Genomic DNA, 134,465 nt, shown 5'->3' on the forward strand with positions numbered 1-134,465 from the left:
ATGTGGTTGGGTTTACAACCAATGAGAAAGCAGAACAGAAAGTCTTTATAAAGACAGACACACAGGAAGTAGGTCTCTTTCGGAGAGGTAGGACCACCGCGAGAGGAAGGGTAAGATTTTTTAGCTCTTAGCTCTGACCTCTTGGCTTTCTTCTTTGCTTTGGTTCTGTGTTTCTTATTGAATAAGACAGTTACTTCTACATTTGGTGCCCAACGTGACAAGAATCCATTAAAAACTGCTTGGCTTGGCTTGGCTTGGCTTGGCTTGGCTTGGCAGCAGGTCCGGTTTCCCACCTGGGCAACCTGGCTCCCTAGCTTGGGCCCAGGATGGCTTGGTCTCAGGCCGGACTGACCGTAGCCCCAAGCAGTTACACGCAGCTGGAGCTACTTGCTTAAAGCTGGTGCTACAAACAACTCAGGCCTGCCCTGCCAAATAGGGCCCCTGCCTGTAAGCCAACGCACGTGATCGGAGCTTAAGGAAGCCGGAACCCAGGCTTGACTGGTTCAAGTGGGAAAACATGGCTGGATTTAAGCTTTTAGCCAGAACTTGTGGCTACACTTTCTTGCATTCTTTGGATTCACACCTCAGACACTAGGTGGCTGTTTTGAAATTCCCTTGGATTTCTACTGTTATATGCAGACTTGGTAAGACAATTAAGATATCAGATATTTTAAAGGAAACTATTTAAAAGAGAATTTTTTTCCACATTTAAAAAATGGGTTTTATGTGTACATTGGAAGAAAATTGGGCTTTGTTTGAAATTTTAGGCAGTCTGACAATGGAATAACTATATGAGAAGATTAATGTTAATTGAATTATGCACTTTATTACTTTTCTTATCCTCATTTTACTATTTAAAAAGATAGTCAATTTAAGTGCTAGGATAAAAGTTTTAGAAAAACCTGTTAAACCTGTTAAAATGAATTATAAAGAAATTAAGGTTCAGACAGAAGAAATTAAGAGTGAAGTTGTTTCAAAATTGGATCATAAGGTTACAGAAAGAAAGCCTGTTTTCACACAATCACCCTTAATTTATCTGGTAGCCATACAGCAGCTATCTGGTGAAGAGAATGTACAAAATATTTGGATTCCAGTTGAAATGTTAGACTTACAAAGATTTAAGGAGGCAATAGCATCTTATGGCATGCATTCCCCTTATGTAAAACAAAAGTTAAACTTCTGGTCAACATATAATAGGATTATACCACAGGACTGGCGGGAGCTAGCACTTGCTGTTCTGGAACCCGGACAACACCTCCAGTGGCAAATGTGGTTCAAGAAGGAGGCTAAAAATATAGAAAAACAATGGAGTGATAAAGGAATACAAGTCTGCCAGGATCAGCTTATTGGAGAAGGCCAATATGCTTCAGTACAAACACAATGTTTATATGATGTCCAAACCCTAATTCTATGTTGAACGGCAGCCTTGAATGCATGGGACAGAGTTGAGGAATCAGGAAAAAAAACTGAGTCATTTACAAAGGATATACAGGGCCCAAAAGAATCTTTCACAGATTTCTTACAAAGATTGACTTCAGCAGTACAGCGAATGGTCCCAAATTCAGAAGCTAGTCAGATAATAATCGACTCTTTGGCCTTTGAGAACGGGAATGCAGCATACAAAAGAATAATCAGGCCATTAAAGGCAAGATCTGCACCCTTGGAAGATTGGATTAGAGACACAGTTAATGTTGAAGCTCATGACCATGATGATATGTGGGTAGGAGAAGCAATTTCAAAAGGTTTGAGGAATGTTAGATGTTTTGGATGTGGAAAGCAAGGCCATTTGAAAAGGGACTGTAAACAGGTCATTCCTAGAAACAATGTTTCTTCAAGGAACAATGGCAACAGAATGTCCCTTCTTTCTGGAGTATGCAGAAGGTGTGGTAAGGGAAAACACTGCACCAACGAATGTAGATCAACAAGGGACAGGTAAGGTAATCCTTTGCCTCAGTCTTCGGGAAACTCCCAGAGGGGCCTCAGGCAGGCCCCCACAGCAAATCCAGTTCAAAGCTTTCCTGCAGTTGTAGAGGAAACCCCTACTCAGAGCAATTAAATAACCAAATGCCTATTGGAATAAATCATGCTGGTCAGGATGATGAAACAGAGAAAATAGAAAATTCAGGAAAAAAACAAAGAACATTTTTTGGCAAACTTCTATTAATGAACAAAGACCAAAATTAACAATAAAAATAAATGGTGTTTTGTTGTCTGGTCTGGTAGACACAGGTGCGGATGTTACCATAATTGCACCAGAATTTTGGCATCCAACTTGGCCTCTTCACAAGGTAAACGTTCAACTGTTAGGAATTGGGACATTATCTCGAGTGAAACAGAGTGCAAGATGGCTTGAATGTATAGGTCCAGAAGGACAGAGAGGAAAATTAAAACCATATGTGGCTAACATAGCTATGAACCTGTGGGGTCAAGACCTGTTGCAACAATGGAATACTCAGATTAACATCCCTCCAATCTCAGAAACAAATCATAAACTAGCACATGTTTCTGAGAAAAATATTAGAAGGCATTATTTTGACTGCTCACCAGCCATCCATATTATACAAGAACAGGGCACAACAACTGATGATCTTCCAAAAACACCAACAGCTCTACCTTTAAAATGGTTAACAGACAAGCCTGTATGGGTCCAGCAATGGCCTTTAACAACAGAGAAACTCCAGGCTTTAGAAGAGCTGGTAGAAGAACAGTTAAATGCTCAGCATATTGAAGAATCAACCAGCCCTTGGAATTCTCCTGTATTTGTTATTAAAAAGAAATCTGGTAAATGGAGAATGGTAACAGACCTTAGAGCAATTAACAAAGTAATTTAGCCAATGGGCTCTCTACAATCTGGAATTCCTTTGCCTACTCTGTTACCAAAAGGATGGCCTGTCATAGTTATTGATTTAAAAGACTGTTTCTTTTCAATACCCTTACAAGAAAAAGACAGAGAAAGATTTGCTTTCATGGTACCTACTTATAATAATTCTCAACCAGTTAAAAGATTTCAATGGAGGGTCCTCCCACAGGGAATGTTGAATAGCCCAACTCTGTGCCAATATTTTGTACAACAGCCATTGGAAGTGATACATAAAAAATTTCCTAAATCTATAATTTATCATTATATGGATGATATTTTACTAGCTGACTCAAATGCAGATACTTTAGAAAGAATGTTTGAAGAAGTAAAGAAAATTTTGCCTTGCTGGGGATTACAAATTGCTCCTGAAAAGCTACAAGGAGGAGATTCTATTAATTATTTAGGATATAAAATAGAGCTACAAAAAATTAAACCCTAAAAGGTGCAAATTAGGAGAGATAGACTACAGACTCTTAATGACTTTCAAAGATTATTTGGAGACATTTCTCATCTACGAACTATTGTTGGGGTAAAAAATGATGAACTGAATAATTTGTTTAAAACCTTAGAAGGTGACAAGGACTTAAATAGTCCAAGAGAATTATCACCTAAAGTTGAGAAAGAATTGGCCTTGGTAGAAAAGAAAGTACATGAAGGGCATGTGGATCGTATTGATCCAAAGCTGGATTGCATTTTGGTAATTTTACCTTCTAGGCATTCTCCTACAGGAATATTAATGCAAAGGGAAGATATTATATTGGAATGGATATTTTTACCAAATAAACCAAATAAAAAATTAAAAACTTATGTGGAAAAAATCTCTGACTTGATTTGGAAAGGAAAATTGAGACTTTGTCAATTAGCAGGAATAGACCCAGCAGAAATTATCGTACCTTTAACTAAGGAGGACATTGAAAAATTATGGACAGAAAGTGAACCTTGGCAAAGAGCTTGCAGTAATTTTTTGGGAGAAATTAACAGCAAATATCCCAAAAGCGATAGAATTGATCTTATAAAGAGAGCTGATTGGATCTTGCCTCAAAAAATACAGGAAAAACCCATATCTGAAGTTCGTACATTTTATACAGATGCCAACAAACAAGGAAAAGCAGGTTACAAATCAGAAAATTTAAGTAAAGTGGTTCAAAGTCCTTATAATTCAGTTCAAAAATCAGAATTGTATGCTATTCTGTTGGTATTAATGGATTTTTCAGAACCTCTCAACATAGTAACTGACTCTCAGTATGCTGAAAGAGTAGTATTACATATTGAGACTGCAGAATTTATCCCTGATGCTTCAGAATTAACTTCACTATTTATTCAATTACAAGATACAATCAGGAAAAGGAGTCATCTTTTATATATAACTCACATCCGATCCCATACTGGTCTGCCAGGCCCTCTAGCACAAGGCAATGATGAGATTAATAAATTATTGATAGGAAATGTGCTGGAGGCCTCAGAATTTCATAAAAAAACATCATGTCAATAGTAAGTTTTAAAAAAGGATTTTTCTATAACCTGGCAACAAGCCAAAGAAATAGTAAAGAAATGCCCTACTTGTTCCTTCTACAATCAAACACCATTACCAGCAGGATGTAACCCAAAGGTACTCAGAGGAATGAAATCTGCAGATGGACGTGTTTCACTTTGCAGAATTTGGAAAATTGAAATATGTACACCATACCATCGATACTTATTCAGGATTTCAATGGGCAACTGCTTTGAGTTCTGAAAAAGCTGATTCTGTAATCACTCATTTGCTAGAAGTTATGGCCATCATGGGTATACCTGCACAAATAAAAACTGACAATGCTCCATCATGTGTCTCTGTTAAAATGAAACAGTTTTTTGCTTATTACAATATAAAGCATATTACAGGTATACCACATCATCCTATAGGTCAAGCAGTTATAGAAAGATCAAACAGAACTCTAAAGGATATGCTAAATAAACAAAAAGGGGTAACAAAACCCCCCAGAAATAGACTGTATAATGCTCTATTAACTTTGAATTTTCTCAATGCCAATGAGAAAGGAACAACAGCTGCAGAGAGACATTGGATAATAGAAAAAAACTACAGAATTAAATCAGCCTACATACTTTAAGGATATGCTGACCTCAGAATGGAAACCAGGATATGTGTTACATTGGGGATGAGGTTTGCTTTTGTTTCTACAGGAGAAGATAAGCTGTGGGTACCATCAAAATTGATAAAGGTTCAATTTGAATGAGAGACCTCTTAATTAGAGGAGGTGATAGTTCATCAACCAGCATGAACATCCAATTTAAACTAACTTATACCAGTAACACATGCCTTTTCATTTAATCAGATAATAACTTGCCAAAAAGGAACATCCCCAAAATTAGTCTTGGGGAAAGGTTTTTGTTTTTGTCTTTTAGGAGAATGAAGGTTAAGGAATCTGAAGAACACTGGACAAATGAGACAACTGAAGAAAAGGGACAAATCATCTATCCCAGGAAACAGAGTGAAATGGCATATGGGTATATCATCTAAAAAATTTTATAAGTCTTCTTAAATGTTTGTTTCTGCACTTCTCTAATGAAATTTAACACTATTGGTCTTCTAATAGTCCCAGTTCAATTAAAATTTAAAGCTGACTTTGGAGTTGGAGAATGGCTCTCTCCTTTAAACTCAAGCATGTTGTTAAAAGGAAAATGCAAACTCCCTGTATCATGCCAGAAGAAAAGAGCCATCTTCTGCTATGGGACAGGAGAAAAACCAAATTAATTAAGGGACTATTCTATTACTAATCTCAACTCTTTGATTCTATTCTGATTCTTTAAACTTTTCTTAAAGTATGAATTTTATATCAAAATTTACAAGATTAATATATATATATACATATATATATACATTTTATACTTTGTTAAGATATGAATGGTCATATAGAGTACTAACTAATTCTAGAAAAAAGGCTTCAATTAGCTGCATATATATGTCTTTGTGTTCGAGTCTCTTATCAGTTTTCTGCAGGAAATCACGGCCAGGCCTAACATCAACTGAAGTCTCCAGAAAGAAGATGGGGCCCCACAACAACAATAGTTCCACTTGGACAATAATAATATCACTAAGCTGACAAACATCATCTACAGATCAGCTTTGAACTACAAAGTGCTCAGAGCAATTTTGAGAGGGCTAGCTGAGATGATCCAGTCTCAAAGAGTACTTGAATAAGGACTTGAGATAAACCCTGAAGTTTGGCACTATACACAAACTGGGTAACGAAGGATATATTTACCTTTCCTAGAATTTGACAATTAACCTAAAATTTTTCTTTTCAGGATAAAGATACCTTCACCCATACCCAGCAGGAAGCAATTTTAAGAATACGACGCCCACTTTCCCAAAGAGGTGGTGTGGGGTGGGTGTTTTTTTGGTCTTTTAATCGGTTTTGGGTCTGGGATAATTTTCATTGTTTAGGGGGGGTTGGTTACAAGTTGTTGTCAAGGGTTAGGGAAAGGGCTAAGCAAAGGAGACTAGATTTAAGGTTCTTGTTTAAAAAGAAAAAAGAAAAGAAAAAGACAATTACTAGTTTTAAATACTTTACATTGGATTGTTTTATATTATATACAAATTATATATATTGAAATTGATATTGTTAGAAAATGCTATATGTATATTTCTAATTGTACTTATACCATTCATTTAACAAATAATGCAATTTTCTGATCCTTGAATGTTATTATTACCAACTATTAGGATATAAAGAAATGAAAGTTAGTAGTTAAACATTATAATAGAACTTGTAGTCATATTAGGTATGTTTTAAAAATTGAGCAGATATATTTTAGATAGACAGGTCATCTTCAAACCCTTCAGAAATCTACAGAATATGGCATTTAAAATGTTTTAATAACTTAGAAAAATTTTCTCTTTTGTTATGACTATAAGACATGTTGGCTCCTGGCAGTACCAATCTACTTCAAAGAAAATATGGGCATTGAAGAAACTGCATGTGGAGTTAACTTTCAATGTGGCAAAAGTTAGCCACTGGATAACAAAGTATCCTCGAATCAACTGCTGACAAACAGGACAGACAGGACATGAAACAAAGGACTACCGATTCTTGCCAAAACAAGTGTGGTTATGGCTTTATCAAAAGGCATCTTCTAAGGCCAGTACAATATGGCACCATCCCTGAAGTGGCCTTCGCAATCTGGAAAAGATACAGTGCCCTTTTCTTCGAAGGCAGCTGAACAGGCAGTGGGCCGATGGCTTCTGATGTGCAATGGAACAGCAGCTGAAAGTTATTCTTGAAGAGTAACTAAGCTCACGCCTCTCAATAGTAGACTGGCATTTAATAGAGGGATGTGAAGAAGAACGGGATGCTGAGATGAAGCCACATATACACAGCCAAGAAGAATGGACAGCTGAATTAAAAAAAAAAAAATCAACAATTTCCAGAATTTAAAATCCTGAATCATGACAAGACACTAGTGGAATTCAGGTATTTCTGGTACATGGACTGCTCTCACCCAATGTGAGCTCCAACTATTGACCTTGTGTACATCCTACTTCACAAATGAGTCTGTCAGATACGCTAAGCCTATAAGGATGAAGATGATGCCCCAACACTGTGGCGAAACCTCGGTGACTGTCTAGGCAGCTGGCTGTTTCTGTCAACTCACATTTTTTTGGAAGTTGCTTGCATGCACTTCCTGTTTTTATTTTTGTTAGGTAATATTATTTCCTTCTTGGGTCTTTGAGGGAGTTGAAGGTTAGTTAGTTATAGTTGAAGATTAAGTAGGATAGAAAGTGAATTAGATACATTTTGGACTTACCAAAATAGGATAATGGAATTATTTTCTCTGAATTTGTCAAATACAAATGGACTAGACACTGTTTAGGTATTTATTACTTGTATATATTGTATATAGTTATTGTACTTTTGTATATAGTTTTTCTTATGTTAGTTATAACCTTTTTCCTTTTTTCTTTTTATTAAAATAGAAAAGGGGAAATATGGTGATATTTTATTTGTACTGAAATGTGATTTTATTTGTATGTTAATAAATAAAGTTGCCTGGGGGTCAGAGTTATTAGCAAGCCATAGCGAAAGCTGGGCGTTGGTGGTGCACGCCTTTAATCCCAGCACTTGGTAGGCAGAACTAGGTAGCTCTCTGTGTGTTCAAGGATACAGCCAGCATGGAGACACACGCCTTTAATCTCAATACCAACCATAGATGACCTGGAGGTCTGTACAGACAGGCAGTGACAAGGCAGTCATGTGGTTGGGTTTACAACCAATGAGAAGACAGAACAGAAAGTCTTTATAAAGACAGACACACAGGAGGTAGGTCTCTTTCAGAGAGGTAGGACCACCGTGAGAGGAAGGGTAAGGTTTTTAGCTCTTAGCTCTGACCTCTTGGCTTTCTTCTTTGCTTTGGTTCTGTTGAATAAGATGGATACTTCTACAGATACTCACAGTAAGGACACTAAAATAGCTCAAGTATTTTTCGGATAAATTAGGAACTTAAGAAGAGGGAAAGTGAGGGGAAGTATATAGGATGAAAAATAGTGGAGAACAAGAAATACACAAATCAGTAACGAAACAGTATTTCTTCCTTGCCGAGATGGACAGATATGTTTCTTGTTTACTTGTTTGGGGGACAGAGAGAAAATCAATCATTTTTTGGCTGGATTCAAACTAATTAGAAAAGGGCTGTTTGGAGTGGTCCTTTTTTTTTTTTTTTTTTTTTTTTTTGTTTGTTTGTTTTTGAGACTGGGTTTCTCTGTGTAGCCTTGGCTGTCCTGGAACTCACTCTGTAGACCAGGCTGGCCTCCAACTCAGAGATCTGCCTGCCTCTGCTTCCAGAAACATGATGGGGTCTTAAGGTGAGGTAAGGCTCCATGTAAAGCTGGGAGAGCAGTTTCATGGAGAGGGATGGCGATGGAGGCGTGTACTACCCTGGCCTGGCTGGTCCTGCCTGTCATGACAGCACACAACCACAGCCCTTCACTGCTTCCCATATGCAAATTAGTATAGAACTCCCTTAAGCTGCTCCCACCAGCTGAGCCCACAGACCAAGTTGGATGACCCTTTTATAGAGAAGCATTCTGCCACCACCCACGTGGTTGGAAGAAATGTTAGCGAAATGGCTGTGCTTCTCACTGGTCATCTCTGGGGTATATGTGGAAAGCAGTCCAGACTGTGCTAGGACTGCAGAGACAGCACTGGCTTGTAGCATGAATCTTAAAAGTTCTTATTAATAAAGTCAAACCTGAGGCCAGTTATTGGGGTGAACACTGGAAGATCAGAGAGACAGAACAGACCACAGCTAACCTCACCTGGCCAACTTCTCAGCTGATCCTGTTTCCTCAGACTGACTGCCTCTGAGTCCTCATCCAGAATGAATCTCAGCTGAACTGCTGCTCGAAAGCCTGAATGCTTAACCATCCAAAAGCTTCTAGCTTCTGGTCTTCATGCCTTATATATCTTTCTGCCTTCTACCATCACTCCCTGGGATTAAAGGCGTGAGTCACCATGCTTGGCTGTATCCTTAAACAGATGGATTTCTGCCTCTGGAATGCTAGCATTAAAGGCGTGTGCTAACACTGCCTATCTTAATTATCTAGTGGCTTTTCTGTTCTCTGACCCCAGATAAGTTTATTAGAGTACACAATATTTTGGGGAACACAATACCACCACACTGGTTGATGGCCTAACCCTATCTGTCTCAGCCCATCTCTGGCATTGACTCAGCTCGTCTTGGCCCACTTCAGAGGTTGGGCTGCAATTCCCAAATGGATGTTGCTTCTGCAGTGCAAGCATATACATCTTCCATGACTTGTGACCAAGTTTGTTTCCAAGCTCGAAGTTGGTGCAGCTGATTGATATTCAGGAAGGCCACTCTCTTTAGTTGGAGTTAGAGTAGGGTGAGGCTTTGGAGTATACTGATACAAAAGTGAGGCTTCTGTCTGCTCTACTCCTAAAGGTAAAAGGTCTGTTAAATACAATGGACGACAGCACCAGTCTGCCCCCAAAGGGAAGTTGACACATAACTAGGTGAAAACCAAACACACACCAAAGATCTGTAAATTGTACTTACAAAAGGAGTTCTCAACCTTCCTAATGCCACGATCCTTTAAAGGCTGTTGTGGTGACTCCCAACCATAAAATGATTTGTTGCTACTTTATAACTACTTTTGCTACTTTTACGAACTGTATTGTAAATATGTCTTCGACAACCCATGAAAGGGTTGTTCAACCCAAAGGGGTCAAGACCCCACAGGTTGAGAACCACTGACTTACACAAATGTTAACACTTTCCATTGCAGACCTAGGCCAAAGTATCAGTGGTGTTTTATGCAACTGACTAGCACATACTGGTATGCAGACACAATGCAAGCTTTATGGAAATTAAACTTAGGGTAGGATGGAATATACAAAGTAGTGGTGACAGAAGTGACTTAATAAGAAAGCAAATATGTGATGTAGTGACTATAGCTCTTTGTCAGGGTTTCTAACCCTCTCACAGAAAACTATAGACCTGAAAGCTCAGCCAATGTCTGAGTATTTTAAGTGTGTAGGAACCACAATCTATCAATGACCCAGTGACTGGTTCTGCTAAAGCTCTGTCTAGAAGCCATGTGTCAAACATACAGGAATAAAGAGAATCTTTCAGAGCTTTGTCAAGTCAGGAAATAATGCTAATGACTGTGAATGTGCTAAAAAAAAAAAGTAATGAGAAACACGCAAATATTCAGGTCTACTTTTGGTCCTTCCACTTCTATCCAAGAATGGTAAAATGTTTTCTGTTTGGCATTTTAAACCATCAAGATCAATCTTAGAGTTCTCCTCATCTGACTCTCTAATTATAGGTTGTTTTTATTTTTCCTTGAGACAGGGCTTCTATGGTTCCTCTCTCCCCCTCCCTGCACAGGGTCTCACAGCCCAGGCTGGGCTTCAAACTTGCTACCTAGATGAGAATGACCTTTAACTCTTGGTCCTTCTCGTTTCATCTCCCAAAATCTTGATTATCCTGAGAACACAGGCTATAATTATTACCCTCCACAACAATACTGACTTTGACTGAATAAGCTTCAAAATTCTTGAAATTCATCCAAAATTTGGATGACAATATTTTTCCCACTAGAGTGTAAATGTATTCTTGGTTATGGTCTCTGGTACATTCACAAGCCTTGCTTCAGATTTTGGAACGGATTAGAAGCTGCACGATTAATTATTTAGAGAATACTTTATTAGTTTTTGTAATCAAACCCACGTAGATAAGACCTTACATATTTAATACAGTGCGTTACCCCTGTACAAATGGAAAAAAAATTAAGTTCAACATTTCTAGACCAATATGGCTGTTAATTTCTGTACAATGCCAACTCAACACGGTAAACTGGGATACTTTTTTCCAAAGTTGACAGCACAGCTAGTTTCCAAAAATTCAAATTATATATATGTATATATATATTTATATTTATATAAAAAGACCAATAATAGCAGTATGTTATGCATCAATAGCAGCAACAGCTTTTCCAGGTTCTGCAGTCACTTGAACAAAATTGTAGAGACATCCAGCACACTCCATTTAAAAAAAAAAGAAAGAAAGAAAGTAAAAAAAAACAAAACCCCAGAAAACAGCACAGTCCTGTTACTCTTGTGGTACCTGGCACCATTTTTTTTTTTTTAAATTAGTTTCTCAATCATCATCTGGAAAGAAAACATTCTGAGCAACATCATTAAAAACAGCTCTGATAAAGCACAGTCACTACTATGTATCATAAAGCAGGTACAAGCTATTTTACATTCACAGAGGTATGATACAGTACTGTCCTACACCTATAATACTAGAGAATACAATTGAAAAGGCATTATTTGAGACTTGATTCTACTTTTCCAGCAGAGGGCCCAAAGGATGGTATGACAAGCTCTGTAAAGAAACACACTCTTAGATAGGATTTCCTTTCACCTAGTGGCACAGTTCTAAGGATTCATTCTCTCATGAACATCAGCTAAAAAACCGTTATTAAAAAAATGAAAGAATACCCCTAAAACAAAATCTTTTAACCACTGGATTCATATGAAGATGACCTAGTGGAGACAAGCAAGACCTCACCTTACCAACACTTTATCAAATCTGTTATGCGTAAATGGTGAGACCTCCAAGGAAGGAAGGAGATGCCAAGTAGTGCTTCAAAGCTTCGGGCAACAATCAAAACACAGCATCATTTTAAACAGAAGCAGAAGCCAAATGTTGCTCACTTGAATATACTCAAGAATGCCGACATCAGTATTTAATCATCTGCTCACTCATCCAGGAAGAAGGGGAGATCAGTTACTACTGTACTTTATTGTGTTCAACCAAATCACCATGTTACAAAAATAACAAGCTGCCGTAATAAAAAATAAGGCTCCTCTATCCAGCACCAGTTAGCATCATTTTACTTTCAAGCCTAGAAATGCCACAGACACATCCAAAGAACACAAGGGAGCAAAAGAACCACAGCTGATCTATCAATGGGACCACCCAGTGCCCAACTGAACCATGGTGGTGTCATTTTCCTTCTATTTCTGGTGTTTCATTGAATCACAAAGCTCCTTCCTTGGGTCTAAACTGTATGCGCTTACGCATGTGTGGACACACTTGTATATAAACCGACTGAAGATGCATGTCAACCAAGCAGACCTTACACAGTAGGTGCAAGCCTGTAGAGCCTCCTTTTAACCGGAGTGGCAGCTCTGTCAGTGTAAATGCTCTATGCCCCTTGAGCATCTTCAAGCTCTACACAGGATAACGTCATAGACCATTCTACCGCCTGGCTGCTGGCATTATTTGACTTCGTTTTCCCTGCCCACCCATCCCCAATGCCCCAAAATAAACCAAAGCTTTTAAGATTTTGTTTCTTCAGTTTTGATCGCCTGAGGTTTGATTGGTCCAGTTCTAACAGGCTTGGTGGTTATGGTGGGTGCAGGAGGTGGCTTTTCTTCTACTTTTTCCTGACAGGCACCAGGAGGGTCCGTCAGTGTTTCGGGAGGTTTACTTGAATCACTGTCCACTTTCTGGGCTTTGCCTCCTATCTGTTTGCTCTGTTGCTGTTCAGAGAAGAACCGTTGCGTGGATTGAAGAACCTCTGCTCTCTGCTTTGCCTTAAAAAATAAGAAAAAAACTGAAAATGCTGCAACATCACCTAACATTACCAAAGCCTCTCAAATCAATCTCAGTTCAAATTTTTGTACCAATCACAAAAATCAGTTTTCCCTAAGTTGGTTTGGCCCCATTGATCTTTCAGTTTTAAATGCATAGGCTTCTTCCTATCTTTGAAAATATTCTATGTGATTTTTAAAAAAACTCCGGAAACAAGACCACCTCCCACCATCTTTCTAGCGTCTGCCCTCTTATAAACAATAAAATATACATTGCTGTTGGTTTGTATTTTTTAGAAGGGAACAGCTCACGGATACTTTATTCAGGGAGGCTGCTTGCAAATCTGAAAACATACATGTACTGTAACACTTAAAACTTCTAGTTATCAATATGTGGTCTACAATAAAATGAAAAGGAAGCACTTATATTGTGGCATTACCAACACCTAGGACCAAATGTCTTGTGGCTGAGTCCTCTTCCCACAGCTCTCTTCTGCAGGGGAAGAGCATCAGAAATTAGTAACTACAACTTCACTTGATCACTAAGTTCTGATAGCTCCTACCACATTCTGAGCTGGTAAATAATCTTAGTTTCATTGACTATGTGCCCCAAAGAAGATACTTAGGTTAATCTGTAAATTATAGTACTACAATATACACAATTAAAACCTAACTTTCTACCCTTCTTTCACATAACAAAAAGAAAATAACAACAACAACAAAACTCCTTCATGTTCTAAAGGTCACCTATACTATCTAAATAAAGATCTAGAAATTTAAGAAAGAAATTTATATTCTCCCATCCCACTATTATTATTAAGCTCTAATGCCATTTCTAACAGGAGAAATGTTTGAAAATCAAGTGGCAAGTAGCCCGGAGCAGAAGGCTACACAATCTGCAAAGCTTTTGGGGCTGGTACTTTAGTAGTAACAAACAGATGGAGCCCTAGGCAAGCCTAACAAAACTAAGTGATGTGTAACAAGACTTCTCCTAAAGGGGAGACTTTGAGGTGGATTACTCAGCATTAGAAACACAAAGGCTATCAGTCAATTAACTGAATTTTTTAATCAGCATTATCACAAACATGTTTCTAATTCAGAGTAAAGCATTACTGTGCACATTTCCCTGCTTGTAAGTAAGCGCTAATCTAGTCTAATCCATGTCATGATAAAGCAAGTAAAATCACTAAGATTCTTAGAGTCACCCCTAAAGTAATTACAGAAACAAACTCCAACTGGTTATACAGGCAGACGGGTAAGATTTATGCTGACAACTGTCCCCACACAGACTCCTAATGGCCTCAGCAAACCCATGTTTATTTGTGCCTTTCATCATGAAGGATCCCAAAGTGCTTTACTGAGTTCATTTATACTTATATTCTGGAATATAGCCACCTCAAGTGGCAGGCAAAAAAAGGACATAGAAAACAGTTTGAGATGAAAATTACTTAAATGACTTATGAAGAGATAAAAAAATCAAAGATAGCTAACATGTCTTACCCATTCCAGAGTTCACATAACCATGATTATGTATTACACTGGGTGGGGGAGGGGAGGTCAGGGAGGGAAGGGGAAAAAAGAAATAAAACGGGGTAACCTGTAATAAACAATCCATATCACTTTTTTAATACTTAAAAAATAGTGCATCTAAACTCAGATCTCCCTCACTTATTTCAAAAGCAATTCATCTGGATATAGTTTAAATGTTAATTTGATTCCTGACTACAGTGGCAAAGGGGGGGGATCATAAAAAGGAGGAAGGTAAGAATGGAAGGAAGAAAAAAACTGGGGTGTGTGTGTGGTGGTGCGAATAAAAGTAGTTAGCTTGGTTAAGTCTAATAAAGATAACGAATGCCTGGATACGTCGTTATGGGTCCAGAGGCATTTAAGACATGGTTCAGAGACAGACTGTTGCTCTGTTGGCTGTTAACACTGTACTAACCTTCATATCTTGTTCAGCCTTCAACGCAGCCTGGGCCTGATTACCTCTGACTCCAGATAGTGATCCACAAGGACCCCTGGCTACATGTGGCAAACGAGCATGGCTCATGAGGCCTGTGGTCAGCGGAGGAGGCATCTGACTGGCCAGTGCCATTGGTGGCCTCTGTACAGGCGCTGGGAAGGTGTTAGTATGTGGGGCTCTTACCAATGGAGGGACCAGGTTAGGCTGAGAGAGAATCTGAGTGAAAAAACAAAACATACAACATTGAACTGTTAAAAAAAAAAAAAAAGCCACCTAGACTAGGTTGGCTTATCCCAGAGTAAACCTGTGCCCACTCTGCCAGTCAGTTTTTGGATCGTGCCATTCCATTAATAAGGACAAAGAACATACAGGCCATGCTTATGAAGTTTAACAGAAAAATTAGGCAAAGCATGCTATGGCACTTCAGCTGCAAATTCTACAGGGGAGATAGAAAGGCTCCAAATAAGTAGGATCGTGGGATCTTTAAAGGGACAACTGCAGAAAAGCACACTTCTAAGCCAAACATGATCTGAAGGCAAAGTAATAGTAATTCAACAAATGTGTTTCTTAGGAACCAATTCTAGCCTATGAGTTATCAACCTTAGTCAGTTTTCAATATGATCAATAAGGGAAGAAGCAAACATACCCACCCACTTATTTAAAACATTCTGAAACTCTTACTGCAACCACAGATACCATAAAAACAAAAACCCACTTTAGGCCTGGAAAACTTAAGCACTGGGACCCTTCGCTGAAAATTAAAACTTCTTCAAAAAAAAAGGGAACAGGACTCAAACTTCAAGAGTTGTGTGGGGAATCTTGAGTATTTCTACTGTCTGCTTTAAAACTAAACAACTACTGCCTGTGTATTTCTAAACAATAGAAAGAATATATTTGAGTATCATACATCCACTGTTAAAACCAGACAAGTCTTCACTCAGAGGTGCACATCTTAACTGGTTCACCCATGTTATGATTATAAAACCACAACTTCAGTCAGATTAGCCACCACTTACAAGCACTACACTCACTCTCCCTCAGAGCTGCCTACCTGGGGTGTAAACTGTGCAGGAAATGGTTGAGTCATCCTCACTGTGGCAGGGGCTGACTGGAACTGCTTCTGATAAACAATGCTGCTCATTTTGCTAGACTGGCTGTTTGGACTTGTCGAAGTAGCCCTTGGAAAAGAAGTCACTGGTTAGTAGAATAGTGCCAAGTAAATAATGCTGTTAGATTTTCAAAGACATTTTCTTTTGTGTTTCCATCACATTTAGTTGTTAATTAAAAAACAAAAAAATCCCATGGTAGTGCTACTAAGAGAAGCAAAGGTGAGAAAGAGTTCTTATACTTGTATTAAAAGGATGTTCTTAAAATACAGTGTTAACATCTTAGAAAAAAACTAATAAAATGTCTTAATCACTTCTGCTTAACATAAGACTGATAATACATTAAGTGTTAAACAATTGAATTTTTTTCATTATTTTTCAATTTCCTAAGCAAATTTAAATGCCAATTCCTTACCGGAATGGACTAGATGTTGGTGTGGTGCTTCGGCCACCAATTGGAGGTGTCCCTGGTTTGATATCAATGCCACTCCCAAAGGCTTTTAGTTCCATTTCAGACATCTGAGAAAAAAACACAAAATAAAGTTAACATTCCTTTAATTCTGTGCTTAATGTCCTATATATGATGGTTAAACTATAGAATCCTATAGTTGGTTTCAAATTTCATAGTCACTGGGTCAAGCAGACTTTTATAATTAAGTGAGAGATTATGTAATACTAAAGTTTCTATAAAAACCCTCTGAACTGTTATTAGACAAAAGCAGGGAGTGTAAAAAAAGTAGCAAATAATAATGTAAGAAAAACTAGCACACATGCATGTGAGGTTTTCTGTGGGGTTGTAAAAATTGATGTTTTATTTATATTATACCTTACTTATGTATTTATTTAGTGAGTGCACACTTCTTCACCACGAACATGGAGGTCAGGACATTTTGTGGGTTATCAGGTCTCTCCTTCCACCATACGGGTCCCTGGGATTGAACTGAGGTCTTAGGCCTTGGCAGCAGGTGACTTTACCCAATGGGCCATCTTAAAGCTGTTTTAAAGTTGTATCTGTTTTATTGTGTGTGAGCACACGCATATGTTTGTGTGACTGTCATGTGTACAGCATTTTATCTTCACGGACAACACTAACAGAACATACACACCTCTCATTTCTAAGCACCATCAGCAGTAAGCCCTTCTGTACACTAACCTTTCCTGTGGCTGCCATCATGCTATGCTGTGTTCCAGCAGGGATTAAGCCTCTGAAAGGCTGGCTGACTTGTGCAGGGCGGCTCAGGCTTGGGGCCTGTGCTTGTGGTGTTGTGTGCTGTAACTGGGGCTGAAGTGTCTGAGGCAAAGCAATCAGAGGCTGTCCTGTAGATCCAAAATTAGTCAAGGAGAGCTGAGATGCTGGTAAAGGTACTGTAACCTAGAAAAAGAAGCAAAGAGAAAACTGTAATCATTTGCTTATGATTACTGTGTATATATATCTACATGTATACACACAGAGATCTTCAAAGACTTTTAAAATTAACAATGTAAGAATATTTTCATCAAATATCCATCAAATCTTTAGGTAAGTATCACTATTTTCTTTTTCCTCTTTAAGACAAGATCTCACTATGTAATCCTGGCTGACCTTGAACTCACAGAGATCTGCTTGCCTCTGTCCCTAACTATCTCTCTTCTTGTACAGCGGTCTAATGACAATATATAGCCATATGCTGCGTAACAACAGGGACGGGTCTTGAGAAATGTGCTGTCTGGTGATTTCATTACCATATGAACATCAAGATTACAGTTCTGTATATGTTAACTGTAGTGGAGAAACTATATTCAATGAAATGATGACTAACTTTGAAGATACTCATAGTGCATGTCAAATATACAAAATAGAATCCAAGCAGCAAAAGTTCCCTCCACCAATACTGCCATATTATTTGCAAGTCTGGTCAAAATGAGTGTTCTTAACAAAAACTTTCTATTTTTCATACAAACAACCTTTTTTTTTTTTTGAGAGAGTTTCTCTGAATAGTTTTGTGCCTTTCCTAGAACTCACTCTGTAGCTGAGGCTGGCTTTGAACTCACAGAGATCCACCTGCCTCTGCCTCCCTAGTGCTGGGACTAAGGGCGTGTGCCATCACAGCCTGGCACATACAAACAACTTTTACTTGTCAATAAAATATTATGAACTGTCATTCCTATCAATGGCAAGCCAAAGCAAAGGATTAATGACTTGCCCTTCTCTAGCCTTCTACCATGTATAATAATGTCAGAAGAGAACATTCATTTTCCATTGGAAATCTAACTGCATCCGTACATTTAAGGTGCTGTCTTTACTGTCACTCTTTGCTATAGCACCAAAGTTATTAACTTGTTTAGAGTTTTTTTTTCTTCGAACACTAATGGGCATGTCACATTATATTCTTGAAAAAATGGTTTTCAAACTTTCATATTCATGGATTCTTATAAGCTGTATCATGGAAACTCAGCTTTAAAAAGAAGTGAAACTAGAATGAATTAGAGGTGGAGGTACAGTAGTGAAGAGCTGGCTGTTATAGGACTGAAGGAGGCACCTTTTGCTTTCAATGGAGCTAATGGAATCCCCAGAACACCACTTCCTCTATCTTGGTTCTATATAAATATCCAAAGAATAACAAAAGCAATACAAAGAATAATATAGAAAATTGAGGAAATTTACCATGCCATAGTTTACCTGCTGGAGAGCACTTGGTGATTGGGCAGTGTTATAGAAATTTGTCTGACCAGGCTGCTGTACTTGTCCAGAATAAAGATTTGAGGCCTGGGTAAGATTTGCTCTTGCCTAGAAAAATTTACAAGAAAACAGAAGAAAAACTAAGAAGGAAGTTCCCATGCAATCTGTATCAATATGATCATTTTAAAAGGGAAGATCGCTGGGCGGTGGTGGCGCACGCCTTTAATCCCAGCACTCGGGAGGCAGAGGCAGGCGGATCTCTGTGAGTTCGAGGCCAGCCTGGTCTCCAAAGCGAGTTCCAGGAAAGGCGCAAAGCTACACAGAGAAACCCTGTCTCGAAAAACCAAAAAAAAAAAAAAAAAAAAAGGGAAGATCTTAGCCAGGTGTGGTGGTGCACGCCTTCAATCCCAGTGCTTGGGAGATAGAGACAGTTTGAGTTTGAGGCCAGCCTGGTATACAAAGTGAGTTTCAGGATGGCCAGAGATACAGAGAGAGAAAAACCCTGTCTCAAAAAACCAAAACAACAACAACAAAAATCTTTTTTTCTTTGTAAATTACTATGTGCTTAAAAGAATCTGGATAAAAAAACAAAAAACAAAATCAAAACCCAACAAGAACACCCTGAGTAAGCAAGCACTCCTTTACCTGAAGAAGATGTGTATCAATCAGCTGAGAACTTCCTAGTCCTGACGCCTGCCCCAGTTGATGCTCATACAGTATAGGGATAGGCTGAGTATTTGAAGTCTGCTGAAAGGCAAGGCCCGATTGTGCTTTGGCAAGTTCCTGGTGCTGGACAGTTGGGAAGTTGTGGATAGCCGTACCAGAAAGGACCACAGAAGGCTGGGAAAGACTGCTTTGCATAAAGGCCGGCTGCGATCTATGTAAATATTAAGGAATAGAAGGTTATGTTATACATTAATTTTATTTAGAATCTGAAAATCTTAAGAACAAGTATCTCAAATGACCAAGTACTCTAATTAGTAATGAGGTAGAGAAGGCAATGTCTATGGCCACTTTCTTCAAGACTACAGTCCAGCATGCAACAGAGCTCTATATGCAAAAGTTCTGAGCTCCACATGCAAAAGCCTGCTCTTAGCAACAACAGTTTACATTTTACCTCCTAATTATGATAATGATTCAAGTTTTACATGTTCATTACAAAACTGAGAGCCAAACCTAGTTTTCTCTTTGATGTGTGTGTGTGACACACACCCACATCCACCCACAACACCCCTTCATCTGTCTTAAGACAAGTATGGAAGAAAACAAAGCTTCTTGTTTTGTTGTTTTGAGACAAGATCTCACTCTATGGCCTAGGCTGGTCTTGAACTTGCAGTGATTCTTCTGCCTCTGTCTCCGAAGTGCTGGGACTCTTAAGTGTGAGTCACCTTAAGTCCTCTAATCAAGATGGCTGCCCACAGGTTATAAAAATCCTATCTGAACCATGAACAAAACAGAAAACAAGGCCTAGCTGAAATCACCAAAGACAGGCTTGTAACATATAATGAACATGCTTAATTGTTTAGTTTATAACATGGTACCCTAGGGTTTGGGGAAACAGAGTTAGCACTAGATACCACATAATCTGCAATTATAATATTAAAAATATCAACTTTTAATGCAATTTACCTATATGGTTGAATTGAAGAACTGAATAATTCCTGAGCCTGGGAAACAGCAGGTCCAGCCCCCAAACTCAGCTGGGCTTGATGCTGCCCTTGCAGTGGGGCATAAATAGGAATTGGAATCTGCTGAACTGATGTTGGCTGCAATGAAAAAAAAAAAAAAAAAAAAAACCAACAAAAAAACCAGTGCATATATAGGTATGAGCTTCATACATACAAATCACAAGACTGAGAAAATAAAAACAAAAATCCAGACATAAAAATAAAAGATTTATAGTATATATCAGCTCCCTTTTAACACTAATTTTCTTTTTAATCTATGACTTACTGCATAATGGTAACTATGAAGCTTTGGTAATTTGGGGAATTAAATTTTTTCCCAAGTTTTGCTAATAGCCTATCCACAAGACAATTCAAGGTGGATTTTTTTTTTTTTTTAAAACTAAGAATCCAAGAGAAGTGTCAAAGAATGTTTACCTGAGAGAGGCCTGGTTGGAAACCTTGCTGCTGAGCCAGGGAAGGTGGAGCCAATCGTGCATGCTGGGTATTGAATAGATGACTTGTGTCCATATAAAAGGCTGGAATTTGAGCTATAGACCATCAGGAAAAATAAACAGTATTGTCTAAATTTCATAATTTTCAAAGTAGTAAACCAAATTGCTTACAGCAGTAAAAAAATATTTTCTAGCTGATTTCAAATGTGAGCCCTCTGAAAATTAATAGTCACAGAAAAAGTGTAAATGTTAAAACATAAAACTTCTAGTAGAGAAGTGTATGTAAATAAAACACTATAAAGACCCAAGCATACTATTTTTGTGACTATTATACAACAGTCAAATGAACAACCTTAAACGTATCAGATAGGAATCAAGATTCTTATTTATAAAATAGTCAATATAGATGAAAACACAAATCTTGTAAGAAAGAACTGTTAATTCACGAACTTTATGCATTACTAGCAAAACATTATCTTTAGATATTAGATAACAGATGTTAGCTACTAATAACCTCATTATGAATGGCATTATTCAGAATTTAAACCATCAGCGAATTTAAGCATTTGTGATGGCCACTGTAACAGTCACCATTACAACATTTTTCTTGTTCGCTGTTCTTATGTTCTTTTCACCAAGAACTTCACCATTTTTTTTCAAGTAAGATACTTTGGAGATTTTAATGAAATAGAAGGCATGGACAAATTACTTTGCAAATTATAAGACACTAATTTGTCATAAATGTACAAGACAAAAAAAATGGAGACACACACACATATATGTCTCTCTAAAAGTCCCAGAATTCTTGTCATGGAGGGATAGGATTCAATCTACAGAAGGACATATTTGAAAAGTACATTAAAAACAAAACAAAACAAAAAAACCAACAAAACCCACCACCACCACCAACAAAACAAACAAAAAACCCAAACCACCAAGCTTAAAAGAGTTTTGAGAAGAGAAAAGCATGAGTGTTCATTTTCTAAATTCCTATAACCAAACCTAAAATTATTACCTGCTGCCGACTGAGACACATAAACTTGTGGACTCTGCTGTTGCTGGGCAATCAGGGAAGGCATACAGCTTAACTGTGAAAAATGACTTGCAGAAGGTAGGCTGCTTGTCTGTAATTGTTGGGGTTTTACTTTACAAATATTAGGAGGGTCCGATGTGGTTGTAGATTTTGTACTCAAAGAAGAGGTAGTGTAAGTGCCAGCTCCTGTATTGGAAGAAGGGAGAAAAACATAGTGTGTTCACTCTTCATACCTATTATATCTTCTGGTTCTATGGGTCCTATAGATATTAAAGCATTCAAGCAACCACAAATCAAAAATATTTGAGGGGATTGGAGTGTCTCAAGGGCTGGCAATGGAGTTGAGTTGATAGAGGTGCTTGCCTAGCACACACCACATCCCCAGCACTCCATATACCAGGCACAGTGGCATATGCCTGTAATCCTAGTACAGAGTTCCTGTGATCTCCACACTAGGAGGTGGAGTCAGAATCATTCACTCATCTACAGAGTTTTAGGCCAGTCAAGAATACAAGAGACCTTGTCTTGAAAAGAAAAGGGAAGAAAACCAAACAACGGCAACAACAATAGAAACCAGTCATGTCACTACCAAGTAAGGACAGACTTTTATCCCTGTCACATTTGCTCAATCAAACAGCAGAGGGAAGCTAGACCTGGAAAAAGGAGGTCACTGGATTTCAAAGAAAGACTGGGGAACATTCAAGTCATCCTACCACAATCTTATATGTTTGCTTTATATCAATCCCCACTCGAGTAGATGGGAATTCAAGCTAGTCTATTAAGACGTCTTACAAATGGGCAGTGTGGAATGACTGGACAAGTTTTAAAGAAAGAAAGATACAAGTGGGCATTGTTTGGTACAGCATTACAATACAGGAATCATCTCTGAGGGTTTTCTTTCATTTTCTTTTGAGACAGTGCCTGACTGGCCTCAGTTTTCCAATCTTCCTGCTTCAGTATCTCAAGTGCTGAAATCACAAATGTGTGCCACCATGCCTACATTGGGTTTGTCTAAATGCATTAATTACAGATAACAGAAAAACAGGTACAGGACAGTCCAAATACCAGTGGTGGAGTGGGTTCTCAAAATTAGCACAATATGGCATAATATGGAAAAAGAACACTATAATAATCACCAAATAAAAACCTACTAGAGCAAGCAAATTCTGTACAAAGTATATTTTTTATCCATTAGAAAGGCATTTCTCACTGCTTTGGAAACATCATGGAATACTGTAAAAGCCTGAAATAAACTTTGTTTTTAACAGAAGCAGCATGGTTGCACTTAGGAAAAGCAAAAGGGATGTGCTATCCTGGAAGTCAAGCATTTAGAAACCTTTGCTTTTAAGAACTACAAAGCCTCTAAGTCAGCAGTTGTGCAAAACTGTAAGGAAGGATGGAGTTCCTTCTAAGTCCAGTCTGTGACAGACTTTCCCCAGATCTACTCCAACAGTAAAAACACTGCGTACCTAACTCTTCATTAGGAAATACTCCATTAGTACCTTTAAACCAGACATGTACTGGGGGGGGGGGGGAAGCTATGGGAATTTGTATTTCTGAACTGGGTTTTAAATTATTTAGATAGAGTAAAAATGACAACAAAAAGGTGAACTTCACAGAAAAAAATTTAGAAAAGATACATTTTTTTCTCAATGAGGAAGGATGCAGCAAAATCTTTTCTAGCAAGCAATCAATAAAACAGTAACATTAAAATTCTGAGAGACAAATAAGAGAATAGGTAAGAGAAGGGGAGGACTTTTCCTAAAGAATAGCATATCATTTCAGCTGGGAGCGGTTCAGAGGGCCAGTGCTTGGGTCCAGTGCTTGTCTAGGGACCAACAGGCAACTATGATCACTCCTCAGAAAAAAGGTATGTAAGGAAAGCTATGACAAATGTCTACCTGACAATGATGCTGTAGGAGTGACTGAAGCAACAGGGATCTGAGGCATTGATGCACTGGAGAAGGAGTTATAATTAGCAGTGCTCGGTCCACTGGCACTACTGCTGACTCCACTCACAATGGGAGGTGCTGCAGAAGTGACTGGAGACCCCTTCTCCCTTATATTTGGAGAGTTCTCCCATGCCTTACGTGCAGACTCCATCTGCAATAAAACAGACTTCTGTTAAAGCAAACAAAATAGAACAAAAACAAAGAAAAACCAAAATACCACACTCTCTACATTCTAGCATGTAGATTCCAAATAGTGTGTCAGACTGAGAGTTTAAGCCTTTTACTTGTTCTCTCACCCAAAGGGTTATTATTATTTGAAAATAGAATTAATCGGAGGCTTTAAGAAACGCACATTGAACTATAGCTAAAGCTCCACCTCCCCACCAGTGTAAGAAAAAGAGTATGACTCTCTATGGGACTGAAGTCAGAAAGAGCCTTCTGAAGCACCTTTTTTCTCCATTCTTTCTTTAAACCAATACTTCTCAAGTGCAGATGGCAAAGTACTAGGACAAAATTCTAGGCTAGTGTACTGTCTGTAGCCATTTGTATTTGTGGCCCTGAATGACCTGTACTCTTCATTTTTTAAAAGACAGAATTAGACCTTCAAATCAGAGCAGCATTGTTCACTAACTTTCAGACAACAATGATAACACATACATAACTTACAGTTTTCTACCAGCTACATTTAAAAAAGTAGAAACAAAAAGGTAGAAAAGGTAGCATTAATTTGGTTATCAGTTAATTTAAGACTCTCTATGTATATGAAAATGTGAAATAATAATTGATATAAAAAACACTAAGACATATCCTTTTCTCTAATTTGTTTCCACTGTTTTACTGTACCACAGACTGGCCTTAAACTCATTACGTACTGGAGGATGACTCTGAACTGCTTTCATCTCTGAAGTCCTGAGAGTTACATAAACATCACCACACCCATTTCTTAAGCTTTTTAATATTAAAATTTCAGATGCAGCATCTATTTCATTTTCTCTTAAAGCACACATCAACTTAGAGCAGCCATTGTTCAAATGTTGAATAATTTTAGCTATCTAGTGTCTGAATTGGAGGGCAGAGGAAGATCCCTCTACCAAGGCTACGAGGTTCTCTACGAGTATTACTAGAGGAAGTTTTGGGTTGAAACGAAAACCCACGACAATCTCTACGATGATTTGTAAGAGGTCATTTTCCTAAGTAACATCTTTAATATTACTAACATGTTAGCTCTTAAAATGCCAATCTCTAAATGCCTTTCCTCCTGAGACAAGATTTCTCTGTGTAGCCCTGGTTGTCTTAGAACTCACTTTGTAGACCCGAACTCATAAATTTGCCCGCCTCTGCCTCCAAAGTGCTGGGATTAAAGGTGTGTGTCACCACCGCCAAGCAATTTCTAAATTCTTAAACAATCTTAATGTGTACTTTATCATATTCCCTTTAAAACACACATACATACTACTCATCACTTAATTTTATGCTGACTGTCACCATTAAACCATCAAATTGTTCAACTCCTTTATGTTTAAGGACACATATGTATTTCTCACAATCACTATGCTAATTCAAATGTACTTTATTTAAAAAATAAAAGCTGTTGAGGGTAGGGTGTTACTGGAACCTGCACCCCCCCCCCCCCACTCCCAGATTCTGAGATCCTTTCTAAATCCTAGAATGGCACATCTAGAGACTGTTCTACTTCTGCACTGCCCTGAATTTGAGCTCCTACTCAGAATATGTACCCTGGTACTTTAGTTGAGTTCTCCTTAGTTGTTCTGAATGATGAATCCATAGCCAGGTTTGTGGTATCACCTCCATCCCTTAAGGGACAGCTGAGGTTTCTGCCTAGCTTCTGACAGAAGGTTGATTTTGTTGATGAACAGCCAACTTTATTTAAGTTCTACACTCTCCATATATAATGTAACGAGAGGAAAAGTCTAAAGACATAATTTTTTATTAATTGGGAGATTTCTTCTGAAATAAACAATCTACATATCTAGGACATGTCAACTTTTGATATTCATTAAAACCTGTTAAAAGTATCTGTAAAACAAAACCAAACATCTTGTAGGGAACTTAAGTTTGTTGACCACTGTTATAGTAACCTAACATTTTTGGCACTGCAGCGCTGCAGTAATTTGGGAAGAATACTATGTCTTTTTAGCAGTAGGCAATTAACATGGTATGGGATAGAGTTCATACATATACTTGGCTTAATTTCATTTCTTAAACAGCAAGGAAACAGTTTGTCTTTGGAAATTCAAGGATACTAAAATTATAATTATTTTACATGCTGGAAATAATGCCCATATAGAACCTTCTACAACTAAGTATTTTTTCCAAGAAAGGTTTAAAAAAAAAAAAAAAGTAAAACGACAGGATGACAGATCAAGCTAATTTAATTTTAACTCTGTATGTAACAGTTCTTGGAATGTTAAAAGTGAGTAAAAGGCAAAGCTCAAGAGGTATTCTAAAGAATTAACAACTGACTCATAAATACATATAAATGACATTTGCTTATATGAAATCCAAGCAATATAATCATAAAAATCATCTGAATTATAAAAAGAAGTAACGAATCCAGATTGAGACAGTCCTGAGTGGAAAGTCAGCAGCAAAGGCCCAACAAGAATTGGGAGTCAACAGGAAGAACAGGGTACATCAGACATCTATGTCACAGACATCTATGTCACAGCCTCACAGGTCTATTAACACTCTTACAAAGAAGTGACCGTGAGGTTGAGCAGCAAGAGTCTAGAAATGAACACTGGCCACATGACTGAGACGATTTCACTTTCCTTCCTCTCCTGTACAACATCCCAGAGTCACTACAACCCAGTCAGGAAAACCTGCCTTTAGAGGCTGATCCCATGCTTGCCGGGATTATGAACCAAAAAGGGCACCAATAAATAAAGACATTAAAAAATTCATGTTTTCTCCCCCTAACCACTAACCCATCCTGAGGTGAATCAGAAATCTAAAATAACCTCAAGTAACCTTCTTATAGGTTCACATAGGCAAAAAATCATGGAAACAGGCTAGAAAAACAAGGCAAATGCCAGGCCTAGTAATACAGGACAGTCTGTAACCCTTGCTATCTAAGAAGCTGAAGCAGAAGTGTGGCAAGGTTAGAAGCTAACCTGGGCTACACTGTATCTAAGTAAGTAAACAAATGGCTGGGATGTGGTGGTACAGTGCTTGCCTCAAATATGAGGTCCCAAGTTTAATCTTTAGTACCTCAAACCAAAACTTCCCAATTTTGCTTATCAAGTATGCTATGTTAATAGCCTTTTCATAAAATATTCCTGCATTCATTGAATTTACAGATGACTTATAAGAAAAAAAAGCATTCTTACCATAATTAGTACTTTGTATTTGAGTACAAATCACAAACTGTAATTCTATTTTTATGTCAAAATTCACAAGCATAATAGACTTGCCATTCCCAAGCAGTGTTAAAAGTCAACGTAATTTTAAGGTATAATTTGACATAACTCAAAAAACTACTATTACTGTGAACTTATGTCCCTTGCATGCAATGATTAAGGAGCCTTGGAGATGGACGCTGTACATACCTTGAAGGTGAGGCTGAAAGTAGTGGGAGGAACTGAAGGTAGGCTGGAGCTCTGTTGTAGAGTCTCCCTCTTAGGGAGGGGAAGGGTGTTGGGCAGGGGCACCTGAAAAGGCAGGAGACATATCACAATCTAAGTGTGCTGCAAAAGCCCCATCAGTCACAGTGCTAATGTATTCTAAGGGTGCTGTATCTGACTAGTTAAGTTACCATGCTTACAGAGGCTGATAACTATGTTTAAAGTTCTGAAGAGAAAAACTATCCGCTTGGGTATGCACAAATTGTCAGGAAAAAAAGAAACTGCCTTGAACATAAAGTACATTCTACTCAGGTAGTCTCTTCATACTTGAAGCGAAATCTTGTGTTTTAAACAAATTCCCAGGTAGTGTTAATACTATTGATCCAAGAGCCATACTCTGTGCAATAAAGTTCTAAGAAATACGACTTTCTTATCCTGAGTATTTAACCTAGCAATGCAAAGGTAGAAAACCTCTTTCCAACAATACAATCAGCCTCTTTATACCTAGATTCAAGAACAAGAGCAACCTCTGGAGTCAAGTATGGAATCCACCCTTACCTCATCACATCAAACCATTCTACTGTGTAAGGAGAGGACTACAGCAAATACTATTAGAAACTTTAGCTATTATGCACTATCCGCATATTTTTTTAACCTCATTAGTCCCTAGATCTTGTAATTTTACTATGTGTACTGCTTTATGTTTGTTTTTGATGATTCACTCATTTATTCAGAAAAAAATTGCTTGGGGTGATTTCAGATTTAAAAAAAAATTACACGGAGATACTATGGACTATCTCTAATGGAGATCTCTCAAAAACATTTATTAGTTAACAAAGATTCTTTAATAAATCTTGAAACTAGCTTAACTACAGTAATAAAAAAATGTCACCTGTACTTAACTCTGTGGGACATTCAAAATACACAATAATTTTAATACTGGATACGAGCTACTACACAAGTTAAGACATTGATTTGAAAAGCCTATACTGGGGCTGGAGAAATGCCTCGGTGTGCATACTGCGTTTACAGAGGAACCAGATTCAGTTCCTGGTGCCTCACAACAATACAGTTCCAGATTATCTAACATCTTTTTCTGACCTCTGGGGACTCCTGCAAGCAAGTGGTGCACATAAACTCACTCAAGCTCATACATATACACATAAACATACGTTGTTTTTTTTAAAAAAAGCCTATATTAAGTCTCAACAGAAATAAACCTACACACTTGGCCCATGGAAGCAACATTGAAGTCATCTAAACTGAATGTTCAACAGCCCTAACCTAAAGTATGTTTTTGCTTTTATAAACACCTTAGATATATTACTAATATATAATGTAGATTATTCACATATACACAAGACTGGATTTCTTCCTTCAAAGTAGTTGTCAGTGTACAAAGTCACATGCTAATTGTCCTTAGGAGCAAATGGAGACTAATGAAGTGCTCATCTCTGTATATATTTTCAAGTGACAAAATGTTATAGGTTTAGAGAATTATAAAATTTACATTTATCCAATTATATTTCAGATCATAGATCAGTAGAGAGCATCATACACTTTCTAAAAAAAAAGTGATTCCCCCCCGCCCCAAGACAGGGTTTCTCTATGTAGTCCTGGCTACCTTGAAATTCACTCTGTAGATCAGTCTGGCCTCAAACTTCGAGTATCTGCCTACCTCTGCCTCCTGAGTGATGGGGTTAAAGGTGCGCATCACCACAGCTCAGCTGAAAAAGTGACATCTCACAAATATTTTTTTTCTTGTTTTAATAAGAAAAGATGGCACAATTAAAGCATAAACTCATGAACTTTACTGTAACGTTACTGGCTGATCATCTAGCAGTGGAAACTCAACAAACAGCTCTTTTTTCTAAGTTTCCTATTAAATAGGAAATTCTCTCATAAAGGTGGAGAGGGGAGTGGTAGGTTCCAGGGTCTGGTGCATGAAGCAACCTTACAGCTTCTACAAACTGGACAAGTTAATCAAGTTCTCAATATCAAGTACAACTCAATCCTCTCTATTCCTTTTCCTCAGCTTTGTAGTGCAATGCTTTGATTTGACTATCATTTTAATGAACTGACCCCTAATGTAGCTCACCTTTCTAAAATTCCACATACTTGATGCTAGAGGGACGAATAGACAGCATGAGGGAAAAATATAAGACAAAAATCAAGATTTTTATACTGAAAACGATTAAGTCCTTTTGAAGAAAATTTTAATTGTAGCTATAAAAGTATTTTTGGAAAGAAAATCAACATTTAAATATGGTAGCTTTTGATTATTGTAGAAATTTATATTTAAAAGGGAGATCAGATGACCAGATTTCTCCCTTATAAAGTGAGGAACATACAAGAAACTTTCAGATGTCCAAAATCATACTGTGCATGTGACCACAGCACGTTAGCGTATTTAGAGTATTTTCTCATCTATAGTGAACTAGGCAAAACGATATATTGTACTGACTTAAAACATCCAATTTAATCTCGTCCCTGGTAAACTAAGGCTTAATTTGCCACATAACATCACCTAATACTAGAGAATTTAAGAAAATTTGGAACATTTATGTACATATTATAGCTCAATTTTCATAAAAGGAATGCTGGCAAAGTCTGGTCTATGTATTTAAATTTCAAAAGAAATGCTTGATTCTTTGGAAACAGTTTCTTTTATTCTAATGACCGTAAATGAGTACAGCTTCACTGCACCATTAAAAAAAGTCTCATTTGTGAACCAAATTACTTACCAAATAAAATTAACTGTAGTATATAAGGGAAAACCCAACACTTTTTACCAAACTAGGTTAATAGGATGAATGCCCATTAAAAAACAAAACAAAACAAAACAAAAAACAACAAGCCTTAACACAAGTCTTGGTCTTAGAAAGCTGTTAACTTTTCTTTTTGGGGGTGACGACGACGACAACAACAACTTTGATTTTAGTAGGCATATTTACTACAGTGCTCATAAACACAAACTTACTATCAACTCATTCCCTGTTAAGAGTCCAATATTGGTCATGACAGTGTATATAAGACAAGACAATGTATTAGATGACAGCCAGGTTTCTATCCAAACCCGTCAAATCTCTGATTACTTACATTATTAACCAAAGTATCCTCCATCTTTGCATTATTAGTAGACACAGTGTTAGGCAGAGAAGAAGAAGGTGTAGTATAGTCTGTTACAGACTCCTGTGGAGGAGTAACAGAAAAAGTCCTTTTAAAGCCGAACTTATAGGTCACCTTTTGACAGTTTAATAGAATAGAGGTAAAGCTGTTTTGGAATGAAAGAGATCATAAAACGTTATGCCCTAAATTTCAATCCACCTACTAATAGAAGGCCAATAAAGCATGGTACCTTCAAGGAACAATATCTCAACTGCTGCTAGACTTTTGCACATATTTAAAATGTATTTCACAGCACTAGGTAGGAGGCTATCAACAAGATTAAATATTTGTGAGTTATCTTATTTATTATTGAGAATCTCTTCTTTGGATATGGTAAAGTAGGACTGTTTTAGTTCCTACTTACATGAAGAATTAAAGGTGTATGACAATTAAAAAAGAGAAAACTATCAAAAAATGAACATAAAATATCATTTCTTCCTTCATTTTCAAGCAATATATGTCTCCAGATGAAAACAAGTATGTGTTCCCAGTCACTTTCCATAACTTGCCTTTACAGGCACATCTAGTCACATACTGGGCCTGCAGACATGTGGATGTTGGAGTCTTTTACATAAAATGTTACAGTATCTCTACACAAACTACCATCTTCTCTACATTACTAACAACATGTAATACAACAAAATGTTCTATTACTGGATATAATAGTTTAAAGACAACAAAAAACAAGCAAGCAAAACTTCCTAACAATAACAACAACAACCACCCCCTATTTTTCAGGGAGAGTATTTTTGATCTAGATTTGAGTTCGGGAATCCTGAACTCAGAGACATCAGGGAGCCGATTGTATTTTAAAAGATACACATCTTTCATTCAATGTGGAAACCAAAAGCAAGTCAATATTTTTAGTGTTCAACCACAGAAACAGTGATTTGTTGCAAGCATGTCCCTTTTTTAAATTTAGAATTATAATAGAAGGCCAGATAAAGCTATACTAGACAGAGACATCTTTGAAATGCTTACAAACTCAAGGGAAATAATTCTGATCTTATAGTTTTCTATTTAAGTCCATTCAACAAAATACAGACAAACTTCTACAAAAATGTAACTTTTTTGCAGAGACATTTATATGAGTATCTCACAAAACGAAAGCTTGCTAAAGAACAACCAGCATAATACAATGCTCAGCATAAAAAGTCCATTACTGATGTTCCTGCCACTCATTCTACACCAGGGCATGCTGCCTACCTTTGCATCAGTGCCGTATTCTGCAGATGACACCGAGATCATTGCTCCTATGTCAGCAGACATCTCTGAGACGGCTTTGGTTTCTTTTGCTGCTCCAGGGTCTGAGCTTCTGACCACAGCTGGGCTGGGTTTCTCCTGTCCTTCTGGCTCTGCCTGTTGGGCATCTTTCACTTTTCTATTTTTTAATGATCGCTCCTTTCCAATGGGACCAGGTTTATGTTCTTTGTTTTCTACCAGACTCAAATCTGGAAGCTAAAGTCAATGTTTATGACAAACTTCATTATAGCGAAAGATTTATGAAACATTAAATCCAATTTAAAAATCATTTTCTTTGTCCATTTCAGAATCACATCTCCCTTATGAACAGTACTCACCTTCTGAGCTTTAATAGGCCCTGCCCGTGGCTGTTTCTGACGCTGCTCTTTAGGTTCAGGAACTTTGTCGGTTGGTTTTTCTGAAAGCACAGGAACCACCTCATTTTCATTCCCATTTGAAGCTGGAGCACCAAACTGAATTGTGTCAATTCCAATTTCCACACCATTCTCTTGACCATTTCTTGTTCCCTAATAAAATAATGTTTAACATTTAGTATATCACAGTAAACAAAGTTCAGACTTCACTGAAATATGTATATAGTTTAAATGTTCAAAGTCCTAGCTAGCTCTATGATGAGAAAAATCAAGAAAAAGCTTCAAGTTATGCCATCATTAAAACAAATGTAAAATCAATAAATGCCAGAGGTATAAATGGAAAAGAAAGATAGTAACTATTATAAATGGAAAAGAAAGATAGTAACTATCAGTATCAACAATTTCTTGGAAGTCTGCTTTGAGAGTAACCTAAATAAAAAATCCAATAAAGTACTATGTGAATGGTGAGGTGATATGTACACCCATGGAATCAAGCCACTAATTAAAACACTAATTTTCTGAACATATTCTTTGTGCTAGGCAATATCATTTGGATTTTCTTGGATAAAATGAAGGACCAAAAAGTTGGATAGGGGATATTACGAAAAGCTAAGACAGAAATAAGCAAATGGCCCTTTAGAATAGAGGAAATTCCTGAGCAAAACATACTGGAAAGGAATAACTACCAATAGAAAGTGTCTCAGAAAAATTGGAACAGCTGATGTAGAAGTTAACAGCACAAAAGGTGAGTGAGGCCAGAGCACAACAGGTGACAGTGGTGGAAGACGGCATGCAGGAGGCTAGACTCATGAAGCAATTACAGTAACTTATAAATTGCTACTTCCACATTATTTCTAACCTTACTGAACTTAGTGTGGCTAATTATACTATGGGGGCCAAATGACTTGTCACTTAAGTCTAGACAAAACTGTTGTAAGTTAGAATAAAATTTTATTTTAGTCAATGTTGAAATTTCTATAGGAAGTTAGAGTGTTCTTCAGTCATTAAGGGAGAATGATACAGTAATTTACAAATGAAAATGACTAATGATGTAGAAATTACAACCTCATATGTAGCTGAATGAATAGAAAATGACCAACAGTAACTATAAGAGAATACCTGTTTTGAGTTCTCTAACCTAACCAAAGGAATAAGCAAGGACTATTAGCAGGGCCTGATAGAGGGCTCCTTGTACAGACTGATCCATGTTTGGTTCCCAGTACCCAGGTCAGTCGGCTCAAAGCTGCCAGACACTACAGCTCCATGGTAGTGGATGCTTCTGGCCTCTTTTGGGTACCCACAACCGCGCACATACCCACACATACATCTTAAAACAACAACAACAACAACAACAAAAAAAAAACAGAACAAAACAAAAAAACCTATGGGGCTGAAGAAATAGCTCAGTTATTGAAGTACTTGTTATATAATCATCAGTATCTGATCTTGATCACAGCACCCATGTAGAAAGCCAAGTGGGCTTGGACTGGGATGTACTTGAAATCCCAGCAATAGAGAGGTGGAAAGGTAGATCCCCGGGCTTCAAGGGCCAGCCAGCTTAGTCTAATCAGCCTCACATTCTGGTCAGAGATAGTGGCTCAAAATGCAATGCTGATGACTCCTGAGGAATGATACTTCAGGATGACCACTGATCTCCACATGCACATACACACACATATATACTCAAACAAAACATAATGGAAAGACATCAGGGAATTCTCTCCAATGTCTGAAATGCCAATTTTGCTAACATAAAAATTTCAAGGTAAAGGCACAGCTTTCTCTCAGAAAGCAGTATCCAGCAGTATCCAGCTGGAAATTGCAAATGTGAAGATGGTGAGAAGCAAAGTGTGGGAGATAAACAAGATACTGCAAGACAATTTCTGCAGCCAATCAACCAAACAAATTTTTCCACACTGAACCTTTTCGTATCAGTATGAATAAACTTACTGTAAGAAATGCACTCTATGATGAATCATAATAATGCTAATTCCAACAACAGATATTAAATGGAGGCTCTTATATGGAAATACAGTGACTTGAGTTATTAAAGAGGTCTCCAAAGAACTTTAATACCAAAATAGATGATGAAGCCTACTCCAGACCTGTCATGTTAGAAAAACGGAAAGGCAGATAGGGTAACAGAAAGACCTCCGTAAAGAGAAAACAAACCGAAACCATTACATCCTATTTACTTCCCCATTTCTCTGCACGTCTTATCCCCACTGTGTTATTGTACATTACATACAGGGCACATTAGGAGGAATACATCACAAGACAGTTGTTTTGTTCTGCAAGTATCAAGGTATACTAAAACTAAGACTAGCCACCAGATAATGCCTTATGTGCACAACATGTCATCGGTGGTCCAAAAAAGACATTCTGATTATAAAATTCTTATGTAGCACATGGCTGTACCCTGAAGCTCTCTCTAGTCACCTCATTTTCTCTTAATTTCATTCTAACAGGTATTCACGTCAATGTCACCAGTGGCCCTATAGCATTAATTTCAACTGTCAATTCAGCACAGGTACTACTTCTTCTATCAGCAGCATTTGACACATTTGATCCACCCCCTCTTTTCAGATGCCTCTCCAATCAGTTGACAGCTACACCTCCCACATTTCTGAGCTGGAAAGCCTCACTTATTTTTCATTTTTTCCCATTTTCTATCTTCGTAATTCATTTTTACCTTTCATCCAACCTCACTGCTTTGCATGCTGATATGTTAATGACTTCCCAAATAAATCTTCAAATCAGACTCTCTTCTAACCTACAGACTCTTAAGAGCCAGCTAAATTGACATTTTCACTTAAATCATATGTTTATGCGTGTGTGGGTAGGTAAGTACACCTGAATACCAGTGTCCATGGATGCCAGAGACATCAATCAGATCTCCCTAGAACTGGAATTCCAAGTAACTCTGATCCACCTGATGTGGGTGCTGGGAGCCAAACTTGAGCCCTCTGCAAGAGCAGTAAGAACTCTTAACACTTGTGCCCAGGCAATAACATCTTAGATGTAGCTATATGAACTTATTCTCATCACTAATTCTGATTCTTGTGTAGCTGCTCATTTGAAACTGATGGGAATTTTTTTCTTTTTTCCTGTTCACACCAATAGCTCTCCTTTTCCTGACATTCTACATTTATCACATAAGCTCAATGACCTTTAATGACATTTCTTTGGTTTATCATTTGACTACTGTCATTTTAACTCCCTTGCCCCCTCATCCACACAATTCCTAACAGAACAATCTATAGTCATGCCCTGTCACTCCTCTGCATCCATGACACCCTCCAACGGTCTTCCAAAGCCCCTATAACCTCTCAACTCTGTTCTTTGTTCACTCCAGCCAATGGACTTCTCTGACTACTCTGAATACACCAGATTTGTTCTTGCCTCATGACTTTCATAACTGCTATTCCCCGAACTGAGAACTGACCTTTTTTCCCTCAGATATTTGACTAGCCTACTCTCTGTATCTCCTCCAAATCTTTATTCAAATAGCACACAAGTAGAATCTCTTGGCCACTTTAAATTACTTCCATCTACTTTGACAAAATCCTTGCCTAGTCTCTTCATTAAACAGAATTACTGCCGATTTCTCTGTACACTATAATGGAAGCCCCACAAGGACAGTGTCTTTTAGTTCTATCTTCAGCACTAGTTTTGCAAACTTAGAAGGGAGAATGGCCACCGACAAAAACATCATTTACCAATACTGCACATAGTGAGAAATGACAGAACAGTAACCTGTAAATTGTAATTATCCTATTATATATGAATACGAGGAGAGCCTGGAAAATAGTGACTGTATTAAGGTCTGTACCACAAGGTCTTTTCTGGATATCAGAAACAGCTTGTAAATATAGAGGACCAGTAGCATTAATATCACCTGGGTACAAAACCCAACCCAGACCTAATGGATCAGAAATTCTGGGCATGAGCTTAATTTGTTTCAGTGGCCCTCCTAGGTTAATAATGAGCTACAATGAAGTATGAGAAATTATTTTGAAACTATTGAGAGCCGCTGGTAGCAAAGACCATGGAGTATACAGCAGGTGACAACGAGAGTTCAGAAGGTCAACCTATCAGAACTAAGGGTTCCGTTAGAGGAAACCATCACGCAAGGCGTTATGGAATTACTGCCTTTTGAATGAATTGGCTGCTTCTTGTTGTAATCTTGTGCAATAACATCTATGATTCTCCCCATTTACCATGCATTCTCATGTTATGTGTACATGTAATCTCACGACTGCATCTCAATCTTATGGGCACACTTAGTTGTGGATGGTCTAGAAGATGGTTTCTTATTTAACTGTACAATTTTTATGAATAGAAACATACTAAAATATGCCTCATACTAGATTTATTGTTCCATTAGAGGTCTTCTTCTCTATCCTTAGCCACTGACAAGGTAAATATTGGCCAGACAAAATGTCCTCATAGAACTTTCACAGAGCAGAATTGCACATGCCTGGCCTTGCTGGATCAAAACTCTTTAGAAGAATTAGAGTGAACCAGAAATGATAGTGCAGGTATCTGGCTTTGGTATATCTTAGTCCTTTTAGAGATCGATAGCACTGATGTTGCCCTAAGCTTCCTCCACGAGCACCTCCCCACTCTGATTCCAATAACAATTAACACTTTGTTTTTATTTCTGTAACAGTTTTTAGTGCAAGACTTTTAGGCTCAGTAGAGATTCAGTGACTAACAGGAAAAGGCTGTTAACTGACTAACCATGTCTGGATATTATTAATCACATATAATAGTACATGTATTCTTTGCCTTTTCCTTAAATCTCTCATTTGTTTAATTTCTTTCCTTGTAACCCTTGTAGCTATCGCTTTAAGAGATAACCAGAACTTTTTTTACAACCTACAGCTGTTGTCAATCACCAATTAAGCTGACCAAGTTTTTGCCAAGTGTGACTCTAATCAGAATACTTGTCCCTGAGAGTTTATTTTATAGTTTTTACTAACAAGTTGTTAACGAATGGAGATATGTATGCATGTACACACACACACACACACCCCTCCACACTTGGGGAAACAGAAAACAAGAAAGATGGAAATAACTAGATAGATATGAGAGAACAGCAGAGAGGGGAACTGAATGAGAAGAACAAGATGAGGATGAAGATGGAAAGAACTAGACAGAGAGAACAGCAGAAGAGACTGAGAGCAGCTAAGCATGAAAACAGAAAAGAAACTGTGTAGATCGAACTGACTTGGAATAAAGTGAATGGACTAAAGAACTCAGTGTGTTAGATTCATTGAATAGCCCTCAGATTAGTATCCTTAGCCGCTTGTAGCATCTGTTCTGGACCCTGGTAGAAATCTCCTCAAGGTGGGCACTTGGGGGGAATTTGGTAAAAAAACTATGTCACTAATTCCATCAATGCCAGTAAGTCTAGTCTTACCTCCGATGAAGTAGCTGATCCAAATGACGTCAAGGGCTTATTCCACGCACTGACTGAAGGTGGCTGTGGTGGACTAATAGGACCTACTAAAAGTCATCGAGAAAAATGTGACCATTAAAATTTAGATGTTGAAGTCTAATATTCAATCCTTAGTTGCAATGGTAGCCTGACAATAAAACAATTCTCTACATCACAGATTTTTTTTCACGCTGCCCCCACTAACCCAACCCCAGCTGGGTTTCTCCTTGTAGTTCTGGCCGTCCTTGAATTCAGACTTGCCTGTCTTCTAAGGTGTGTGCCTTATCAAGCTAACAGATTCTTACATGTCAAAATAAGTAAGGCCCATTCAAGGTGTGTTACACACATATATTATCACTTTCTCTACATAAAACATGTGCTGTTCTACCCTTTCATGCTATGGTGCCCTTCTTTCCATTTCATCTTAAATGGTCCTCTTTCTTAAGTTTATACATACTTTACATTTCACATGAGAGAAACACGTAGCTTTATTTTCTAACCTTCCAACACCTCTCTTGTTGGCCAACACATCTTTTCTTTCTCCCATGTAGTTCCTCTTTACTTTTACCTGTGTGCACTCCCCTCCCCCATTCACATACAATCTAAAGCACACATAAAGAAAAACAGACTACTTATTGTGAATCTGGATTATTTTGTTTAACATGGTGATCCCCATTTCCATTCATTTCTCTGCAAATGACATAATTCATTCTTCTTTATGGCTGAATAAAATTCCACTGTGTTATACTAGAACTTTACTAATTTATCTGTTAATAGGCGTCTGGGCTGATGACTTATACTGGCTATTGTGAATACTGTTAAATAAACACCAAAGCTTGAGCATCTCTACTGAGACATAAATCCCTTCAGATATATACCCAGGAATGGAAGAGCTGGATCCTACGGTAATTCTATTTTTAGTTTTTTGAAGAACCTGCATACTGATTTTCATATTGGCAGAGCTAATTGAATTTACTAGTTGTGTATAAGGGTTTCCTTTTTTCTCAACTAGCATTTGTTGGTTTTTCTAACAGCCATTCTAACTAGGGTGATATGAAATCTCAATATAAAAAAAGTATGTTGTTGTTAACTATGCTTATTTTAGAAATAAACCATTTCAAGAAAGAAACTAACAACAATTGCTACTACTGCTCCCTACTAGGAAAAAACGAGATGGCTAGGTGGGAAAAAAAAAAAGCTTAACTGAATTTTTAAGTAAAATAGAAAACAAATGTATTTCTATATATTTTCCTACCCAATACTTCTCTCTGTTGCATACTTACATTTTTTAGAGATGTCATTCAGCACAGCTGGAGCAGCCACTTTGTTATCCCATAATTCAGCTGTTAGAGGACCATGGGATTGTGGAGTCTGGATGGATTTTCCTGTGGCTACATAATCTGTGCCATTAGATGTTTGAGCTGAAGGTAATCTAATTGAAGGTGGTGGCTGTTTTGAAGATGGTGTTGGAGGTGGAAGTGGACTCTGGACTGGTTTGTGGGTCTGTGTCTGAGTCTGTACTGCTGGGGCTGGGGCTGGGGCTGGGGCTGGGGCTGGGGCAGTGGTTGCAGCCGAGGCTGGGGCAAGTGGAACTGAGGCTGCTGGGGCTGAGGCTGGGGCAGTTGATGTTGAAATAGTTGGTCCAGCTGGGGCCGAGACTACTGGGGTTGGGGAAGAAACTGAAGCTGGTGCCAGTGCTGAAGCCAGGATAGGAATTGAAGCTGAGGCAAGAATGGGGACGGAGGCTGTAGTTGATGCTGAGACAAGGATAGGAGTTGGAGCGGGAACCGAGACTTGGGGTGAGGAAGAGGCTGTGACTGAGGATGAAGTGGACACGGGAACAGGAGCTGAGGCTGGAGCTGGAGCTGGGCTTGAAGTGAGAACTGGAGCTGGGGTGGAGGCTGGAGCTAGAGCAGTGGCTGAGGCCAGAACCAGAACGGGAGCTGGGGTGGAGGCTGGAACTGAAGCTGCTGGGGATGTTAAAACTGCAGCTGAGGAAGAGACGGAAACCGCAGCCGAGGTTGGAGCTTGAGCTTGCTGAGTCCCTGTGGCTTGTTTTTTGGCAAACCTTGGAGGGAGTTTAGAAGTCTGACCTCTTCCTTTTTCATTTACATTTTTTTTGTTCCACACCTTAAAGAAATGGACAGAACCATTTCTGTTGTCAATAATATGCCCAAAGAAACAATGCACACAAATAATTTCTACTTCTTACTATTTCTAGAACTTCCTAGTGCTAACTTGGCTATTTCAGTTTTCCAAATTGGACACTGTCAGGGTACTAATGAGATTTAAAACTACAAGAAGAAAAGATAATAAAGAGAAAAAAATTTTTATATACAGGCTTAAGCACCCCTCCCCTGCAATCCGAAATATTTAACGAAGTGTGAAGTGAATTTGACCTCCCCCGAACCCTCCCGAAAAAAGACAAGAAGTCACTTCTGGATCTGTGCACTGTGACCATTCAATTTTCAAGAAAATTTAAAACAATCTGAATTCTACCATGGAACAAATTAGTAACACATAAGATCTATTGTTGGAAAAAGACAAGCTACAGCATCATCTCATTTTGAAAATTACCTAATTTTGAAAATTACCTACTAGAGTTCCCAGGTGTGAAGATAAAAATCACTCAACTCTTTAGCTAAATACAAATGCCGTTCTGAGTAACCCTGACCATTTGCTAACATGCGCTGAAAAACAACATATGAACTGGCAACAAAATGATGAGCTTTGAACCTGTACAACTTGTTCTTCCTTCTTTCGGCGTTCCTCATCCTGTAACCGCTTTTGCTGTTTTTTAGATACCACTTCAGTAAAGCCATCATCATTCAAATTTGACTGGGGATCTTCAATTACAGTTACTTCAGGATGATCATCAATTATAACAACACCTGCAGGCATGAAAAATTTTAGAGTTTAACTTATTTCTTACCTTGTGAGATGGCCCATAATGGATTAGCAAATTTCAAAGCTATTGCACCTTAATGAAAAAGTTTCATAAACAAGATTTAAAAAAAAAAAAAAGTCCTAAAATTCCATTTTTGAAACAGGGTGTCATGTAGCCCACAACAGTCTCAAACGTGTACAGCTGAGGCTGGCCTTGAACTCCAGATCATCCTGCCTCTACCTGTCAAGTGCTGAGATTACAGGTGTGTGGCAGCATTCCAGTAGCTTATTGAGAATACCTGTCCATGAGCTACTTGGAAGCTTGCCAGACCAACTAGAGGTATTGCAATGCTTCTGCTGAAGTAACTCTTGTAACTAACAGTATATCCACTTCAGCTATTCACTCATCCACCTCACATCACCACAAAAGGGGTAAAGAAAGCACAAGGTATTTGGAAAGAGGAGAGAGGCAACATTCTCCTAATAGGCTGGGGGTATGCCACCATGGAAAGTCCCTAATTGCATACCCCCATGTTCTGTTATGATTGGTTGAAGCTGAAGGATTGCCCTCTTTGGGTTTTTCCCTTTAAAACGCTTGCTCTCCCGTCTTGGGGACATGTTTCAGATTCTATACCAGCCACTTCCCTGATATATCAGCCTTTTTCAATAAATTTTGTTTGCTCGAACCCAGCCTTCCTGGTGGATTCTTCCTGGATTTTTAGACCCTAACAACTCAGTTGACCATTTATTTATTTATTTTCTTTTTAAAAAGAAAGGTTCAGAACTGCTTCAGTTCTAATTCAAAATCTTCACTTAATGTTTTCCTGTGCTTTCTCATGCCTATTTTGCAATTTTACTGGTTTGATCAATTTTAACCCACACCAATTCCATGAAGAACAGTGAAACCTTCCTGGAGTATCATTAACAAAAACTGTACTCAATGTTCATAAAGTTTAAGCCAAGTTAGAATTTCATAGTCAGCTCTATGTCTAACATAAAGGTCTAATGCTTTTTTTCCTTATGTTTTCATAGTATCTGCTTAAATTTACCAAGAAATAAAGGAATCTGTAACATACTTGCATAATTGTTGAGATCAAACTGTGAGAGAGCATCTACTTTCTCTTTGGTCTTTTTAGGACCTGGTTTGGGGTCCTCTCTCTTTTTTCCAGTAGCATCCTTGGAATTCTTTTGTCCAGCACCATTAGGTGCTCCTTCTTGGTGGTGTGCAGCATTACCATTGACAGGGTCAACACCAGCTGTGCCTGAGGACTGGTCATCAAATGGCCTATAGAAAATAATGAGATGATTTTCACATACTCCAACAACAGAAAAATGTTCTTCCTGGCATGTGGGAGCCCGTTTTTGGGTTCCTCGTGGCTTTACTCAGCAGGTCCGCATAGAGGATGATCAGGACCACGGGCCTGAGTGCAGTTGTCTGAGATGGGTCTGCACTTGGCTGTGCTAGGGGAGGAGGTCATTTGTCCCACCCCTTGGAGTCTCTATAAATACCCTGGGGCAGAGACAGTCAAGGCCCGTTGGAAAAGGTTCCAGGCCCTCTTGAGGCTATCCTTTATTTTCTATCTGTTTATCTCCACAATATTCTCCACAATAAATCCTTCTATCTAATATTTCCTGCTGCTCACACTCAAGAAAATTCTGGGGAACTGTGGGGTTGGTGGTTAAATGCCCCACACTGGCAGTTTGTAAAGTCATACCTAAGACACACCAGCACTGAAGAAGGCCCAGTCTGTCTCAGCAGCCTCTGAAGGCATAACCTCACTAAAACTGAGGATCTCAATACAGTAGAGGTCTTTGAAGTTCTCCCCAATAATTAAATTCTAGAATTCTAAACCCCAGGAGGTTATTGTGTCCATTTGCCCAATATTTTATAAATGAGCTACAACATGGATATAGGAAAAAAAATCTGTCTATCTGTGATTAGATCCACTCCTAAAGTGGGCACTATATGAAAACAGGATTTTAAAATAGCACTCTAAATGCTATACTATTTGGCATATGTATATATGTATGTGTGTATATATATATATACACACACACACATACACCCCCCCCCGAGTTTTAGATACTGATGTAAACATATTAAAAACACCTTTAGCAGGAAAATTCACTTCATAAGCCAAATACATTCCTAGTTTTTGTTCCCTAACGTAACAATTCTCGGGTTTATTTTAATAAGTTCCAAGATAAAAACATAATATAAAAAAGGGCTTACTGATTAATTTTCTTATCAGTCCATACAATTTCTCAAGATAAAGGATTACTAAATGCCTGACATGACTCCCAACACTTGAAGAATTACTTATTTCTTCCAAATGGGCCCTTCAAAACTCTAGTTGCAACTACAACCATCCACTGGTATTTCTGTAAGTTTAAAGCTGTTGCTATCTACACAGCTCAAAAGTCAGATCAAAATTTTAAGTATTATTATGTGAAATTCGACCACCAAGGTGTTTGTTTTTCCTGTATTTATGTCTGTCCATGTGTGCACTGCCCAAGGAGACCAGAAGAGGGAGTTGGAGGACCCCCCAGAAAGGGGTTGTTAGCTACCACATGGGTGCTGAGGTCCTCTGGAAGAGCTGTCACAGTTCTGAACCACTAAGCAATCTCCATCCCCATACAAACTTGGGAAAGTTTGCCTAAGGAATGCTTACTGTGTAGTACATGCTACAATATCCCATACTCTGGTTTTTCTTCATATCCTTAATACTGAAACCAATATTAACATTTAACCAACATTTTCATATTTAAAAGGGCAACCTTAGCATAGTTTTAAAAAAATTTTTCTTTTTTTCTTTTTTCTTTTTTTTTAAAAGAAGCAGAGTCTAATCTCCCAGGTTTTCTAGTCAAGGATGACCTTGAACTTGTGATTCCCTATCTCTACCTTTCCAAATGCTGAGATGACAGGTATGTACCATCACGCCTGGTTTTATGTAGTTCTAGGTAAACACTTCCACCAACTAAGCTACTATATTCCCAGTCCTGAAAACTCTAAAAATAAACAAATATCCAATGCCATGGGACTCATGCTGGCCACCCAAGCCAGGGTGGATAGGCAGGAATTTGCTTTCTGGGTCTCTCCAGTTGCATTATTTATTATAAAGTTTGTAACTCCAGAAGGGAGTATATGTTGACAACTCAATAAGGACTTTTGAGCAAACAGCACAGAGTGCCAGGATACATGTCTGTAACATATTCAAGTCTTAGAACACCCCTTGAGAAATGAGAAGAGGAGAGCTCCTCATTAGTGTCAGGAGCAATTAACAAATGAAGAAACTGCATGTTTCTTTCTCGCTGTACCAGTACTTCCAAAGCTACAGACACATTCCCAAGACAACTGTTTTAGAAGACGTGACTCAGCACGTGAGGATCCGCACACATAAGTCCTGCCGCTCAAGTACCACTACACCTGAAGAACAGAAAACAGCACTCGGGGAGGACAATGTCTTGTTCCTCTACCTAATTAGCCCCTTGTGCAACTTCCAACTACTTTTACCTTTTTTAAAGGCACAAGTTTTAATTATTAAACACAGTACTCACCCTCTCTTTCCACTTTTTGATGGTGGGCCGTTTCTTCTTTCATTCCTAGGACCTGAGAAATTCCTTCCTGATTTGGGTGGGCCATTGTTGCCACGACGATTCTGTCGATCAACTCCAGGTCTCTGACTAGAAAAACTTCTCTTTGCTATTTCTCTTTTTGGAGGCAAAACATTCTCGCCAGCCTTTACAACTGCTTGTGAACTCACATCGGCATTTTTTTTTTCATCCCTCTCACGTCTCTCATTGAAATCACTACTTTCAGAAGCAGTTTCCCATTCCTCATTTGCCTGATCTGAAGAGTTCTGATTAGACAAATCTGGGGTCTTATTTCCAGATATGTCCCCAGGGGGATTAACTGGCTCTTGAACAACATTACTAACTGTGCCATTTGTGGGTACCAACACCTCACTTGGTTTTGAAGCAGCCTCTCTCTCTCTTAGCCGTCTAAATCGAGGAGGCTTATCTTGCCTTGGTGGTCGAGTTGGACGTTGCCTTCGTGGCCTCTCTCTAGCTGGGTCGAATTTTCGCTCAAATTTTGGAGGTCGTCTATCTGCGGGTACAGGCATAAACTGCTCATGTCTTCTTGGTGGCTCTCCATCTTCAGGTTTTGGAGCTTCTGCTTGCCTTGGGTTCCACTGATTGTCCCGATAAGCAGGCCTTCTTAAGGTGGCAGGGCGTGATGGTCGGCCTCCGGGGTCCCTTCCACCTCGTCTGAATGTTCCTCCTCTACCTCTCCTTGTAGGCTCTCCTTTAGGAAGGAAACCTGGTTTAGATTTATCCTCATCTCTTATATAAGGTTTTTCTAATGGCCTATTGTCTATTCGGACATGATTTTCAGGCTTAAAAGACTGGGGCTTGATAGGTTTTTTGTTTTCAGGCCGTTCCTCTCTTTTAGGAAATTTGCCTTTGCTTAAACTATCCTTGTCACTCGCACTTTCATGAACTTCACTGTCTGTGTCAGTCTCGGAACCCCTCTGTCGCCGTCTTTTGGGAACAACCTCAAAATCGGAACTCTCACTTCGTGTTTCACTTTCTTCTCGTTGTCTGAGAGGTCCTGAAGGGCCATGCTCTGTTCTTGGCTTACTGTCTCTATACTGAGGATAATCACGAGTGTGCCCTCTACCACCTCTGCCACGACCCCCATAAGAGCCTCTGTAGCTTCGACCTCTGGAGTAATACTCTCCTCTGCCTCTGCCTCTGTAGCCTTGGTCTGGAAACCAATCTCTCTCTCTAGCCTCTTTCCAGTAGGTCCTAGGAGTTGGTAAAGGGGAGTCTTTTTTAACTGGTGCTCTAGAATCCGGCCGAGGTCGTTCTGCCCCAACGACGTCTTTGTGGATGACTTTCTCAGGCTGCTTTTCTTCTTTGACTGTTGGTGCTACAACATTTTGTTGGTTTCCAGTTTTAACAGGAGGCTCTACCTGGACACTAGCCACAGGTTCCAAAGGCTTCTCACTCTCTTGAGATGGCTTCTGAGCCAAAGCGGAAGGTTCTGTTGATGGTAGTTTCTCTGATTCTGGCTGAACTGGTGGTGGAGCCAGTGACGGTGCCTGAACTGGTGTTGGAGGTGGTAGAGGAAGAGGAAGCTCTTTCTTTTCTGGTTTTTCTGTTTTAACAACTTTTTCAGTGACCTTTTCAACCTTCTCACCTTCTTTCTCCTTCCTCTGCTCCCGCTCCTCTTTCATATCTCTAAGCACAGGTTTTTTAATGGGACCGGACCTTCTTACAGGCCTGTCATTACCATCCTCTCTTCTGTTGGAGCTTGGTCTTGGACCCCAACGAGTTTCTGACTTAGATTTGTATATTTTCTCTGGTTTAGGTCCTTCAGAAGACCGCAGAAAGCCATCTTTTCTTGGCTTCTCCTCTGGCTTTTCTACAGTTTCTTTAGAATCAATACACCTGCTGCTAACTTTAGGAAGGCTGACAGAGGGCTCGTTTCTTTGCTCCTCTGCTTTTGGAGCATGGTTAGATCCATGAGAAACACTTCTTTTCCGGGCAGGCTGACTTTCGAGTGCTGAAATTCGCTCTTCTGGAGGAGTAGGTAAGCTCTTTTGATCAATCACATCAAAACAAGCAGACTGATTATTTGTATCAGCATGGTGAGGTCTTACATCTTCCACTGATCTGCTTAAAAACTTTTGTCCTTCTGTTTCAGCTGAGTCTCTAGCAGCATCTGTTTTTGAATGAGTCTCCAGATGACTATGTTCTATAGAATAAGCAGCAGGAATTTGCTCATGGTCCAAAGCAGTTTCAGGCCTGTGATGATGAGAATTCAAAGGTATAGCCAACAAAACAATCTTTCCCATGTGTACATATATCCCACCCCACAACATTATTCCCATAATTTTCCAATTTTAAATTATAAAGAATAAAATACAAAACAATGAACTCTAACTATAAAGAGTATTGTTATTCTCAAATAAAAAGCTTAGCAAAGAGAACACAGCATGTCTATAAAATTGAGTGAATGAAGCAAATATGACACACAGTATTACTCAGGGACAAGTAAGAAAAAATACTGGTAAACACTGTAACACAGATAAAAGTCTGAGCTAGTGGCAAAGACACCAACTGCTCTGTTCCACTTACAGGGTACATGTAAAGTAATCAAACTCATTCAAGTAGAATATAGAATGAGGTTTAGTAGAGGGCTCAAGGTAGTCTGAAATGTGGAGATGCTGTTCTAAAAATGGGGTCAAGTTTTAGTCATGCAATATGAAGCTCTATAGCTCTGCTATAAAATGCTGTAATTGCATACAGTAATACTGCCTTGTACACTTATATAATGGGTGTTACAACCTCAACAAACCAAAAAAAATGTTTAGACCATGTAGATGTGAACTTCTGATGCACTAAGACAAATAATTTCCTAACTAATATACAAAAGCAAGCCTATTCTAGTTAACTATGAATAATTATACAACATAATCATTAAACTATATCCTATAAAAGAAACCCCAACCCTCTGGTTGTAGAATATTAGAGTTCACCACCAACTGCCCCACTATAAACTATCATTTCTCTTTACCTGTAGTCTTAATTTCTCTAAGGACTGAAAATGTCTATCATTTCTCACTAATACAGGAATTTTATCAGCCACATGCCAGACTATATAAGAAGGCAAACTTTTTTTTAATATATGATGTACTATAAAGAGTTGTTTTAAAACATCTACTAAGTTTAAGCATCTAATTCAGTGCAAAAAACTAATTTACAACTAGTTTGGCCTCATTGATTGTCCAAAGACAAAATGAAGCACATTAATAGGTCATTAGATCCATGCGCAGCCCTAAATGAGAATTATCTTTAAAAAAATATATATAATGAATGTGTGTGTGTATGTGTGTGTATGTATGAGCACACACACACGAACAGTGACAGAGATGGGAAGAGCTTGTATCATGGTACATCTGTGGAAATCAGAAGACAAATTTTAGGAGTTGGTTCTCTACTTCCACTATATGGGTTCTAAGCATCAAACACTGGTCATCAAGCTTAATGGCAAGTACCTTTGTCCCTGAACAAGATTGCTGGCCCCCAAAAGGATCTTCTGAGATACTATAAAGTTGCTTTCTTAAGCACAATATTCTAATAATCCTTTAATGAGTTAAATAATTTATTACCTTGCATCCCCAGGTTCTTCAGTTGACTTGGGAGTAGCTGCCTGCTGAGGCTCAGCATGATAGGGATCTGACCCCCACATCACTCGAGGTTCAGAAAGGGAAATTCCGTGATCTCTTGCAGACCGAGCTATATGCTCAAATGACTCAGAACTATTTGGTGACCCTTCCATCTGGTCTCTTCTGATTAATGGCTTAGGAGGAATCATTCCTGTAAGAAAAGTTCATACACATAAAAGAGAATTATATAAAGTGAGAGAGAAACAAAACCATGATAAAAACATACAGACCGATTGCTGTTTAAAATTTAGTAAGAACAAAACCAAGGGGGAAAAACACAATAGGAGTCTACTCTACTTTAAAAGAAAAAACTATGTATGTTAAAAACAATTAACAGAAAAACAGAGATCAGAATTATACCAACAAGGCAAGTTTTGGGAGAAAATTACTTCCTACAGCAACTTCATTCATCCCAGTTGTTCAATATCCTATTAATTAAAATATGTAACTCAAACATTCAAATACTGTAGATTTAGTATCAAGGTGAGATTTAAAAACAAACAAACATACATACATAAACCCTTTAAGATAGCCCTGACTCTACTATTTTGAGGCACAAGCCTTTTGGGTCCTGAGATTAAAGGTATCTGCCACCATGTTTTGAATCAGATACAATTTGTGATCAGCTTTTTAATCACTCCTAAAAGGTCCATAGTATCATTTTGATGATAGATTAGCTCGCTTTATTTTAAGTAGATCTCAAAAGAGCTAACTTAACTTTTGGATAACTTATAAAGAAATTCAAGAGTTGATGATAAATGATGGAGGAACTCAAAAGGAAGGGATACATATGTAGATAAAACTCAAATGCTGAAATATTTGGCAGAGTGAGAATACTAATAACAGTTTTCCGCAAGAATAATTTTCATCTCCAAAATTTACAATACGTCTATAAAAGGGACAGAACTAGCAGTTTGTTCTTGTTAAGAGAGCTGGCACCACTGCCTGAACTAAAAGCTCTAACTTTCGGATAAAGACCTAGAGGTCCTTGGTCCTAACAAATTCCTAACAGAGGGAATTGTGACAAAAAGGGGTGACAGACAAAAACCCCTTAAATACTGCAAGGAAGCCATGTCACACTGTCACTATAACATACCAGGATGAATGGGTGGAATATCCATAGTAGGCCTCCCCGACATTATTCGAGGATCCATATAGGACTGCATCATGAGCCACCTTGGATCAAAACCCATAGAAGCCAAATGCTGAGGGTGGGGTTGCATTGGCTGATAAAGAGGTCTGTGTGGTGGAGGAGGGACCGAACCATTAGATGGCTGTGAAGGAACAGTCTGTGGAAGTACACCTTGCTGCTGCTGCTGCTGCTGCTGCTGTTGCTGCTGCCACTGCTGCTGTTTCATCTGTTCCTGGAAAAGCAAAAATCACACGTTTAAATTTCTAGTTGTGATCAAATAAATTATATTTGAAAACAATGGTGTTTTGTAATATTTAAAGACAAAGACAATTAGCACAGAGTTGGCAATAGATTAAATAAGTTACAGTACTTTCTTATAATGGACATAAGCAACTCATCATGTCCTAGAAGAGGAGGTATACATGAATAAAAAAGGCATTACAGAGAAAGTCAAAGTAAAACCAATTCCCACAAGTGTATTGAAAAGAAAAAAAATTAAGGCAAGTTTCTATGCTTTATATGGTTTAGGTTTTATGTTAAATTATCAGAAAACTGAACAATAAATCTTTTCAATCACACAAAAGTGGTGAAGCATTCTGGTTTTCCTATTACCTGCTGCCGCTGAAATCGTGGTGGCAATGATTTCTGAAACTGTTTGAAATAGCCCGATAATCCAGCAGGTCGGGGCTGAGAGCCAGACTCAGGTTCTGCTTCCTGCACCACTTGCGGGGTCTCCTTCTCACTGCGATTGCTGTCCTGTCTAGTGAAAACTGCTTCCTCTTCTGCTCAAAGAAATAGTCAGAGATATCCTATCAAATACATGCTGTTGTGAGAAAATGAAGCATAATATACTTTAAAGAGGAAAAAGCATTTCTCCCCTAAACCTTCATTTTGTATCCACTATTAGATTATCAAAACAGATTCTCAGAAAGCTAGACTCTAAAGAGATCACAGATCCAAATCCTTCACTACACAAAAATATATTTACTTCACAGTAAACACTCAGGTCCTAATGTTTCCCATTTATTTCAATAAATATTAATGTGATACTCAATATTTACATGTTAAGAGCTACATGAACACCAAGTGACCTATATATATTAAAAAAGAGCAGAGTCAAGTGTGGTAGTGCACACCTTTAATCCTAGCACTCAGGACATATAGGCCCATGGATTTCTGAGTTTGAGGTCAGCCGGGTCTACATAGGAATTTTCAGGCCAACTAAAGCCACATGGTGAGACCCTGTCACATCAAAAACCAATGTACCCTGTCCCAAATACTGGACTAATGGATAGTGTATCACAAAAACTAGTGCAACTGAACAAACACGAAGACCTCAGAGTGGATCACTAGCTATGCTGAAACAAATTTATTCACAAGGGGGTGACTAGTATTCACACTAAACCTCAGACATAATTTTTTTTTTATCCCAAGGAAAACCAGTTCCATATATTCTAGAGAATGCTATGTCACACATACATGCAAAGACCTGCTTCCAATCTCCACCACTCCCCAATAAAGTAGAATCAGTGAATTAAATATAACATGTAGGCCGAGCATCATACCTTTATTACAGTTGGTTTCACTTTCTTGTTTTTCTGTCACAGGCTCTAAAATGGGCTCTTGGGGTTCGACTTTCTCTTCTTTCTCCTTTTCCTTCAACTCACCCTCTTTCTCCTCTTCTTTCATCCTTTGCAGTTCCTGCTCCTTTTCCCTCTGTTGTTCTAGCTCTTTCTCTTGCTGTCTTTCCTTCTCCATTTCTTTCTGTCTTTCCTGCTCTTTCTCAAGCTCCCGCTCCCTCTCTCGTTCCTGTTCCTTCTCTTTTTCAAGTTCTCTCTCCCGCTCCCTCTCCCTCTCCTTCTCCCTCTCCCTTTCTCGGAGTTCCTCTGGAGATGGTTGCTTTTCTATGATACCCAGCTTCTCGTCCAGCTGTTTCAATTTCTCTGCACACGCTGCCTTCCGCTGTTCCTCCATTCTTCGCTCTTCCTCCTCGCGCCGTTTGCGAGCACGCTCCACTGCTGCAGAGACTTCAGACTGTTGTTTTCGTCTTTGCTTCCAGATTTCATCATTATCAGGTACTGGAGGCTTTGAAGGAAAAGGGCCTTGTCTTCCAGGTACTTGTCGATCTGGAGGTGGGGGATGCTGAAAGGGCAAGATATCAAAGATGAGAATTCAATTTTTGAAATAATTTGTTTTATATCTATTTGTGTATGCATGTGTGTATATGTGGAGATCAGAGAACAACCTGTGGGAATCAGCTCTCTTATTATTGCATTATATGGGTTCCCCAGAGTAAACTCAGGTTGTCAAGCTTGACAGCAAGCACCCTTAATCCACTGAGTCATCTCATTAACCTGACAACTTTGTGACCAATGTTGGATGCCATAAACATGGAGAAGTGGGAAAAAGGGTCCATTAAGAGAGAGAAAAAAAAAGAAAATAATTGCCCTGTCAAAGCATATACATTAAAATGAAAAGAAATAGGGCCAGCAAGATAGCCACGGAGGATCAAGGCACCTACTACCAACTCCGACAACCTGAGTTTAATCCCAGGTCCCACACTGTAGGAGAGAACTGACTTCCCAAACTCTGAGTTCTGCATGTGCATACAACTTAGGAAATTAAAAATAAAACAAAAAGAAATAACATGTAAAGTCTAAGTCTAGACAACCCACCAAATTAGGAGAGAAAAATTAGGTCATCAAATACTGAGTGAGCAAATACCCATTCATTGTGCTAGGTAAGCATTACTGCTCAGTTTATGCTAAGATAAAAAGCACAAGGATTTTCAAAATATCAACTTAGAAATAACATAAATTTAAGTGTATGCTTTTATAGCGGCTTGCAGACAAAACTGCCTAACAGGGGAAATGCCTCAAGGTGGAAGAAGGGCCCAAATATGTAAAATGGCAGCACATGGGCACCAAGAATATGAACGAGGAAGGACTAGAATAAAAGATTCAGAGAAAGAGATGGAGGAGATGGCTGCCAAAGAAATAGCCCTAAGTAAATTCTCAAAACTCAGTCTGGTAAGAGAAATTGACAACTGAATCCAGAACACAATGGAGAGTTGAGAGGAGCATGTGAGTGATACTTTTCATTGATGGTTTTAAATGATGGCTAAAGCTTAAACAACATTGCTGGAAACCCTGCAAAGATAAGAATGAGGAAAAGCACATGAAGGGCTAGAATATAAACAATAAAACTCAAGATTTTCAACACACAGAAATGGAAAGTTACCAGTATAAGAAAGACTGAAATTAGCCAGGCGGATCTCTGTGAGTTCGAGGCCAGCCTGGGCTACCAAGTGAGTTCCAGGAAAAGGTGCAAAGCTACACAGAGAAACCCTGTCTCGAAAAAACCAAAAAAAAAAAAAACCAAGAAAGACTGAAATTCACTTATAGCCCAGTCAGGAGTCCAAAAAAAGAAAAAAAGGAAAAATAATGGCCTGGTGGAAACAAACAACAGCTAAGAAGTGAACATGCACCAACAGTGCTGTCTTATCAAACCATCAATCTCTTTTCACGGCTTCACCTACAGCTCAGAGCCAATCTAAAAAAGGAGAAATAATTTCACAAAAGGATATGATATACATAGGAAACTTATTTTCCACCACTCTTCTGCTCTTATCCATGACTTCCAAATACCTTAACCATAACACTTTTTCCTGTCCTACAATTTCACTGAAGCAGAAAAAGTTGTATCTTTGGTCTATTTTCTTTGGTGCACTGTAATTAGTTTGGTGGTTAGTCTGTGGTAGGTTACACCACTCACTGCTGTTTAGTGTTCCTCTACCAGTACAGGAAACTATGACCCATGTGTATCCTGGGTTGCTCTTAGTATTCTACCTAACTACATATAAGAGTTATAAACACACTAGTCTGTGTGTTTTCATTCTTCTTGACTAAAAAGCTTGCAGTGACACTCTCAAGTCATGTTTCCTTAACAAGAAACTGTCAAGCTGCCTTCCTACACTGTTCACAAGGTTTACAGACTTCAAAGCACTGTTCAAGTGTGTAAGCTATCCTATATCCTCGTTATTATGGCAATAATGAATGCACAGGAAATACATCAGCGTTGTTTAAATTTGCATTACAATAGTTATTAAAGGTACTGACTACCTTTCCACGTGCTTACTGACCATTCATGTATTTTCTTTGTGAGTGTGTGGTTTGATGTACACGAATGCATTCATTACTTATGAGCAAAGCATATGTGCAGAGGTCAAAGAACAGATGTCATCTTTGCCCTGTACCTTATTTAAAATAGGTGGCCAGGTGGTGGTGGCGCACACCTTTAATCCCAGCACTCGGGAGGCAGAGGCAGGTGGATCTCTTGTGAGTTCGAGGCTAGCCTGGTCTAAACAGTGAGGCCCAGGAAAGATGCAAAGCTACACAGAGAAACCTTGTCTCGAACCCCCCCCCAAAAAAATAAACAAACAAATAAATAAAATAAGTGTCATTGTTGGTCATCACTGTGTACACCACAAACATCTATGAATTCTCCTGGATGTGTGTATTCTGGCGATTTGAATTCACATCCTCATGCTTGTATAGCAAGCACTTTAGTCACTGGGCTATGTCCCAGACCCCACACTCACAACATCTTCCATTGTGAGGCTGAAACCATTTTGCTGAGCTATTTGCCTTATTATTATAAAGTGTTTTTTTTCTAAACATAATTTAGTACAAGTTATTTGTTAAATTAATATTTGGAAATGTATTTGAAGAGGGAATAAGCATGTATGTGTGTGAATACACATTTATTCGTGGCAGTGGTGGTGACTAATGACTCATGCACCTAAGTTTAAATAACTCATTAAAAGAATGTTGCTATGATGGAGAACAAAGAAATGGAGTAGATGTGGCAAGACGAAGAGGTGGTATGTAGACAGCTTGTTTTTCTTAAATGCCAAGAAGTAACACTGTAGTAAGTGACAGGACTGACTTCAGGGAACAAGTAAATGGCTGGACAAGCAAGGACAGCAGGAAGGAAGACTACTAGTGTGGAAGTGGCAGCTATAAGCCGAGTGCTTCTCATTCTTTAATGAGATGCACATTGTGCCTGTTAGAGACGAATGATGAAAAGAACTAGAAGAAAAACATGCCAAAGCCACCGAGCGAACAATATACAACTGTTTCATCAAAGTTATAAACATACAGCACCGTTTCATCAAAAGAAAACTATAAATAAAACCAAACACAGCATACCATACACCAACACTTATCTAAAATCTACCTGTTGTGCAAGCAACTTGGGAGGTGGTGGCAAGTGTCCACGTTCCTGTAATGAAGAACAAAAGATTGGGGCAGGGGAGATTAAAAAAAATTATCTCAAATACTTATGATGCACTATACTCATTTTCTTAATGAGAACACAAGATTGTTCAAAGTCAACCCATCAGCCTTGTCCTCATTTTAGGAAAAGCGTTATCAGTCACTGTAAAAGTACTCTTTACAGAACCATTCTCCACACTGCCATTTCAGTTAAGGTAAGAAACCAACCCACTATGCAAATGGTGAAAATCTCCTTTTCCTTTCAAACACTGCCTGCCTGCTTGCTCCTTTTAGCTTAGTGATGGGTATGTTCTTCCATCTGTTTTGTAGAAATTCAAATATATGCCGCCTACACAATGATTCTTAATTAAAAATCACAATGAATTTCTTGAATATACCCCCTTTCAGTTTGCAATGTAGCTATTGCTACACCAACTCAATTCATAGATGAGATCAAAATACACCTCTATTCTGACCTGAGTTGATTAACAAGACAAAAGTGAAGTCTCATTTTTGGCTTAATAATTTTAGCTACTATATCAATAATTCCAATTAACAGGCAATAAAATCAGCAAAGGTTCAGGCTTATTTAAAGGAAAGACACAGTCCCAGTCAAGTACTGTGACATAGGTCTGACAGTTCAGGACCCATGAGGGCGAAGCCCAAGCCACAGGGCAAGACCTTGTTTCAAATAAGCAGTTACACAAAACTACCACCACCATCCCACTCCTGCCTGCAAACCATAGAACCTTTCCCAAGTCCCTCCAATTTTGAACGTAAGATTAATTCATGTGAAGTATTGTTAATGACAAGGATGTGCACGGCCCCAACGAACCTGATTAAATGGAGGTCCCTTTCCATAAGGACTTTTTGCTACTGGAGGCTGAGCAGGTATCTGAGAAGATAATTTAGTGCCAGATGCTTCATCTATTTCTTTTCGGTTTTCTGTGTTTTCAGGTGTTTTTGAACTTTGATCCTCACTGAAGAATCAAAATGCAGAGGATATCAAAAAAGCTAAATAGAATTACATAACAAGCAAATGACTTCTCTCGGTGTAGAAATGTTTTATGTATGATTTCAGGGGAAGAAAGTGTATAAGGCAATGAATGATAGGTTTGTGACTTAGTGATATTAATTCATTCAATAATACACACTATGTTTCTGTAGTGGCTTGAGGACTAGTTAGTTCACATTATCAAAGGTTAACTAGCATAGCAGTATGGCAGCTGCTCAAACTAGATAGATACTCATCTGTGATGCAAATCACTCTTAACATACCATTTTTTCTTTTTCTGTCCACTCAAAAAATATCACCTGAATATAAATAAGTGATATTGGACTATATTCTAATTTATTCTGGTTCAGTAAGGAAAATAAATCAAATTAGTATATCACAGACATCTCACAGATGATTGATCATGAAACTATAGCATATTACAATGCCATGGCTGACAAAATTACCAACAGGGCATGGAAAAGCCTAATATTATATTATACATTCATTAACCCTGATTTACAGAGTGAGATCCAGGACAGGCACCAAAACTACACAGAGAAACCTTGTCTCGAAAAACCAAACCAAACAAAACCAAAAACAAACAAAAAACCCTAACCATTTTAAAGGTATAGGGGGGAAAAAAATCAAGACCTTGAAGCAACTAAGTAGGCTAAGAAATTGTCTCCAGTTCTGCTAGTAAAATGGTCCCAGATACTCATCTGCAGTTAGACACCAAGTATACAAACAGCCTTTTGAAAAATGTACCTTCTGAAGAAATATAAACTCTTAATTCCTTGATTAGCTGTACTGTATTAATTAGGCTTACTAATCACTCCCCTACCTCACTAATATTTCAGGAGAAAAAGGAAGAAATTATATATATATATATAAAATATCTATGAAGCATCTTTGCGGAACAATATTCTATCAACAAAAATCACCCTGTCAACAGCAACACTGTCCCAAGTTACCTGCTGTTCTCTTTAGGACTACCGCTTCCTTGCTCATCGTCATCACTGAAATTCAGCTGTTCTGTATAATCTACTTCCATCTGAGCACCTGTTAAACGAATGAAACTTTAGATGGGCCTTATAAAACACCAATCAGTTTAAAATGCTTAATGAATTTTGCTTCTTACCTGCCCATCCTTCATCAGCTTCAGCATCTAGGTTATCAAATTTATCGAGCTCCTTCAGTTCTGATGCACTAAGGATGGATGGGCGTTCAGGCTCAGAAGCCCACGAAGGAGGAGGACCTCTTCCTCGAAGGCCTCTAATGATTGGGAGGGCAGAGAAAAAATGCACCAGTTTTAATTATATTGAATTGAGAGTATTAAAATGCTGGAATTTAGTTTCATTTCAATTCAACATTAATGTTTGCTATAGCAAGATATACACTGGCCATGATATGACTACAAAAATCACTATTATATAATTAGTAGCTTACAAAGTTCAAAAACTTATTTTATTTAAAAATGCATAATTAATAATATTATTTAAGAGGATACTAAAAATTTTACATTAAGCAGAGGAAAAGAATGGGGTGACCAACATGACAAGAAAAGGGGAGAAATAATTATCACTGGTTTTAGGCATGATTTCCTGTTTTCAGAATTTGTGTCAATTAGATTTTTCAAATACTGAACTATTTTAGTTTTTTTCTTAAAAGTAGCTAATTACTAGCAAATGTCCTTTTGAGAATAGAAAAATGAATACCCAATGTTCAAAAAAATCTTAATATGCACATATCTCTTGTAGGCTTTTTTAAATAGTCTTACTTGTTTGTTTCAGATAAAGAAGGTGGGAACCTCATGGGGCCATGTAGAGGAGGATATGCCATCCTTGGGTACTGCTGAAACATCTGTGAAGAAAACAAGAAATTTAGTAACTTATGATATACAAATCAGATTGAGTGGCTCTTAAAATGTAATGAAGTATGAATGATTAAGGCAAATGATATGAATAATTAACTTTGCTAATATAGACATCACTCATCCTCAATAACAAACCACCTCAGTAACGAACCATTTATAGGAACAAGGATTCCAGAAAGTCTTTTTTGTTTTCAAGGCAGAAGCCTCACTATGTAGCTGTGGCTGACCTGGAATTTGCTACAAAACAGCTGTTTGCAAATTCAGAGATCAGCCTACCTTAAAGACATGTGCCCTCGCACCCCTCCAGCAAACTGTACCACAAAAGTATTAACTAGGGCATATGAAGAACCTCTGTATCTCATTAATATAATTATAGCTTATGTAATGACACAAAAAATGTAAAAGCCACAAATTTGTAATACACAAACCCCAGGAAGCCTTATCCAAGTAGGAATTTTTTGTGTAAGATAAGTGGAAAGATTCACTAAAAAAGAAGAGCTCACTTCAGATTACAGAAAAGTAAAAGTCCATACCAAAATTAGGGCAAGAGATGGGTAAAGGAGTACCCTGAAAGACATTCAGCATGGCACAGAAAACAGGTTCTCAGCCAAGTTACTACACAGATGACATAAACTAAGACCTGATAAAAAGTCAAGGTGATTTTTGTGGGATCTCAGCTTTGAAAAGGAAAGCTTAAAAAGGGGGGGCTGTGGGGCAGGTTTGAAAACACTAACAACTAAAGGATTCATCCTATGATCTGGAAGGGGAAAACCTCAAGAAGTACTTACTCTTTTACCGACACACAAGGCAATCATGTAAATAATATCAATGGTGTATCTCAAATACTCTATGTGTATTCTGAACCAGATTAGCTTTTGCTAAAAAAATGTCTTGACACAAAACAAAAATCTTTTTCCATAAGGAAAAAAGGGTTGTTTGTATGACCAAGCTTTTAAAGAAGGCATTTCTACTAAGTAGGGCTGAAATGAGGTCAAATTAAACAACAGACGAAGTTCAACTATGAACTTTGGAGGAAAATGGGGTGGGGAAGGGGGGGGGTGCACCTGTCTGCATCACATACCTATATTGAAAGGAGTAAAAATAGGCAAAATTATCTTTAGTTTATTAGATCCTCCTTTTGATACTTCAGACATGATTAATTTTATGTGCCTTACAGCTTAAAATTTGGAGTTTGTCATACATTAATAACAGAAACAATTCCTAAATTCTCAACATATACTTGTGTTAAAAGGTGTTTGCTTTTGATAACTAGTGAAACACTTTTTCAACCAGAATCAGAGGCAACTGGTATTGAAGCCTCCTTCTCTTTCCTTTGCTTTGACATTCTAACATTCAAACCTGGAAGCTCAAAAATCTATAAGCAAATTCTAAAAATGAGGAGGTAAGAGTATAATCATTTTTAAAGATCAGGTCAGTTTGTAAAGTTTTTTTTTTTTTTTAAATCAGACTCATCCTTCTTAGGATGTTATCTTTCAGCACTGGGGAGACAAGGCCAGAGCCTCATGCACAATGAACTGGAACCCTCCACCTTTAGAAAATATTTAGCAATTCATTTCCCTCTGCTTTTCTAGAATGGTAAAACATGTCAGAAGAAGGAATAGAGTACACACAACTTAAAACAAATAATTCAAAACATAAAACAATGAAAGGAAAAGTATAAAAGACAGATGTACCCACAGGTAACAAGATCTCTAACAAGAAATAGGAACTTATTCCAAAGAATCAATCATTGCCTGGATCCTAATACTTAAGAATTCATTTTTTAATTTTAGCTGGTAATGTACTTTTTACCTGGTTGTCTCCTTTCAAAATACAAAAAATCCACAAATGAAATAGAGTATCTAGGATTGCTTTAGTAGCCTGAAATCATGGAGACTGGGCATTTATTACCGTTTTTTGTTTTGTTTTTTTGTAAAAATTAATTGAGGTAGGCGTAACAAGCATTGCCTATAATCTCACACTCAGTAGCCTGACATCGGACTCCTTTCGAAGCCTACTTGAACTTCATACAAATCTTGTCTCAAAAACAAGACCATACTATAGATTTAAAAATTTAATTAGAACTTAAACAGTTTTAACTTTTTTCCCCTAGCCATGAACTATTGCTTGGGCAATTTGGCAAATCCCATGAACCTCTTCTCCAAAAAGTTTTAAACCCATAAACCAAAGTACACACTGATACAAAGTATTACGGTAAAATTCTATTTCCATAACAAATAAAAGCTGTGATATGGCAATTAATATACGTGCTTCTTTTGTATGTTTGCTTTTGGCATAAGGTCTCACTATGTAGCCCTGGCTGTCACGGAACTCATGTAGACCATGCTGGCTTCAAACTCATAGTGTTCTACCTGCTTTTGCCTCCTAAATGCAGGGAATTAAAGGTGTAGGCCACCACGTCTGGTGATATATGCTTCTTTATTGACCCATAAATCCAATGTTGAGTGTAACGTTCTGTGATTTGTTAATGATAAAGCTACCTGTGCTGCCAATACATGTGATCTGCTTACTTTACTATATTCATAATTAATTTTTAATTTGATGTTAATGAGACCAAAGAAGCACAATTTCCCCTAGTCCAATTTTCTTCTTGAATCCCACAGTAGAAAATCCTTTTGACTGCTTGCATGTTCAGCAATACTCACATATGAAGGCATCATAGCTCTATACTGAGAAGCAAGGGCAGCCTGTTGTCCATTCAGCTTGGTCTGTGGAGGACCACAAGCTATCCTCTTTTCCACTACTTTCAGAATATCATTTTGTTCTGATGTTATAGCCGTGCTTTCATCCTGGCCAAGTTGCTTTTCATCCTGATCAGAGGAAGGTGAGCCAGCAGACTTACCACCATCTCTCCAACAAGCAACATCTGGTACGGAGAGAAAAAAGAAAATATTTAGTAACATAACAGTGACACCAACCAACCTATGCCCATTTCAAGAAAATGTCATCAAATAAATGCAGTAAAGAGGTGGCGGAGAAACTCAGTGTGGGTCTGCTAAGTCTCTTTAATGAATTCAGGCAGTCTAGAGTCGTGGCTTCCAAAGCAGAAAAATTGTAACTCAGGCTACCATGACAAGCCATCAGAGGAGGGCTATTAGAACCTCTATGAGCTTTATCAGTATTTTTGTAGAGGTTAAAAAAAAAAATCACTACTCTCATTTGCTCTACTGTCAGACAGTCATGTTTCAAGATACATGAGAATTCTAGCGGGAAGTAAGGTGAGGTGCAGCCCAGAAGAGTTGATGGAGATGCTCACATCCATTGATTTTCCGTCAACTATTACTAGTTACATGGGCCCAGGTGAGAGATTCAGTGAAATTATCTTGTTCAAATCCTTAACCAAGTAAAACCACTGTGTGCTTTTAAGGGAACTGTGAAGAGATTATTAAAAGAGACAGATATAAACAGTCCCCATTCTAGAAAAAAGTCCAATCTTTTACATCAGTCTCTCTATCACTTATTTTGGGGAAGACATGTCATGAACAGTACCAGGAAAGGGGCTGTGAGAGAATCCCTTAGTCATAACTTCTAACCAGGCTTCTTTTGGATTCCTAGCCTTCAGAAACATTGTTGGGTTCAGTTTGTTGACTCACTCTGCCATATTTATTAGGAGGCAATAAGTAACTTTTAGGTCAAAATTTAATCAAATGCAGAAATAATGGAGCTGACAAGTTGTAGTATGAATTAATTGATTACATTATGAAGGTTAAAAAATAAAAGTAGATGATATATTCAGGTTTGACAAGAACTAGGCCTAAAATGTGAAATACATTATAACATTAAAAATAAGAACCTATAAAATTTTTGCCAGAGGAACCTCATGAATAGAGTGTCTGTTGAAATCTTTAGTGATGACATTTACACGTCTCTCAAACATTTCATACTTCTAGTTAAAAATATGGACCTATAAAATTTTTGTCAGAGAAACCTCATGAATAGTGTCTGTTGAAATCTTTAGTGATGACATTTACACATCTCTCAAACATTTCATAGTTTTAGTTTCTTCTTTATAATGCACATAAAGTATCCTTCACTATCCAAAATAATTTATTTCCTCAGTCTGAGTTCAGAAAGCAAGAAACTGTGGAATACAAACAGAGTAAAGAAATAGACCTTATACAACAGAGAAACATGCTTAAAAACTTGTTACTGTAAAAAGATCAAATATGGCTAGGCACAGTAGCATATGCCTATAAATGCATGCAGACCTTGGAAGGCTGAGGTAGATGCATGCACTCTAAGAGGAAAGGGAATGAACAGGGCAAAAAGGATAAGATATTATTTACATACAAGAGACCTGGACATCTTAGAAATTTTGATTTAGTAAGTTAAGTATAATACATTTCCAACAATCTCATTTCCAACAGTGGTACTACTGTCGGTCCCAAACCCCAGTGTTTTAAGTAAATACAGCATTAGTCTCTAGAAAGTAGGAAAGTGATATACACACACACACACACACACACACACCAGCATACATGAGGTGATATCCCAAGATAAAACAGGTAGAAAGCATTCTCACTTGGTGGCCGTAAACTGGGGCCGGGTCCATAGTTTTCATCATTTGCTTCTTTTTCTTTCTTTTCCTGATCTCCAGCTGCCTGCAGACTGGGAAATTCCTGCTGAAATTGACTGTTCACTTGGATTCCTACATTTTTTTTTATTTAAATAAAAAATTAAGGTAACTTTTACAATGAAGATAATTCAAGCAACCCTCCCACGATAGCTCTTGCTTCTTTCTGATTAATTATTCCAATGATTGCTTATATTAATAAAACTATTAAACTGCACCATAGCCTTTGAAGAGTTAATGAACAGCCATGAGAAGACAAAACTCTTGAGAGGAAGGGGCCAGATATATACAGAGGACTAAGGGAGGCTGAACGGGCAAGTGAAAAGTTACTTTGTTTCGACTCCTCCTACTCAGGTCCAACTTCTTTGCTAAAAGCTTTTTAATAACTAGTTTAAATTGTATTATTGAAATACACCAATTGAAATACTAAAGATCACCAAGTCCCAAGCAAGGCTAAGATGCTTTCACTTCATTTACTACTTTATCACTAAATACCTAAGGGCATCTCACTATTCGCTTACATACTTGTTCATTTTTATAAGGAGTATGATAGCTACTACTGTGCTTTATGAACACTCTCTAATTTTTCAACACCCAGAAGTCCTGAAAAAAGTGTGAGACATTTAGGGAATACAATGTCTATATACAACATATTTGTATTGATCAGTGTTGAGGGTAAAACTCATGTCTTTTGAGTCATGTCTTGATACTTAGATTTTTTTTAAAAGGTAGAGGATAACTTATAGCTCTTAGATCATATATGACTTTTGACAAAGAAATTTAATTAGCCTAATAGAGTTTATAAGGCTATGAATATATCTCTTTGGCAATGCTTTCCACATTGATGATTTCCTACATGGCTGTTCAGTAACCATCAAACCTAACCAGATACCCCAGCTAATGTCCACTTACCATCTCCTTGCCCACCTTGCTTGTTACTGGCCCATGATTTGGGAGCAGGTGCTACTTCTGGGGGAGCTGCAACCCCAGGTTTTGGCTGTGCTGGTGATACTTCTGGTGCTCTTTAAAAAAATATTAATCCATTATTTCAGATATTACATGTTAAATATTTTAAAGCATGTAAATTAAGTGTGCTAACTTTGGCTACAAGTTTAATACTTATAGATTACAGCAGCATCTCTCATAAATGGTTTGCCCTTGTGTCATTACCTTTAAAGTTACGGCTGTTTTCTTCCATTCATCTCTACTTTTGAATAACCCAGAGATGACAGCTCTGCTTACTTTCCGTTTTGTTAAAGAAATACTCATAACCAAAAATTAGCCACCAATATAATGTTTCAAAGAAATACATATAAACAGAAATGTAAGTATATGTAGATATACAGTTTAGGTTGGAATAATTAGGAGTGAAGCCTAGGGAAACTCTATTTACAGTTGATAGATCCGTCACTGCATTACCATTCAAACGTAATAGCAATCTGTCTAATCCATTCTCATGAATAAAACATGATTAAAAATAGTCTATAATTTTATTCAATCCTTGTAATATGGCAATATTTAAAAATGAAAGGCAATTCAAGAGACTAAAGATGCCAGTATTATTTTTGGTACACCCAGCCCTAGCTAACTTGTTACTATAAAATAATTCCACAACCAACTAAGTTTCTACAAAGGTGGCCAAACATACTACATAAATTAAGCAGAAATATGGAAATTTGATAAGATCTATGCAAATAAAGCAATGTAAAACCTATCAACTCCTCAGTAACTTATTCAAGTTTTAAAAATTACTATTTAGCTCAGCTAATAATCTGGCACAAATCTCGACAAAATATTTACTGAATGAATGATTAAGGCAGACAGTACTAATTCTTGTTTTTCACTTAATAGATAATGCTTGAGCATCTATGATATATCAAGCAGTTTTAATGCTAGAGATAGAATTATTTAGCATCTTGCAATTTAGGCAACAGAACCAATTTTTTAATTCTTCTTTTTTTCATTTCTTTCAGAATCAATTTTTACTATTAGAAAGAGAATGCCTGATTTGAAGAGGGTGGGAGAGGAGGGAATGTGGTGCAGACTGTAATGTAAGTAAACTTGCTGATTAGCTACTATGTCATCTATTCTGTTGACAATGCCACTAGACTCCAAGGATCTAAAAAGACTGTAATGCATTCATTATAGTTGTATGTCTACTATATATTTACTTTGAGAGAGAGAGAGAGAGAGAGAGAGAGAGAGAGAGAGAGAGAGAGAGAGAGAATCTGTATCTTTTTTCTAACAGTGTTTCTCTTTGTAGCTCTGACTGTCATGGAACTCACTCTGTAAACCATACTGGCCTGGAACTCATAGACCTGCATGTCTCTGCTTCCCAGAGTTCTGGGATCAAAGGCATGTACCACTACCACCTAGCCTTATCTTTTTAACCCTCAGAATTAATCCAGGACTTACTAAAGCAGAGTGCTGGGTCCCACTTTATGATAAAAGTTTGTAGTAGATGTGGCAGGACTCATAAATTTGTTCCTAGGATGTTTTATGTTCATTTTCCATGTTGTTGCTAAGTAGCGTTATGAAGTCTCAAGATTTTATCATTCTTAGATAGGAGGCATCAGATGAGCATGAAAGAGCAAGCTGACTTGTTTTTTTTTTTCATCTGATGAAAGATCTCTCTGAATCTTAATTTTGTCATACAGTGTTTTTATATGTACTATACACAGAACTGTCAGCACACAACAGTTACTGACAGATGTTTCCTATAAAGTAATAAGTGTTCTTTTCTAAAAGATTTTGACTCACTTTTCTTCTTCATGCTGCTCTTGTTTTGATGCCCATCCTGTGCCGTCCTTCGGCACAATATTCACATTAGGATCGTTGCCTTTGTTCTCTGCTTTGAGACTTGGGAGGTTAGCAGGTGGAGGCATCCGCCGGGAAATACCAACTTTTCCAAGACTTTGTAATCCATGTCGAGCTGCAACTAAAAGATCAGTAACATCAATTTTCTTAGAACATCTACTGTAGTATCTATCCATTTTATTCTTCAAATATAGAGGCACAGGAATCAATGGAATCTCTGAATAGTCCTTAATCTTAACGTTAAGCTTCATAAACTCAGTTTATACACCCATAATGTAAATTGAAGGCAAAAAATAAATTATTCACTCAACAGGTAAGTTATCTTGGGAACCAAGCAAGACCTGTCTCAAAAAACAAAAAACACCACCAAGCCACCCAAATCAACCCCCATTTCTAAAAATGCAACACTATATACTATGGGCCTGGCAGGGGTTGTTGTGTGTGACAATGCTAGTTTTAAAATGCTTCCAGGCAACTTATTCTATATTCAAAACTTAAAATGTTGAGAAGAAAGCTCAAAGAGGTAGCACACATCTTTAACTCTACAGTCTGGAAAGTAGAGGCAGGGAAATCATTCTAGGTTGGAGGCTGGCCTGTTCTAAGCCAGATAGTTACACAGCAACAAGACCTTGTCTCAACACCCCCAATCCCAAACAAACAAAACCCACAAACAAAAGACTATTACAGAATAAATTATATTCATAAAACTGTAAATGTTCCTTCCACTTTTCACTGTAGTTTCATCAGCACTTTTCTTCCCTGTAGCTAAACAGAGTATACATGGCTCTGTGTCTTTCAATACGGTTTCTTTTCTCTAGCCAGCCAGAAGGGAGACTAAAGCATGTATAAATGGTTTTGTGAGGGGCTGGAGAGATGGCTCAGGGGTTAAGAAGACCAGCTGTTCAATTCTAAGCATCCATGTTTGGCAGCTCACAACCATACATCACCAGCTCCAGCAGCTATATCATTATCTCTGACCTCTGCAGTCACCTGTACTCACGTCTACATACCCAGATGAAGACACACACAGCTACATATAACTAAAAAATAGAAACCAATCTCCCAAAGGGTCTATGAAAGTGCATATTTTCAATGGTAAAATATTTAATTCACAGTCCTTGAAAAGTATGTGTATACATATAAGGCCAATATAAATGGGCTTGCCCTAACCTCTAATCAAAAGCAGCAGATACAGTGCCATCTACATTAACAAATCTATGAACATAAATGCTACTGGATCTACTCACCTGTAGTCTTCTGAGTTTCCAAGGACTTTCCTTTGTAAGTATTAAACAAACTGAGTGTTGCATACTTTTTCCCATCCTTTGCTTTTGTGCTCTGGCCTGACTTCTCCGACATTTCGGTGGAAACTCATCGAGTCCAAAACCTCCTGCCACACCCCTTAAAAGTACTCTTTGTGATACATGCAAGAAAGAAAAATAAGAGGAAATTTTTAATATTAGCAGACTAAAAAGTTTAATAAATTTACATCTCAGGATTTTTTTAAAAAGATAGGTATTGAAGGAGATATTTATCTTCAATACGTATGCCAATATTTTTATGACATCATTAATATAGGCCAGTGTTAACTAAAATAAAACTAAATAATGCACTTGACAAATACATTATTTACAACTGCTTCTAACTGTTAAATGGTATCCCAGAGGATAAGGGCTATAATCCTAAGATGAATACTTCAGATATGATGAACCTAGCATACTGTCTACTCAATAAAGACAGAATTTAACTTAATTTTTGAAATGACTGGCACATCAGACTACTAGACAGAATTCATGATAAAAGAAAGGAGAAATAGGGGCTGGAGAGATGGCTCTAAGGTTAAGAGCACTGACTGCTCTTCCAGAGGTCCTGAGTTCAATTCCCAGCAACGACATGGTGGCTCACAACCATCTGTAACAAGATCTGGTGCCCTCTTCTGGCCTGCAGTCATACATGCTGTATACATAATAAATAAATAAATCTTTAAAAAAAAAAAAGGAGAAATAGACGAATTATTTCTCATACAACTTCCTTTCAATTTAAAGAGATAATGTTCATGTGTGTGTCCTAGAGAGGCTGGTTAAGGCAAAAGCAGGGCAGGGGTTGGCTAATAATAGTTCACAATGGTTCACAACAGAAACTATTAATAGCTTAAAAACTATAGAATAAGAGCTAAGGACAGTACAATTTTCTACACACACATTTTAAAAACTCATAAGGTATTAGCCACGTGTCATACAAGGTTTTTTGTTTGCTTGTTCTGTAGTTCTGAGAATCTGACCCAGTACCTTATCCAATATGCTAGGCAAATGTTCTACCATCAGTACTACCTACAATCCCAGCCCTCCAGATATACATTAAATTAACCATATCTACTTGTCCTTTGATAGTTTGACTCACCTGTCATCAAAAGAACTACATGTACAACTTGAGTGCTGCCTGTCTGTCTTGCTATCTACCTACCTACCTACACAAATATGTTCAATTAATTAATCTCAACAGTGTTAATAATAATGAGGATTTTAAAAAGGAGGTATGTATCCAGGCATGGTGGCCCAAACCTTTAATTCTAGCATTGTGAGGTTGACTCATGGCCAGCCTGGTCTACATAGAGTTCCAGGCCATCCATAGTGACACACTGAGACCCTGTATCAAAAGGTGCTGGAGCTGGAGTGGGGAGATATGTATGTACTTACACAATCTAACCCACCGGCAAATTTTCAGTTTCATGATACAGCAAGAATTATGTACGGTGACAAGGAGGAACAAATATATTAAGACTCATTATGAATAGGCACATTTACACTGATTCTCAACTCTTGCTATACATTAGAGTTACCTGGACACTAAAATTATTCTAATACAGGAGTGAGAAGCTAAGCAGCAATGTGCAGTTCTAAAGTTTCTCAAGTGATTCTAATGTGCAAACAGCCTTAACCATTTTATCTTTTCTCTCACCCCAAATTAAGTTCTATTCTTCCTACTGTGGGGTATTAATTTTTCATCTCTGTAAGGACGTTCATCAAAGAAGTATTACTTCCAATACTAATTGATCATTCAAAATTACGTACTACTGAAGAGTGCATCCCACTGCCTAATCATATTTTTTCTCTTTTCAGAACATTTTTAACTGTACATAGAATATAGGGACATTTAAGGAGAGTGTTTACCAGTATTTTGTCCAGCATAAGAAAATAAGTTGAAAAATGAAATCGGAGGGTACAAATACTTAAATATTAAACAGAACTCAACATAAGAAACCCAAATATTAAGTCTATGAACAGAATTCACCAAGCAATAAAACCAGTGAGCAAATGTACTAAAATGTTCAATTCAGAAAGTCAGGCACGGCTGGAGCATGCTTGTAATCCCTGCATCTCAGAGTAGAAAAAGAGGCTCGCTCAGGAGTTCTAAGCCAGCCTGAGTGGAGTTCCAATGCTGACAGTGTATACATACATAAACTACCAAGTGAAGCTTCCTTGTTCCAGATGTTTACAGTAAGACACCAGTCGCCTAGAGAGACCTCCTATGAGATTAGCTATCTTCCATCCCTACCCCATGCGTAAGTGCTGAGGCTCCAGCTGGTGTCATCCATTAAACTGTCTATCAATTCTTCATTCCCTCCCCACCTTAATCAGGTTTCCAAGCCATGCAGGTTGCAGCACTGTTGGACATTTTGCTAAATGAAGTAAGTCAAAAACAGAAAGAACAACACCAGTAATACTAAAGAACTTCCTTTATATGTGTAAAACTCAACCAACCAATACATAGGAACAGAGTGAGAAAGTGCTAGGAGGTAGAGAGAGGAAATGAGAGCAAAAGAGCCTTGCAACTGGACAGCATGAATACAATTAAAGTATTGTATACTGCAAACTTAGTAAAAGCCATAATACCAGCATTTGGGAAGCAGAAGGGGTATCAGGAGTTCATGGTCATCCTCAGTTACATAGTGAGCTCCACACCTACATGAGGTCCTACCTCAACAAAATCAAAGAGTGGGTGGTTGGGTGCCTTTTTTTTTTTTTTTTTTTTTTTTGGTTTTTCGAGACAGGGTTTCTCTGTGTAGCTTTGCGCCTTTCCTGGGACTTACTTGGTAGCCCAGGCTGGCCTCGAACTCACAGAGATCCGCCTGGCTCTGCCTCCCGAGTGCTGGGATTAAAGGCGTGCGCCACCACCGCCCGGCGGTTGGGTGCCTTTAACACATGTCCAAGTAACAATGGGAAGCAAGGGATACAGTGATTTACTTAAAACTGCAGTAGTCATTTGGTGTTTACCAAAGCAGCACAACGTACACTTCAAATACCTACAAAAACCAAACTTTAAAAGGGCAAAACAAAAATACTCCTATAAATTATAAAGAAATTCTAAATCCAAATAAGCAATTTTTTCTTGAAAGCCACAAATTATTGGTTTTACATAAAATAAAGTAAAAACTTCCATGTTAAAATGGTTTTTTGCATAGTTAACATTCTGTGTAAGATGTCTTTCTAAACACCCTTCAATAGTTCTTTCCAAATAAACTGTAGAAAGTATACAGTGAATGTACTTTCTTAATTTAAAAAAAGTAGACAAAGGATCCACCATTCAGTACACTGGAATAAAGTAATTTTTTGTTTTCAGAAGCTACAAGTCACTCTTGATTTTGTTTCATTTTGTTACCTAGTATGCTGGGAGTGGGAGGAAGGTTGTTATAATATGATAATAACAATCAAAGATAAAGGCAAACTATAACCTTCTTGCATATAATGCTACAAATATACTTCTTTGTTGTTTTAAGACAGGGTCTCTCTATACAGTCCTGGTTGTTCTGAAACTCCCTATGTAGACCAGTCTAGAACTAAAATCAGAGATCCCATTGCCTCTGCCTAGGATTAAAGGCATGGGCTACCATGCCTGGCTTTATAATATAATTTCTAAAGGAACAGATAGGCAGCTAGAACCCAAGCAACTCAAAATGGGTGCCATCAAGATTTAGTTTCATTTTTGAGGATTAAAATGGGCCACAGAATTATGGCTATTTTGTTAGAACAAAGTAATGACCAACACAAATAGCACAGAGACATGAAATATATAAAAAAACATCAAACACAGAAAGTTTGGGTGCAGTGGCCCACATCTGTATCTCAGCACTGAAGGCTAATGTAGGACCAAGCCAATCAAGATCAGCCTATCAAATTCCAAAACCAAACCAAAAAGACAGATTATCATTTCTGTACATAGTATTTCCTAAAGAGAAAACTAGAAAAACTATGGTCAAAACCATTATAAATTTAATGAAAATTCCCATACAAAGACTTACTAAAGCTAAAATACAATATTCAAAGAATCACTTCAGGGGCTGGAGATATGCTCAGTGGCAGAGCACTTGTCTAGCTTGTGTGAAGCCCTATGTAAAGAGCTCAAGTACCACAACCAACCAACCAACCAACCAACCAACCAACCAACCAACCAACCAACCAAACTCCACTGGGGTGGGGATACAGTTCAAGTATGTGGATTTGATTCTCAGCATGCAAACAAACTGGAAGGTATGCTTAACAGCCAGCAATGTAATTTACCACAGTAGCAATGGAAAGTAGAAATATCATGTATCTCCATTGATGCAGAAAAAGCCAAAATTCATTTATGATAAAAGCTCAGTAAATTAAACGGAAAGGAACAATTACAAGACTGAATTGCTTACCCCTATCTCCTCAAAGATCAGAAACAAGGAAATGATATCCACTTTCCTCACATCTGTAATAAAATTCTAGCCAGGAGAAGTTAAACAAAAGGAAATCAGATTGAAAAGAATGAAGAAAATTGTCTTATCTGTTGATCATAGGGCAATATGTGTAGAAAACCTGTTAAGTGCCAGGGGAAAACTTAGAAAACACTTAGGGAGGTTTAAGAGCTGTTAACTGAAAACTACAAAACATTAGGATAGCCTAGATAAATGTACATATGTGTGTGTGTGTGTGTGTGTGTGTGTGTGTGTGTGTGTGTGTGTGTGTATGCATGCTACCAGGTTAATGAGCCAACACCTAACATGCGTGTACATGTGTGTCTGTGTTTTGTGTGTGTTTGTTGTATGTTTGTGCTTGGGTATGAATGAAGGAGGAAAGACAACTTGAAAACAAAAAGACAAGCTATAGTTTGGAGGAAAACAACATTTCCAAACTAACCTAATAAAGGCCTCTTACTCAGAACATACAGAGTTCTCAGAATTTAATTGGGGAAAACCAGTACTTTTAAAAATAGGCGTAAGACACAAGTGGCAAATAAGTCTATGGACATATTTAGAATTATTTTTCACTGTAACCACAAAATACTTATTCCACACCTTTAAGAGAACTAAAAATACAAAATAATGCACTCAAGTTTTGGTAAGGATATAGAAAAACTAGGATTTTCATACACTGTTGATGAAAAGAAATGGCACGGTGCAATCACTATGAAAAACAATTTATTAGTTACTTAATCCCAAAACAATTATGTTGAATGAAAACTGGGACCACTTCCACACATTAAATACTTTTTATGCTAACTATATCTTAATAAAAATAGACTTGGGGAAGGGTAAGGCAGGGTTCCATGTAGCCTCAAATTCAACCAAGTGAAAGACTTGGATTCTCCTGCTTCTACCTTGTTAAGCATTGGGGTTAAATGCCTGTGCCAGCATGCCTGGCTTTAAGTGGAGCTGGGAATCAAATCCAGGGACTCATGCATGCTAGTAGTCAAGTAACTGAACCAAATTCCAACCCCTAAAAAGATTTTTGTTATATTTTTTAAATTAAGGGCTCCTAGATTCTTTGCTAACAAAATCTTACTACTAAATCTATTAGAGCAAATACAAGCCAAGAATAGGCCAATAAGAGATTAGAGATGAGATTAAATCACCAGGCAGTTGTGGTGCATTGCTTTGATCCCAGCATTCTGGGGGCAGAGGGAGGTAGATCTCTCTGAGTTTGAAGCCAGCCTGGTTTACAGAGCAAGTTCCAGGTTAGTCAAGGCTACACACAGAGCAGCCCTGTCTCAAAAAATAAACAAGTATACTGGGGGCTGTACAGATGGCTCAGTGGTTAAAAGTACTTACTGCTTTTCCAGTACCTAGCTCCATTTCCCAGTACCTACATCAGGCCTGTGATTCTAGCTCCAGGGGAGCTGACACTTCTGACTGCATGCAGGTACATACACTCAGGCACACACACATAAACACAGAATAATATTAAAAATGGCCTATAAGTGATACACACATTTAGTATCAAAGGATGGGAGGACTGCAAGAGGTGATGGTAGAAAAAGAACTAGTCTAGCAAGACAGGGAAAGTGAGAAATCAGCAGCCCTGACAAAAAAAAAGTAAATGTATGCAACAGACAGCATAGGAGAAGGAAAAAAAAAACAAAAACTCAGAACACAGTAAGGGGGAACTGGCATGAAAACTGTTCAAGACTATAACCCCATAAATGTAAGAGAATCAATTAAAATTTTAAAAAAATCTGTGACAAGACACACATGCAAATTCAAAACCAATATTGCAAAACTATTTAACAGAAAATACTCTATCAAAACACAATGAATATAAATCATATTTACACTCCAAGTCAAGTATTTCTATTACTAGACAAAGCAAGAAGTTTAAAAAATGGGTCCAACATAGCTGTGGTTACATACCTCTGTTAGTCCCAGTGTTTGGGACATGGAGGAAGAGGGTCAGGAGTTTGATATTATCCTTTGGCTACACAGTAAGTTTTAGGCTCACATGGGCTACATGAAAAGCCTGTCTCAGAACAAAGAGCTATCCAAACAATGAAAGAAGAAAAGGTAGAAATAAATTAGAAAACAAAGCCAGTAAGTTCAAGAGCTAGTTCTTTGGGTTGTGGGAATCAAGCCAGCTATAGCTTAGTGGTCAAGCATTTACTTATCAAGGCCCCAGGTGCAATCCTCAACACCAAAACAAACAAACAAACAAAAACCATACAAAGAAAAACAAAATACCCTCCCCAAGAACACAGATGGTCTAATTTTAAAAACTAAGATAAAATTAGTGAGCCAGGATAGTGTCCCACATCTTTAATCCCAGCACTTGGAGGCAGAAGCAAGAGTTCTGATTTGAGGCCAGTCTGGTCCCGAGTTACACAGAGAAACCCTGTCTTGAAAAACTAAACCAGATAAAACTATTGGTAAAATGACACACAAAATCTAAGTCTTAAGAAATAAGTTATCTAGTAAAACTACCAATTTTGGCCCAGAAAAATCAAAAGAAGAGTTGTTGAAAAGTTATCTAGCCTCCCAACTCCCACCCATTTCTGGCTTGGCCCAGACAGCCAGTTTCACATGGGAATTCTGGAGTCCTCTCAACAGAAGTCTTAGAACAGTGCTCTAGTAAGTGAAGACTACTGTAATACATAGTCTTCCATGGACCAGAGATACAACAATCGATCATTAATAATTTAGGGCCTCATTTTCTGGTGTTGTGATTTAAATGACTAGAGTATCATTTCAGATGGCAACAATGCCACAAATTAGGGCAACAGCATGAGAAAGGTGGACTCACTTCTGAGTAGCTGGTCACTGAAGGCTTCTCTGACTTGGATCCAAAGGTGAGGAAGACAACTTTAAAGATGACGAAAAGAAGAGACAAATACCCCGAGGCCCTAAGATGCCTATGGTGTTCAAAACCAGAGAAAAGAAAAGCAGAGGTGAATGAGAAGGGTCAAATTTTATCTGTGGAACACACATGAAAAGTCCCATGTGATGGGATGGTGTGCATCTGCAATGCCAGCAGCATTCCTACAGCAACACGGGAGGTTGGAGGAGAATCTCTAGGATGCTCATGAGCCAGCTAGTCTAAACATCTGGCTGCAGAAACAACAAAGACCCTTCTTCAACAGAACTGTCTCAAATGTTGTCCTCTGACCTCCACACCTGCACTGTGACAACTGTGACACATACCCCAATCTCTCTCTCTCATACACACACACACAAATGCACACGAACAAAGAAACTTTTAAAAAAGTACCACAAAGACAAAGGCACCATTTGTCTTTTTATAATATACCTTAACATTAAAACATCAAGTTGGGCGGTGGTGGCACAAGCCTTTAATCCCAGCACTCAGGAGACAGAGGGAGGCGGATCTCTGTGAGTTCGAGGCCAGCCTGGGCTACAGAGTGAGTTCCAGGACAGGCTCCAAAGCTACACAGAGAAACCCTGTCTCGGAAAAAAAAAACAAAAACAAAAACAAACCATCAAGTACAGCTATTAGCTTTCAACACATACCTGATATGTAAATGTTGCTGAATGAATATATACTCTGAAAAGTCTTCTTTGTGTAATTGGATAAATTTATATTTGAGAAAATATACTAACTTGCTCCAGCAGGTTTAAAATAGTTTCACTGGCTGAGGCTTTAGTATCCAAAGATAAATGTATACAACACAGAAGTGTTGGTGTTATCCTTTGGGACTAGTGTTAGAGGTACAAGTTAATTTTAATACTGTGCACAGTAGATTTATATGTGCCTGTGATGAAAGGTAAGTTCCTGACAAGGACGAGACGAATGTCATAGTAAGTATGCATACGTTTGTCTATTACCTTTCTAATTTTTTCCTGTAAAACACAAGACTCCCTCACAAGTTAAGTCTTTGCCCATCAGCTCCTTTTCTATGTTCACTTGTAGCTGTACAGGTCATACTTTATGGAACCTGTAATCAACAATCTGTAAGTAAAACAAGAATGTGAGTGGGGAAAAAAAAAATCAAGTGGGTAAAGGGCAGCAAAATTCTGAAGGCTTCTCTGAGGTGACATGAGCTAAAGACAAATCAATCAGTGCTCTCACTCAGGAAGTACAAATTTATCAAAGATCTTAAAAATAATCTATGCCGGGGGTTAAGAAAATGTTTCAGTAGGTTCCACCCAAACATTAAGACCCTAGCTAGAAACTCCAGTCCCCAGGTAAAAATACCAGTCACAGTCATATATGCTGTAACACTAACATCTAGCTGCAGGTGGTGGGGGAAAGGGAGGAGTTGGACCTTGCTGGCTGGCTAACTCTCCAGTACTGACTAACTCTCCAGTACAGATACACCTAATGGTCCTCTTCTGGTTTCTTGGCACATACACACACACACACACACACACACACACACACACACACACACACACACACACACACACACACACACACACACACACACACACACACACACAGTGTCTCATTACCAGCCAGTTTATGCAGAATTGCTGGGGCCAGGCTGAGTAGAAGTATTCTTTGAAAAACTTCCCCTACGTGTCTCTAAGTACAGCCACAGTTGTAAACCACTGAACCTTAGCCCAGAAGTGTAAGGTCAACTGTAAAATTCATGCCTAAAGGGGAAAGGGAGGAGATGGACATTCAAGTAGACAGAAATCAGATTTTATAGAGCTTGCCAGGTGGACAAGAAATGCTACCTTTGTGGATATTCTACATGCCAAGAGCCAATGGAAGAAAACTAGTTTAAAAAAGGGGCTGTAGGAATACATGGTTGCATGTGACATTAATTTCTCAACAAACCTGTACAACTAATCTAATTAGTAATCTCCCAAACCTTTCAAACAGAAAGCTCAAGCATTTGTTTTTAGCCTTCGAGCTTCTGATTTCAAAAACACATCAGCATAATTATAGGGATCAAAAGCACTACATTCTCTACCTGTACCATTTCTAACTTTAAAATACCTCTTCAAGGATTAGAAAGATTGTAATACCCAGAGGAGCAGGATCTCTCCTGAAAGATTCTGTCTTTTATAAAGGAAAGGAAAGCTGCACCCAGGAAGTCACAAAGAGGTCACCTATACAAGACCAAAACAATGGTAACATCAGTTGATGTGCCAACATGGATGAAGGAACACCCACATATGAAAAACTACAGGCAATTAACAGCTGCTGAGAGAAGGAGAAATCAGTCTTCTCCAGGGATAAGGCTCCCTCTTATAGGCTATCGGATCCCAAGGAGTCTGACCTAACATATACATGGGAGCAGCCTGAAGGGATCCAGCAGGTTGTATTTATAATTATATGTATATATGTAGCAATAGTTATTAAAGAAAAAGAGGCTATGAATTTGTGAGGGAGTAGGGGAAGTGAGAAGAGTTGGAGGGGAAATACTCACACATGAAATTCTTAAAAATAAAGTAACAAAAAAGCCTCTATACTTGTACAATATTAACAATACATTTCATGGTTATTCATATTAAGGTCCCTAAACATCTTAAGAACTCAATCTGTAAAAACAAAGCCTTTTAAATAACCCTTCCCTGCTTTTACCATTAAAAATAATAATTTTCTCTAAAATCAGAGGTTCTATGACTGAGAAAGCCCAATAAAAATGGGATTTTCCACCGAAATTAGATATAGTGCATATGCATTTTCCAGATTTTGTAAAAATGTAGATTGTTTTCTAACAGATTTTGGCCAAAAATGAATACAAACAAAACCCCCCTAAAATTATACAAATAAATAAATGGTATGCATGTGGTGAATCAGTGTTTTTAAAGCAAGCAGCTTGTTTCCAAAAGATCTAAATGAAATTTGGGAAGTAGTTTATCATAATACAAGTATCAGCCTTTCAAGATGAAAGGATGCTACTGAACAGTGCTAACAATGAATGTTTTTCATGAATGTTCAGCTAAAATGCTGATGTGGAAAAAACAACCTAAGTGGTTTTTACATCTTTGAAAGAGATTAGTTATGATCTCTAAAATCCCTTGGCTTACCAAGTATAAAATTCTAGATTTTAATACTGCAAGCATTAAATAATCTTTAATATTCAATATATGCATAAAAATAACCCCTGTATTTCAATAAACTCCAATCTGCCCAATATAAATAAACAAAAGTATGTTTCTGGCCATGCGGGTTTCTAAATGTTTATCACCCTGTCGTTATTCCTATGTAACAATTTAGATCCCTTAAATATAGTCCAATGCTCCATTGATTTTTATGTGGCAACATGAAAAACGACCTGTTGGGAGCTGAAGAGATGGTCCTTTCCAGAGGACCCAGGTTCGATTCCCAGCATCCACATGGCGACTTACAACTGTCTGTAACTCCAGTTCCAGGGGATCTGACACCTTCACACAGACATGCAAGAAGGCAAAACACCAAAGCACATCAAATAAATAAATAAATTTTAAAAAATGACTTTTTAGGGCTGGACAGATGGCTTGGCTCAGCTGTTAAAAGCAGACTCCTCTTACAGAGGATCCAGGTATGACTCCAGAACTCATAACCACAACCATGCAATTCCCTCCTCTGGCTGGCTTCCTTGGGTACTGTACACACATGGTGCAGACATACACATAAGCAAAACACTCAAACATACACATAAACAAATCTAAAATAAAATAAATCTGCAATCTGGGCAGGGCAGTCAGTGGGCATAGCTTAGGGTTTGGTATGTAAAATAATATAAAATTACTGGACTGGTTTTCAGTACTTAAAAATCTAAATCATTAAAACTTACAAATGAAAAAACTTATCAAAAAACAAAATAAAGCAATAAAAACAGCGGCATAAGTATTAATTCAGATGAGTCTCAAGAAAGTGCCCAAGATAATGACAACTTTCTTTACGGAGATACTTTTTTTTAAAATAATTAACATGTTATTTAAAGTTAAAGAGATTCTATATAGTTGTTTCCTTCCTCATAATTCAATACAATATAAAATGCCAAAGATAAATCATTACAAGCAATAAGTGATGCCTCCACTAAATACACTCACCTGTTTAGAAATGTCATTTTCAAGTTGCAATAACATAAAAAGTACCACAGATTATAAGAGGAATTTGTGTAACCAGAAAATGACAAAGCCCTAACCCAGAGGTGATGGTATTTAGAGACATAGTTTTGAGAGGTTATTAGGCTTAGATGATGGCATTAAGTCATGACTAGATCAATACTTTATATAAGGAGACAATAGAGTTCATTCTCTGTCCTGAGAGCACAATAAAAAGGAGTCATGTGCAAACAAAGACAGTCCTCACTAAAACAAACCATGCTTGCAACTTTAGCTTGAACTTCTAGTCTCCATAACTTTGAGAAATAAATTTCTGTTGTTTAAGCCATCTAGTTATACTAGGTTCAGGGAGGAATGATGTATTAAGTCTAGAGCACAGTATTTTATCACTTCAATTTTAACTAGATTGTCCAATTTAAAATGACCAAACATTTACCAGGCCCAAGCCATCCTAGATTCAAGGTATTCAGTATTCATGAAATTTAAAGTTTCTAAAAAGTTATTTATTTCCCCCATCTTCTGTGTTTTTGAGACATTACTCTAAGAACCAGACTTAACAACACTTCTTAAATACTTCTTAAATAGATGATAAAAGATAAATTGGATAGGAGACCTTAGACTCACAAATACAGGATAGGGTATTTTCTTTAATTTTGCCAAATATAAATAGACTAGATAAAAGATAAATTGGATAGGAGACCTTAGACTCACAAATACAGGATAGATAGGGTATTTTCTTTAATTTTGCCAAATATAAATAGACTAGATATTATAACTATAATTCTTTCTTGATAATTGTTTTGTTATATGTAATTTTACTATGTTAAAGTTAAAACCTTCCTTAAAAAAAAAAGGGTGTTGTGGATATGGCTCTGTATGCTGTGAATGTGCTGCTCTGATTTGGTTGATAAATAAAACGCTGATTGTTCAGTAGCCAGACAGGAAGTATAGTATAGGTGGGACAAGCAGAGAAGAGAATTGTGGGAAGTGGAAGGCTGAGTCAGGAGACGCTGCCAGCTGCCACCATGAGAAGCAAGGTGTACAGATAACCCGTAAGCCACGAGATGTAAGGTCTAGCTAGGAAGAAGCCTGCCACGGCCATACAGTTTATAAGTAATATAAATCTCTGTATTTATGTGGCTCTGAGCGGCTGCAGGAGCTAGGTGGACACAGGAAAACTCCAGCTACAATATTGGAAGCAGAAAAATCACTTTTTTTTTTTTTTTTTTTTTGGTTTTTTTGAGACAAGGTTTCTCTGCCTCCCGAGTGCTGGGATTAAAGGCATGCGCCACCACTGCCTGGTGAAAAATCACTTTTAAGAATGGGGTCATTACTAAGTACAGAACCCACAAACCATTGTGGATAGGAAATACTTCAAAAAACTATAAACAACTTATAAGAAAACCCATAAACACGTAACATTTACATTATTTAGGTATAGTAAGTAACCTTGAGGCAACTTATAGTCTATAGACACATAACTATGTGTTGTGGGATAATCTTTGTACACTGTGAACATGTGTCTCTGTCAAGCAAGGTATCTTCTGGTTGGTTTAATAAGGAGCTGCATGGTCAATAGGTAAGCAAGAGAATAGGTGGGATTTGGGGGGGAGGGGAAGGGGGAGAGAGGGAGAGAGAGAGGGAGGGAGAGAGAGAGGGAGGGAGGGAGGGAGGGAGGGAGGGAGGGAGGGAGAGAGGGAAGGAGGAAGGAGGGAATCCGAAAGGCAGAGGGAATCGAAAGAACAGTATGGAAGAGAGGTAATGAGCCATGTGGCAGAATGTAGATGAATATAAATGGGTTAATTTAAGTTTTAAGAGCTAGCTGGAAATAAGTCTAAGCTAAGGCCAAGCTTTTATACTTAGTAAGTCTCTGTGTCATTATTTGGGAGCTGGCAATCCAAAGAAAGACCTGCTATAACCATGTGCATTGATTAGATATGAACATCATGCTATTTTACTTATTTTGAGACTGGGTCTCAAAAGGTAATTAAGTTGGTCTCAACTTCACACTATGTAGACGACATCCCTGACCACCTGATCATTCTGTTTTCTACTTCCCAAGTTTTATGACTACAGGCACGTACCAATCATTTATGTAGGATGACTTGGGCATTTATGGGTTTTGCTTTGAGCAGGGGAGAGAGTTATCTGCACCCACTGGGTGGTGTGGAATAATCCTTCTGAACACTGTGTAAATTACTTAGTTCCTGTCTTCTCACCCTTATATACCTTTTTCCACCCAGCTCTTTCACTTCCTTCCTAGTGCTGGGATTAAAGGCATGTGACACCCAAGTATTGTGATTAAAGGTATGTACCACTACTGCCTGGCTCTGGTTTTCTCCTAGACTGAATCAATCTCATGTAATCCAGGGTGGCTTTGAACTCACAAGATCCAGACAGATCTCTGCCTGGAGAGTGTTATGATTAAAGGTATGTGCCACCACAGCCTGGCCTCTATGTTTAATCTTGTTCTGTTCTTGTTTAAGCTTGTTCTGTTCTCTGATCTTTAGGCAAATTTTATTAAGGTACAACAAAATATCACCACATATAATGATATCTGAACTCACTTAATATGTTGTATGTTTAATACACATAATATGTACTGATCAGATCAGAGCAACTGTCATATCCTCCATCTCAAGTGTTCATTTCTTTGTGTAGGAAGCATCAAATGGTTTTAATTTTTGTTTCTATAATAGCAAGGATAAGAGTACCACAATATGTTGAAGGCCTCTAAAATATCAAAACTTATCATTTCATTTTTAGAATGAGACTGGTAGTCAGGTCATATTTGGAAACAACATTGCTGTATACCTATAATCCCAGCACTTGGGAGATGGAGGCAGGAACATCAGAAGTTTCAAGCCCAGCTTGGATGAGACCACACCTCAAACAAACAAAACCAAAAATAAATAAAGGAATTATGTTTCTGGGACAGAGAACAAGCTTTACAATTAGAAAAACAATCTAGCTAGCAAATCTTTTGTACTAACAAACGCTGAAAGAGTCAGCTTCTTATGTGGGTCATGACAGAAAATTTGGTAACAGTAAAAAGCTTCTGAATTTGTAATTCTACAATGAATCCAAAGTGCTTCTGTCAGAGATCAACCATGTTGTTTGGGCAACTTCTCTGTGTATACCCTCATGCCATGAGCCGGATGCTGACTCTAACGCCTTGGTTAAAATTGGTGAAGGCTGTGTGCTATGAATTCCAGTGTTTTACTGTACATATAGCTTTCTGTTTGTATAGAAACATAATGGTTTAATTATGGAAAACTATTTTCCTATCAAATATTCCTCAGCATGTATCAAGTTAGTTTACCTGCTGATTGTATTATGCTTTACTGCTTCGTTTTAAAATTGCCCAAGCTCATTCCAGTTTAGAATACAATTACTACAAATCTTTAAAATGGTCCTTAATATACTTCTGATATTTGTATTATTAATTTATGCAAAATGTCATTCTTAGTACTATACCAGTCAACCTCTGAGAAATGAAGATCTTTACATCCTGCAAATCAAATACTTAAAGTTTAATTACTTATGCAATGAGCAAGCTATCACTAGTATAAAAAGTTTTTATCTTTAAACAGTAAAATGCCAAAAGAATTATTCTAAAATAAGTTAATGGCTGGGCGGTGGTGGCGCACGCCTTTAATCCCAGCATTCTGAAGGCAGAGGCAGGTGGATCTCTGTGAGTTCTGTGAGTTCGAGGCCAGCCTGGGCTACCAAGTGAGTTCCAGGAAAGGTGCAAAGCTACACAGAGAAACCCTGTCTCGAAAAACAAAAAAAGCAAACAAACAAACAAACAAACAAAAATAAGTTAATGATTATTACTAAATGTTTAACTTGTTTATTTTATATAGCAGGGTCACAGACAAAAGAAGTTGTAAGTGAAAAGGTTAAGAAGCCCTGTCCTAGCAGCTGAAGCAATATATGGCTTAATGGTAAAATATGGACTTTGCAAACATGGATGAGAATATGAGGAGCAGGATGCACTGGGGGTGTGGGTGTAGGTGGACAAGCTGTTTGCACCTGTAATCCCAGTGCTGCTGAGACAGGGATCCCTGGGATTTGTTGGCTAGTCAAACAGTGAGCTACAGGCTCAATGAGAGATGATCTCAGTAGGTAGACAGCTTTGAGCAAAACATCTAATGTTGGCTTCCACATATGCAAACACACACACACACACTCTGCACATACACACAAAAAAGCCCTGTTCTAAGTAAGAAGCTCTTGCATTTACTATTTATTTCAAATGATTATCAGGGCATCCTTACTGAAAACCTACAGAATTTTAAACTACTCTTTATATATAATTACCCTTAAGACTGATTTCATAGTCTTAAAGCCAATCTTATTTTTTGGGAGGGCCAGAATGTTGTAAGCTATGGGGAGAGTATTCTTTCTCAAATGCTCACCCTTCTTATCAATCTTTCACATAACCAAAGGGTTACAATAGGGGATGGAATTTTAAACATAGCATCTAAGTTATGTTACTAACTCTCCCAATACCATTGAAATGTTGGTCTTCAAACATTCAAGGGAGTGTATCCTTCCCTTACACTTTCTAATTTCATTTTTTCCAAGTTCAAGTTTGTCATAAACATTACATGACACTTTTGTCTTCAAAATGTCAGAAGACTCCTCCTGCCTATAGGGAGATGTTTTGTCTTTCTACAATTTGATCCTAATTGTGGTAGATAATATACAAATTCCAGTATTAGAACAAAAAGTCCAACTTTATTTAATAAAAAAAAATAAAACTCATACAGCAATATAACCAAACTTCACACCTCTTTCCAAAGCCTCCATCCATTAAATGCTCTTTTATTTTTTTGTTTAAGACAAAGAAAGTAACTTGTAGATAGCCCAGGCTGGCCTGAAACTAGTCACAATCTTCCTGACTCACTATCTCAGAGTGCTGGCATTACAGGCGTGAAGAACTACATTCCGCTTTCTTTTCCCACTTTTAAACTAAAATTTGTATCTACTTCTCTAACTTTCAACAGAAATTCTGTACCTCCCATATTGTGCTTCTTCAATTTAGATCTAAAAAATTTCAACTTAATTCTAAAAGTAGCTTCTTGAATTACAGACCACCAATAGCCATATTTTGAAAAATCAAAACAAAATGTTTTGAGGACTAAATTGTTATTAAATTAGGACTCTTAAAATGCTTTCTTACTTCTTTGAAATTTGACATGGTATTTAATATACCATTTTTCACTCATACTAAAAATATTAAAAAGTTATAATACCCATCTTTAAAGTATATTAAAAATGAACCTGGAGTTACAGATGGTTGTGAGCCATCATGCGGGTTCTGAGAACCAAACCTGGTTCCTTTTAAGAGCACAAGTGCTCTTAGCTACTGATCTCTCTCTCCAGCCTGTTTCTGATGTTTTAAATGTGTATCTAGTCAGCTTCCCTAAGAAGCCTTGCAGAGGTATCCACTGGCCTCCACAAAGCCTTTGAGCAAATAGAAAATATATCCTTCTGGGAATAACTACAGTTCTTGGAGAGAAGCTGATGTCTTTAAGAGCACATAACTCTACTAGTAGAAGATGGGCTATACTTAAGTTCTTGTTGCCTTCTTCAGGCTAGTACCTTTGTGCAATGCACTGACCATATAATCATGAACAACAACCTTGCACTTATTAAATTACCATCTGGAAAGAGGAAGGAAGATACATCACTCTTTTCTTCAGACTCAAAATTTAGAACCTTATTTGACAGGGTCTTACAATATTGTCTTGGCTGGCCTAAAACACTCTATGTAGACCAAATTGGCCTTAAACTCAGAGAATGGCCTGCCTATATCCCAACTAGAGTGTCTATCCTGACTAGAATGACACCTATCTCCTCTTTTATTTGTGCTTTAAATATGGCTAAAGCCAGGCACGGTGGTATACACCTTTGATCCCAGCACACAGGAGGCAGGTAGATCTCTGTGAGACTGAGGCTAGCCTGGTCAACAGTGAGTTCCAGGACAGCCAAGAAGAGTACATAGAGAGACTGTCTCAAAAATCCCCAAAACAAACAAAATAAGTAAGGTCAAGACTCACGACATATGGTACCATAGAATATTAAGTTCAAAAGAAACAGAAAACACATTTAATGTTCTCTTTATAACATCAAGACTGGACCTGAACTTGACAGCTGATACAAACTGAAAAGAACTAACTAAACCTAAGTTCTAAAACTTATAGTTCTGAGTTTCACACGCATGAACATCAAGGTCTCATTACTTTTTCCCATCACTCTGCCTTTTAACCTATCCCCAGGTCTTGACCTAATTTTTTTTTAGGGTCACCAAGGATTATCTCACCTAAACTCAAGGCTGTTTACCACATGTTTTTCTGAATTTGTTACCTCTAACTCTAGTAAGCTTATGTTTATATTATTCCTTCTGGCCCAATTTCTGTAGTAGCTTCACTTCATCACTCTTGTTCTCTTGCTGTAGGGTCTTAGACATCAGAATGTCAATTTTATCTAAGTTTGTGAAGATGGTTGTCAAGTATGCACTAGGACTACTTTGTGTTCTTTTCTGTAATGTTGCCATTTCCTGCTTAATCAATCCATTCCACTGTAGTTTTTTTAATCACTTCTGGCCTTCAACTATTGCTTATTTTACCCAGCAATCATTTTTTATAGCAGTTATTTTCCAACGGGTAGAAGGACAGACTGGTGGGATACTAATTTGAAGTGGCCCACAAGTCAGAATTTAAGAGTATACATGTTTAAAATATATTAGATGGTTAAAAAAAAAACACCAAATATCAATGTACATTTTAATTTTAAATTCACTTAATTAAAAGATAGTAAATTAAAACTGAACTGAGTGTAGTACATACCTGTAATCCCAGTACTCTGAAGGCTGAAGTAGAGGGTGGCAAATTTAAAGCAGAGACGTGGTTGGAGGTGGGGGTGGGGCAATAAACTTATGTATTAACAACAGATGGGTTGAAGACAAAGTCAAAACCTGGTGAATGACTTCAGTTCAGGAAATATCAGTCACGGGGACTGAGTTATCACTCAAGCTCCTCTGGGTCAATGATTAAAATCCTTACTGCTGCTTACTAGCTAGGTAACCATACTCAATCAGCTTTAAAAAAAATGTTTTCTAGAGTTATAATGCAGAGAGAAGAATCCACTTCTAAGGTTTATTGCAGTAGAGATTTAAAGCTGCCCCCCCCCCCAAAGGTGAGGGCAAAATTTTTAGCCTAGAGCTGGGTACAAAGTCCTTAACAAATACTAAAAAGTTACAGGGCTGGGGATATAGCTAAGTGGTAGAATAGTTAAGCATGTGCAAGACTCTTCCCCAGCACTGAGAACAATCAACTAACTAACCATAACTCTGGAACACACCTGAACCATAGTACTTGAAAAGCTGAGGCAGAAGGATATGAATTAAAGGCCAATTTAGCTACATTACAAGCCTCTGCCTCACACAAAACCTCAGTCAGCCAAGCTGGATAGCTAATGCCTGCAATTTTCGCACTAGGGAGGGCTGAGGTAGGAGTTTGAGGCCAAGTCCTGAGCTATGGAGCAAAACTCAGAAAAAAAGAAAGTAAACAAAAATTACAATTATTTGTATTTGTGTGCATGTGCCTGCAATCAGAAGACTAGACTATGCCGGTCTTCTAAGACTCCACTTACAGTCTCTCACTGAACCTGAAGCTTACTACCACCACCACACCCAACTGCTGGGGATACAGGCGTGTGAAGTAATGCCTAGTGTGGATGAGTGCTGGAGATTTGAACCCAGATTCTCTTGTTTTCACAGCAAACACTCTGACCCAACGAGTCACCCCTCCTACCCCACAATTTTTTTTTTTTTATCTTCTAGCCATCATGTCTTCCTTTACCGTAATCAACCAGACACTTGATCCATGCTCTCTTTTTTTGAGTAGATTTTCTTCACCAAATTTCCTGCACCTTCTCACATGCCTTTGTTTTCACCTTCAGGTATGAATCCGATGAATATAAGGGAACTTTTGTGGTGTGAAGGGCAATACTGGGAACCAAACCTAGGGCTTCATTAATGCCATACAAATAGCTCTCTCTAGTTCTATGGCAACCTCCACCCACCTTATTTATGTAGCCCTGCGTAACCTGGAACTACTAAATAAATCAAGCTGGCCTTGAACTCAGACAGCATCTACCTCCCAAGTGCTGGGATTAATTGTATATACCCCCACACCTCATGGTAACTTTTAGTATTAATCTTAAGACTAAATATCTTGGTAGTAAGAAACAAAGCCACACTCCCCTGATTCAGCAAATCTGCCAAAGTGAAAAGGTTCTTTAATAGTTGAATAAAACGGAAGATTAAGCTGTGGGACCATAAGCCTTTCAATCCCAGCACCGGGGAAGCAGAGGTAGGCCAATCTGTAAGTTCAAGGCCAGCTTGGTCTACAGTGAGTTCTAGGCCAGTTAGAGCTAGTCTCAAACAAACAAAACAAGAAAATTTTGATGCAAATCAATCTCATAATGAGTATTATTAAGTATACTCTTTTGCATGGATCTATTATTTGGTATTTCTAACCCTTATTCAATAATGTAAAAAGAAACTATGTCAACCACTATATGAGGTAGGTGTATTAGAATGGAAAATAATGCATGATAAACTATGTATGCCAACTACCATACAAGGTAGGTGATAGAAGCATGGAAAAAGCCTAGTAGAGAAAAACAGACTATCAGGGAAATCAAAAATTCCTAGGAAGCAGTTTTTTAAGAATACTAGTGATGCTCTCTACAAATGCTGGCTGTACCTTCCTTTAACATTCAGCATCCGGCAGTGCTACTACAGGGGAATCCAACACACTAGCAGTAATAGCTTTCGCCACATATGCCTGCCAATGAGACAGAAGTTGCCTGTTGAACCTCAGTAATAGCATTCATTTGATTGACTCTGCCAGCACATAGGTGCAGACATAGGCCCCTAAACATGGCTGGTCTCCCGTTAATCTAACAAAATGAGAAATATGTGGCACAAAGACAAATTTATAGTTAGCTTTAGACGGAAAACATAACACAAAAGTGACTCTAAAGAATACTTGATCCACAAAGATGCTAGGACTATGACTCAGGAAACTAACACTGAGACTTCCAAGCAACAATTAACATCGACTGAGATTGAGATAAGTATTCATTGTGTTACTCCACTCACAAGGCAATAGACAAGTGTTGCTTTATTGAAGTAAAAACGTCTTAGTCAGAACTTTCCTCTTTTTTTTTTTTTTTTTTGAGACAGGGGTTCTCTGTGTAGTTTTGGTGCCTGTCCTGGATTTCACTCTGCAGACCAGGCTGGCCTCGAACTCACAGAGATCCGCCTGGCTCTGCCTCCTGAGTGCTGGGATTAAAGGCATGCACCACCTCCGCCTGGCTGTCAGAACGTAGATATAAACTTCAGGGCTGCTTTCACTGTAAGAATACAGTCCTCTGCTAAGCATTGGTAGCACATGCCTTTGATCCTAGGACTTGGGAGGCAGAGGTAGGAGGATCTCTGAGTTCGAGGACAGCCTGGTCTACACAGTAAGTTCCAGGACAGCCAAGCTACATAGAGAGGAGAGAGAGAGAGAGAGAGAGAGAGAGACAGACAGACAGACAGACAGACAGAGGGAAGGGGGAGGGGGAGAGATAGAGAGAATGAGAGAGAATATACAGTTTTGTAAACATGCAATTGATTTCTTTTGCAATTTTACCAATGATGAACTATATAGATACCGGTATAGCATAAATTGCGTGGAAAGATGTCACTCAGTTAACCTCCAACCTGAAGTGTGGGAAGAGGGCAGTGCACAGACTCAGGGGCACAGTATTATCTTCAAAGACATTTAAGAAATTCTGAGCCGGGCGGTGGTGGCGCACGCCTTTAATCCCAGCACTCGGGAGGCAGAGCCAGGCGGATCTCTGTGAGTTCGAGGCCAGCCTGGGCTACAGAGTGAGTTCCAGGAAAGGCGCAAAGCTACACAGAGAAACCCTGTCTCGAAAAACCAAAAAAAAAAAAAAAAAAAAAAAAAAAAAAAAAAAAAAAAATGAAGAAATTCTGAACTTTGTTCTGAGCTAGAACTGATCCCAGGGTTATTTACTATATAGAGCACAAAGGAGGAATCTTTAGGAATCAAAGCCTGGTATGTAAATATAAAGAGAAGCAGAACAGGAAAAAGAAAACTACTTAAGTAACCAAAGACTTGGGTTATTCTGAGGACACAGATTATCCTGCTTGGAAAAGTTTTATTTATTTATTTATTTATTTATTTATTTATTTATTTATTTCTTAAATCTTTCTACCAGTACTCCACTGTTCTCCCTCCATTTCTGGATGTCCTTTTTTAAAAAACCATGCACTAACCATAGTATTAAATCCTTTACGCAGTCTCTAATTCTACAGCAAGCCTGAGAGGGGCTGCTATTATCATCTTTAGTTTATAAATGAAGGAATGGTCTAACAATAATTTCTCAAAATTAAAGTCCCTTTCAGCATTCACTTGGTCTTACTACAAAGCCTAGACTGGCCTCAAGTCCATCACTGTCTCCCTCTAGTCTTCCTATCCACAAACATAAAACCCACAGTTAACACCTGGCAACACTTTAACCTTCATATGTAACAATGTTCAACACTGAAGGCAAGCTTAAGAAAAACTACCAGTTAATAATGTACCTCACTTTAGCAAGGATTATAAAAGCATAAGAACAAATGGGCACCCTGACAGTTCACAGCATCCCCTTTGGGTTTCGAAAATACAGCTTTGACTACAGTACCACTAAAAATTTGTGTGACCTTCATCTATTACTTCAGTCTCTCAAAGATCATGTCCTCATCTGTAAAACAAGTATAAGGGCACCTTCCTCAAAGATTAGAAGGAATAAAGAAGGATAATGTATATGAAGTTTTTGTGATCAGTACATAGAGGTTAAGTCATGAAGGGAGAACAGTCGGCATTCTATGCTCATCACACACCTACAGACCCCGCCAACCCGTCCTCCAAAAACAAAAAAAAAAACCACACCAACAACTTATTTGGAAAAATCCATTCCAGAAAAGCAAATAATAACTATTTTTACCATATACAACAAAGTCAATCTATTTCTAATTTCCGGAGAATCACTGTATTTGGGGAAAGCCAGAGAAGATGCTGCAGTGCATCTGTGACACACACCTACAAATGGCTCCAGCCAAAGCAGCATCTTAATGACCAACATAGAAGCTTAAATCTACTTTTTAAAAATGCTGGACGTTCGACATGGTGGTCGCCTAATACTCCCCTACCTATCACTTCTATTTACAGGAATTGACTACCAAGCACTTAATCAAGCATCCTCCAGTTCTTCTGGTGCGTTCCAAACGAGAGAAATCCTAACAGAGTCGCCTACAAGTCTAAGTTTCTGACCGGGGTATGAATTTATGAACCTAGGCTGAAGACCAGTCAATGCGGAAATCCGGGTAGTTTTAACAGCTAAGAATTATTGCAGGCAAGTTAGACACCCCCACCCCAAAGATCTTGAACGAACTTTAAACAAATATACATCTCTTTAAAGGGATTTGAGAGCTTCATATGTGTAAAACCAAACGGCAGTCCTCACTGACTCCCATGCTCTTTTCTTCACTCTTAAACGGGGCCTTTGCCCTAGCAACCAGCGGTCCTAAACGCTCTCTCTGAAGAATAGGCAGCAGCCGAGCGGTATTCCCGCAAACGCGGAGCTGGAGCGGCCTAGCGGGAGGAAGGACTACCCAAATCCTCCCAAGAAGTTGTTCAGCATGTTCCTAGCGGAAGTGGGGTCGGTCCTGGGTCCCCCGCAGAGCCTCTCGGATCGCCCTGGGCCCCCCACCACACTGCTCGCTACGAACGCGAGCATCACCCCAGGAGCGTCCGCGGGCAGCAGGGGCCCTCGGAAGCAGCCACGGGCACCATCCTCCCCGCCGCGGAAGAACGGCGCGCGCGGGCCCGCGAGCAGCAGAAGGTGCCTCGGCCGCCGCAGGGCCGGCTCCGCCGCAGCACACGCCGCGCACATGGGCGGCGGGCCCGCGCCGGAGCCCCGCGGACGCCGCGAGGCCGGGAGCCCCGGGCAGAGGCGCCGCGGGCCCCGGGCCTCCTCCTGCGCCCCGCGCTCGCCCTCCTCCATCGGGCCTCCTCACCGCCCGGACGCCCTGGCTCTCCTTACCCGCCAGGGTGAAAAGACCAAGTCGGCGCGCTTCCCAGGGGCTCGCCAGGTACGGATCCGGGGGTGGGGAGGGAGCCTCGAGGGATCGTCCGCAAGGCCGCCCGGTCCGGGAAGCCCGAGCCGCAGCCGTACAAACCGCCAAAGCACTTTCGCTACCTCCTGAGAGGGTGAGAGCAAGCGAGAAAAAGAAGCAAGATGGCGGCTAGCCAGCCCCTACGTGTTACGTCATGACGTCGCGCACGTAAAGAAAATCTCCGCAAGCCCGCCCTGGGGGGGGGCGGAAGGGGAGGGGGGGGTTGAGGCTGCGGGATCACGTGACGCCTCCGTGGCAGCTCGACAGCGGCCGAAGGTAACGCTGCCTCCTACTGGAAGGAGGGAGCTCCATCAACCAGAGATAAAAGCTCTCCTCCACCTGGGAAGATTCCGGAAGTCTTGAGTCCTCTGGAATACAACTTGGTCTGTCTCCGTGCATCGACACAACTGACGGATGAGCATCTAAATTTACAACCAGCGCTTTGCTAGACTCTTCTCAGTGAAGTAGGGGGCAAAGTGAGAGGGCACGGTGTGGCACTTGGACCTCAGCGTGAAAAATGTAATCCAAGTGTGAGGCACAAAAGGACTGGTGTGCTCTGCTGAGACCTCTTTTGGCATTTGTAATTATGGGTGTAAATTAGGCACTGTTTACTTTAATGAGTTTTCTGGCAGTGTTTATCTCTTGGACCAGCTAGCAGAGAAAACAGTCAAGAGTCAGTCACTCGTGCAGATATTTCCTAGAGAAGTGTGACGTAGAGACAAGAAAGTATGTTAAGTGAGGAAGGAAAATTATATTGTATCTGGGGGCTGAGCCATGTAGGATCTTGCCTCACTTGTACAAGGCTCTGGGTTTGATCTTTCTTTCCCAAAAGAAAGAAAATAATTCATGGATGTGTGATGAAGTATCTATAATGTATAACAAATTCAAAGATTTCTTGCCAGCCTCTCCTGGTCTAAGTAAAGCTCTCCGCTAGTAATTGGTATGTGTTCATGGGATGACAGCACAGTGTTAGAAGGTTAAATAAAACCACAGAGCAGTAAACCACAAGCAACTTCCTCCCAATTGACATTTGTGATCATTTGTTTTAGACTGTTTTGCATTGCTGGGGCTTGAACCCAGAGCCTTCTACATGTTAAGCAAGTGCTAATCCAACTAAACTATAGCCCCCAGCCCCTTCAGTGGTCATTTAAAATGGGACATATTGGCTGATTGATATAACAGGCCAGAGAGAGGCCAAGAAAGTACCTTGGTGATTTTCCCACAATCCATTAGAATCTGGTCTTTAGTATCCTGGTACTGAAATACCTTTCTTGAGCAATGTAGAACACCTCCAACAATCAACTGAGTTGACATTTGCCCAGGTTATGAGACTGACATGTACAAACAGAATATTAATTCATGAGTTTCTAAGAGCCGTGTCAGGGTTCTCTAGAGTAACGATTTATGGAATCAATCTCTATATGTGTCTATATAAAAGGGGAATTTATTAAAATGACTTACACACTGTGGTCCAGCTAATCCAACGATGGCTTTGGATGATCACACTTCACTGGATGTCTCTGCTGGTTTTCCCATATATTCTGAAATCTCAAAGTAGGCTTTTATGCCAGAGAAAGAGTGGACTTGCTAGTGAGGCAAGAGCAAGCAAAGAGCAAGTTTCCTTTGTCCATGTCTTTATATGGGCTTCCAGCAGAAGGCATGGGTTGGAGGTGGGTCTTCCTACCTTAAAATACCTGGAATAAAGGTGTGTGATCCCAGGTCAAAGATGCAGATTAGAAGTGGATCTTCCCACTTCAAATTAAGCAAAAAATCTCTCACAGGTGTGCCCACATTTTTGGGTTTTAGTTAATTCCAGATAGTAGTCAAGTTGACACTCCAGAATAGCCATCACATGCTGTAACATGTATACATCAGTGCTCATATTTGCAGTTAGTGCATTTCTTTCTTTCTTTCTTTCTTTCTTTCTTTCTTTCTTTCTTTCTTTCTTTCTTTCTTTCTTTCTTTCTTTCTTTCTTTCTTTCTTTCTTTCTTTTTTTCTTCTTCTTCTCCTCCTGCTCCTCCTCCTCCTTCTTCTTTTTTTCCAAGACTGGGTTTCACTATGTAACTCTGTCTGTACTAGAACTCACTATGTAGACCAGGTTGGCCTCAAACTCACAGAGATCCACCTGCTTCTGTCCCTCTCCCCCAGGGTTGAGATTAATGTCGTGGGTCACTTCTCCCAGCTAGCTAGAGCATTTTCCTATGTAGCTAAACTTACTTAAGAAACAAAAGCTGAAATCAGACATGGTGGCCCACACTTTTAATCCCAGCACTCTGGAGGCAGAGGCAGGTGAATCTCTGTGAGTTTGAGGCCAGCCTGGTGGTCTACAGAGCTAGTTCTGGGACAACTAGGGCTGTTCCATGGAGAAACCCTGTCCTGAGAAACCAAAGCTGTTGTCAGAAGATGGTTGGTGGGCATAGATTCAGAATAAGTAGTTATATGTAAGGCCATTTCTTGATTTATCTAGTTCCACAAGAGGATGATTTTGTTCCAAAGGTTGAAATATATATTGAGTTTCTAGTGGTTGTAAATTTCTACATTGATTGCCAATATAGCAGGGACATCCTGCTGTGCTCTTGATTTAGGCTTCTTTTCTCCTTGACAGCACTTGCATGGCCACCAGGCCTGAAGTGCCCCTGTGTGTTCCTTCCTCTGTTTCCATAGCTACCTCTTAGCAATGTTCTCTCAATAAAAATCAAATCACAGTGGAGTCAGGTCAGTCTATGCTTTAAAGGTGAGTTTACTCATTTCTGCTCTTACTCATTGCACGCAGTCTTAAAGTTTAACTCTCAGAGAGCAGGCTTCTTTTCCTTAGTTCCCATCTCTTTTGGTGGTGGGAGGGGAGAGAATCTGACTAAAATCACCATGCATTATTTTAATGTCCAAAGCCAAATACTACTTTCGGTGTAGGAGACTCAATAAGATGCTTGCCACCTCAGACCCCTTGGCACTGGAGTTACAGACAGTTGTGAGCCACCACGCTATAGATGCTGGAACTGAACTGGGGCTCTCTACAAGAGCAGCAAGTGTTTTTAACCTCCGAGCCATCGCTCTAGGCCAAGCTTACATTTCTTCCGTGTTTGTCACATTCTGCTTTGAGCATAAAATCATCCAGTAAGCATTGAAAAAAAAACCCAACAAATCGAATAATTTATCTAAAGTTAAGAATTTCCAAATTCCTGCCATCTTCTGGCTCTGCGCTCAGTCAGGTCCAGCCACATTCTGGGAGTTTCATGATATTCCAAGGGTATGTGGGAAGACAATTCTCCATGAAGTCACTCATCTGTCCTTTAACCTGTGAACAGAACCTTTCATCTGGATGATTTTATTTTAAAGTTGTTTGTACAATAAACAGCCTTAGAAGACAGCATCATCTACACACACACACACACACACACACACACACACACACACACACACACACGTATGATGAGAGACAGAGAGATGAAGATCCTTTAGATAGTCTTTGAATTCTCCATACGCTATGCTTCTTGTGTTGTGGTCCCTCTTTGTACCATGCTGTGGGAATCAGAGGATGAGATAGTAACACAAAAATGATACTGTGGCATCTGACATTGTTGCAGTTAAGATTACCCTTTGAGGGTTGGAAAGATGGCTCAGTGGTTAAGAACACTGGCTGCTGCTCCAGAGGACCAGGGTTCAAGTCTCAGCAACCACATGGTGGGTCACAAGCATCTCCAGTTCTAGGTGATCGAACACCCTCTTCTGGTCTCCTCAGGTACCATGCACACAACTGGTGCACAGACATACATGTAGGCAAAAACACTCATATGCATTAAATAAATCTTTAAGAAAAATTGAAAAAAAAAAGATGATTGCCACCAAGCTTGATGACTTGAGTTGTGGGGGACCAGCTGGGAGACCAGTTCCCACATTTTATGACAGAGTACTCTTAAGGAGTGAGGGATAAGAGAGTTAGATATAAGAATAGAGGGGAGAGAAACAGATAAAAACACAGAATAGCCTCAGGAGGGCCTGGATCCTCATATACCACCCCTCCTGTCTCTTCTAAAGGGCTAGTTATAGGAATGCCAAGGGGTGGAGTAAAAGACCTCCCCCTAGCACAGCCAAGGGCAGACCCTCTCCAATCACCTAGTAACCACACATGTGGTCAAGCACTCCTTTAATGCAGCTCTTCTGGGTAAAGCAAGCTCATATCTCACTAGGAAACCTTTGTGCGTCTCCACACTGTGTTTAATCCCTAAGACCCATGAGAGAACCAGTTTCCACATGTTATCATCTGTCCATGCATGCAAATGGCAGAAAACACTGCACAATAAAGACATACAATGTAATAAAAGTGTTTTTAGAAAATATTACTTTATAAACACTTTTTGCATTGGCTTGATGACTCGATGAATAAAGCACCTGTTTGAACCCCGAGACCCCCCCGCCTCCCCACCATAGAAATGTCAAGTAGGAATGGCAGCCATCTGTAATTCTCAACCCTGAGAAAACATACATGAGTTCCCAGGGCAAGCTGCCATCTGTGTGCTCTGGGTTCGATTGAGAGACCCTGCCTGAACAAATAAGGTGGAGTGCAATGAAGGAGGACTCTGATGTCAATCTCAGACCTCCACATGAATGGCACACACGTGCAGCTGTACCCATACATACAGGCACACTTACCACATACGTATGCATGTTTGTACGTGTACACATATCAAAAAGAAAAGGTTTTTTCAACGTGTATATACGTGAAAAACTTTTTTTGGTAGTGCTGGTTTTTGAGACAGGGTTTCTCTGTCTAACAGTCTTGGCTGTCCTGTAGACCCGGCTGGCCTCGAACTCAGAGATCCGCCTGGCTCGCCTCCCAAGTGCTGGGATTAAAGGCATGCCCTACCACCACCCGACAACACTGGATTTTCAATTGCTGGTATGAAATTAGGCAAACTAGTTTTCAATTGAAAATGAATTAACTCCCCAAACAATATGATCTATTTCATTTGTAATTGTGGAGCCTTATTTGCTAATGATTTTTTTTTTTTTTTTTATAAAGTGTTTACTTAGCTGGTTGTGGTGGCACAAACCTTTAATCCCAGCATTTGGGATGTGGAGCCAGGTAGATCTCTGTGAGTTTGAAGCCAGGTTGACCTACATATCAAGTTCCAGGATAGGCAGGACTAAATAGAAAGACCTGGTCTTAAAAAAACCAAAAGTAGCCGGGCGGTGGTGGTGCACACCTGTAATCCCAGCACTCGGGAGGCAGAGGCAGGTGGATCTCTGTGAGTTCGAGGCCAGCTTGGTCTACAGAGCTAGTCCAGGACAGGATCCAAAGCTACAGAGAAACCCTGTCTCGAAAAACAAAACAAAAACAAAAACAAAACAAAACAACCCAAAAGTAAATGAAGATTAACACCAGGCGGTGGCGGCACACGCCTTTAATCACAGCACTCAGGAGGCAGAAGTAGGCAGACCTCTGTGAGTTCAAGGCCAGCCTGGTCTACAGAGTGAGATCCAGGATAGGCACCAAAACTACACAGAGAAACCTTGTTTCAAACTGCACTCCCCCCAGAAAAAAGATTAACTAATTAATTAATTAATTAATTAATTAATTAAATGTTTAGTTAATCTTTGACTGATTCTAGAAAGCTAAAGGCACTAAGAATGTATGAGACAGTAGGTTACAAATAAAAGAATCAATCAGGCCGGGCAGTGGTGGCGCACGCCTTTAATCCCAGCACTCGGGAGGCAGAGCCAGGAGGATCTCTTTGAGTTCGAGGCCAGCCTGGTCTCCAAAGCGAGTTCCAGGAAAGGCGCAAAGCTACACAGAGAAACCCTGTCTCGAAAAACCAAAAAAAAAAAAGAATCAATCAGGATGGGAGTGGTGGTGTGCCCCTTTAATCCCAGCACCCTGGAGGCAGAGGCAGGTGGATCTTTGTGACTACAAAGCCAGGCTAATTGTAGCAAGTTCGAGGCCTGCTAGGGTTATATAGTGAAACATGGACTCAAACAAACAAACAAGCAAATAAAGAAATGAATTAATAAAATGATGACGCTGGAAGCCCATGGAAAATCAGAAGGTGAAAGACAGGAGGGTGGTAAGTGGAAGGTCAGCTTGGGCTGTAAAGACTCAGCCTCAAACAAACAAATCCAGGATGTCTCCAACTTAGTAAAACTGGGAAACATGATAAACTGGATGTAAGTAAAGACGTAACATCCAGACACTATATGAAAATGTAACTTCGTTAGTGACTGCAGATGTTACAAGTTTGCAAATGAAGACAAGAACAATACTACCATTGCTTCCAGGAACCTCTGTTAGGGCTGGAGAGAAGGCTCATGGGTTCCTGCTTCTCCGCTAGTGAACCCATGTTAGGTTTTTAGCACTCACATCAGGTGATTCACACCCTTTGGTGTGAGCTCCCAGCCATCTTCTGGACTGACAGTACCTTGAATACATGTGGCACACTTATGCACTCACACACACACACAAGATAAAATTGAAAAAGAAATAGCCTTTTGCCAACTTACAAGTTTTATTGAAGTATTACAATGCACATATATGTTTACATTATATATAAAGTGAGATAATATTTTTATTTGCCAATCAATTATTAATAGCAAAAAACTTTTTTAATTGAATAAAAGATACATTTTGGTTGAAAGTATTCATTTGTCATATCATGTGTCAATAAATTCTGAAGTAATTGGGATTTACTCTTTACTCAAAATTTTCCTAACATCTTCTTAGCTGAGCGAAGCTAATTCTTAGAGTGGTGAGTACCAAGTCAAGAGGCTGTACTGCTGTTAGTAAGCAGAGAACATTATCTGGGACATTTAGTCACCCTGGGCTGAAGGAGGAAGGCGGGGAGGAAGAAGAGAGAGAAGATGGAGATGACTTGGTTCACAGTTTTCCTCAAGCATTCTTAAGTGAGTTGGCCTGAGCCAGGAAGTGAGTCATGATGTAAGATTGAGATCTGAAGGGGAGACCACAAAGACGTGGTTCAGGTGGAGCAGATGCAGAAAAGAAATATAGGTGGTAGTAATTGGAGAGATGGGAAAAAATGCTTTTAAAATATTTTTAGGCCAGAAAATAGAGACTTGAGGTAATGCTGACAAATGTACTCACAACACTCAATTATTTCTGAAATTACCAGCCTAACTGCTGGGTCCAGCATTTTTCAAAGCTGAAGGACCCTTTATTTGTTTCCTGCCCAACCTATTGTACATGCAGTACGCAAGTGAAGCTACCCAGTTTCAAATCTTTTCTTGCTCCATGGTAACCAGACATTTTGAGCAACATCTTCGTGGAAGAGGGAATTTCCTGTGCTACAAGTCTACAGCCCATGCCTAGCTCAGTTCTTGTTTATTAGTGTCTTTGTATTCTCCATTCTTATTTCTGCTGGGGCTAATTAAATGGTTATTTCAGAAATACTTCTTTGAGTTGATTAGAGTCTCATTGAGATAATTGCTTCAAATGGGAATTAGTTCAATACTCAGTACAGAGCCACTGTTAACTTCACACGGCACACAGTCTTGGTAGAAAGAAGAGAAAATGGGATTAGTGACTAAAAGCATTAAAATGCTTTGTAAATATCTAATACCCTGGGTAAATTACACTCAACTGTAACTGTTCATTCCAGTACTCAGTATTGCTTATATAAAACTTAAAAAAATTTTTCCTTATTGTGTGTGTGCATTGCATCCATACAGGCACCCCTAGAGTCCGGAAGATCACGTGTCATAGCACATATGAAGAAGTCAGGAGTCAGTGTTCTTCCATTGTGGTTCTGGGGACCACATACAGGATGTCAGGCTTACAAGGCAAGTGCTTTTGCCCATGGAGCCATCACACTGGCCCCTGTATGAAACTTTTAATTTGGAAATCTCAGCCATTATAGTGACTAATAAAATAGTGCTATACATTAATGTATATTTGACTATGACACCCACCCAACCTGAAAGGATGCTGGCAAAGTGACCAGCCATCCCATTTTTCATGGAACCAGTCTGGTTTTAGTGCAGAAGGTCTTACGACCCAGGAAAACCCTTGGTCCAGGGCAAAGCAAGACAATTGGCCCACCCCTGATGCCTACAGTAGACTAGAGACAGGAACTGCAGCCTCAAGCCTCACAAAAAGCTCCCCTTGATTTTTGCTGTCTGCCCAAAAATATGCTCAAAGATCACAGGCAGAGAGCTGTGTCTAGTAGAGAGAGGGCCTATCATCGAGGGGTAAGCCAGGCTGCAGAGAGCTGAGAAGGTAGGCCCCAGCTGCCCAAGACAGCAGCTAGACATACTGCCTCTGTGCTTTGGTCTGGGTTGTTATCCCTCTATTAATTCCTTCTACTTTGTTACAGCTGCCAAGTTCTGAATACCTACTGGTGGCCAGCACGGTGTGAAACCTGTGCACATATTTGATACACCGATTCGTGGTACAAATTATAAAACTGAGGCTCAGAGATGAAATGATTTGCCTCTAGCAAATCACACTAGTGTCAGAGCTGGTGCTTGAACCCAGGTCCAATTTCACACATCCTCTGCCTGAGTTCTCATCACTCCAGGAGGGCCTCTCCTCCTCAGATGCTTTCTGGTATGGGTGTACTAGGCAGTTTTTTTTTTTTACAGTCTGGCAGAATACCTAGGATGAAGAAACTCAAGGAAGGAAGAGTTATTTTGGTTTAGCGTGTTAAGGGCTACGCTCTCTTGTTGCCGAGGGGCCCAGCCCCCCCGCAGGTCAGAGAAACTGGAGAGGAGATGTGGACTAGGTGAGCGACTGGAACAGACACACAGACACACACGAAAACTTAATCTGAGGGCCAAAGCTTAGTTCTCCATCGTATTTTCTCTCTGTTGGCTGCTCTTCTGACCCTGTTCTTTCTCTGTTCTGTTTTTACCCGGTGGTTTTTCTTTTTCTTGTTTCCAGTTGTCTCCCTTCTACTTCTTCCCTGAGGTTTTTCTTCTACATCTTCCCTTCTTATTATTTCTTTCTCCATCTCTTATTTTTCTCTTACTCTTTAATACCTCCTAAGACAAAAGTTTCTACGCAAGGAAAGATTACCTCACAACCATAAGTTATGTATTTTCCAAAAGCAAATTAAAATTCTTACATAAGACGAAATCACATTAAGATCACCAGTTACATGTTTTCCTTAGAATCCCACAAGTAGTTAAACATTTTTCTTTGTATTAATTTTCCCACCATAACATCTTCACCCCAAAGCAATGACTCTTTTATAATTGATTAACAAAGTTTTAAGCAAGCCAAGTATATTTCAGTCAGCTCTTTGTGGTTTTAGTGCAGCAGATTTCTGTTCTTAATTCTATTTGAGAGAAATTTTAAATGTGTGGTCAGTTCACCATCTATTTTCTTTTACACACAATAGGGTCATTTAATTTCCTCTCACAACTTTGTTTTTTCAAGGTGCATACCGGGGCCTGTAAGTTACATGACCAAGGAACTCAGGCCTAACCTTGGGTGTAGGGCCATAATTGTTCTCTTTAGTCATCAGCCTGTTTTTTCACAGGCAGAATTCATGGGTCTGTGATGCTTGAAACTTCCTTGTTCTTGTTTTCCATCCACTACAAATCTCATGTTTACCAAAGGGGAAGGTGACTTCTAGCCTATTTGTACCTTTTTGGTATCTCATATTAGAGCAATGGGCAGAATAATCTAAACCAATTCCATAATCATCTTCACTGTCTAAACCACCTGTATCTTTTAGGCTCACCCAGAAAGTCCAGTTAAATCATAGATCTAACCAATCGTCATTGCTCTTATAAAAATCATCTATAGGGTTGGGGATTTAGCTCAGTGGTAAAGCACTTGCCTAGCTCTGGCAAGTGCCTGGGTTCGATCCTCAAAAGAGACAGAGTTCTCTTTAAAAAGCTGGGTGGTGGTGGCGCGCGCCTTTAATCCCAGCACTTGGGAGGCAGAGGCAGACAGATCTCTGTGAGTTCAAAGCCAACCTGCTCTACAGAGTGAGTTCCACAGTAGCCAAGGCTACACACACAGTAAGACCCTGTCTTAACATAAAGAGTGAGTGGGAGGAAACTTTATTTTAACTAATAGTTTGAAAGATTTTAGGCATCCTATGGCATGTCATATGTCATAAATATATATTTTTGGCTTTATTTTTTTTTATTTATTTATTATGTATACAGTGTTCTGTCTGTATGCATGTCTACAGGAAGAGGGCACCAGATCTCATTACAGATGGTTGTGAGCCACCACGTGGTTGCTGGGAATTGAACTCAGGACATCCAGAAGAACAGCCAGTGCTCTTAACCTCTGAGCCATCTCTCCAGCCCTTGGCTTTATTTTTAACTTAGTGTTTTCAACTTAAGATATACTTGAATTATTATTATTATTATTTTTATTATTATTATTATTATTATTAGACAGTCTCTCTATGTCAACCAGGGTGGCCTCGAACTCACAGAGGTCAGCCTGCTTCTATGTCCAGAGTTCTGAGACTAAAGGTGTGCACCATCACACCCAGCTAGAATTAGTTTTTTTCTTTTTTAAAATAATTTATTTATTGTTATTTTATGTGCATTTGTGTTTTGCCTGCATATATATCTGTATGAGGGTGTTGAATCCTGGAGTTACAGACAGTTGTTGTGAGCTGCCATGCAGGGAATTGAACCGGTGTCTTCTGGAAATGCAGTCTGTGCTCTTAACTGCTGACCCATCTCTCTAGCTCCCAAATTAGTTTTTTTCTTTCAATAAATATTTACTAAGAAGCTATGATGCACTAGATATTTATTCTGATGATGGAAGACATAAAAATGAGTTCTTTCAGGGAGTTTATAGTTAGGTAGGACGGGGAGTGGAGTAAAGTAAAAAAAAATTACAATCAACTATGTCTAAAAGTTATGTGAGTTTTCTTTAGAGAAGTGTGTGTGTGTGTGTGTGTGTGTGTGTGTGTGTGTGTGTGTGTGTGTGTGTCTGTGTGTGTACATGAAAATCTAGCAGGGTGTGGTGGGACCATGTTTGGACAAAAGGGAGGCAGTTGGTTTGTGTATAGAGACATGTAAAGAGGGCCAGAAAGAAGACTTAGTAGGTAAAGATCCTTGATTTGATCCCAGAAATCTACATGGTAGAAAGAGAGAACTAACTCCTGAACTGACCTCCACTCACATGCCATGACATGTCCACTGACCCCACACACACATGAATGAATGTAAAAAAAAAAATTTAGAGAGGGTGCAGAATGCTCCAGACACAGGGAACATCATGTGGAAAGACTCCCTAAAGCCAGGCATATTGAAGATTTCAAAGTATTTTAATTAGTAGCTTTGTGGTTTTGATCATGAAAGAGAAGTGAGGGGGAAGGACAAAAGAAGAAAACTTCAAAGGTATTAAAAAACCAGATCCTAAAACACCCGGCCAATTGAATATGTGTTATTGAAGTAGAATAAGGTAGAAAAGACCAATTATCACATAGTGACTTATTGATTTATTTAGTGGTTCACTTGAAACATCATTTGCACTACCTATTGCCTAGCAGACTTGACTTGCTACCTGGAACAGAGTGACCTAGAGAAATGGCTGAAACAATAGTTCATTGCCTTTAGCAACCTGACCGAAAAAAGCTTACACCTGTCAGCTCTAACATATGCCTTCGAAAACCAAAAGCCCAAAAGCTAACTACCATATAGGCTTCTGCTTACCTGCTCATTTCACCTTGTGGTTTTAGAATATTAAATTAGAATGCAATGTGACTTGAGACCAAAACCTTTAGGGGACTATTCTGTCTTTGGTCCACTGGAGGCATCTCTTCTCTTCCACTCTCCTTGGTGTCAGTGTCAGAAAGACATTTCACCCATTTCATCCCAGGAGTCAGAGGAGTCTATGGGTAGGATGTTTCTGGATACTGTGTAGACTATGTAAAATTAATAAATTGTGTTGACAGCACATGTAAAATCGAGTACCAAGTTTATTAGTACTTAGGGTACTTCTGCTAGGTATTCATTGACTTTGGACTGTATGTTAGGTACTGTACTGGCTGCTGGAGATATAAGTGATTGTTGATTGCAGTGTTTATGTAGCTGGAAGGTAGAGTACTGTTTGCTTAGACACAGAAGCAGCTCTGAGGAGCTGCTGTCCTCAAATTGTCTTTATTCCACAGAAACTTCACCAGTACCATTCTGCATAAGCTATTTTGTTTTGTGTTTGTGTAATTTGGCTTTAAGGTCCAGTCAGACTGCAAAATGGAAAGTCTTGCCAGAGGAAATTCTAAAGATGGGTGGGAGACAAAACTAAACTCTGAGAATTTTTTTTTCTTCATTCAAAGGTAACTGGAGCAGTCAAAGGAATTTAAGAAAGGAAGAAACTTGTTTGTATTCTAATTTTAAGGCATCTGTCTGTGTTGTGCAATAGCAGAACCTGATCCTTCTAACTAGTGTACTCATTATCCTGCCTCCTTCTATTATTTCTTTTTTGTTTTTGTTTTTGTTTTTGGTTTTTTGAGACAGAATTTCTCTGTGTAGTTTTGGTGCCTATCCTGGATCTCGCTCTGTAGGACAGGCTGGCCTTGAACCCACAGAGATCTGCCTGGCTCTGCCTCCCAAGTGCTGGGATTAAAGGCATGTGCCACCACCACCTGGCTATTAATTCTTCTCTTAAGAAAGATATCTCATTGTGTAACTCAGGATGACCTCAAACTCAGAATCCTACTCAGCCTCCTAACTATGCTGGAGTTATAGGAATATGCCACCATGTCAGGTTTATCCATGTTACCAACCACCCCCAACTTTCAGCAGTCACTATTCTACATCTAGGTCAACTTTTTTTTAGTTTGAGCATGTGAGAGAGAATTTGCAGTATTCGCCTTTTTGTGTCTATTTGACAGATCATACCATCATCAGTTCCATCATTTTGCTGCATACAACAAGGTTTCATACTTCTTTATGGGGGAATAATGTTACGGGTGTGTGATTACATCATGTTCTTTATCCATTTGCCCCTTGATGGGCAGCAAGGTTGGCTCCATATCTCAGCAGCTGTGAAAGTGCTTCAATATACATAGGAGCACAAGGATCTTTGCTTCGATTCCATTTGGTTTGGATGTACACAGAGAAGTGGGGTAGATGAGCTGTATGGTAGACCTACTTTTGCTTACTTACATTTGTTAAAAAATAAACAGGCACATTAAGTTTTTTTTTAACAAGCTGAATTGAGTGTTCAGTGATTCATGAACCAAGCAACACCTGACCACAACAGTTCAGTGAGTCACAGAGGAGGCACAACGGGAAATTGTTCATAAAGTTTGTTGGAGCAAGTGAAAGAACAAAACTACTTGATTGGCTAAAGTGGAAGTGGTTAGTTGCAGTTGATAATGGGCAAGGTCCCTTGTTAGCATTAGCGAGTGAATCCTAAGTGATTACATTCCATTCACTCTTGGTACTATCCATGTTGTTCTTGGAGTCCTTTCCTTCTGTAAGGATTCAAGGTGCTGTAGCCTTCTCAGCCAGTGGCCTCCTACTCAATAATTTTAGGATTCTGTTGAATTCTAGTGGGCATTTCTGTGGGGACAGGGTTTATGATTGTAGAATCCTTCCTTTATAAGCCAAGGAATAAATAAGGCAAAGCACTTTTAAAAAAATCACCATTTCTGAGCAGAGAAGTGTTATTCAGGAGGAAATGGGAGTGAGGGAACACAAACCAAAGCTGAGTGAGCCTCCAGTTGGTCCAGATTTCGGATGTGGTCAGATCTTATTGAGTTGTTAGTTTCTGGTTTCGACACGTTTATGTACTCATTCGTCAAACATTTATATAGGATTACTGTATGTAGAGATTGTTCAAGCTCCCCCTGGGTAATTATTCTCACATATTCTTGGTGCTGTCCAGCAGAAAAATGGCATTTAAAAACAATCCCTTTATGTGATTCTCATGAACCATTCTGAAGTAATATACTGGCAACATTGCTCAAAATCATAGAGATGCCGAGGAGAGGACTAAACCTGACATAAGGAAAGCTGGGTCTTTTTTTTTTTTTTTTTTTTTTTTGTCAGTTTGTCACTCTGAGTAACATGAATGCATTTGCTCACACCCACCCCTCTACAAAATGCTACCTAAAGAGAAGGTCAAGCAATATTTTTATTCATGCTACTGTTGATGGCAGTTAAATGGTACTAACAGAAAAATCCATGGGCTGACAAAAATGTGTTTGTATGTACTCTGGTTTGTGGTTAGAAGCATACATGATGGTGTAAACCCTACTTAGGGCTGCTGAGTTTCTGGCCAAGAAAGGATGAAATAGAATTGTTTAGAGAGGTGTGCCAAGTGGGCCGACCAGCTAGAAAAATCAGGATTTCATTGACATAAACCAGTATTGATAAGTACCTCTCTATAAAGAAAATGCTTAGGCTTCACCTTCCCTGTAGACAATTCTCCCGTGTCCTTGAAAAAAATGGTGGTGATGCAGGATATAAAATGACTTCACTCATGCCAACATAGCTGTAGCATGATCGTGCCGTAGGCTGGGTCTAATATGTCTACCAGAGTCACAGGTGTTAAGTCTCTGTCACCAGTAGGAAGTGGTATTGGTAGGTAGCAGAACCTTTAAGAAGTGGGACCTAGTCGAAGGAGGGTTAGGTTATTGGAGACAAACCAATGACTTGAAAGAGACATTGAGACTATGGGCTGGCTCCTCCTCCTCCTCCTCCCTCTTGTTTTTCTTTCCTTCGTCCTTTTTCTTCCTGGCTGCCATAAGGTAAGCATCTCTGAAATCTGCTCTGGCCATAATGTGTTGGCTTACTGTGAGACCAAAAGTGGTCGGCCAACTGAAATCTCTCAAATTGTGAGCCAAAACAAACTTTTTCCTTATGAGTTATCTCTTTCAGATACCTTGTCAGATACTTTGACTGGAAGTTGACTAACAAATTCTGAATACAAATGTATACATTTGTAATAGCAGGAAATGAACAAATACAGATCAAAAGAATGTATAAGACATGTTTTTTTTTGTCTTTTTCAGTTCCAGAATGTGGAGTAATGAATGTTGATTGCATTTTGCATAATTGAAAAAAATTTATTCTGTTGGAAAATTTAGTTTCAACATTAAATCTAATCAACAAGTATATTTATTTTTGCATGTATATATGTATGTGGTAATGTGTATATGTATGTATGTATGAATGTGTATAGGCATGTGTGCATGCAATTGTGTGCACATGGCTAATGCTGGATGTCTTTCTCTATTGTTCTCTGCCTTATGTATAGGAGCAGGATTTCTTAATTCAACCCAGATCACCTTAATTTGGCAAATATAGCTAACCATCTTGTTTGGGGGATTCCTTTTCTCCAATTCGTGAACTCTGGGATTAAAAGCGGCCATTATACTCAGTCAGCTTTTATGTGGGTGCCAGGGATCTGAACCCTGGTCCTCATGTTTGCATAGGAAGTGCCTCATCCACAGAACTGTTTCCCTACCCTCCCTGATTAACACATATTATTGTGCACCTGTTAAGGATACATGGGTCTTTATAAACAATCAAATGGCAATAAAGGCACTGATACTTGACTAAGTTCATCCAAATAGTTGACACGCTAAAGTTCTCTAATTTCATCAATGTTTTGTTTTCATAAGGAGGGCAATATGATCTGTTGCCCTGCCATTTATAGTTTGTGAGTTTTAAATTTCTAGATGTTGAGTTTTTGAGAGGGTTTTATATAAACTCTATGGAAGATGCTTAAATCATAGTTGAACTTGGGACAATTCCCCCCCCCCCCCCCTCAGGCAGAATCTCATCTAACTCAGGCTGGCCTCAAACTTGCTATGTAACAGAAGGTGACATTGAACTTCTAATCTTCACTCCTCTACTTCCCAAGTGCTGGGATTAGAGGTCTGCCCACCTCAGGTGACTTTAGGACAGACAGTTGACATAGGACAGTTGATGATGAAGTAATCACCCAGCGAAGGGAGGGACTCAGCTTTAGATTTAGGCTTTTTTTTTTTTGGTTAAAAATTTCCACAATTGATCAAAAACACTTTTTCCCCAGAAAAGAAGTATGATGAAATATATTGACCTGAGACTGAGTAAAATCTCAGGAAGAGACAAATAACTAAAAATAACAGGACATGATTAATGGTTTTGATTCACAGCCTATTTTTATTCTCTGGACTCTGAGCACCCAGATTTACATTTGCACAGTTACAGAAGGAAAAATGAGGTAGAAAATTTTAGTTTTGAAATTTTTCTTTTTAATCTTTTATTTATTTATTTATTTATTTTAGAATTCTTAGCTTTATTGAAAGATTGTAATTTAGAAACTTGATTGATTTGTGTATACATAAAGTTACGTTTCTCTAGGTCTAGACATTGGTATATTTAAAGATTTGCTCCCAATTTTATGAGGTATGACAAAGTTAATGTGGGCATATTATTTTTTTAAAAAAATCTTCATCTCTTAGAGATAATTATAGAAATGTTTGTAGATAAAATGACACGGCGCTTTAATTTTGCTTTAAAAATATTCCACGTGGCCTGAGAGATGGCTGAGCTGCTAAGAACACTTGTTGCTTTTACAGAGAATTCAAGTTTGGTTCCTAGTAACCACCTGTTGGATGGCTTATAGATCTCTGTGACTCCAGCTCAGGGGTTCTGGTGTTCTCTTCTGTTTTCCCTGGACATCCACACTCGTGTGCACATACCTCCCCCGACACACAAACACATAATTAAAGATAAAATAAATCTAAAACTAAATTCCGTTAAGCAAATAAAAATAGAAAATTAAGTAAGAAAACACATGGAATGAGACGGCAGAATGTTGATAATTGTTCCAAGTGGGCCTATGAATGCTTGGGAGTTTCTTATATTCCCTTCTTTCATGAATTGAAGAAAAATTTCATAATCAAGTATTTTTTAAAGTTTTTTTTCTTGCGACTTACTCCACACCTTATTATTTTTCCGCTTCCTTTTGCAATTTTTCTTTTCACAAATTTTCTTCCTCAGCCAGCTCAGTCTGCTATAACAAACTACTGCAGCCAGGGTCACTTAAACAGCAGACAGTTATTTCTCACTGTCACAGAGGGTAGGGAGTACAAGAGCAAGGCTTGGGGCTGGAGACATGGCTCAGTGGTTAAGAGCGCTTGTTGCTCTTGGAAAGGACCTGTGTTAGATTCTCAGCACCCACACTGTGGCTCACTATTACCCATAACCCCAGTCCCTGGGGATCCAACAGGCCCAAGCGTGGTGCACGTACATGTAAATCTTCCATACACATAAAGTAAAATAAATTAAAAAAAAATAGCAAGGCAATTCAGTTCCAGATGATAGCTTTCTTCCAAGTGTCTGTAGTGGATGTGGAAAATAGCATGATTCTTCTTGTGGGGCCCTAATACACACACACACACACACACACACACACACACACACACACACACACACACGGCTCCTATGGACTCTTTAATTGCCTCTCCAGGGCCCACCTCCTCATTCTACCACATTGAAGTTAAGGCTTTAACAAACAAAATTTAGCAGGCACATTCATTGCACAGTGCCTTGTTCTAGAAGCACACCTAACACATAAGCAACAACACCCCTCCCATTCTTTGTTCACAGTATAAATCCAGCACACATTTGTTGGATGCTTGGTGGTGGTTTGTGCAATTGCTGCTGACACAAGAAAATTCAAAGAAGCTCATGATTCGGTCACCACGAACAAGTCACATTTCTAAGATTCATCTTTAGTTTCCTTACTGGAAAATGAGAAAACTAGACTCTATGACCTCAGCAATCATCTTTAGTCCCCTTTAAGTCCAGCTTCTTGGTAATAAGGACTATCATGATCTTTTTGTTCTGATTGTGTAAAATAATTAAAGACTTATGCTGTCTTGGTATGACATCACAGGCCTGTTGTGGTGGTTTGAAAGAACATGGCCCCCAAAGGGAGTGGCACTATTAGGAGGTGTGACTTTGTTAGAGTAAGTGTGGCCTTGTTGGAGGAAGTGTGTCACTGTGGAGGTGGGCTTTGAGGTCTTCTGTGCTCAAGCTACACTCAGAGTGACTCAGTTCACTTCCTGTTGCCTTTAAGATGTAGAACTCTCAGCACCAGCACCATGTCTGCTTGCACACCACCATGTCCCACCATGATGATAATGGACTGAACCTCTGAACTGTAAGTGAGCCACCTCAATTAAATGTTTTCATTTATAAGAGTTGCCGTGGTCATGTTGTCTCTTCACAGTAATAGGAACTCTAGCTAAGACACATAAGCATTTGGGAGGATGAGTCAGGAAACTCAAGCATTTGAAGCTAGACTGGGTTACATTAACAAGACCCTGTCTCAAAACACAATGCAAAAAATAAAAACCAAACCAATCAAACAACCAGCTACATGTGTACTTAAAGATGGTAGACCCAATGTATGATCTTTTTATGCCTTTTAAAAAATACAAAGAATCTATTTTACTTCATCACTGAAAACAAAAAAACAAAACAAACTCTAAAATGTTGCCAGGTGTATGGGTGCGCACATTTAATCTCAGCACTCAAGAGGCAGAGGCAGGCAGATCTCTGAGTTCTAGATCAACTTGGTCTGCTGAGTGAGTTCCAGGCTATATTGCCCAAAGCCAACACAACAACACTCCTAAATCACCAAATGTGTACATTTTGTGAGAGAGACTGAAAAATTACTTCCAACTTCACCTGGTAATGGTATTTAATTTCTTCATATAGAGATACAGTCTGAAAGGCTTTCTTTCCTGAGAAACATATTCTCATAGTTATATTAACCAAATAAAGCAATTGCTACCACTTCTGGTAGCATATTGTAATAATGAACAAAAGGCTAAATTGCACTAGTGCAATTAAGCAGATACATGTAGAATAAATACCATAGAATACATCAGTTATATTTATTATGCAGAATATGGGAATAAAACTGTAACTTGTTCTATATGGAATTACCTAAGATTAAGACTTTTAAATTCTGATTACAGTAGCTATTTTCCTAAAAATATAGTCAACACTCATAATTTATATTTTGAGTGATCATTATATGAAATGAATGTATGATTCACACTTTCCTAAATCAAGATACTTCTGTGTTACATAGAGTAGTATTAGAATTTTCCAAGCAGTTTTTTTTTCAGGCACAAATACTTTACCATATGTATCTGGCTAAAGTCCTCAAGAGTCCTTTTCCTCCCCAGCAATATAACAAAACCAAAAAGTACCAAAATATTTTGTTAGCATCATGTTTTTCTGATAGCATTAATGCTCAAGGGGTTAAATGTATTCTTTTTTTAATTTTTTATTTTTTGTAGGTTTCTTTAGGTAGCATAGGCTGGCCTTGAACTCACAACCCTTTTGCTTCACTCCCTGAATAGCTCAAGCTATAGGTATGTAACACTGAGGTTTTAAATTATCATTCATGGTATGTGAAAAATCATAAACACTGTAATTACTTAAAATTTTGTTTGTTAGTATTGCATGTGTGTATGATATGTCATGGTGTGTGTGTGTGTGTGTGTGTGTGTGTGTGTGTGTGTGTGTGTGTGTATAGGTCGAAGGATAGGTGTGGTATTGGTTCTCTTCTTCGATTTTCATGTGGGTTCCAGAATTAGAACCCAGGTAGCCAGGCTTGTGTGGCAAGTACCTTCACTCACTGAACCATCTTGCTAACATATTTTAATTCCATCATAAAATAATTGTTATTCTTCTGAAATATATATATATATATATATATGAAAAATTAAGTTACAGATTACAGATTATTACTTTAATGGTATTAAATCATCACCAAAGTTTAGGTTATGGACTGTGGCTATGATCCATTTCAAGATTATATTCTTACAAATGATTTTCCCCTCTTTATTTATCTATTTAATTTTTCTATGTGTATGGATGTTTTGCCCGTATGCATGTTGTGCACCAAATGTGTGCAGTGCCCATGGAGTCCAGAATAGTGTGTTGGCTTCCCTGGGTCCTCTGGAAGAGCAGTCAGTGCTCTTAACCACTGATCTCTCTCTCCAGCCCCTTTACAGGTTATTTAAAACAACAACAACAACACAAGTTCACGGGACTAGAGAGATGGCTTAGCAGTTAAGAGCACTGACTGCTATTGCAGAGCACTGGGATTTAGTTCCCAGCATCCACTTATCAACTCTCAATCTTTCAACATTCTCTAACTCCATTTCTAAGGAATCCAATGCTCTCTTCTGGCTTTTGTTGGTAATGCATGCACATGATGCACTTAAATAAATGCAGGTGAAACATGAATACACCTAAAATAAAATAAATAATTATTTATTTATTATCAGTATTACCGTGAGCTACCCAGGAATTAAGCGGGTTCCTAGGCTATAATCGACAGTGTATGCTGCAGGACACATAATCTTCAACTGCTATCTCACACTGCCTAAGGCATTTATCCTGTGCATGGTGACAGCCACCAAATTCCCACTCTTTCCTTAGTAGTGCCAGTTGCTGAGATATTCACTCCGTAGTTGACTTTGTCCTGAAGTGTCACCAAATGTGGCAAAATGTCAAGGGATTATAATTATTTTTCTCAGAGCACAGATCCCATCGTGAAGTGCCACTCTGTACATCCAGTGTGTTCTCATTTTGTCCTGTGGGTGTAGATGAACTGCTAAACGGTCTTATTAAATAAAAAACGTGGAGCCAGATATCGGGGTTGAGACCTGAGAGATCAGGGAAATAGGAAAAGCCACAAGCTAACGTAACCTCACCTCACCGACACCTCAGTCTCCAAAAAGAAACCTGCTTCCTGAATATCCACACCTATATTCCTTCCTGTTCTGATCACTCATTTGCTCTCTCAGCCCAGCTACATCACTTCCTCTTTCTGCCCAGCTCTGTCACTTCCTGTCTGTCTGTCCAGACCTCCAGACATAATCCTCTATGGTTAGTGCTGGGATTAAAGGCGTATGTCACCATGCCTGGCTCTGTTCCCAGTGTGGCCTTGAACTCACACATCCAGACAGATCCCTGCTTCCCAAGTGATAGGATTAAAGGAGAGTGCTACCATTGCCTGGCTTCTATGTTTAATATAGTGACTGGCTTTTTCCTCTGATCCTCAGATAAATTTTATTGGGGAGCACAGTATATTGGGGACACCATACATCACCACACGTGGGAGTGTTGGCATATCTTTACTTTCTTTAAACATATTTGTCCACTTGACATTGCTTTGATGTCTCAGTTATTAAAAAGTATAATGCAGTGTGATACTTAAATCTTGATTGTATCAGGAGTTGACTAAAGCACCCATCTTGGGGAGGTCTGTGAGGGCATTCCAACCAGGACTAGCTTCGGGGAGAGGACAGCACCTTTTTGAGGAAGCTCAGCCATAAAGAGGACCCAGGAAAAATCAGTGCTTAGTTCGAATGCAATGGCAAACTCAATTTATGGGACACAAGTTTTGTTGAGATTGTAAAAAAAATGTTGCTAGTGGAGCACACGGGCTTGACTGAAATGCAGTGATTGGAGATAAGCTGCCAAACAATCAAGACTTTTGTAAGAAAACAGAAAAACAGCCCTCCGTTAGTGCTGCTTATTCACCTCCAGTAAGACAGCCTCTACTCCTTTATTAACTAGTTTGAGAGGGTCTACAGTCCATTATGGCAGGGATGCGTGTGTGTATTTGTGTGGGTGTTTGTGCATGTGAGTACAGGTCTCTGCCAAGGCTAGAGGTATTGGGTCCCCTTGGAGTTGGAGTTACAAGCAGTTTTGAACTCCCTGATGTAGGTGCTGGGAATTGAACTCAGGTCCTCTGGAAAAGCAGTTTATGTTCTTAACCACTAGGTAATCTCTCCAGTCCAGCTATGAGATTACTTTTGACCATTCATTGAAAGTTGAAATTAAAAATAAATATTCACATTTTTTAAAAATATAAACTAGGTAAATTTCAAAAGTACTTCTGCCATCTTCACCTGAGTGATGTCAGGTGAAGATAACAACAGTCTCATAGAAACGCCCCAAAGTCAGACTGTGGGCAGGGGAACCCCTAATGGCAGAAGGGAACTTGGTGTTGTGAACAGGTTAGAAAACTAAGAACCAATTGTCCTCCCAAGCACTGTGTGTCAGAACTGCTCCTGCTTCAGTGAGCCCATGGTTCAGGCAGTGAGTGGATGAAATAGATGTGTCAAAGCAATCCAGTTCTCTTTCCAGCTGCATGTGTCTTCAGAAGATCCTGCCTGGCTTTGCTTTTGAGAATGATGAGCTCAGCACAGCCCTTCTGTGCATCTGCTGATGTTCCTGATGTGAACTCAGTCTCTATCAGAGTTGCTCTTGGCTCCTGGATTCAACGTAAAAATGACTTGTAAGAATTTCCAGGAGTCACCAGCCTACTTAAACTCACCTCTTGTGAATGCCTTGACTGTGTATCCAGGGAACACTGTGAGACCTCCAAGGAACAACTTTGGTGACATAAACAAACTGCAGCCATGGGAATACCTTTGAGGCAATTCATTAGTGAACTACTGCTTCTTCTCCAGAAGGTAATGCTGCTGAGAGGTGGGGAAGCCGGCTCCCCTAGAGGCAGCAGAAAGAGAAAATTATGTGGCTGGTTGGTGGTGCTTTAAAAAAATGCTTCTCTTCATCAGAAGCTGTCGTAGAATATTAGACTGTTACATTTGTTTATGCTGTAGAACATTTGTTTAATGATGCAAAGATGTGTTGCATTCTTTTATGTTGCATTTGTTTAACTCTGTGAAGCTGTTGCTGCTTTGCCTATCTAAAACACCTGATTGGTTGAATAAAGAGCTGAGTGACCAATAGCAAGGAGAAAGGATAGGTGGGGCTGGCAGGCTGAGAGAATAAATAGAAGGAGAAATCTGGAAGAAAAAAAAAAAGGAGCAAGAGAACAAGGAGAGGAGGATGCTAGGGGCCAGCCTCCCAGCCACCCAGCCACTCAGCCAGCCACCAAGTAAGAATGAAAGTAAGATTACAGACATAGGAAAAGCAAAAAGCCCAGAGGCAAAAGGTAAACAAAATAATTTAAGAAAACTTGGCTAGCAAAAAACCAAGTTAAAGCTGGGCATTCATAAGTAAGAAAAAGTCTCCATGTGTGATTATTTGGGAGCTGGGTGGTGGGCCCCCCAAAAAGAGTAAAGAGCTCAGAGTAAAAGAACAAACAACAAGATGCTGACTTAAAACAGTGCAACTCTGCAGACCCTCCTCCCTAGCCTCCCGAGTGCTGAGATGACAGCTGTGTACCATGCCCAACTGGTATGTCTTCATTAATTTAGTAAATATTTGTTAACCCCTATTATGTTCTAGACACATGTATTACCAAAAAAAAAAATATCCAAGAATGCCCCTGAGGTTTCTGATCTTTCATTCTGGTGTGGGAAACATACTAAACAAGTGGATGTGTATAAAGATAGTTTCCGATGGCAGTGTGCAAAGTGCCAAGCAGGCCTTACTACATACATAGTGCCATCCCTTCGTATCTGTGAGTTCTGCACCCGTGAGTTCAACCAATGTGGGAAGAAAAATTGCATTTGTATTGAACATGTACAAAAGTTACCCCTTCCCCTTATTCCTTAAACTGCACCTATTTACATAGCATTTACATTGTGTTGAGTAGTAGACACAATCAAGGGTTGATTGTGAATATATGGGAGAATTACACAGGTTATATGTGAATACTATACCACTTTATATAAGGGACTTGAGCAGTCACAGATTTTGATATTCCCAAGGATCCACAGACTCTGAGAGATGGCTGTACTTATGATTATTTACATTCTTTTCAAGACTCCTTTAGATGTTGAGACAATAGTTTGTTTCAATTATGCTCTTATCTATGAAAATATAATTTATAAAAAAACCTTCCTGAATTTCAATTTTCAAAGTAAGTTCACTTCTTTAAGATGAGGAAATGTGAATGCTCGTGTGGAAACAGAACTCACAGTATCAGTAAGGAATATGGCATCGACGCTAAGTACCACGACTTTCACACAGGACACAGGTTTCAATGGTTTGAAGGTCTAATAGTTTGGATATTCTTGCATCCCTAAATAACTTAAAACTACACCCATGATTTCCTAAATTTGTTTATCTCTTTCTTTTCAGTGTTTTATCCCTTATAAGGGAGTAGGCGAGAGGATGATGATGATGTGATTTATGTGTGTCCTGTGGGCTATTTGTATATAAAAATGGCATGCTGAGAGTGTAGGGATGGTGTATGTGTCTAAGTTGAAGGTAGCATCTGATTGTGTGTGTGCCTGTATGTGTATGGATATGAGTGTGTATGTGTGAGTATATGAGTATATGTGAATGTGTACATGAGTGTGAGTGTGTGTATGTGAGTATTGTGTGAGTGTTTGAGTATTTCTGAGTGTGTGTGTGTGTGTGTGTGTGTGTGTGTGTGTGTGTGCGTGTGTGTGATTGTATTTCCCTGTAGAAGTTCACACATAAGAGGAAAACCAGCAAAGTATCCTATCAATTATTTTCCAGTGAGTGCATCTCTTTCTGATTTTGTAATGAAATTCCAAAGGGATATGAGAAAACGGTCCTGTTAGCTTGAAGCAATCACCCTAGAAACTCATAAAAAATGAGTTCTTGGGCTGGAGAGATGGATCAGCTCTTAGAGGCTAAGCTCACAACCAAAACTTCAAGGATGGACTCTTAAACTGTTGCTCCTTCAAAGACTTATTTATTCAGGCTGGGTTTTATTGTTTGTTTTCTTATAGGAAGCTGAAAGAAAAAGCTGCTTTTACAGCTAAGATAATTTAAAATCCCTCAATAAAAATTTTAAAATGTTGAAAGGGAAAACCTTTCAAAGATGGTTAAAATCTACCATTAGTTATTCAGTTAGTTTAAAGTTAAACACAATGTTCTGTTACAGGGTATTTGGTCACACTGTAAACCCCGAGATTTTTGTTATTTACTGAAAAACCAGTTTCTAGTTGTGGTGTGGCTCAATCCTAGCACACATCTTTAATCCAAGAACATACTGCTTATTGTAAACAGGACTAAATAAAGTTAACCGTAGGTCAAGAGGCAGAGCAAGCAACCAATTGACAGGGAAAAAAAAACATAGAGAAAAACCATAGAGAGTAAGAGGGAGTCAGGAGGATGGATAGAGAGATACACAGGAAGTAGAAGGGAAGGATATTGAGTTTGAGGAGTCTTGTTTGAGATGGAGGAGAAAGGTCTCTTTTGGGGATGTTAACAGAGGACAGATCAGCTGGATGCTTCTGCCTTTATGAGGTAGCAGGTTTTCACCCAGAATCAGACTCCTGAGTATTGGTAAAATTGAACAATTGAGATTTTGATAAAAACAATATTGACTCCTGGTATTGCTTTAAAGTATAATTTTAAAATCAAATAGTTGACACAATTTTCCTTTTCTTTTATTGTAAATATTGGTGTGCCTCTGAAGGAAATAAAAAGTGATTTGTGCATTTTTAGTTCATAACAATTTTTAGGGTAATGTTTTTATGCCTTTCTATTCTCTTAGCTTGTTAATATACCACCCTTTTTACATTGTTTATTTTATTACTACAGGAGACCATTAATCAAGTAATCTATTTCTTGAGGTAAACAGTAATTACATTTACATGAGAAGTAGTTTCCACTGAGTTTTACATTAATGAAAGTTGACACTCTAAGAAACGACTTCTGTAGCTTCTTTAGTATATTTTCTACTGAGAAACTTGGAAAAGCTTTTAGGAACCAGGATCATTTTAAACTGAGCTATTATTCCATTAAGAGGAACATCAGAAGATACGTTTTGTTACACTAGCAAGTGAGTAATCAAGCTGGGGATGTGGTACATGCTTGCAATGCTAGCATTTAGGGGCCTCAGGAAGGAGAATTGTTCAAGGCCAGCCTGGGCTACACAATGGGACTGTTTAAAAAAAAAGTATCATGAGTCTGGAAATCTTATAGTATTGATATTGTGGGCTGACACAAACAACCTGGGTAATGTGAGCCTGAAAAGTGAAGTGTGCAGTCTTAGAATTTATCACCTTAATATTCTACTTATGTTCTTACTATATCTCTCCTCCTCCTAATTTCTTTTTCTAAACTCTGCAGAATTGAAGTCATTTAGTTTGTCTAGTGCTTCTGTGTGCCAAGTATTATACCAGAGCCACCAAAGGAATGAGTAAGTGAAATTACCTTAGCTCAAAATGGACTTAATAAGACACATGAAGGTTCAGGATTTGGCATTTAGGCTGACCTATTTTAAAATCCATATTTCTCCACCCCAGTCATCTTAGACTTGATTTTCAGTTTTCACTGAAAGGTCAGAGGTTTCCCTGTCAGATAACAAAGTCTTTTAAAAAGTATATGTGCCATTTGTTATTCTGGGGCTTAGAAACACACTAGTGGACAAAATCTAAAAAATATCCAAGGTAGCGTCACTCACACTGGAACCAGCCACAGTCTTTTACCTCTTGATATCAGACAAGGAAGACGTGCCACAGCTGCAGTCTTTAAAAATTACATTGCTATCACGATACAGATCTCATTTATTTTGGCTCTCACACTTTGGCTGTCTTGACACTGTGTCTTCAAGGAGTAGCTATACAGGGGAATGTGCCTGGCTCACGAATGCTGTCTGCTGCCTAGTTTCACACTGAGCACATATGACAGACACAGTTGTATTCCTGCCTGCAACAAACAATACTGAGATGTACATTCTCTTTCAGATAAAGTCTACATCCAAGTTTCTCTGGGGATAATACTGATTGCTTGTTTCTATTTAGTTGCACAAATACAGTTATCTCTTGGTATTCTGTAGAAATTAGACCTCTCCTGCAGATAGATACAAGTATCTTCCTAGGATAAGATGTCACAGTATTTAGATATCAGATATTACTTATGTATAACATCCCCATGTTTTAATCATCTACAGATGACTTATAGTATAGAATATAATGTAAATAATTATTATATTGTTTAAGGAGTTTGTCCATGCAAATACAATTTTTTTTGTTTGTTGGTTGAACCTCTGGACACGGAACCCACATTTATAGAGGACTGACTATTCCGGGAATTCACTCTTTAGTAACCAGGCTGGCCTCAAGCTCTCAGAGATCTGCCTTCCTCTGCCTCCCAAGTGCTGGGATCAAAGGTATGCACTACCACCGCACCTTGCTCAGATGAACAGTATTGAGAATATCCATGTTTTCTAAATTCTTATCAATCCTTAGTAGTGTGGAAGCTTTAAGTGTTTTTTTTTTTTGTTTTGTTTTGTTTTTTTTTTTTTTTGGTTTTTCGAGACAGGGTTTCTCTGTGTAGCTTTGCGCCTTTCCTGGAACTCACTTGGTAGCCCAGGCTGGCCTCAAACTCACAAAGATCCGCCTGGCTCTGCCTCCCGAGTGCTGGGATTAAAGGCGTGCGCCACCACCGCCCGGCTAGCTTTAAGTGTTTGTGAGGTGGCAGTCCATTGCTGTTTTTTCTTTTTCTTTCCCTTTTTATTTCCTTCCTTCCTTTCTTCTTTGTCTTTTCTTTTTCTTTTCCTTTTCTCTTTCTTTTCTTCCTTCCTTCCTTCCTTCCTTCCTTCCTCCCTCCCTCCCTCCCTCCCTCCCTCCCTCCCTCCCTCCCTCCCTCCCTTCCTTCCTTTCTTTCTTCCTTTTTTTAGATAGGATCTTGTGTAGCCCAAGCTGGTCTGGAACTTATGATGTAGCCAAGGATGTTTTTGAATTCCTGGTCTTTCCATTTCATCCTCCATGTGCTGGGATTACATCATGGCCCAGTTCTCTCATTGCTATTTTAACTTGTTTTCTTTTGATTACTAGAGTTTCTTTTTTCTTTCTTTTTCTTTTCTTTTCTTTCTTTCTTTTTCTTTTTTTTTTTGGTTTTTTGAGACAGAGTTTCTCTGTGTAGCTTTGGAGCCTGTCCTGGAACTCGCTCTGTAGCCCAGGCTGGCCTTGAACTCACAGAGATCCACCTGCCTCTGCCTCCTGAGTGCTGAGATCAAAGGCATGCGCCACATCCACCTGGCATGAGGAATTTTTTACATTTTAATTAATTAATTTATTTTTCTATTATCAGCTTGATACAATACAAACTCTTATCCTAATAATGAAATGTTTCACTGAGGCTTGCCCAGTAATTGAGTAAAACCAAAACTTATAAGCCACAGTCATCCTAGGGTCCCCCCTGCTGTGTAGCCTCCCTGGTTCTGTGGGTTGCAGTCTGATTGTTCTTTGTCTTATATCTAGTATCCACTTATGAGTGAGGACATACCATGCTTGTCTTTCTGGGTTTGGGTTACCTCACTCAGGATGATATTTTCTAGTTCCATCCATTTGCCTGCAAATTTCATGCTGTCATTGTTTTTCTCTGCTGAGTAGTACTCCATTGTGTATATGTACCACATTTTCTTAATCCATTCTTCAGTTGACGGGCATCTAGGTTGTTTCCAGATTCTGGCTATTACAAATAGTGCTGCTATGAACATAGTTGAGCATGTATCTTTGTGGTATGACTCAGCATTGCTTGGGTATATGCTCAAGAGTGGTGTGACTGGGTCTTGAGGTAGATTGATTCCCAGTTTTCTGAGAAACCGCCATACTGATGTCCACAGTGGTTGTACAAGTTTGCATTCCCACCAACAGTGGAGGAGTGTTCCATTTGCTCCGCATCCTCTCCAACATAGACTGTCATTAGTGTTTTTGATCATAGCCATTTTGACAGGTGTAAGGTGGTATCTCAGAGTCGTTTTGATTTGCATTTCTCTGATGATTAAGGATGTTGAGCATTTCTTTAAATGTCTTTCAGCCATTTGTGATTCTTCTTTTGAGAATTCTCTGTTTAGCTCTTTAGCTCATTTTTTTAAGTTGGATTGTTCAGTATTTTGATGTCTAGTTTCTTGAGTTCTTTATATACTTTGGAGATCAGTCCTCTGTCAGAGGTGGGGTTGGTGAAGGTCTTTTCCCATTCTGTAGGCTGTCTTTTTGTCTTATTGACGGTGTCTCTTGCCCTACAAAAGCTTCTCAGTTTCAAGAGGTCCCATTTATTAATTGTTGTGCTTAGTGTCTGTGCTGCTGGTGTTATATTTAGGAAGTGATCTCCTGTGCCAATGCATTCAAGAGTACTTCCTACTAGATTACTAGTTTCTAAAAATTATTTTTCATAGATGAGATATCAGATTCTTTCTCCTGTGATTTTCCCAGTGTAATATTTTATTCAATTTTCTGCCTTTATTTATTTATTTATTTATTTATTTATTTATTTATTTATTTATGTTTTTTGAGACAGGGTTTCTGGTATAGCCTGTGGTATATGGCTGTCCTGGAACTCGCTCTGTAGACCAGTCTGACCTCAGAGATCCACCTGCCTCTGCCTCCCGAGTGCTAGGATTAAAGGTATGTGCCACAGCCACCTGGTCTGTCTTTTGTTTATTGATTTACAGAAATTCTCTACATTTTCTATATAATTCTAGAATTTTAGAGATGGCAGATAATTTTTTTTTCTGAGACAGGCTCTCCCATAACTCAAGCTGGCCTAGAACTTGCTCTGTATGCCAGGGTAACCTCAAATTCTTGGTCTTCCCTCCTCCCTCTCCAAAGTGCACTATCATGCCTGGCTGGCATATATTCTTCTCAGCTGTTTCTTGTCAACTATATTTATGACATTCTTCTTGAAAAACAGTCTCTGTTTTTATGGTTTAAACCTATGAATTACTGCACTGACAGTGTGCTTTTCAGGCTGTCCTCCCTAATGCCTTATCTGTACCAAGTGCACAATGGTGCTCTCTCACGTGTCCCTTAGTGTCAGAGGTCTCAGGTTACAATGAACTCTGCAACTTACAAGGTGTAGTAGGACTCAAAATATCTGCTATTCTTTGTACGCATTACAAACTGTTCCTTACAGCGCCTCAAAATTCTGATGGGGCTGAAAATAAATTGTAAATATGTGTTAGTTTTAGAAGAACCTAGAGATTTCTACTTGTAAGCTATTTTACATAACTGTGGTATATCTTTTCTGGCCTTCCTTTTATGTCTTCAGTGAAGGACTATATTTAGGACTGTTGAGTATGGAACATGTTAGGGATGCATTTAAAGATATGCCCACAAAAGTGAAGTGAACATGTGGAAGCTGTTTGCATGTCCAACAAGAGAAGATCATTTTAATGAAGGGATATGGGTGTATGTGCCAGTAGAAAAATCCCATCACCAAAGTCATTTTTAGACAGTCTTTGATGACACCAGAGAGGCTACTGCTGTACTGAGACATCACTAGTTGGTGAACTCACAGGGACTTAAGCAGTCTTTATCATAGCTTTGAGGTGTGTCCAGATTTTTCTGAAGTGAGCATACTATATTTTCGTGATTGTTTCTTTTTTTCTTTAAAGAAAATTGTTGGAAGGAAATAAGTTTTGCCTTTACCACCATCTGACTCTATATAGGAACACTGAGAAAACAGTTTCTGAATCATGTAATGAGCTTATCAAGTAGCGTGCATAACTCATATGCAAATTTCCTAGCTTGACTCACAGCCTCTTCCATCTGCCAGGATTCGTCACAGTTATTTAGGCCGCCTGACTCAGCTAAGCACGAATGAATGTAACTTCACAATTTGCTTTTTCATGTAACAAATATTTTATCATCTGCTTCTGCATGCCAAGTATTGTACCAGAGCCACCAAAGATTAAGGAATAAGTAAGTGAAGTTACCTTAGCCCCCAAGGGACTTAACAAGACACAGGAAGGTTCAGGATTTGGCTTCTAGGCTGACCTATTTGAACTCCATATTTCTCTACTCCAGCCATCTTAGACTTGGTTTTCAGTTTCCTCCGGCTGCCTCTATCTTGGAATTCCTTCCTCTCCGTTATCGCCTATAAAACTGTACTTACTCCTCACGACGTTTGAGGACTTCTCTCGTCCCCTTACTTCCTCTAACGTCACACGAGCACTTTAAATGTCGTGCAGACTTGACACACTGTTTGTGCTGCCTTTTTTAAAAAAGTCATTTCTTGCAAAAGTAAAGATGGTGTCTTCGTTGCTGTCTATACTCAATACTGTGTTTCTGGCCTCATTGGATAGGGAAAATGTGAATTCAAGCACTCACTCAGATTTTGAAAAACACAGTACCACACTTTTGCTGTTGCAGTGCTGGTCAGCAGTGGGGAAAACGGGGGAAATTGTCCTGGAAATCTTGGACATGTACCAGGCTCTATTAGTGACAAACCACTTTGACTGTTTGAGTTTCTTTCAAGACGATTATCTGATTTCACTGAGGCCAAGGGGTTGGTAGGCTGGTCAAATGAACAGAATGTGACAACTTTGGGACCAAAAGAGTTGAACCCAGGAAGTAGTGTTCAGTTAGAGCATGCCCCTATGGACTCCGCACTGGCTCTGCTCACTTGGAGAAAGCTGCTTTTCTTCTCTTCTTTTCTTTTCTTCTCTGTATCACGAATTGCTAAATGGTCTTATAATAAAAAACCCGGAGTCAGATGTTGGGGTGAAAAACCAAGAGACCAGAGGAATAGGACAAGCCGCAGACAACCTCACCTCACCAACTCCTCAGCCTCCAAAGAGACCTACTTCCTGTATACCCACGCCTACATGCCTTTCTGTTCTGCCAACTCATTTCCTCTCTCCCCCCAACTACATCACTTCCTCTTCCTGCCCATCTCTGTCATTTCCTGTCTGTCTGTACAGACCTCTAGACCTTTACGGTTAGTGCTGGGTTTAAAGGTATGTACTACCATGCCTGGCTCTGTTCCCAGTGTGGCCTCAAACTCACAGAGATCCAGACAGATCTCTGCATTCTGAGTGATAGGATTAAAGGCATGTGCTACCATTGCCTGACCTCTATGTTTACTATAGTGGCTGGCTTTTTCCTCTTATCCTCAGATAAATTTTATTGGGGTATACAGATAAAATGTCACCACCTGAGCCTGGCAGTGGTGGCACACACCTTTAATCTCAGTACTCGGGAGGCAGAGCCAGGCAGATAGATCTCTGTGAGTTCCAGGCCAGCCTGGGTTACAGAGTAAGTTCCAGGAAAGGTACAAAGCTACACAGAGAAACCCTGTCTTGAAAAACCAAAAAATAAAAAAATAAAATAAAAAAATGTCACCCCCGCCCCCCCAGGTAGGGTTTCTCTGTGTAGCCCTGCCTGTCCTGGAACTTGCTTTGTAGACCAGGCTGGCCTTGAACTCAGAGATCCTCCACCTCTGCCTCCTGAGTGCTGGGATGTGCCACTACTGCGTTTGAGAAAGCTGGTTTTATTCTAATTCCCATAATGCCTTTCAGTCATCAAGCTTTGCTTCTCAGGCTAGGCTCCCCTCTGAATCTGCCTGTTCCTTCTTGGAGCAAAAACTGAGTAGGCTCAGGTGGCTCTCACCAAGCAAGGCAATTCTCTGAGCTTCTCCCCACTCCAGGTGCCAAGAGACAGCCCTGCATTGTGCTGTGTGTGTGAGAGTGACTTGCTATAAATGGGGGTTCCTGTGACTCTCCCCGCACTCTACTTATTCAATTTACTAAGAGCAGCTCACAGAGCCCAGGGAAATACTTTATATTTACTGTTTTACTATAAAGTATATTACAAATGACACAGATAAAGAGCTAGAGGAGGAGATGGACAGGGCAAGGGATCAGAGACAAGCCCAGAGCTTTCGAGCCCTTTTTAGGTACACCACCTTGCTAGTATATCCAAGTGTTCAGAAATCAGAAGCTTATATAATCTCTGCGTGGAGCTTTGGGCCTTACCCTCCTCCCTGGAGATTGCTAAATGAAGCTGAGTTTTCTAATCCTCTGACCACTGCATTTTTAGGCCACTAACTCTATCCTTGTGCTCAAGGACTCCATAAACTCAGATGGGACCTGAAGGCTTAGTTAGGGTTTCTATTGCTGTGAAAAGACATCATGACCACAGCAACTCTTATTAAAAAAAAATTTTAATTGGGGCTGGCTTACAGGTTCAGAAGTTTAGTCTATTATCATGGTGGGAAGCATGGTGGCACGCAGGCAGACACAGTACTGGAGAGGTAGCTAAGAATTCTACATCTGGATCTGCAGGCAGCAGCAAGAGAGAGAGAGAGAGACCCAGAGCCTGGCTTGAGCATCTGAAACCTCAAAGCCCATTCCTAGTGACATATTTCCTCTAACAAAACCACACCTACTCTAACAAGGCCATACTTCCTAATAGTGACACTCCTGATGAGCCTATGGGGGCCATTTTTTCATTCAAATCACCACAGCTTGTTATGAAGAACATGAGATGCTCCCATCACTTAGAAAATTTGAGAGTTTTAGTAGCTCTGTACAGACATCATATATTACAACAAAAGGTACTCCCATCACCACTGCCCCTCAGGAAACTCCAAGGGATTTATTCAAGAACTATGTATAAAGACTTTGAGATGATATAGCCAACTGTACCAGGGGCATGGTGGTGCATGACTTTAATCTTAGCACTCAGGCAACAGAGACAGGTGAATCTCTGTGAGTTTGAGGCCATCCTAGTCTATATCACAATTTTCAGCCAGCCAGGACTATATTGTGAGAGTCTGTCTCAAAAGGGTGAGGATTCTGGGGATAGAACTCAGGCACTCAAGCTTGCAAGGCAAGTACTCTACCAACTGAGCTGTCTCCCCAGACTAGTAACATTTGTATAAGGGACAAGCAACCCTAGATTTTAGTATTAGAGGAGATAGGTTGGGCAGTCCTGTGGTCAATACCCCATAGATAGCAAGGAGTGACTCTGATCCTTATTATGCAGAGTTTGGCCCAAGCTGCAATATCTAAGAAGAACCCTAAGAAATAGCGCAGTTTCTGCTTGAAGAAGGCAGGGAGTCAAGGTTACCGGCCTAGAATCACCTAGGAGACAAGCTTCTGGGCATGGTCATGAGGAACTATTTAGATTAGATTAGTGGAGATGGGGAGACCCAACAGAATGTGGGTGGTACCATTTCATGGTCTGGAGTCCTAGACCAAATAAAAGGGAAACAGTGAACCAACTGTTTCCCTTTTCTGCCTCCAGACTGCAGATGCAGTGTGACGAGGTCCCTCAAGACCTTGTTTCTATCACTACGTCTACCATGATGGACTCTACCTTTGAACTGGGAGCTGAAATAAACTCTTCCTCTCTTAAGTTCCTTTGATGGGTGTTTTAAAGACAATAACAAGACAAGTAACTTACACACTATTATAGGAGGAAGGGAAAACTTGATGTGTTTAAGGAGTCTGAGATTCATTGTTAGTGGGAGGGGAAGCTAATGCAATGTTTTTAACAGGGAAATGCATACTTTTGGGATTTGGAAGGGAGCATGGATTTCAAGGGGAAGGGTAGAAGCAAGGAAACAGATGCTTTAGCTGAAGTGGGAGCTGAGTGTGGAGATCTGCTTCCATCAGCACATTATGGAATCTGGAGATCTTGTATTAGATGGGGAGGTGAGTAAAGAACAGGAGGGACTAAGGATGTATCTTGGGTTTTGACTTGAGACGCTCAATGGGTAAGATGACTCTATCCCCCATGAACTCCTAGGAGAAAAGGGATGTTCACTTCACGTGTAGCTTGTTCTTTGGCTTGGATTCTAGAAAATTTGTTGTGATTGGATTTTTCCCTTTTATTTTTGTGATTATAATTACATAATTCCTCCCATCCCCTTTCTCCCTCAAATCTATCCTCCCATATACCCCTCCTTTCTTTCTCTCAAATCCGTGGCTTCTTTTTTCACTAATTGTCAGTACATGCATACATTTATATGTATGTACATATATATTCCTAAAGTTAACCTGCTCAGTCTGTATAATGTTACTCGTATATATGTTTTCAAGGGTTTTGAAGAGTCAGTTTCACTAAGAGCTCTGAAAAAAGGCTTGCTTGCTTTTCAGGTTCCTCCTGGTGTTCTCTAGAGTAAATGATATCCTGTTACCTCCCATTCCTCACCAACCCTCTACTGTTACATTCTACTTTATCAGTGTTGTTGTTAGAATGTTTCTTAGAATAGATGTGGTGTTCTGTGTGTGGGCTGGGAATGGCAGAGTGCCCTTCTTAAGCTGTTACCTTTTTTGATGTAGATGCTATTCTTATATCCATCCACCTGTTTGTGTTTCTCAGTTTGTGGTAAGATAATAATTCTGGAACATTTTCCCCCTCGGGGTGTTACTGTGCCAATTCTTCCTACAATCCTATACTTATAGAGTTACATACTTACTGAGTATGACTAGTCTATGATATCATTCAGACTCATATTTAGTAGATGGGAAACCATGTTCCAATTATAATGCTATAATCCATCTATATAATGCTATAAATATAATAATCTTATTTATCATCAGTATCGTCATTTCATGCATTTGTGTGCAAGTTTGTGTATGTTTCTAGAGGCACATGTACCTATGTGTGTTTGCACACACACACACACACACACACACAAACACACACACTCAAGCATGAGAAGGCCAGAGGTTGGTGTTAGATGTCTTTCTCTGTTGCTCTCCACCTTATTTTTTGAGACAAGGTGTCTCACCTGAAACTTATCAGTTCAGCAATCTAAGCTGGGCAGAGAGCTCCAGAAATCTGCTTATCTCCATCCCCAGTGCTGGAGTTACAGAGACATACATGCTGCTGCACTCAGTGAAACTCATCAGTTCAGCTATCTAAGCTGGACAGAGAGCTCCAGGAGTCCACTTGTCTCCATCCCCAGTGCTGGGGTTACAGATACATGCTGCTGCACTCAGCTTCCTTATGTTACATGGATGCCAGGAGTTCACACTCAGGTCCTCATGCTTGTTTGGCAACTGTGCCATCTCCGCTGTCTGACGCTAATGTAGAACCTGACTTTCACAGCATCATGTAAGTCAGAGTCAATAGATATTTAGTTTATTCAAAGTAGCCATTTCATGGGTTGACATACTTGCTCTCTCAGCTGGGTATATGAAGCCCCTGCTAAAAGCATATGCACATGTATGTTGCAATCTTGATTTTATTTTAGGAACCACCACTGCCTAGCTACTGTAATCTCTTATTGCATTTTTCTTACTGTAAAAAAGAATGTCTTAGACAAGTTTTAGAGCATCGTCTAACACTGTTGTGTGTGTTTGTGGAAAGGTAGTATATTAAGGATGACATTTCAAAAATCAGTGGCTTTTCAGACCAATGGAAAACAATGAGTTGTCCAGTTATTTATAGAAAGAAAGAGTACATTCCTATCTCACAGCATGAATTACACTAATTTTAAGTTAGTTAGAGACTAAGTATAAAGATTCATTCCCGAGGGGCTGGAGAAATGACTTAGTGGTTGAGAGCAGGCACCGCTCTTGCAGAAGACCTAAGTTTGATTCCCAGCACCCATGTTGGATAGCTCACAACTGCTTGTAACTCCAGTTCCAGGTGAGCTGATGCTTCTGGCCTCTGTTTGCACCTGCACTCATCTGCAAACACTCCCACTCCCATACATGCAATTAAAATATAATAAAAAATAAATTTTTAAAGAGTTAAAAATCCATACCATAATGTACTAAATTAAAACAAGTCTTGTGTCTTGGTTAGGGTTTCTATTGTTGTGAAGAGACACTACGACCATGGCAACTTTTTTTTTTTTTTTTTTTTTTTTTTGGTTTTTTGAGACAGGGTTTCTCTGTGTAGCTTTGGAGCCTGTCCTGGAACTCACTCTGTAGCCATGGCTGGCCTCGAACTCACAGAGATCCACCTACTTCTGCCTCCCGAGTGCTGAGATTAAAGGCGTGTGCCACCACCGCCCGGCGACCATGGCAACTCTTATAAAGGAAAACATTTAATTGAGGTGGTGGCTTACAGTTTCAGAGGTTCAGTCCATTATTATCATGGTGGGACATGGTAGTGTGCAGGCAGACATGGTGCTGGAGGGGTAACTGAGAGTTCTACATCTTGCAGGCAACAGGAAGTGACTGTCTCACTGGGCATGGCTTGGGCATGTGGGAGTCCTCAAAGCCCATCTCTACAGTGACACATTTCTTCCAGCAAGATCACACCTATTCCAACAAAGCCACACCTAATAGTGTCACTCCCTTTGGGGGCCATTTTCTTTCAAATCACCACATCTTACCTTAGTCATTTTCTGGGAGGGGATTTGGGAAGTGAGACACAAGCAAGATACCACACCTGGAAGCCATGAGAAAAGTAGGCTCACTTAAAATTCAGTGTTACAGTGGCTAAATGACCATAAACAAATCTGTGCACATCTATAATCCAGCTCCTGGGAGGCTGTTGTAAAAGTTACATAGGACCTTAAATAGGTGTTAGGAAACCCATTACTAGGAATTTCATCCAGAGGAGAATGTGTCTACATAAATATCTAAATATGGCAGCCTTATTCACCATAGCCAATGTCTGCAAACAACCCAGGTGCTCATCAGCTGGTGAATGGAAACAGCTTGTCTTATGTGGAGCATGAGATACCTCTCAGTGGTAAAGCCTGGAAAAATTACCTCCTACTAGCCCAACCTCCTAAACACTCCAGCACTTCAACACCCCCATACTGGGACCAGGCAAACCACTTCCAAGCCCTATCTATGGGGTTAGAAATCAAATCAGTGGTTGCTTTGGGCAAGGGGTAGGAAAACAAAGGTGCCCAGGACACCAGGGCACATTTTGAGGTGACAACACTGATGACTGACAACGATGTGAATTAATAAATATTGTCACACTGTATGCTTAAGTGGAGAGTTTCATCATAAGTAAATCATACTTTAGTGTGATGTTAAAAACTCCACGTAGTATTTAAAACTTTAGAAACATGAATTAAGTTGAGTTACTTTTACATTTAGGTCAAATCAGAAATACTGACCTTGGCCTCTAAAGTCTTGATTTATTTGACTTTAACCTTGGGTCTTCATTGTCCATCATCTTGTCCCTTCAGCAATGTGATAACACTATCCTTTGCTCAGGGACTTCTTACTTACTGTCCTTGGTTTGCAACACCCTGACTCCTCCACTCGGTATCCAAAGAGCAACTATGTCTCCTCTGTCTGAGTTTAAAGGCTCACTTCTCCAAACCCACTCCTCCATACACCCCTTCCCTAAATGAGGTCACTGGGTTATTCCCTACTGTGCTGTCCCTTCAAAGCCTATCTCACGTCTGTCATTATTTATTTTGTGATGACTTACTTAATTTTCATCTTTCCACTTGAATATAAGCACTAGGAGAGTAAGGCTTATTCTGTACATTCATCTCCAGTGTGTGGCTGCCTACTGAATTGGTTTATATAAAATGAATGAGCAGGTTAGTTTATTGACTCAGAATTTCTACAGGTGGAAACTAGAATATTTAAAAGGGTTCCCCACAAAGTACTTTACTACTAATGTAAAAATGAAAACACTTCACAGAAGTTGTTGCCCCTTCTCTCTTTCCCTTCCTCCTCCTTTTCTTCCTTTAATTCTTCTTTGTTTTTTTTTGTTTTGTTTTTTTTTTTGGTTTTTTGAGACAAGGTTTCTCTGTGTAGCTTTGTGCCTTTCCTGGAACTCACTCTGTAGCCCAGGCTGGCCTCGAACTCCCAGAGATCTGCCTGCCTCTGCCTCCCGAGTGCTGGGATTAAAGGCATGCGCCACCACCGCCCGGCTCCTTTAATTCTTAGTAGCTGAGCAAATTGAACTCCTGAGCTCAGAGACTCTTCCAGACTTAAGGTATTTCAGGAAAGCATATAGGAGAGAAATTGGGCCCCAGTGTTCTCCAAATGCTTGTGTGTGTGCTGCAGAACTGACTGTCACAGTGTCCAAATCCTCCTTTAACTGCCCACTTCTCTGTAGGGAGCAAACTCTTCCCAAAAATTCACCTAAGAAGACTAACTTTCAGGGATGATCTCTTTCTTTATTTCTTTATGGGTTTGTTCCTGTGCCTGTGTGAGTTTATATGTACTACACGCTTGCAGGAGTCAGCAGAGGCCAAAAAGGGTGTTAGATCCCCTGGAACTGGAGTCTCAGATGGGTGTGAACCACTGTGTGGGTGTTGGGAACTGAACTACAGTTCTCTTTAAGAGCAGGAAGCACTCTTAACCTCCAAGCCATCTCTCCAGCTTTCCAGGAAGATTTCTCAAGGATCTGAAGCAGTCCATCAGGTGCCTGTTTACTCACACTGGGCTCTTTTGGTCTCTCCTAGAATCACTTTTAATGACTTATGCTATAAGCTAACACACAGAACCACATTTTTTAAAGAAAGATTTATTTCTTTATTATGTGCACAGTGTTCTGCCTCCACGTCAGAAGATGGCACCAGATCACATTACAGATGGTTGTGAGCCACCATGTGGTTGCTAGGAATTGAACACAGGACCTCTGGAAGAGCAGCCAGGGCTCTTAACCTCTGAGCCATCTCTCCAGCCCGAGAACCACATTTGAAGACACATTGCCATTAGGACTTCATTGTAGCCATGTATGATGTAAACACTCCCTTGCTTTCTTTACGAGTATTCACTTTCTCTCAAGGGCTGCACACTTGGATATCCAGCTACCTACTGGCTATCTGAAGTTGGATGATACATTATTGGGGTGAGAGTAAGCAAGATGACTGACTGACTTAGCACTCACTCATGGAATCCGTCTCTATTAGAGTTTATAGGGATGATGACTTACAAAATTTTAGCAGAGTATATAGTTTTCTTCAACAAACTACTAGTAGATGGGTGCAGAGTACCCTTAGTATGTGCGGAATATCCCTCTCCAGAGAACGCATGTCTTGCCTCATGTAGTAAAATATGCCAAATTAGCCTTTCTGAAGTTAATTCCTCAAGGTGATTTCCATCTTGGAACAATGTGCCAATCCAGCATGATTTGATATAGCTCCTTCACATGGCAAATGGTCTTCAGAAGGCAGAGTGGGTTTTCCCCTCAAATACTAAGGAGATAGTAACATATCCTTCCATGGCAGCCATATGTAGTTGGTTTTTACTCTTCGCTCTTTTGTGTGGCGGGGAGAGCACCACCCAGCTCCCAAATGAATACACATGGAGGCATATTCTTATTTGTGAATGCCTGGCCTTAGCTTGGCTTATTTCTTGTCAGCTTTTCTTAAATTATACCATCTATCTTTCTCTATTTCTGTATATCTTTTCTTTCCTTCTTATTCTATGTCTGACTGTGTGACTAGTCCCTTCTTTTCTCACTCCTTGATTCTCTGGCTGACTCCTCAGATTTCTTCCTCTATTTAGTCTCTCTGCCTGCCAACGCTATCTTTTCTCCTGCCTTACTATTGGCCGTTCAGTTCTTTATTAGACCAATCAGGTGTTTTAGACAGGTGAAGTAACACAGCTTTACAGAGTTAAACTAATGCAACATAAAAGAATGCAACACATCTTTGCATCATTAACAAACGTTCCAAAGCATAAACAAATGTAACACATCTTAAAATAATATTCTACAGCAGCCATATACCAGGGATAAACATGGTCTCTGAACAGACAGTTATTTTTTCTTGAGGAGTCATCAAGTATTCTGGCTTGTCCATTAATCCCATCTCAGGACTTTTCAAGAGCATCATTAAAAACCAGGTCAGCAGGGGGAGCTGTTTGCTAATGTTCATGTTCATGTGTCCCAAGTGGGGCCCTTTCCAGCTTTCTTCAGAATAGCTAATGTATTAAAATCTGGGCAGAGTTAAAAAATAATTAGCTTTATATCCTCTTCTGTGATTCAAGTATTCACTACCTGCATTCATTCTTTCCTCATCACCTATTTACCCTTTCTTTTTTTTTTTTTTTCGAGACAGGGTTTCTCTGTGTAGTTTTGGTGCCTGTTCTGGTTCTCGCTCTGTAGACCAGGATGACCTCAAACTCAAAGAGATCCACCTGGCTCTGCCTCCCAAGTGCTGGGATTAAAGGTGTGCACCACCGCCTGTATGTTTACCTTTTCTTGTTCTCCATTCTATGTGTTGTCCTGTGTGTGTGTGTGTGTGTGTGTGTGTGTGTGTGTGTGTGTGTGTGTATGTATTATAGGATATAATCCAAATATGTAAGAGAACATGCTGTTTTTTCCCTTTCTAGGATTGTGTGATCTCACTTTATATATATATATACACATATATAATCTGGACAGCCCTGAGCACTGAACAAAGTCTTTCTCTTAGGATTGTGGGAAGAAGTATATGGAAACAAAGCCAAACACTGGCCCAGCACTTACTGTGTAGCTGAAGCAATCTTCTTGTCTCAGTCTTCCAAGTGTGAGATTACAGGTATCAATCATTGTGCCTGCACAACTCCTTATAAGTTGTTCCATTTGTGTTTGTCTTCAAATACTTTTCATATGCGAATATCTCCCAATTCACACCTTCAACCCTAACTTCTCTGAGCTGGACTCTTGTATCTATTTACACGACAGCTCACTATTACTTGTAACAGGACTTGTAAGTTTCACATATCTGAAACAGAACTCCAGGGAGCCTTGCTTGAGACTTTTCTCACTCATTGTTTGATGTTTTCAATGAGCTCTTGCAATCTAGGCAAGAAAGTTATTTCTTTGATATTTTATCTTGATTGTTCATTTCTCTTTCTGGAAGCCCTCTTATTCAGATGTCCAATTTCCAAGGAAATCTGGTAGAAGGTAGAGTGGTTGGCCAGTTTGTGTGAGGTTCTGGATTTGATCCTCATTACAGACAAAAGCAATAACAAAATGAAACAGACAAATCAAAAACCATGTTTTGTTTCCTAGAAGGATACCCCCATTCTTAGTTTTCTTATGATTCATCATTTTATTTTTGGTCTCACTTTCTGTAGAATTATAAACTTCTCTTTCATTCCCATTTTTATTTTCTGTAAGCTCCTTTTGTGTTGTTCTTACATAACATTCTGTTCTTGTTTCATGACTGCAATGATACTTTACCCCTCAGAATACATAGATCATAGTTCTTTTGGTGTTAATGATGCATTATTTTCATTTGCTTGCTTTTGACATGGCATTTCATGTAATCTAGACTGGCCTCATCCCCACTATGTAGCCTAGGTTGACCTTGAACTCTTAGTCTTTCTGCCTCTACCTCTCTACTGCTAGAATCACAGCTATGTACTAGCACACTCTTAGTCTTTCTGCCTCTAATTCCCTACTGCTAGAATCACAGGGTATGTACTAGCATACCTGGCCCCAGTCAGACATAGTTTTTGCCCATAGGTTTCTTAAGTATTATTGAGAGTGGCTTATTTCTTCTCCGTGACCAAGATATCTCTGCTGTTTAAGCTGGAGTCTCTGCTTCTCTCTGTCTTCTCTCTTGGTTGCTCCTGTTCTCTGCTTTTGCCTATTAGTATTTTTTGCTGTTGTCAGTGGGCCATTCTATCTTTTGTACACATCTTATCTGTCACATGCCAGGTAAGATTCTTTGAGGTGGCTGAAGGAGACATCTCTGTTATAAGTAAAATGACCTCAGGTGAACTCATGTGTAAATGTGTATTTATTTTTGTGTCTCTCCTGCAGAGTTAATGGCTACAGTGTGATTGCTATTACTACAGAGACTTAAGAGTTACCCTGAACACACCCAGTGAACCTAGTTTGGAAGGATGAGATGTTAGAACACATATGTATATCCAGAAATGTAGTCCAAGAGAATAAAAGTAGATGCTTTCAAGCTGAATTTATTTCATCCCAAGTTACTATATGCATTTTTTATTAAAGTAAAAATGCAATATTTGAAGATTAACATTTTTTGAAAAATGAATGTTCCCTTCACTTGAAGGGTTTCCTTTAGAGCAGATACATTTTCAGTACTTGTGCAGGAAAGATATGTAATAAGCACAAAGCTGAGCTTTGTGGTCGTATTTTGATGTTGAGCATGAGATTTTTTTTTTAAATTGGTTTAATTTTAATTTCCTTGAGTGTGATCTTGCAAAGTTTGGTTTGGCTCCACTTCTTGATATTGCATGATTTCATTTGAACTCTATTTTTATGCTGACCTCTATATGGATTCTGTGATCGCTGACAGGAGACAAATCGATTTTAATAATGTAATGAGTTTCTAGATTATCTTGGGAGTCTTCATTCTCAGTGAGGAAGTGGAAACACTCACAGCTGCTTTTCTAATCCTTTGCAAACATCCAAGATCAGGCTCAGGCTCAGACTGGATAATAACCTCTCCCAATGACTGTACATACCGCATTCATAGCTGACTGACTCTTTTCTGTCTCCTTGGCCTGTACAGAAATACTTGATCAGCGAAGGTCAGCTGGAGTTCAGTTGAGTTTCTCTAAGAAGAATGTATTTCTCAGTTACTAGGATTAAAGGATTCCAGAAATTGGATCCTAAGCTGCATCCCACGCTTAAGTTGACAGCATATGGCTTACAGGCCACACTTCACTTGTCATTGTGGTAAGTGGTTGAAATTGAAAATTCTGCCAGAAGAATTCTGTAACATCAGATAGCAAAACTACAAACCTCATGCTTCACTCCCCATGTTGCACATAGGTGATGGGTATGCATACCTAATCGACCTCTCATTCTAATTTTTTACTATTATTTTAGTGTGGGTGTATGGGTGCACGCATGTGCTCAGATGCACATGTACGAGTGTATATATGTTTATGGAGGTCAGGGGACAATCTTGAGCTATTGTCTACTTTTCTTTAAGACAGAGTCTCTTATTGGCCTGGAGCTTGCCAAGTGGGCTAGGTGGCCTACTAGCAAGACCCATGGGTCCACTCGTCCCCACCAACCCAGTGCTCATGTTATAAACATTCACCACTACTGGATTTTAAAATGTGGCTTCTGGGGATCAAACTGAGGACCTCATGCTTGCAAGGTAGGCACTTTCCTAACTGAGCCAGCATTCTGGCTCATGCTCATTAGTTTTATTTAAGGTTCTCTTTTGTTTCAGTTTTGGAACCCTGGGTCTTACATCTTGCTTAGGCCAGAATCTCTTCTGTCACAGAGCTACAACCTCAGCCTCTTTGATCTCCCCCCGCTCTCTCAGATTTGTGTAAATTAAAGACAATTATCTAAAGAGATATGACTAGGGAGATGCCTCAGATTCTTAATGAATAATAAAAAAATCTCACATATGTGAGCCAATTTCATGTTTTAAAATCTGCTCTCAGGAAAAAAACGCATGAAAACAAAGAGGCTAATTCTGACTATGAGAAAATATTTGTAGTTATATGAAAACCCTTTTTTTGGGTGAAGAGTTAAGCTGTGTACATGGTAGAAAGGCTGAAGGGCAAATAAATGTACAAAAAAGTAATGAAACAAGAGGCAGCCTTGCTTTATGACAACCCACCCCATGGAGACTGATTCAAGTTATTCTGTAACTTGGACAGAAGGCGTTATGTGTCAGTGGTGGTGTGAAATTCATGCAGAAGAAAACAGAGCAGGTCTGAGCTCTAAAGTAAACCCTGGAGAACTGTCTTCATCTCAGAGGCATCAGTAGCAAGCTGTCCCTCCACTGCAATAGCAAGCATTGGGGTATCCAGTTCATTAATGACTGCTGCCAAGGGGGAACCTGCCCCTCTAGTGTAGTTTCCAGTAATCAAAAAATGCAAATGTTTTTCTTCCACAAAATCCTGATTTGACCAGCTTAGTGAAGAGTTTAAGGGAGAGATAAAAACAGTGCAGCTGGGCTTGGTGCGGTATGCTTTTAATACCAGCACTTGGGAGACAAAGGCAGATGATCTCTGTGAGTTGTGAGTTCAAGGCTAGCCAGTACTATGTAGTGAGACCTTTCCATAAAATAAAATAAAATAAAATAAAATAAAATAAAATAAAGAAAGGAAAAAAAGAAAAGGAAAAGAATTTAGTGAAATTTGGAAGAGACAAAAATCATTCCATTTGTCCATCCACCATCCATTTGAAAACCACTCACCCACACCTACCAGCCTACCTATCATCCATCTTCAGTTGCACATTATTTTTCATTAATTCAACACATATTTATGAATCTCATCTTTGTATATTGAACCAGATTCTGATAATGTATCAGGAAGAAAACAGATATGGTCTTGGTCTTAATGGCTCTTTATAGCCTATTAGTTGTGATAAAAGTTAGTAACTGATGGCTGTAAATTAGTACAAGAAGGATTTGATGCAAAGCCACAAAGTGCAATGAGAAAAAAATAATGCAACACGGGATCTAGTCTGTGAATTAGGACAACTCTCAGGATAAAGAGATTTTTTTTCTCCATAGCATTTACATTTATTAAGCATTAGAAACAACGCAGAGGTGACTTAAAGTAT

At 39.0% G+C, this 134,465-nt stretch overlaps 1 protein-coding gene across 11 annotated transcripts; it reads right to left on the reverse strand.

Annotated features, from left to right (window-relative positions):
• Positions 1-11,064: 11,064 nt before the first annotated feature.
• Prrc2c (proline rich coiled-coil 2C) lies at positions 11,065-89,577 on the reverse strand. Of its 11 annotated transcripts, XM_052737402.1 has the most exons (36): positions 89,369-89,577; positions 65,685-65,850; positions 64,381-64,558; positions 62,533-62,642; positions 61,570-61,695; positions 59,693-59,913; positions 56,931-57,013; positions 56,292-56,425; positions 56,125-56,212; positions 54,992-55,136; positions 54,119-54,163; positions 50,446-51,022; positions 49,493-49,662; positions 48,845-49,112; positions 47,692-47,899; positions 44,072-46,324; positions 41,590-41,798; positions 40,364-40,518; positions 38,911-39,757; positions 37,610-37,695; positions 32,149-32,337; positions 31,775-32,026; positions 30,500-30,592; positions 27,386-27,487; positions 23,766-23,967; positions 21,847-22,050; positions 20,815-20,927; positions 20,342-20,478; positions 19,358-19,589; positions 18,698-18,820; positions 17,207-17,425; positions 16,469-16,572; positions 15,999-16,125; positions 14,927-15,163; positions 13,425-13,477; positions 12,803-12,987 (listed from the first exon to the last, which is right to left on the reverse strand). In XM_052737402.1, the coding sequence occupies exons 2-36, from the start codon at positions 65,794-65,796 to the stop codon at positions 12,915-12,917; spliced, it is 8,475 nt and encodes a 2,824-aa protein (XP_052593362.1). In that variant the 5' UTR covers positions 65,797-65,850; positions 89,369-89,577; the 3' UTR covers positions 12,803-12,914. The 11 variants fall into 11 exon arrangements, with proteins under 11 accessions (XP_052593361.1, XP_052593358.1, XP_052593360.1 ...); XM_052737401.1 differs by lacking the exon at positions 13,425-13,477 and having other exon boundaries at positions 11,065-12,987; positions 18,713-18,820; positions 64,381-64,552; XM_052737398.1 differs by lacking the exon at positions 13,425-13,477 and having other exon boundaries at positions 11,065-12,987; positions 64,381-64,552.
• Positions 89,578-134,465: the final 44,888 nt, after the last annotated feature.

This window comes from Peromyscus californicus, unplaced genomic scaffold (assembly GCF_007827085.1).
Source record: "Peromyscus californicus insignis strain IS unplaced genomic scaffold, ASM782708v3 Scaffold_14__1_contigs__length_90479793_seg_2, whole genome shotgun sequence".
Classification (NCBI taxonomy): Eukaryota; Metazoa; Chordata; class Mammalia; order Rodentia; family Cricetidae; genus Peromyscus; species Peromyscus californicus.

Bases quoted from the DNA above. Each gene is read 5' to 3' on its own strand.
- Prrc2c (XM_052737396.1), bottom strand. From the start codon at position 65,796: ATGTCGGAGAAGTCAGGCCAGAGCACAAAAGCAAAGGATGGGAAAAAG. The intron at 41,799-44,071 runs GTGAGTACTGTG...TATTTTCTATAG, and splicing joins TCAAAAAGTGGAAAGAGAGG to GCCATTTGATGACCAGTCCT. The intron at 32,027-32,148 runs GTGAGTACTGTT...CATTGACTTTAG, and splicing joins GGCCTATTAAAGCTCAGAAG to CTTCCAGATTTGAGTCTGGT.